This window comes from Danio rerio, chromosome 6 (genome assembly GCF_052040795.2).
Source record: "Danio rerio strain M-AB ecotype USA chromosome 6, GRCz13ab, whole genome shotgun sequence".
Taxonomy (NCBI): Eukaryota; Metazoa; Chordata; class Actinopteri; order Cypriniformes; family Danionidae; genus Danio; species Danio rerio.
In genome coordinates, this window is record NC_141026.1 from 17823565 (window position 1) to 17967743 (window position 144179).

At 40.0% G+C, this 144179-nt stretch overlaps 4 protein-coding genes and 4 long non-coding RNA genes across 35 annotated transcripts; 3 read left to right on the top strand and 5 right to left on the bottom strand.

Annotated features, from left to right (window-relative positions):
- Positions 1–400: 400 nt before the first annotated feature.
- LOC137495952 (serine/threonine-protein kinase pim-3-like) lies at positions 401–15012 on the bottom strand. 4 transcript variants are annotated; one of them, XR_015493463.1, is made up of 9 exons: positions 14702–15012; positions 14400–14570; positions 14195–14277; positions 14030–14080; positions 13581–13953; positions 13276–13455; positions 8272–8447; positions 1597–1666; positions 401–1425 (listed from the first exon to the last, which is right to left on the bottom strand). XR_015493463.1 is itself a non-coding variant. In XM_087257071.1 (8 exons), the coding sequence occupies exons 1-8, from the start codon at positions 14727–14729 to the stop codon at positions 12966–12968; spliced, it is 1011 nt and encodes a 336-aa protein (XP_087113197.1). In that variant the 5' UTR covers positions 14730–15012; the 3' UTR covers positions 12421–12965. The 4 variants fall into 4 exon arrangements, 3 of the variants coding, with proteins under 3 accessions (XP_087113198.1, XP_087113197.1, XP_087113196.1); XM_087257071.1 differs by lacking the exons at positions 401–1425; positions 1597–1666; positions 8272–8447 and adding exons at positions 12421–12994; positions 13090–13185; XM_087257070.1 differs by lacking the exons at positions 401–1425; positions 1597–1666; positions 8272–8447 and adding exons at positions 12717–12983; positions 13090–13185.
- A 1206-nt stretch (positions 15013–16218) lies between these two features.
- LOC147843426 (serine/threonine-protein kinase pim-3-like) lies at positions 16219–32036 on the top strand. Of its 16 annotated transcripts, none has more exons than XR_015493426.1 (10): positions 16219–16535; positions 16666–16836; positions 16954–17036; positions 17151–17201; positions 17278–17650; positions 17776–17955; positions 26816–27020; positions 27882–28093; positions 30693–31320; positions 31418–32035. XR_015493426.1 is itself a non-coding variant. In XM_087257016.1 (8 exons), exons 1-7 carry the CDS (start codon positions 16508–16510, stop codon positions 27017–27019), a joined length of 1110 nt encoding a protein of 369 aa, XP_087113142.1. In that variant the 5' UTR covers positions 16219–16507; the 3' UTR covers position 27020; positions 27882–29078. The 16 variants fall into 16 exon arrangements, 4 of the variants coding, with proteins under 4 accessions (XP_087113142.1, XP_087113140.1, XP_087113141.1 ...); XR_015493428.1 differs by having other exon boundaries at positions 30693–31200; positions 31250–32035; XR_015493420.1 differs by lacking the exons at positions 30693–31320; positions 31418–32035 and adding exons at positions 18046–18141; positions 18237–18325 and having other exon boundaries at positions 27882–28231.
- Positions 32037–55674: 23638 nt separating this feature from the next.
- On the bottom strand, positions 55675–59212 carry LOC147843427 (uncharacterized). The gene is made up of 4 exons (XR_015493570.1): positions 58557–59212; positions 58075–58188; positions 57913–57982; positions 55675–57755 (listed from the first exon to the last, which is right to left on the bottom strand). It is a non-coding gene; the product is annotated as an uncharacterized LOC147843427 (long non-coding RNA).
- Positions 59213–63089: 3877 nt separating this feature from the next.
- On the bottom strand, positions 63090–66641 carry LOC147843428 (uncharacterized). The gene is made up of 7 exons (XR_015493524.1): positions 65083–66641; positions 64924–64990; positions 64794–64847; positions 64569–64719; positions 64147–64204; positions 63313–64033; positions 63090–63224 (listed from the first exon to the last, which is right to left on the bottom strand). It is a non-coding gene; the product is annotated as an uncharacterized LOC147843428 (long non-coding RNA).
- An 8498-nt stretch (positions 66642–75139) lies between these two features.
- LOC137488046 (serine/threonine-protein kinase pim-3-like) lies at positions 75140–98557 on the bottom strand. Of its 6 annotated transcripts, none has more exons than XR_015493448.1 (9): positions 98342–98557; positions 97668–97712; positions 97367–97537; positions 97162–97244; positions 96997–97047; positions 96548–96920; positions 96243–96422; positions 91017–91192; positions 75140–79125 (listed from the first exon to the last, which is right to left on the bottom strand). XR_015493448.1 is itself a non-coding variant. In XM_087257040.1 (9 exons), the coding sequence occupies exons 1-9, from the start codon at positions 98400–98402 to the stop codon at positions 95933–95935; spliced, it is 1089 nt and encodes a 362-aa protein (XP_087113166.1). In that variant the 5' UTR covers positions 98403–98543; the 3' UTR covers positions 95701–95932. The 6 variants fall into 6 exon arrangements, 4 of the variants coding, with proteins under 4 accessions (XP_087113169.1, XP_087113167.1, XP_087113166.1 ...); XM_087257040.1 differs by lacking the exons at positions 75140–79125; positions 91017–91192 and adding exons at positions 95701–95961; positions 96057–96152 and having other exon boundaries at positions 98342–98543; XR_015493449.1 differs by lacking the exon at positions 98342–98557 and having other exon boundaries at positions 97668–97976.
- Positions 81756–85829, top strand: LOC147843429 (uncharacterized). 2 transcript variants are annotated; one of them, XR_015493507.1, is made up of 5 exons: positions 81756–81810; positions 83048–83151; positions 83276–83463; positions 84550–84734; positions 84896–85829. It is a non-coding gene; the product is annotated as an uncharacterized LOC147843429 (long non-coding RNA). The 2 variants fall into 2 exon arrangements; XR_015493506.2 differs by having other exon boundaries at positions 83276–83346; positions 84896–85067.
- Positions 98558–98928: 371 nt separating the features above from the next.
- Positions 98929–114719, top strand: LOC147843430 (serine/threonine-protein kinase pim-3-like). 3 transcript variants are annotated; one of them, XR_015493471.1, is made up of 8 exons: positions 98929–99238; positions 99368–99538; positions 99661–99743; positions 99858–99908; positions 99985–100357; positions 100483–100662; positions 106041–106240; positions 113869–114719. XR_015493471.1 is itself a non-coding variant. In XM_087257081.1 (8 exons), the coding sequence occupies exons 1-8, from the start codon at positions 99211–99213 to the stop codon at positions 100970–100972; spliced, it is 1011 nt and encodes a 336-aa protein (XP_087113207.1). In that variant the 5' UTR covers positions 98929–99210; the 3' UTR covers positions 100973–101192. The 3 variants fall into 3 exon arrangements, 2 of the variants coding, with proteins under 2 accessions (XP_087113207.1, XP_087113208.1); XM_087257081.1 differs by lacking the exons at positions 106041–106240; positions 113869–114719 and adding exons at positions 100753–100848; positions 100944–101192; XM_087257082.1 differs by lacking the exon at positions 113869–114719 and having other exon boundaries at positions 106041–108627.
- An 8562-nt stretch (positions 114720–123281) lies between these two features.
- On the bottom strand, positions 123282–133392 carry LOC147843431 (uncharacterized). 2 transcript variants are annotated; one of them, XR_015493565.1, is made up of 8 exons: positions 133206–133392; positions 132715–132792; positions 132595–132635; positions 132053–132432; positions 131868–131975; positions 130495–130588; positions 124289–124358; positions 123282–124117 (listed from the first exon to the last, which is right to left on the bottom strand). It is a non-coding gene; the product is annotated as an uncharacterized LOC147843431 (long non-coding RNA). The 2 variants fall into 2 exon arrangements; XR_015493566.1 differs by lacking the exons at positions 131868–131975; positions 132053–132432; positions 132595–132635; positions 132715–132792; positions 133206–133392 and having other exon boundaries at positions 123555–124212; positions 130495–130538.
- Between the last annotated feature and the right edge of the window lie 10787 nt (positions 133393–144179).

The following is a 144179-nucleotide window of genomic DNA, read 5'->3' on the forward strand; positions in this document are numbered from 1 at the left end:
TCCAAAACCCAAAATGATTCAACATATTACAGTTTTTCTCAATGGCTTTGGTGCATTTCTCACAACACTATTTACATTTGCACAACAGTTAATGCATTTCTCAAAACTATTAGTCATTTGTGCACATCATAGTAGCAGTTTCTCATTCCTTCCAACAAATTGCGAATACTTTTGGACATGTATCAATTGCTTTCATACAACTCTCTGCTGTTTATAAAATTATTATTCGCTTATGTCATGTCAGTCAAAATAAACTAAACTTGTGAATGCTGAAAAGTCATTCCATTTAAAAACTAATAGTCCTCATCTCATTACTTGAGTCATTACATACAAAAATGTTGAACAAGTTGTCGAAATCTGACAAGCAAATTTTATAAAATTTTTTTACATCTTTATTTTCCAGAAAATGTCTTCTAAATTGAACAATTTCATGAATGATTTACAGACCTGTGTATGTTGTAGGTTCAGTTGCAATTTGTACTTAATGTTTGAAAGTTGTGCACAGCACATATTGTTTACAGTTGTGCACAGCTCTGCCCAAAGGGAGTTTATGTTTGTTGTAAATAAGAGTGTATTTATTCTTTTGCACAATGCTGTGAATAAATTAGAATTGCAAAGAGCATCTGCAGTAAAAATGTGAAACATACATATTCAGTGTCTTGTAATCAGATTCCTCACTAAATGCAGTGATGTCTAACTTTACTGTAGTTTTCAAATGGGTGAGCAAATAGTATATAGTGCTATCTTGAGCACTTTCAGAAAGTGTCACCAAAATCAGACTTTATTGCATTGAAAAAAAAATAGAGCAAACTGTCATAATGAAAACATGACAAAGCCATTTGACTATCTTTTTATAAACACTTGCCAGGACTTTTCCTCTTGATGACACTGACACTCTCATTGACATCAATACTTGCTTTTGAGGAATGAGCTATCCATTTTGAGTAAGTGACTCACTTTTTCATGTTATCATCTAGGTTTAGCAGTTTGTGCTAATTGTTTTGAGAAATGCATTAACTTGTGCAAATGTAAAAAGTGTTGTGAGAAATGCACCAAAGCCACTGAGAAAAACTAAACTGTGTTTTTATACATTTATTTATTTATTTTTCTGTGATGAGGATAGAATGAGTTCAATAGCCTATAAAAATAATTATATCTTGTGTTCTGTGGCGCAGTTTTCATATTTTGTACTTTGCACACATTTAAGATTTGAGGTGGGCTAAAAAATTAGCCAAAGATTCTCCTCATGTGTTCACAGCAACCAGATTTCATTATCGGTTAGGTTTTTAAAACTCCTATAATCTGAGCCCAGCTCAAGCCCACCACCACCCCCTTCCTCTTGAACATCTTTCGGTGATAGGTGATTCCTGACCAGCAGTTTCTAACCATTGCAGAGATGTGACTCCCTAGATTCTCCACTCCACTCTGTAAAAGACAAAGAAAACATCAACAGAGCTCTACCTGCTTGTTCAATACTATCTATTCGTCCGTCCGTCCAAAGAAAATACCCGACTATCACTCTGTGAAAATGTAAATAAATAAATTAAAATGTTTGATGAAGTAAATTTGATTCAACTTAAAAATGTAAGGCTGTACCTAATTTATCACGATAGACTTGTGATTATTGAGGTGTGTTTCCCTGTTCTTCCACATGCTCCGTACAAATCTGCAAAGAGAAAGATATCAGGTCTATAATTAATCTTACTACATTTCTTTGGAAACTAACTCCATTTTTCAGTCTGTTCAAGCAGTTCTACCTCTTTGCCAATTTTAAATTTTCTTAAAAAACTTTTGCATGAATTTTAAATTATGAGAATTCTGAGAAACACAAAACAAAAATGTATAGAATTATCTGTTGTCTGAGACCTGACTCTGATGGCGGAGAAATAATGTTATTAAGTCTAACTTTCTTGACTCATTAATCATCTCTCCTTTGTGCTTCATACAAAAAAAGCCTCGTATAGTCAAAATATGATCATCCTCATATTACTTAAACAGTAGTTTTGCAGACTTGCAAAACTTACTGAGCGCAGACACCACTGCATTAAAGGCTGTTATTCTGGTTTTATGAGTGGCATGTATTTTTTTCAGTGTGCATGTTAAACAACCGGGATTCACAGCAGAAGTAGAAGCAGCGGTGTGTGAGGCACACCAGAATGGTTTTCTGCACACATGCGTCAGTTTGTTCTCGATTAAACTGTTGCTTTATTTACTGCATTGCCCCCTTTACTGGAGCACGTGCCTCCGTATATGGGGTCTAGCGACACCCCTGGTCAGTCTCCTTTTCTGTCTGTTGTGTGTTCATTAACTACAATTTAAATAGTTGCCACAAAGAAGACATCTTTCCAACTATCAATGCCCACCTCCACCCCCTTCCTCTTGGAAGGACATCTACTGTATTTACCATCTGACCAGCCATTCATTCATTAATCTATCATCCATCCATTAATCCAAAAAAATCTAACCAGGGGTGCGTTTCCCAAAACCATTGTTAGCCAACTAAGGTCATGCGCATCAAAGAAAGTCATGTGATTTTGTTTTAACAGATTATGTAAAAAACTAGGAGTGATGGTACAGCATAAGGCAAACAAGTGGACCGACCACAATGTAGAGCATCTGACATGTTGTTTTGGTCATTCTAAAATCATTCAGCCAAAGTTCATCCTTAGACTGGTTCAGTATTATTATCTCCAGGCGCAAGTCATTTATTATATAAGAGAAAGGACCACAGTGTCTTCTCCTACCACAGCAAATTCCCTTTTTCTTTTTTATATTTGGTGCCGGTTTATCAGGAAGTGACCAGTTTTGTTCTCTTAGATGGAAACAGTGCTTTATTCATAAATGTCTTATGCAATATTCCAGTTCCCCTTCGGTTGGGGAACTTCAGTGCCATGAATGGGAGGATTCGGATCAGAAGCCGCTTATCTGGAGAGTATTGAACGGGCCAATGAATGAAATTAATTGGCAGCGTAAGCTTGCGCAGGTGTGCGACATCTGCAATTATCTCAGCATATAAGCACACCTGAAGCCAGCAGACGCCATCCTTTTCGCTTCAGATCCTTTCTGAGTGAGTCGATGAGGGTTCCTCTTGCTGATCAGCACTTCAGAGCGAACGAGTGTGTCTCCCGGTCCAGAGTGGGTCTTCGCGGTGGCAGACGGTCGAGCTGGGTTACTCCCTTGCCTGCGGTTCTTTGGGTCCGGTCCTCCAGAGCGGTGCGTATAGTTGCAACTTTCCTAAAAGAGCAACACAGTCGTGCAGCACGTCCTTTTCAGGATGGCGCTCCGACTGTGCGTTTCTGGATGCGGGGGTTTCCTGTCTCCGGATGATGGACACGATCACTGCATTGCATGTTTGGGGGTCCAGCATGTTAATGCGGTGCTCGCGGGCGGTTCATGTCGTCATTGCGATGCCATGACCGTTGCACAGCTAAGATCGCGGCTAACTTTCGCAAGAGAGCGAGCCACCCCAGTTGCCTCCTGCTCTAAAAAAGCAGCGGGCGCTCGGGCAGATCTGAGGGTTTCAGCGGGAGCTAATCCGCCGCCCACGGGCTCGCGGACCTCTCGCTCCTCACGGCGCTCCATCCAAGCTTCGGGTGGTGAGAGTGATCCGTCTAACCAGATGGTAGCTCTCACACTCGCTGACACCGGAGATCAGATGTCCTCCGCGGCATCGGAGGGTGGGCTTTCACTGTCCGACGAAGATCCGGACCCGCTCGCCCCCTCCGGGCAGGTGAGCGCTGTCAAATCGGATCCTGAAGCGGACATGTTAGCCGTGCTTTCCCGGGCTGCTTCGGCCGTGGGGTTGGAGATGGTTTATCCCCCAGCTCCGCGGCCGGACCGACTAGATGGGTGCTACGTAGAGGACCAGAAGGCGAAGCCTTCGAAGCCTCTCGTCCCCTTCTTCCCGGAAGTGCACAGTAGGCTCACGCAGTCCTGGAGGGCACCTTTCTCTGCCCGTGCTGCGAGTGCCTCCGCCCTCACCGCCCTTGACGGCGGAGCTGCCAGGGGGTATGAGGCGATCCCGTCAGTGGAGCGCGCTATCGCGGTCAATCTTTGTCCGCGCGGCGCCTCTACGTGGCGGGGTTTGCCCCGCCTCCCGTCCAAAGCCTGTAGGTTGTCTGCCTCCCTCGGAGCCAGAGCTTATAAGGCTGCGGGCCAGGCTGCTTCTGCTTTGCACGCGATGGCCACCTACCAGCGCTACCAAGCGCAGGCGCTGGCCGAGCTGCACGAGGGCGGGTCCAACCCAAGCTTATTACATGAGCTGCGCACCGCGACCGACTATGCTCTTCGGACTACTAAGTCCGCCGCGTGTGCGCTGGGGAGGACGATGTCCACACTTGTGGTTCAGGAACGCCACCTCTGGCTAAACCTGGCCGATATGCGCGACGTTGACAAAGTTCGCTTTCTTGACTCGCCCATATCCCAGGCTGGCCTGTTCGGCGACACCGTCGGTGAATTCACCCAGGAATTCAAGGCGGTGAAAGAGCAGTCGGATGCGATGGGCAATGTCATCTATCGGCGTGGCCGTAAGCCCGCTCCGCCCGCCGAGCCATCCACTTCCGCTGTTCCTCGCCGAGGGCGCCCGCCAACGAGTGCTGCCCCGCCCCCGCCTGCGCCTCCGGCCAAGCGGGCGCGGCGTTCACCTCGAAAGCAGGCAGCCCCTCCTGCCCAGGGCGCCGTTAAGTCCGGTAAACGGACCGCGAAGCGTCCCTGAGACAGGCCATCCGGAGAAGAGGAAACTTGCTCTTTCCCCGCTGGAGGGCGGGGCCCCGATAACAACGGTACTTTTCAGTGCCACCAAAACATCAGTAAAAGAGCACTTTTTCCCTTCCCCGGATGTGACTGCACGAGTTCTGCCAGTCCGGGACGCGCTGCCTTCCGGCTCGCAGACTCTACGTGCTTCGCCAGTGGCTCACGAGCGCTGGGGGGACGGTCTCCCTTTCCTCAGGGATCTTTTCTCGGGATGGAGCTGGACTCGATCACCATGGTAGCGCACCTCTCCGAGGAACGCGCTCGCCTGTTGCTGAACTGTCTGAGGGAGCTCGACAGCAAACTAGTGGTCCCACTGAAGTTCTTTCAGAGGCTCCTGGGGCATATGGCATCCGCAGCCGCCGTCACGCCGCTCGGGTTGCTCCATATGAGACCACTTCAGCACTGGCTTCACGATCGGGTCCCCAGACGCGCATGGCACGCGGGCACACACCGGGTCTCGGTTACTGCGCTGTGTCGCCGCGCCCTCAGCCCTTGGAACGACCCCTCGTTCCTACAGGCCGGTGTGCCTCTAGGACAGGCGTCCAGCCATGTTGTTGTTTCAACAGACGCTTCCAACACGGGTTGGGGGGCCGTGTGTCGCGGGCATGCGGCTGCGGGCCTCTGGAAGGGTGCCCAGCTGCATTGGCATATCAATCGCCTAGAGCTGTTGGCAGTGTTCCTCGCTCTCCACCGCTTTTTACCGGTGCTGGAGCGGCAACACGTGCTGGTCAGGACGGACAGTATGGCGGCGGCGGCGTATATCAACCGCATGGGGGGTATGCGCTCTCGCCGCATGTCTCAGCTCGCCCGCCGTCTGCTCCTCTGGAGTCACCCGCGGCTGAAATCGCTGCGCGCCATTCACGTCCCAGGCACGCTCAATCGTGCAGCCGATGCGCTCTCACGACAGCTGTTACGCCCTGGAGAATGGAGACTCCACCCCGAGTCTGTTCAGCTGATATGGGCGCGATTCGGGGAGGCCCAGATCGATCTGTTTGCTTCCCCCGAGAACGCTCACTGCCAGTTGTTTTTTTCCCTGACCGAGGGCTCTCTCGGCACGGATGCACTGGCCCACAGCTGGCCTCGGGGCATGCGCAAGTATGCGTTTCCCCCAGTGAGCCTGCTCGCGCAGTTTCTGTGCAAGGTCAGGGAGGACGAGGAACAGGTTCTGCTAGTTGCGCCCCTTTGGCCCAACCGGACCTGGATATCAGAGCTCTCACTCCTCGCGACGGCCCTCCCCTGGCGGATCCCTTTGAGAGAGGACCTACTCTCTCAGGGACAGGGCACCATCTGGCACCCTCGCCCCGATCTTTGGAACCTCCACGTGTGGTCCCTAGACGCGAGGAAGACTTAGGTAACCTACCGACTGCGGTGGTTAATACCATCACTCAGGCTAGAGCCCCCTCCACGAGGCGCGCCTACGCCCTGAAGTGGAGTCTATTCACTGAATGGTGCGTCTCTCGCAGAGAAGACCCCCGAAATTGCCAGATTAGTGTTGTGCTCTCTTTCCTTCAAGAGAAGTTGGACAGCAGGCTGTCGCCCTCCACTCTCAAGGTTTACGTGGCCGCCATCTCTGCTTATCATAGCGCGGTAGCTGGCGGCACCGTGGGAAAGCATAACCTGGTCATCCAGTTCCTTAGGGGTGCTAGGCGAATTAATCCATCTCGCCCCCCTCTCATGCCCTCTTGGGATCTCGCCCTCGTTCTCACGAGTCTGCGATCCGATCCCTTTGAGCCACTCGAATCAGTATCTCTAAGATTTCTGTCCCTGAAGACAGCTCTGCTGGTTGCGTTGGCCTCCATCAAGAGGGTCGGGGACCTGGAGGCATTTTCGGTCAGTGACTCGTGCCTGGAATTCGGGCCGGATTACTCTCACGTCATCCTGAGACCCCGCCCCGGTTATGTGCCCAAGGTTCCTACCACCCCCTTTAGAGATCAGGTAGTGAACCTGCAAGCGCTGCCCCCGGAGGAGGCAGACCCAGCCCTTTCTTTAATTTGTCCAGTTCGCGCTCTGCGCATTTATGTGGACCGTACTCAGAATTTTAGATCATCTGAGCAGCTCTTTGTCTGTTATGGCGGTTGGCAGCAGGGAAGTGCCGTATCAAAACAAAGATTATCCCACTGGATTGTGGATGCCATTTCACTCGCTTATTCGAGTCGAGGTCAGCCGTGTCCCCCGGGAGTTCGTGCACACTCCACTCGGAGCGTTGCATCCTCTTGGGCGCGTGCACGCGGCGCCTCTCTAACAGACATCTGTAGAGCTGCGGGCTGGGCGACACCCAACACATTTGCAAGGTTTTACAATCTGCGAGTGGAGCCGGTTTCCTCAAGGGTATTAGGTAACCCTTTGGTGATTGAGGAGACAACTCGGTAGGGTGTTGAAACACGCTTGCGGCGCCATTCTCCCTAACACGGAGGTACGTGCGCCTTTTTTATCTGTCAGTAAAGTTCCCCGTCAGGTGAGCCCTGCAGATTCCTCCGTGGCCCCCAGCACTGACTCAGCGGAGGAGTCACTTGCTGGCCCACTACGTTGTAGGTCTGCCCGCTGGTCAGCCCGCGTTTTGGGTATAGGTGCCTGCTATGCGTGATCCCCACTAGGCGATCCCATATGCTTATTCCGCCACGGTTAAGTCCCCCCCCTGGGTGGACCCGTGTCTTCCCTCTCCGCTAACCACTCTTTTGCTATGCGTACTCCCCCTTTTTAGGGCTAGTCCATAGGTAAATTCTGCCATCTATCCCCCCCCTTGGGTAACGGATGGCCTCCGCAGCGTCCTCCCTATCGGGATTGCACGCTTCCCAACGTACTGTCGTATTTCCTAGAATTATCTAGATGCTCACGACTTCCCAAAAAATATATCTAAATCCGTAAAACTTCTGTTGAAGTAGGATAAATTAGGGCCAGGGACACGTTGGAGGACCGCGCCCCCCATGATGTGGGTGCGTCACGCTTGCTTGACTATCTCCTCATCGGGGGTGTTGGTAAGGTGCAGTCATTATGGCGCTTTCCATATTCTCCCATTCATGGCACTGAAGTTCCCCAACCGAAGGGGATTGTTCGAGGTTACAGAAGTAACCCTTCGTTCCCCGAGGAGGGGAACGGAAGTGCCATATTCCGTCGCCATAATGACTGTCCCTTAGCTGTTTGAAAGTCTCTTCAGCTTAAAAGGATGGCGTCTGCTGGCTTCAGGTGTGCTTATATGCTGAGATAATTGCAGATGTCGCACACCTGCGCAAGCTTACGCTGCCAATTAATTTCATTCATTGGCCCGTTCAATACTCTCCAGATAAGCGGCTTCTGATCCGAATCCTCCCATTCATGGCACTTCCGTTCCCCTCCTCGGGGAACGAAGGGTTACTTCTGTAACCTCGAACGTTTTGTGGATAAATCTCTTTGGATGGAAACACAGCTAATGATAACTAGGTGTAAGTCTTCTTGCCACACACACTTGTCATCGTGGCTTTAATGTCCTTAGGAGACATCCAAATTCCAACTGCGCCAAGTAAATTAAATAAATAAACTGACCCAAGTGTTTCTAATCCCGCTGAGAGTGGACTGATGGATGTTGAGACAATCCCTCAGATCCTGCTCTTTCTGACCAGCGACAGGTAAACCAGGAACAGGAACCATTGGTCAATCAGTGGAAGGCATTGGCTCTGGTGCGGAGCAGGAGTCTTCATGACAAAAATGATGATCATTACCTGGTAAAGTTAACAGACATTAACATCTCTGGTGTATTTTGTAAATAACACATGACTTCAGATGAACAACAAATTCCACTGTATCTCACATTTCACAGTTTTATGGACAAACTTTAATTATATTATTATAAACATTTCTCAAGTAACATCTTATGACAAATATAAAATATATCCCAAGTAAATAACTCAAAAATGAAATTATAAACATGTAAACACTTTAAGGAAATAAACAGTTTTTTCCCCTTTAAAATACAAATATTACATTTCTTGTATAAAAATTTGTATAAATAAAACTTTGTGATCCTTTTTGTTGAAAATATAAAGTAGTGATGAACAATATATTGTTTGAGCATCGATATCGCAATGTGCGTATTTGCAATAGTCACAATGCAGGATTAATTTTAATAATGATTAAAAGATAAAAATATTATCAAAATTTGACATTATTTATCTAATGATGACCATGTTATTTTACATTTGATTGTTTCGTTTCTGTACTTGAATACTGTTCCACTCCCCAGAAAAGCATAAAGCACTGTTTATTTATTTATTATTGCTTGTAATTTGTTATAATTTATGCAGATGAACTGCATAGAAAAAGTCTTGATCATCCAAGTCGAGCTAAATTAATAAAATCTTTCCAAATATAGCTATTCAAATCATCTGGTGAAATTATATTCCTATCGCAATGTATATTAGAGCAAAACTAAAAAATTGCAATGTCAGATTTTTCCAATATCGAGCAGCCCTAATATAAAGGAATTGACAACACTGCCAGAGAGTCTTTCTCAGCCTCACGCATGCTAGACGTGAGCTAACTACACCTACATTGAGGTATAAACAGAATAGAAAACTCTTTTTCAGTACATGATAATGATATATACATCATACCATCCAGCCCTACTGCATTTATTTATTGCTATATTTAGTTGAAAAATCTTATTATTAAACTTTTAACAGAGCAACTTAAACATATACAAGAACAAGGTACATAAAAAAAGAAAACAAATACAAGGTGAAATAATATTAATTAAAAAGAAAAAGGTAAAAGGTACGAAAAAATACATAAATAAAAATAAATAAGTAAATAAATAAATGAATAAATAAATAAATAAAGTTAGGGGAAAGGGGGGGGGGTTTGGGGGGATTACATTTTAGTATTTGGGTTAAATCTGTTCTCAAAATATGACAGGAAGGGTCTCCAAAGTTTGAAGAATCTATTATTTGAGTCCTGGATGTTATATTTGAGTTTTTCAAGCTTTAGATACATCATGACATTTTCTACCCATTTAGTATGTGTTGGTGGTTTAGTTGACTTCCACTGCAAAAGAATAAGTCTTCGGGCCAGCAAAGTAGAGAACGCTAGTGCATTTAATTGACCTGCTGGTAGTGAAAGATTTTCAGGTGTCGCACCAAATATTGCCATTACTGGATCTAATAGTATCTCCTTTTCACATATATAAGAAAAAGGCTCAAACACCACAGTCCAAAATGGTCTTAGGGATGGACATGTCCAGAACATATGACCTAAGGTGGCCTCGTCTCTGTGGCACCTAGAGCATGTTGGGTCAATTTCTGGAAATATTCTGGACAATTTGCTTTTAGAAAAGTGCAGCCTTTGAATTATCTTAAATTGTAATAAACCGTGTTTGACACAAATAGATGTTGAGTGAATTTGCTTAATTGTTGATTGCCAGACTGACTCTGGAACTATATTTCCTAAGTCATCTTCCCACTGTTTCTTTAGAAAATCTAGAGATGGTGCAGCTGCTCTGTGAATCAGACTGTTTACTTTTGATATCAGACTACCCTCAGATGCATTTAGATCAAAGATCTCCTCAATCCAGCTACTTATGGGAGGAGCTGAAAGTGTATTAAAATACCTTTTTACTAGACTTCTTACCTGAAGATATCTGAAGAAATGTGATTTAGGAATATCCAATTCTTTAGTCATATGTTCAAATGACATAAAATGACTTCCTTGAAAAAAGTCCCTTGCATATCTGAGTCCCTTTCTAAACCAGATCTGAAAAGCATGATCAATTAAGGATGGTGGAAATAATGCATTGGAAGTAATGGGTAATAAAGAAAGTGCTTGCTTTTGCTTAAAATGCGTCCTAAACTGAGCCCATATCTTTAATAAACCATTGACTATAGGATTGTTTGGCAGATATTTTCTATTAAGTGGTAGTGAGGCACAAAGCATTGAAAACAGAGAAACTGTCCCACAGGATGCCTGCTCCATCTCTACCCACTCAGGTTCATTCTCCTGATTTTCAGGATCTGTCAGATAAACAATTTTTTCAATGTTACATGACCAATAGTAATACATAAAGTTGGGCAACGCCAGTCCCCCAACTTCTTTCTGCCTTTCTAAAAATGCTTTCCTAATTCATGGAATGCTTTTATTCCATATAAAAGAAGACACCTGTTTATCCAGCTCCTTAAAGAAGGATTTACGAATGAATACTGGGACATTTTGAAACAAAAACAAGAACCTTGGCAAAGTAGACATCTTAACCGCATTAATTCTGCCTGCAAGAGAGATAGGCAATAAAGACCATCGGTTTAAATCTTGTTTCGTTTTTTCCATCACTGCATCAAAATTACATCTAAATAGCTGTTTATATGTACTGGTCACAGAAACTCCCAGGTACTTAAAAGATATATTACTAATTTTAAATGAAAATTTACTGAGGTCTGACTGTTTTGCTATCTTATTAATTGGAAATAATATACTTTTACTGAAATTAATTTCTTATCCTGAAACTGCCCCGAAGCTATTTATAAGATCTATTGTTTTGGGTATGGAACTATCAGGATTGGATATGTATATAATGAGATCATCTGCGTACAGTGAAACCTTTTGAGTCTTCCCACTCCTATTAATGCCTAGCAAGTCTGACTCTTTCCTTAAAGCTATAGCTAGTGGCTCTATTGCTATATTAAATAGGAGGGGAGAAAGGGGACAGCCCTGTCTGGTGCCTCTATATAAAGGAAAAAAGTTTGATATTACCTTGTTAGTTCTTATACAAGCAGTTGGATGCGAATTTAGTATACTAATCCAAGTGCAAAAACCAGGACCAAAGCCAAAATTTTTCAGAGCTGTGAATAGATATTCATACTCAATACGGTCAAAGGCTTTATGAGCATCTAATGACAATAGCACCTCTGGCAAATGTGAACTTTGTGAGTAAAGTATATTAAATAGTCTCCGTAAGTTGCTTGAAAGCTGCCGCCCTGCTATGAATCCTGTTTGATCTTGATGAATAAGTGTTTGTATGACTGGATTAAGCCTTGCTGCCAAAATCTTTGCTAATATCTTGTAATCATTCGAAAGTAAACTTATAGGTCGATATGAGTCACACTTCAAGGGATCCTTACCTTTTTTGTGTATAACAGTGATAATAGCTTGTGACATAGTTGGTGGTAAAGATTTCTGCTCAGTTATTTCTATAAACACCTTTTTGAATATTGGGGATAATTTGTGTGAAAATGTTTTATAAAATTCAATTATAAATCCATCAGGGCCAGGTGCCTTTCCGCTTTTTATTTGTTTGATAGCTTGTTCAATTTCTTTTATAGATATGGGTAGTTCAAGATTATCCTTGTCTTGATCACTGATATTGGGCATTTCTATTGTATCAAAAAAATGGGATATATTCGCTTTATTATTTGTCTCGGATGTATATAACTTTTCATAGAATTTTTTAAACTGCTTGTTAATGTCCAACTGATCTGTTATTGCCATATTTATAGCAGAAATAATTCTTATAATCCTTACCCTTATAATCTTAATTGAAATACAAAAATGCACTTCCTGTTTGTTTTTCTGTTAAATTGCCAGATTACGTATATCTTAGGAATTGGGCATGACTAACATATTTAACCACGCGGCTCCAACTGTCAGTTTTGACACTAAGCAGAAATGGTGAGCAGGAGGTGTCTGTTAGGTTTTAATAACTTTGCCCAAACACTTTTCCCAATCTTTCGGAATGAAATGCCTACTTTACTACATCCAATCAGCTCGCAGTACAAAAAACAAGCCACGCCCACCGTTGTGTCATTTAATATTCAGTTTCTCTAGGAACTGTGTCACAATATAAAAAAAAAAAGTCGCAACTTCCGGTTCATGCAGACTTTAAACATTTTGTTTACTGGAGGTGAAAAAAGTTCAAGATTTACATTTATTTGAAAACAGTAAAGACTCAGTTCTTGGTTATTGGGTATAAAATCAATTTTATTGTTAATTTTCTTTAAAAAAAAGGACAGAATATAAACAACCATTTTTCATTATGAAAAACATTTAGATTACTCTAGGCTTGTTTTACTAATTTATATTATATATTTTTTTCATTGCATAGTCTCATTTTAAAAACACTTTATACCAGTTTGCACTCCGAGCTGGTGTGTGTGCAGGTGTGCGTGTGTGTGTGTGTGTGTGTCTTCAGCTCGTACAGCTTCACACAGAGGCTCACAGATGCAGCAGAGGAAGCTCAGGATCAGGATCTGTTCTCCTCAGTTCCTCTGCCCCTCCTGCTCTCCTTCTACAAATCATTGACAGCGTTTATCTACACTGAACCTGACAATGCAACCCAAGCCATGACTGCTGGATTTAGATAAGTGTAATGTCACTGGCCACCTGTGCAGTGCAACCAGGGATGGCTCTCAATGTCATCTAAACTGGGCCGATCAGCCGGTGCTGCACTGAGACACCAGCGAATCAGCTGACGGCACTCTGTTACACACAACACCGTCTTCAGAAACACACAACAACACACTTCTGCTCGCTCGCCAGGCTATCTCTGAATGTGTCTGAATCTCTTACCTGTTGACAAGCTCCTAGGGAAGGTCAGTCTGCTTCTGGACGTGATCCTCTGTGCGCCTCTGAATGGGAAACGGTCACACAGGATGTTGTAGAGCGTCACTCCTACTGACCAGACTGTAGCTGGAGTCGCATGGTAGCGATGTCTACGAAACCACTCGGGAGGAGCGTATGCAGGAGTGCCTGAGAGACATAAGAAGACCACAAACATCTGCTCAACATGCTCCAGTACAGACAAATTCCCTTTAGTGGATCAGCAGAAGTTCACAAACATCAACAGAACGTTTCCTTCTGTAACTCAAACTCACCTGCAAAGTATTTGTAGGCCGATCGCTTCAGCAGATCTCCACAGCCGAAGTCCAGCAGCTTGATGTCCTGGGACTCTGTGGAGATCAGCAGGTTTTCTGGTTTGACGTCCCGGTGCAGGACGCCGCGGCTCTCGCAGTGTTTTAGGGCCGCGATCAGCTGCACCAGCACTTTCTTGGCCAGACGCTCATCCAGACAGCCGTTCTCCTCACAGAAGCTCTGGAGATCTTGGCAAGGATCCGGTCGCTCCAGGATCAGGATGTAGCGCCTGGGACGGTCAAACCAGTCCAGCAGCTGCAGGACACTGGGGCAGGCAGGAGCTGACGTGACACGGGTCATCAATGCCACCTCCAGCGGCAGCCGACCCTGACCATCCTGCAGGACAAACCCTCCATTATATCCAGAACTCAATCAAACACAGCAAACACAACAGATTCACATCAAAACATACAACTTTCAGTCGCTCGGGGGTCCGGTCCTTCGACACGTACTTGATGGCCACCTGCAGACAGAAAAAGCAGAGTAAATCACACCTGCCTGATTGTGACACATGACATTTACTGACAGCAACATTTCTAAAGCATGTCTGAACAAAGGAGGGAAGAAAATCTCTTACTGGTAGTCCATCAGACCTGCGCATCCCAGCAAACACAGAGCCGAATCCACCTCGTCCCAGCAACGGGCCCTTCTGGTACAAGTCTGCAACACAGAAAAGCACAAGAAATGAAGAAAAGAGAGAAAGAGAAAACATGCTGCGGTCTCATCAATGACAAATCATTTCCAAACTGAGCCATAAGATCTAGAAGATGAGCTGTGCTGACCTCTGCGAGAGCGTTTGGCTGGTCTGCTGGACGAGGTGGACAGTGTTTGCTGGCTGCTGCTCTGCCTTTTCCTCTTGCTGTTCCTCTGGTCTGTGGATGCAGAATCAGCCAAATGTGAAGGCACAGGAGCCAAAAAACCAGGAAGCTCAGTGGTGCTGTCCCGTGTATCTTCTGTGCATCAAAACATTTTTAATGAATTTTTTTTTGTTAACTTCTGTAATCCTTTTCATATTAGTCAAACACCATACAGCATCATACAGTGATATACAATGACAAACAAATGAAAGATTAAAAACACTCACCTCCTCTTTCTTCACCCATGTGGGACATGGACAATCTCCTCCAACCTGCAATAAAACAGACAAATACAGACAAATATAAAAAAATAAATGTAAAACAAAGTAAAGAAAAAGAAAAAGAAGAAAAAAAACGAAATAAAAAAAGAGCAACAAAGTTGTTTAAAAAATAATCAGAAAAATAACGAAAAAAAGATGATTAGAGAAATTGTGCTCTTTAAAATAAGTCTTTTTCTCTCAGAAATCCTCCAACAGCTTCAGAAATCTCAGGAATCGCACAGAAATGCTCTGCAAAGTCGCCTCGTCTCTCAACCAACAGATTGCGATGGGTTTGATTGTTTTTATATGCAGTCAGAATTCATATCATAACACGCGTTGCTATAGCAACTAACATTGTAAAATACAAATAGCCAAAAAGGGGTATAAATCCGATTAGTTCTAATTAAAAGCTCTTGTTATTAAATTAAAAATGTATAAAAATTTAATTTCCGGCATAATTTTCAATAGGCCAATCAGCTTTCATCAACACTGCGTCATCAACATACACTGATTGAGCTATCGAAATTAAATGAAATGAAATACTAAAAGCCTTATTTAATTTAATATCATTGTTGTTTATTATACAATTTATTTTATTTAAAAATATAAATCATTAATATACCTAAATTGTGCGTTCGCCATACATTTATTACGCAAGGAGTGACGTCAGGGACGTCAGTCACATGACCTTTCGTAATGCCCTGCTTCAGCGTGATTCGGCAATAATATGAAATTTAGCGTAAATAAACTCCTAGAAATGTGTTTCTCTGAAAATAATACAATATTTTTTCTGAAAACAGTTTATGATTCCTGTAGCTCTCCCGAATGGAGAACAATTTCATCCTTGTCCACTTCTTCATTATGGTAAGTTACATTTATAGAAGAGCTCGTTTGTTTAGTACTGTTTATTAAAATCTTTATTCTTGAATTTCTGTGTGATTTTCGTTAAATGTAAAGGTTTTTTTTTTTTTTTTTTTTTTCAAACAAACTTTTATTTAGAAAAGAAGAAATTTACAATATAACTCAGGAAGTAATTTGTACAAGACTGGAATACAAGAATATACAATTACAAAATTATAAGAATAATAACTAAAAAGAAAGGAGTAATAGAAAGAGAATAAAAAAAGAGAACGAAATGAGGAAGGGGCAGGTACAAAATTAAATAAAATATAGATAAATAAAAATTAAATGTAAAGGTTTCTCTTCTGCTAATGTCGGTGGTGACGCAATCAAGTTTTACGGAAAGCTGATTGGCCTATTAAAATGATAGTTATTTAATTTTATAACAAGAGCTTAAGATTAATTATTACTATTAATAATTAAGATTTAGAAAATCGAATAACTGCATGAATTATATTTATGAAAATAAAATAAAAATATCTCAGGCACGCAAGGTCACGCCAATATGTTAGTTGCTATAGCAACGTGTGTTATGGTATGATTTCTGACCGCATATAAAAACAATCAAACCCATCGCAATCTTTTGGTTGAGAGACGAGGCGACTTTGCAGAGCATTTCTGTGCGATTCCTGAGATTTCTGAAGCTGTTGGAGGATTTCTGAGAGAAAAAGACTTATTTTAAAGAGCACAATTTCTCTAATCATCTTTTTTTCGTTATTTTTCTGATTATTTTTTTAAACACAACTTTGTTGCTCTTTTTTCATTTCGTTTTTTTCTTCTTTTTCTTTTTCTTTTTTCTTTACTTTGTTTTACATTTATTTTTTATATTTGTCTGTATTTGTCTGTTTTATTGCATGTTGGAGGAGATTGTCCATGTCCCACATGGGTGAAGAAAGAGGAGGTGAGTGTTTTTAATCTTTCATTTGTTTGTCATTGTATATCACTGTATGATGCTGTATGGTGTTTGACTAATATGAAAAGGATTACAGAAGTTAACAAAAAAGATTCATTAAAAATGTTTTGATGCACAGAAGATACACGGGACGGCACCACTGAGCTTCCTGGTTTTTTGGCTCCTCTGCCTTCACATTTGGCTGATTCTGCATCCACAGACCAGAGGAACAGCAAGAGGAAAAGGCAGAGCAGCAGCCAGCAAACACTGTCCACCTCGTCCAGCAGACCAGCCAAACGCTCTCGCAGAGGTCAGCACAGCTCATCTTCTAGATCTTATGGCTCAGTTAGGAAATGATTTGTCATTGATGAGACCGCAGCATGTTTTCTCTTTCTCTCTTCATTTCTTGTGCTCTTCTGTGTTGCAGACTTGTACCAGAAGGGCCCGTTGCTGGGACGAGGTGGATTCGGCTCTGTGTTTGCTGGGATGCGCAGGTCTGATGGACTACCAGTAAGAGATTTTCTTCCCTCCTTTGTTCAGACATGCTTTAGAAATGTTGCCGTCAGTAAATGTCATGTGTCACAATCAGGCAGGTGTGATTTACTCTGCTTTTCCTGTCTGCAGGTGGCCATCAAGTACGTGTCGAAGGACCGGACCCCCGAGCGACTGAAAGTTGTATGTTTTGATGTGAATCTGTTGTGTTTGCTGTGTTTGATTGAGTTCTGGATATAATGGAGAGTTTGTCCTGCAGGATGGTCAGGGTCGGCTGCCTCTGGAGGTGGCATTGATGACCCGTGTCACGTCAGCTCCTGCCTGCCCCAGTGTCCTGCAGCTGCTGGACTGGTTTGACCGTCCCAGACGCTACATCCTGATCTTGGAGCGACCGGATCCTTGCCAAGATCTCCAGAGCTTCTGTGAGGAGAACGGCTGTCTGGATGAGCGTCTGGCCAAGAAAGTGCTGGTGCAGCTGATCGCGGCCCTAAAACACTGCGAGAACCGCGGCGTCCTGCATCGGGACGTCAAACCAGAAAACCTGCTGATCTCCACAGAGTCCCAGGACATCAAGCTGCTGGACTTCGGCTGTGGAGATCTGCTGAAGCGATCGGCCTACAAATACTTTGCAGGTGAGTTTGAGTTACAGAAGGAAACGTTCTGTTGATGTTTGTGAACTTCTGCTGATCCACTAAAGGGAATTTGTCTGTACTGGAGCATGTTGAGCAGATGTTTGTGGTCTTCTTATGTCTCTCAGGCACTCCTGCATACGCTCCTCCCGAGTGGTTTCGTAGACATCGCTACCATGCGACTCCAGCTACAGTCTGGTCAGTAGGAGTGACGCTCTACAACATCCTGTGTGACTGTTTCCCATTCAGAGGCGCACAGAGGGTCACGTCCAGAAGCCGACTGACCTTCCCTAGGAGCTTGTCAACAGGTAAGAGATTCAGACACATTCAGAGATAGCCTGGCGAGCGAGCAGAAGTGTGTTGTTGTGTGTTTCTGAAGACGGTGTTGTGTGTAACAGAGTGCCGTCAGCTGATTCGCTGGTGTCTCAGTGCAGCACCGGCTGATCGACCCAGTTTAGATGACATTGAGAGCCATCCCTGGTTGCACTGCACAGGTGGCCAGTGACATTACACTTATCTAAATCCAGCAGTCATGGCTTGGGTTGCATTGTCAGGTTCAGTGTAGATAAACGCTGTCAATGATTTGTAGAAGGAGAGCAGGAGGGGCAGAGGAACTGAGGAGAACAGATCCTGATCCTGAGCTTCCTCTGCTGCATCTGTGAGCCTCTGTGTGAAGCTGTACGAGCTGAAGACACACACACACACACACACACACACACACACACAAGCTAGTCTACAGTAGACAAATGTACAGTTTCTTGACCACTTAGAGAAAAATGGGGACAGATGTTAAATAAATCATGAACAATAAAGTTATTTTATTCGCAATTACAGCAGTTGTTTTTTTCTTTACTGGTTTCACTAAAATGTAAATGTTCAAACCTAGGGCAGCACAGTGACTCAGTGGTTTGCACTGTAACCTCACAGCAAGGTTCACTGTGTTAAACATATGCTGGATATTTTGGCGGTTCATTCCCCTGTGGCGACCCCTGATGAATAAAGGGACTAAGCTGAAGGAAAATGAATGAATGAACACAGACACTGGAGGAATTAGGAGACTCTGTTCAGTCAGATATGATCATGCTGTCTGTAGTGTGCTGAACTAACTAGACCAAACCTTTATTTGCAAAATTTGATGTCTGAATTTAAAACATAAAAATCTAAACTAGCCGAATTGTTTTACTTAAACACAGATCTGTCGATAATAAACTCAGTAAATGTCCATACACGCATGCTGATATTTAACAAATGTTTTTTATTTTGAATGATCTTCAATTTTAGGTAAAAAAGAAAAGTTTGTATGAGAATTTGAAATGAACAATATTGTGTTTTTGTGGACATGGAACTACAAAATTTCAACATTGAAGCGTGCTGAATAGTTTTTTGATATAATCTTCAATTCAAAGTTAGAAAAAATACAAATACTAAACTTCTTAAGAGAATTTAAAGTAAACACTACTGTGTTTTTCTTCTTTGTGCACATCAAATTGCAAATTATCCCAATATAGTGCAATAAATCTCTTTTTAGGACGATCTTCAGTTTCAGGTTAGAATACAATTATAATTTAAAAAATAATTTAAAATGTACATATTGTTTTTTCATGTGTAGGTCAAAGTTTCAACAACTCAATCATTTTAAAAAGCATGTGCTCAAACTAAAAGAAGTAAAAAAGTGCTTTTGTGGTGCAGGGTCACGTCTCTCCTCAGTAAGTGATCATGGACAACACAAGGGGGCAATGTTCAGCACAGAGAATCACAGTTTAACTAAAACGTATAAGACTGCGTGTTTTTCATCATCTCAACAGTTTGTCTAATGAAACACACAATAATTTAACATTTATTTTAACAAATACAGCTCATAGTGTTAATAACATTGTTTACTCTACACTTTTTACTGTGATCATGATGATTGTTTGTTATGAGCAGGGCCGGATTCAGTGATTTTGGGGCCCTAAGCAATTCGAGTCATGAGACCCAGAAGTCCTACAGTAATAAGCACTTTTCATATTTGCTTATTTATTTAGCTGTCTTTATCTTATAGCACTCTGTCTTGCTTTCTATATTTTTATCTGAACTCAATCTCTACATTTTAAAAGATTTAATTTTCATCTGATTTGACTGCTGGACTGATCCATGATTGGGGTGGGGGGACACAATTGCACACATACTGATTAAGGTAAAATGTATTTGTTAGAGCCTTATCCTGCAAAATATGACAGGAAATGACATTATTAGTGTTTATTGTCTGCCTCCAGACTTCCTTGGGGCCCTAAGCGACTGCTTAGTTAGCTTATTGATTTAATCCGCCCTGATTATGCACTGTAAACCCTGCTGTAGTCATTATTAAAGATATTAAGTTAATATAACTTGATATTATTTAAAATACCAAGTTTTGGCATCAAAGGTGTGTTTAACTTACCCATTAGGCAGCAACAAACTTTTAATTCTTATTGTAAGTTCTCTGAACTTAACATTTAAATTTCTTTAAATGATTCACCATGTCATTTAAAATGATTGGTTGTGCTTGAGATTCTGCCTTGACAACCGCACTGATTGATCAATATATGTTATTTGACTCAACGTGGTCATTTTGCTTGTGATGCTGAATTCTCCTGAAGCGCAGCAGGACAGAGGCACTACCTGAACCCATCTGACGAAAAGAGAAAAGTTAAATTAGTCAGTAGATATTTAAATGCTGATATATTTTTTTCTTAATTGATATACACGCTGGGGCAACACAGTGACTCCGTGGTTAGCATTGTCGCCTCACAGTAAGAAGGTCGCTGGTTCGAGTCCTGGCTGGGCCAGTTGGCATTTCTGTGTGGAGTTTGCATGTTCTCCCCTCGTTCACGTTAGTTTCCTCCAGGTGCTCCAGTTTCCCCCATAAGTCCAAGGACATGCGCTATAGGTGAATTGGGTAAGCTAAATTGTCCGTATGTGTGTATGTCCTGGTCCTCCAGGTTGAGGGTTGATCGTTGGGCTAACAACCCACCTCGTAAACATATTCAAGTATAAATCACTGGCACAGAAAACAAACAAAACCTACGTGAGACCAAGAGACTTTATTAAAAGAAAAATCAAGAAATTAAGTCATACAATGCGTCATTCAGCAGCAATCATCACTTAAAGATTGTAGTCAGTTCTTGTTTTCTAAGACCTTAAATAAATGATTATCTTTGCACAACGGAGGATCTATTTTGTATATGGTGACATAACCTGTTATATGATGTTATACTGGATAAAGACTGCCAAGGGTGTCAAGACATTCAGAATAACAATATTTTAGACTCAGAAGAATATAGACATGATTATACAATTATAAGTCACTGGAGCAAAATTAACTGTCTTTAGAAATAGAAATGACAGAAGCAAATACATATTCATTTTTTACCTTCATAAGTATCCTTGCAATGACGTGAAAATGAGATCGCAATGAAAAAAAGAGATTTTATGTCATATTATTAATCACATAAAATCTTACAGCAGTCAACACTGAAATCCATACATAATACATTACGTTTGAATGAATCCCATTTCTGTGATATTAATAATAAACATTCTGAACAGAGTACTGTAACATTGAGCAAATACAGCAGAGATACAATAGAACTCACAATGTAGTCACTATCTATTAAAACCAAGTTTGGAAAAAAAAGAACTTGAGTATATTTATTATTTATTATTATTCAAATTTAACAGCAAATGACTTGTTAAAAAGTCACAACATTACATTCAAATCAGCTTCTGTTACTTGCTGCTTTACTTTAATCACAGTTGCGTTGCCCAAAAGGGTCAGTTCTTAAATAATTAAATTAATCTTTCTTAAGTATGTCTGGACGAATGTGACACCGTCACACTTTCAGATCCAAGTCACTGCAGCACATCACAGTAATAAACAAAGATGTAAACAAAGTACATTGCTTTATGAACTATTACAATTACTTGAAGCACAGTCAACATCAATGAAGTCGAGCCAAGTAAAAATGTCAAAGATTAAACAATCAGGCCCTTCTGAAGGCTGAAATAAATCATTAAACACTGACTATCATCTGGTTTGTAATCAACAACCATTTTCAGACCAAAGAATATCATGCGCTGAATGAAACAAACTGTGTTACAAAGAATAAATCAAGAATAAATGTCAACTCCTGGTAGGTGGAGATTTTAATTTTGTTTTAGACAATATACTAGAAAGATCTTCAACGACACCAGTGCCCCTTTCTAAAGCAGCTAAATCTACTACAACATTTATGAAAGATCTGAATTTAGTGGATGTATGGAGGAAAGAACACCCACAAGAAAGAGACTACTCTTTTTATTCGCATCCCCATAATACACACACTCGTATAGATTATTTCTTGTTGCCCTCTCAACTTCTATACAGAGTGCTAGATGTTGAATATCTCCCTCGATTACTGAGTGATCATTCTCCCCTTGTAATGTCACTGTCCATTCCAGAAAAAACAAAAGGAACTTACAGGTGGAGACTAAACCCTACTCTTTTTAAACAACCTGAATTTCATAAATTCATAAGGGAACAAATTGATATTTTTACTGCAACAAATAAACCCTCATGCTCCAATAGTTTTATATTATGGGACACTTTAAAAGCTTATCTTAGAGGTCAAATAGTTTCCTACATTAAGGGGCTGTTAAAAAACAAAAAATCCAAATTAAGTACTTTAGAAGTTGAAAAACTAGTACTTGAAAAATTGTACCACAAGTCGCAAACAAAGGATATTTATAAAGAATTACTAAACAAAAAGATTGAATACAATAAATTGAACACCTACCAAGCAGAGAAAGCTATTATTTACTCTAATCAACGTTATTACGAACTCGGTGAGAAAGCTTAGAATGTCTTGGCCTGGCAATTAAAATGAGAGGAACAGAAACGAACAATAAATGTTATTAAAACTGGTAACAAGGAAACATGAAACCCGGTAGAAATTAATGATGTATTTAAGCAATATTTCACAGAATTATATACCTCTCAATCATGTATAGATCAGTTACAAATGAAAGCTTTTCTCTCCTCAGTCCATTTACCATATCTCTCAGAGGAAGACAGATCTAGTCTGGATCAGCCTTTTTCTACTTCTGAACTGATTGAAGCTATTAATCTATTGTCTAATAATAAATCAAGAGGTGAAGATGGTTTTCCATTAGAATTCTATAAAGAGTTTAAAGATTTGCTTGTGCCATATTTAATGGAAGTTCTTAATCAGGCTAAGGTGGAAAAAAGTTTTCCAGACTCCTTTTCAAATGCTATAATTTCAGTAATACTCAAAAAAGACAAGGATCCAAATAACTGTGCCTCCTACAGACCAATCTCACTCCTCAATGTAGATTATAAAATAGTCACTAAAATGGTAGCTAAAAGATTAGAAACTCGACTTCCTCAATTGATTAATCCAGATCAAACTGGTTTTGTAGTTGGGAGATTAGGCGCAAATAATCTGAGGAGAGTTTTTAACATTATTCACACTGCTAAAGAAAAACATATACCAGGGATAGTCGCCTCTCTCGATGCCGAAAAGGCTTTTGAGTGGTCATACTTATTTGAAGTACTAAAAAAATTTGGATTTGGAACTGTATACATAGAGCTAATTCAATCACTTTATAAATCCCCAAAAGCTAAAATTATTACAAATGGTATTATTTCTTCTTCAATACCTTTGTATAGAGGATGTAGACAAGGTTGCCCCATCAGCCCAGCTCTCTTTGCCCTTGCGATTGAACCTCTAGCTGAGGCTATTAGATGTGTCCCCAACATAAAAGGCTTTAAAACTGGCCCTGAAATACAAAAAATATCTTTGTTCGCCGATGATATTCTTTTGTTTCTTACTGACCCTGTAGACTCCCTATCTAATTTACAGAATGTATTACAGTCATATAGTACTTTTTCTGGATATAAAGTTAACATTGATAAAAGTGAAATTTTGCCATTATCAGGTTTTGATTATACTTCATTAAATACCTTTTCTTTTAAATGCTCACCTGCTGGCATTAAGTATTTGGGTATACATGTAGACGGCAACCTAAAAAATCTCTATAAATTTAATTTGGCTAATCTTTTAGAAAAAACTGGCAGAGACTTAACAAATTGGATGGATTTACCACTCACATTGTCTGGTAGAATTAATGCAGTTAAAATGAATGTTTTGCCCAGGTTCTTATATGTATTTCATTCTTCCAATATCAATACCTAAATCCTTTTTGACTTCTCATAATTCACTAGTGAGATCATTTATTTGCTATCGGAAAACCCCAAGGGTTGGTCTTGACAAACTGGCTTTAGACTACAGCAAAGGAGGACTTAGACTCCCCAATTTTAAGATGTATTATTGGGCAGCCCAATCCAGGTATCTGGCACAGATGTCCGCTGAAACCCCCTACCCGTCATGGCTTAATATGGAGACATTTGAGATGAAAGAGGACTGTCCCACTAATATACTATTAAGGGTCAAATTAAAAAAATATCCCAAGATACCCAATTTAACTGCTATGGAGGAACTTGTTTTCTCTGATAAACCATTACATAAAACAGTTTCTAGAATATATGATGCTTTGATGCTTAGACAACCTTTGACTGACCCAGATAAGTCTAAAACTAGATGGGAACAGGATTTGGGGATAACACTAGAAAATGACTTGTGGGGTCAGCTATGTAGAGATGGGGTAACCTCAACTTTGAATTCCAGATTTAGACTAATCCAGTTTAATTTCTTACACCAGCTTTATTATACTCCATCCGGATTACACAAATTTAAAAACAGTATTTCTCCTTTCTGCTTCAGATGTGGTATAGAAGAAGCTACATTTTTGCATTCTACATGGCTGTGCCCTAAAGTGAAAGTATTGTGGGTACAAGTATGTAATATTATATCACAGATTCATGCAATTGATTTTCCATTGGATCCAGAGATAAGTTTATTGGGTAATTACACAAATTCTAACCTCCAGCATAATTATGCTATTAAACTTACCGAAATGTTGCTGACGATAGCTAAAAAATGCATTGCTTTAAAATAGAAAACAGACATTTATGTACCAACTGGACTGTGGATCTCAGAAGTTTGCAACTGTATACCATTGGAGAAGATCACATATTCTTTGAGAGGAAAGGATGAAGTATTTAAAAAGATTTGGAATCCATTTTTGAACTACATTAAAACAGTACCACTTGATTTGATTTGACAAAATGTTTTGTTTCTACTAGCTTATGCTGTATCTCCTCCCTTTTTATTGATTTATTTAATTTAATTTTACTCATTTATTTAATATACGGTGTATGCTTTAATTTAGTTTGTTTGCTGTTTTGTTTTGATGTTCTGTATTGTTAATTGTTGAAAAAGCGAAATAAAAATATATAATCGAAAAAAGAATAAATGTCACCTTCAAATGTAAAGAATCATTTTGTTTCCTATAAAAAGCGATTAGTTACTTTAATGAAGAGATCAAAACCGCTGCCTTAAAAGTGACCAATTGACTTCACTTAAAAATATGAGGACCTATTAAGTTGACTTAACTTACCTTTTTATAGTCAACTAATTGCTTTTTACAGCGTAATTAAAATGAGATTTTATTTTCTCAAAATCACAACATTTATGACTGCCCGTTTCGCCACTTTTATTTTCATACAATTTATTGCTCACATTACATGTATGATAACTTAAATACATTTGAATATACTGTATAATATGAATAAAACAATTAGTTTGAAATAAATAAGAGTAATAACCGCTAGACATTCAGCATGCTAAGTTTCTGTGCTATAATTCTAAACTAGATTTAATTAAGAATTATTCTTTCCTGCAACTGCATTTTCAAAAAAATAAAAATGTTATCTTGGCAATACTGACCACCACCAAATTCAACCACACTGCTAAGAAAAAAAAATAAAAACTGCTGCTGCCACTACTGCTATGCTAACTACTAACACTACTACTACTACTACTACTACTACAGATAATAATAATTTTCCTGAAAACAATCAGTATAGAATTAATTTTGAAGACAAGATAGAAACATTGGTTTAGTGAGGATCATTAAAAAGTGAGCTTTAGCTTTAAAAATAAATCTGTAATAATAAAAGATTGTTGTAATTTTACTTTATTTATTCATCAATTAAATTCAGCCTTGGTATCTATAACACTTTTCTTTAAACTTTTGCATTCCTTTACGTTTGATTACAGTATTAAAAAAAAAAAAAAAAAATATATATATATATATATATATATATATATATATTAAATACATTTTATTCACATCTGTGTTTAGCATTTATTCTGTTACTTGCTTTGAATCTCACCTGGCGTTTATAAGATACTGTGCCAGGCTGATGTTGGCAGGTGTTCCAGTAATGGTGATCTGGTGGTCTGATGACCCCTCCATGGCATTAGCAATTTTGATCTGAGCCCCAGACATCTGACGGATTTCATTAATTTTGGTGCCCTGACGTCCAATTATACAGCCTATTAGCTGAAAATATAAAGTATAAAGGCGTGTTCTTTACATTCTTCTTTGATTAGGGGTATAACGATACATCATAATGTGAAACTGTGAAATATAAATGTGCTGATGTGCATCGCTTATGTAAACGATAGGACTTGCAATACTGAACTTGTTTTTTTTTTGCAGTACTCGACTTATTGTATAAGGTTAATTTTCACCCAAAAAGGTCAATTCTGTTTTCCTGTATTACGCTGATAATGCTGTTTCATGGCCGTGAAATCACACGTTTGTTTACCACAGAGATATTACAGATGATACATTTGTAAATAATGTTCACTTTGTTGCACAGAGAGAGATTCCTTTGCTTCATAAGACCTCAGTGCATCGTCAGGACTTGAGTGTATCGTTACACCCCTATCTTTGATACAGTTTCCCCAAAAACTGTCTCTCAAAGTTCATGAGTACTGGCCTGTGAACTGGCATCCACACCTATTAACAGAACAAATGCAGGAGAACTGAGAAATACAGAGAACATTGAACACAACATTAAGCTTGGTTAAACTGTGCAACTGTCCAAATCTGTTATAAAACTCTAATTCACATTTAACTTTTTATTCACTTTTATTTACTGATTGTTCTTAATTGTTCTTATTATAAACAGGTTCATGTTAAATTCTGTTATTAATTTTAGGTTTTTGTTGCATGTCTCAGGGATGTCAGTGGCAAGCACCAAGGAATATCATGCAGCTCACACTCCCAGGAAAGTGCCAACTTCACCCTAAAGTACTCCAGCTGATATGGGGGTGTTTTGGAGAAACTCAGGTTTACCTGTTTGCTTCACCCAAGACCGGCCACTGCTCCGCTCAGCACAGATGCACTGGCTCACTGCTGGACGTGAGGGTTGACACAATGTGAGGTTTGTTTACTGTTTTTCTACTTGCAGATTATTTGTAAAAAAGGGCAGGAGCTTGACCAACATTCATTTCTTACAGTCTAAGTTCTAATTAATACAACAACTGTGGTTAAATCAAAACTCTCAAACAATTTAGTTTTATCATTTTGATGTCTCGAAGGCACTTTATAGTGAGAATGACCCTTATACAATTATATATATCCGGGTGAGTAATATGTAAGGTGGAGTAAAATGTCATGTGTAGTTAAAGGTATGTAAGTGTGTGTATTTACCACCACCTACTGGAAGTTTTAGATTCTTATTTTGAAGATTATTATTTTCTTATTTTAAAACATCTTTTTTTCATAAATGCAGTAAAGTACAATAAGCTGAATTGTTTTCACACATATAAAATAAACTTGTCATCATTTACACATTTTGTGCCATTTAAATCAATTTCTTTTTTATTGTAGATTATTTTGTGTGTTTACTTGCTTCTTTTCACATTTAACACAATGATGAATTGAAAATCTTTCACTTTTTCGAGTCAATTTTATAACATTAAACATGGAATTTTCTCAATAATTTGCTTTAATTTAATTCAGGATAACCAATAACTTTATAGTGGTCACTTCTTTTTATTTTTCCTCAGGATCGTAAGTTTTACATGTTTGATGAAATAATCCTTTCATTTCAATGTGTTTTAGTGAAAGTAGACTCGGCCATTTCAAGACACTGAAAATGTTTTTTTATTTTATTATTATTAAAATATTCTTTAAATGAAGGTTATTAATAAATATTTGACTTATAAATATTTCATTCTTAATGTCTGCTAGATTTATTTCGTGTTATTCTATGTGTGTGTGTGTGTTATATTTATTCCAGAGAAGAGTTTACAGTAGCTTGGTCCATCTGTAACTCCGGTCATTTTGAAGTTTCTTCCAGTCATTCAGGCAACATCTTCTTTCTGGGCGTCAGGCCAATCTTCTGCTGTCCAGAATCAGGTGGTTTGTCTTGGTTGGGCATCTCAGCTGAGATCTCTCCACAATGGGTGACCCCACAGTAGCTGTGAAGTACCAGTGGCGTGAACCATTTGGGTGAACTCATTTTTTAAATGTGATCTTAAGATTTTTTTTGAAGTTTTTTGTTTACAGTTTTGACTTTGATATTGACTGATCTAATGTTTATGCACAAATATATTAAAATAAAGCATTCATTTATTCAAATATTCATTTAAAAAAAGAGATCTTTGAGGAGTGTGTTTATGCATATATTTGCTTCAGTGTGAGAAAAGCTAGTCTGCTTGCATGACCATTGCCAGGTCTGGGCTGTTTTATTATTAATGTAATATTAAATTAAATTGTTAATATTAGTTAATGTCCTGTGAGTTCACGTGAATTAACAATGAAACTTTATTTACATTAACTAATGTTAACAAATAATAAATACTGTAATAAATGTATTAGATCTTACCAGGTTTGACTTTTTTTTTACAGTAGAATACTGGCAACAGTGTTAGTCACTGTAACAGAGCAGTAGCGGAAACTAACTGGAAACTGCTTACAGTTAATTACTGTACTGTACTTCTGTACTCACAGCATAATCGCTACTGCACACACATTAATGGTAAATCATATATACAGTAGTTATTGTAGTTTAACTCAAATTAATCAGTTTTCTGAACTGTTATGAAAAATAAAAAGCAAATCAATTCTTCAGACAAATGTATTTTATTGTTTTGGCAGCAAACAAACAAACAACAGAAAATGTCTGACAAAATTAAACAAATCAGCAGGTATGAAGACATTTTCTATTCACAATGAAACAAAAAGGTTCAATAATGAACAACACATGCAGTGTATATACAGTAGGACTTGTGTGTTGAAGTAGGGGGGGAACTCCAGGAACTGAGTTTGACATCGATGGTTACAGTGTTGGGGGTAACGCATTACAAGTAACACAAGTTATGAAATAATATGACTTTTCTAAGTAACAAGTAACACATTACTTTAACAAATTAAGGAGTATTTGAGTTACTTCTTAGTTTAATTAATTCTCTTTTAAAACATTTATTGTTGAATTAAAAAATAAATAAATAAATAATAGTAATATTAATAATAGTTTTCTCCCAGCAGAAACACTATAACTGTTACTATGATTATTTATGTGAAGCTGCTTTGACACAATCTACATTGTAAAAGCGCTGTATAAATAAAGCTGAAAGGTAACATACAATATTTTCCATAAAGTATAAGTAATACAGCTTTACATTATAATGTTACTTTTTTGGGGGAGTAACTCAATATTGTATTGCATTACTTTTAAAAGTATCTTTCCCCAACACTGATGGTATAAAGCACATTGTCAAAGCAACTGGCAACATTTATCTCAATCACACATATAATAATAATAATTAAAAAACTTAATTTGTTCAGTTCTCCAGTCAAATTCATTTAGCCTCTGCAAAAATGAATGCAAGTGCTGTTTAACGGAAAGATTTAAAAAACAAACACATTTTTACTAGTTAATTTGCAAGATATTCAAATATACTAATATTCAGCTTAAAATACAATTTAAAGGCTTAACTAGGTTAAACTAGGCAAGTCAGGTTAATTATAAGAAAAGTAAACAAAGTTATAAGAAATACTGTGACAATTTCCTTGCGCTGTTTAACATCACTTATATTTTAGAAAATAATTGAAATTTCAAAAGAGGCTGAATAATTTTGCCTTCAAATGTATCTTGTCCATAGATAATACTTGCCTTTGAATAAGCTCTAGTGTGGCATTGATTGACTTGATTAATCTTAATATAATGGTAAAAACAAAAGTCGGCAACACCAAGGATCCAAATATCTTTTATTATTATTTACTTAAAAAAAGCTCAAGACAACAAACTTTTCTATTGTCGCTAATATGAACCGACAGGTGGAAACATCTCTGAAAAACTCTCAGCATCAAATTCACAACTTGGGACCTGACAGTGGAGGTCTGTGTGTGGATGGCTGTACAGTATAGATCATCTGTTATGATTCCCTGTGAGGATTTCTGTGCACGTTATCTAACTGAGGAGATTCAAATTGAAGGATTTTAATGGGTATAAAATCTGCTTAGTTCCAGAAAGGCACATTACACTGTTTGCATCTGTACATTATGGCAAAACCATTAAAGATGAGTTGTCCAATTAATACATATACTTCAATGAAAGTCATGTAAGAAGTGTGAGGAGATGCTAACTAGCTAACGATGTAGCTTTCAAGTGCACAGTTCAGGATAACAACAATTGGATTTAACACAAAGACTTTATTTAAGAAACCCTCAAAATATTTGAACACATTTACTCCTTTACACTCATTGTAGATTCTTATTTAGAGCTTAAAACACATCAGACTCTGCATCTGAACTGACAGACAGAGAATAGAGCACACTCAGAAGTAAACAAATCAAACACCTGTGGCTCCCTTAAAGGACAACACATTTGTGTTTAGAATAAGACGGACAGCCAGTGTATGTGTGTGTTAATGCCTAAACCATTGTTTTCTGTCTTAAAATAAATGCAACTCTATAAATATCCACATAAAGCATCAGAGTAGATGAGACAGTAATTTACCATTTATTACCACAGTTACTACCTGTAATGGCTACATAAAGTAATGACCTAATTTCAAACTCCTAAATGTTTTTTGGGGAGGGGCAGTGTACAGCAAGACCAGATAACACCGGGGCTTGCTGATCATTCCACCACCGCACATCCAGCTCACAAAATGGCCGCATCCAGTCCTCCAGCTCACAAGATGGCCGCTTCCAGTATGCCAGCTCACAAGATGGCTTCCTGTCCTGAATCTGTTCATGTCCCTGAAAGGCTACCTCCAGTGCTGCCAGACCCTCCAGTGCTGCCAGAGCTGCCAGTCCCTCCAGAGCTGCCAGACCTTCCAGAGCTGCCAGAACCTCCAGTGCTGCCAGAACCTCCAGTGCTGCCAGACCGTCCAGTGCTGCCAGATCCTCTAGAGCTGCCAGAGTCACTGCCACCGCCGGAGCTGCCAGCGCCGCTGCCAGAGTCGACGCCGCAGCCAGAGTCGACGCCGCAGCCAGAGTCGACGCCGCAGTCAGCGCCACAGCTGGAGACGCAGCCAGCTCCACGCTCCAGGTCTTCAATTGTCAAACGATTCAGGACCACGACAGCTCCACTCTCCGGGTCTTCCGCAGCTCCACGCTCCAGGCCCTCCGCAACTCCACTCTCCGGGTCTTCCACAGCTCCACGCTCCTGGTCCTCCATTGTCAAACGATCCAGGACCACGACAGCTCTACTCTCCAGGTCTTCCGCAGCTTCACGCTCCAGGCCCTCCGCAACTCCACTCTCCGGGTCTTCCGCAGTTCCACGCTCCAGGTCCTCCGCAGCTCCCTTCTCCGGGTCTTCCGCAGCTCCACGCTCCAGGCCTTCAGCAACTCCACGCTCCAGGCCTGCCTCAGCTTCACGCCCCAGGTACGCTCCAGCTGCATGGTCCTGGCCCTCCATCCCTCCCCCTGTTCCGCCTCTGCTCCACCTCCCGCCTGAACTGTATTTGGAGCGTCTGGAAGCCGCTCTTTAGAGGGGGGGCTATGTTACGATAACCAGCGATCATTCTCTGGAGATCGCTGGTTTCCTCTATCATCATGAACTCAACTTCCGCATTCTCCAGGACTACATTTTCATACATGCACTTCTTCCAAACACGCACGCCTGGTCATTCATCTTTCTGATTACATCACCAGCTGAAACTTGTCACAGACTGATATTTCACACAGTATTTAAGCAGCACACACACTCATTCAGGTTGCAGAGTCTTGTTTACTGTTTGGTGACAATTCTACGCGTTTCTTCCTGTCTTGTTTTTCCGTGTCTTAATCTAGCTTAGTATCCTCGTTATCCTGTTTAGCCGCCAGCCTTTCGACCTTTTGCCTGTACCTCGATTACGACTCTGGATTTGCCCTCACATACCTGTTCATACCTGTTTTGACCATTGCTTGCCTGACCTTCGAATAAACCTGCATTTAGATCTTACCTTCAGTTGTTTGTGTCACTTCCAATCACAACACATACAAATCCTGCTGGTTTTACAGTAAAATACTGTTTCCATTCATTACAGCAGAACACTGGCTATTTTAGAGTTATTTACCGCATAATCTACATCAAGGGTTAACAGTGTACAATTTAAATAACTGCCACAGAGAAGACATCTAACAATCTATGCCCACCTCCACCCCCTTCCTTTTGGAAGGACATCTATTTTTCAATTCATCCATCCATTAAGGAAACACTTAACCTCTAGCCATCAGTGTCCAGTCATTGCTGAGGTGTGTGATTCCTATTTTACTCCACATGCTGCACTCCAGTCTGTAAAGACAAAGACACGACTAACAAAGCTCTACATGTTGCTGAACTCCAGCAATGCACAAGATAATCTCCAGTGTTCTTCAGATAAATCTCCACTGATGCTCTTGTGAGTTTCCTTCTTCTGCCTGATGTGTGTCAATTACTTGAACACCTGCCAAAGACGAGACATCTAGCTAACTATCTAAGCCCACCACCACCCCCTTCCTCTTGGAAGGACATCTATTTTTCATTCATTTATCCACCTATCTATTCAGTAAAATGACTAACCAGACCATCAGTTTCTAGTCATTGCTGAGGTGTGAGTCCCGTTTCTCCTCATGCCCCAGTGTAATCTGACATACAAGACAAAAACAAGACTAACAAAACTCTACATGCTGCTGATCTTCAGCAATAAACAAAGTTTTCTCCAGTGCTCTTCAGATATATCTCAACTGTTGCCTTGTGACTCTCCTCCTTCTGCTTCACTCCAATCTGCAAAAGACTAAGACAGCACCAACAGAGCCCTAACTGATGGCTGAGCTCCTGCAATGCACATGCGGTTCTCCGGCAATTAAAAAAAAAATCTCCACTGATGCTCTTGTGAGTCTCTGTCTTCTCCCTGCTGTATGTCCATTACCTACAATAAATAACAGCCACAGAGAAGACATCTAGCTAACAATCCATGTCTACCACTACCCTCTTCCTCTTGGAAGGACATTCATGCCATGCACCTATCCACCTGTTTTTAAAGGACACTCCTGACCATCAGTGTCCAGTCATTGCTGAGGTGTGTGATTCCTATATTTCTCCACAAGCTGCACTCCAGACTGTAAAAGACAAAGACACGACTAACAGAGCTCTACATGCTTGCTGAACTCCTGCAGTGCACTAAATGTTTTCCAGCGTTCCTTAGACAAATCTCCACTGATGCTCTTGTGAGTTTCCTTCTTCTGTCTGTTGTGTGTCCATTACCTGAAAATGAAACGCCTGCCGCAGAGAATACATCTATCTATCTAAAGCTGAGCTCAGACTACAGAAGTTGTAATCCAATTTATTTTGACCTCCTGAGAATCGGAGATGAAATCTTGTCGAGGACTTTGATCGGTTCTCAGCGCAGATTATCTGGTAATGTGAGCCGTTTAAAGATAGAATCTTGCACCTCGCCATCTTGAACACAAATTGCAGCCTCCCTGATCATAACAGACATGATTGAAATCCAGGATTTGAAATCGGGCTAATCACAGCAGTTCAAACCTATTCAGTATTAACAAAGCCATGAGCTGGAGAGAATCATGTTGCTTTTAATAAATAAATAAATATATCATTTTTTTGAATAATAAGCTTGAATTATCCTTTATTATTAGCCAGATTTAACGTTATTCTTATAGCGGTGTGCAGATATTGATGACACATGTGTAGCCGGGCACTAGAACATTGCCAGTTATCTCCAAAACCCAAAATGATTCAACATATTACAGTTTTTCTTAGTGGCTTTGGTGCATTTCTCACAACACTATTTACATTTGCACAACAGTTAATGCATTTCTCAAAACTATTAGTAATTTGTGCACATCATAGTAGCAGTTTCTCATTCCTTCCAACAAATTGTGAATGCTTTTGGACATGTATCAATTGCTTTCATACAACTCTCTGCTGTTTATAACATTATTATTCGCTTATGTCATGTCAGTCAAAATAAACTAAACTTGTGAATACTGAAAAGTCATTTCATTTAAAAACTAATAGTCCTCATCTCATTACTTGAGTCATTACATACAAAAATGTTGAACTAGTTGTCGAAATCTGACAAGAAAATTTTATTAAAACTTTTACATCTTTATTTTCCAGAAAATGTCTTCTAAATTGAACAATTTCATGAATGATTTACAGACCTGTGTATGTTGTAGGTTCAGTTGCAATTTGTACTTAATGTTTGAAAGTTGTGCACAGCACATATTGTTTACAGTTGTGCACAGCTCTGCCCAAAGGGAGTTTATGTTTGTTGTAAATAAGAGTGTATTTATTCTTTTGCCCAATGCTGTGAATAAATTAGAATTGCAAAGAGCATCTGCAGTAAAAATGTGAAACATACATATTCAGTGTCTTGTAATCAGATTCCTCACTAAATGCAGTGATGTCTAACTTTACTGTAGTTTTCAAATGGCTGAGCAAATAGTATATAGTGCTGTCTTGAGCATTTTCAGAAAGTGTCACCAAAATCAGACTTTATTGCATTGAAAAAAAAATAGAGCAAACTGTCATAATGAAAACATGACAAAGCCATTTGACTATCTTGTGAATAAACAATGGTGTCAGGACTTTTCCTCTCGATGACACTGACACTCTCATTGACATCAATACTTGCTTTTGAGGAATGAGCTATCCATTTTGAGTAAGTGACTCACTTTTTCAGGTTATCATCTAGGTTTTGCAGTTTGTGCTAATTGTTTTGAGAAATGCATTAACTGTTGTGCAAATGGAAAAAGTGTTGTGAGAAATGCACCAAAGCCACTGAGAAAAACTAAACTGTGTTTTTATACATTTATTTATTTATTTTTCTGTGATGAGGATATAATGAGTTCAATAGCCTATAAAATCATTAGGTCAACGTCTATATAGCCTAGTCCAGTAAACAATATTTTAATCTATGAGAATAATTTGACAGTAAGTGATAACTGAAGATCAGGGGTGTTGGATTGAGTGAATTATTTTATTTTTCTACACTACTGGGCTTATTAAATGCGTGACAGGTACAATTTCACTTTTAAAGAGGCTCTAGCAATCTAAAAGCTGAGCTATTGCCAGTCAAACACAGCACAGCCATCGCAGCAAGACGGAGAGATTTCAATTATTGTCATAAATAGTAATATCACTGTGACAGGGTGGCTCAGTGGTTAGCACTGTCGCCTTACAGCAAGAAGGTTGCTGGATTGAGTCCCAGCTGGGTCAGTTGGCATTTCTATGTAGAGTTTGCATGATCTCCCCATGTTCGTGTGGTTTTCCCCACAGTCCAAAGACATGCGATATAGGTGAACTGAATAAACTAAATTGGCCATAGTGTATTGGTGTGAATGTGAGAGTGTATGGGTGTGTGAATAATTGATATAATTATAATTGAACATTCGTTTAGACATATCAAATCAACATTTCTTCATTCTGCTGTCCACTACCTGCATGTCAGACCCTTATAAACATCCCAATTGCCAATGATTATTAGTTATATATAATACGCATTTATGAAATGAATGTTTGTGTGTGAGAGCAAATTTAAAAGACACTTGCAGCTCAACTTGCGTGTGTTAATTTAATTTTACAGGCTAACTGCATGAACAGCTACGCAAACTGAGACGTAGTGTAGCCTATTTCGAGTGCAGGATATTAGTGTTTTCCTGTAGTGGCAGTTGGTAAAATATTACTAAATTAATAATAAGTAATTAAAAAAGTGAGTTATTCCGTTTGTGGATAGGACAACAACCTCCTTATAATAAGCTTAAATGATCAGTTTTCATTAGCCACTAACGTTATTCTGTGTGTGAATATTTATGAGCCAGATGTAGCTGGGTAGCTATGCCTACTAAATTGCTAGTTATCTCCAAAAAACAAAAAGCTTCAACATTAAAATGTGCTTTTAGAAATTACAGATATATCTTTCCTGTGAGGCCTGTGTCTAGTGCCGTAAACCAACATAGAGTAGCTCTATATGCTATAACAGATTATTTTTCTACACAATATAGGCAGTGCAACAGGTAACAATTTAGCTTTTGAGCAAGAATGCACAGCACATCGTGGCATGATGGAGAGATTATAAGCCTATTATTATTATTATTAGACATTTGTCTGGGCATTAGGGACGGGGAGTCGACTCCTCGACTCTCAATGAACCTAGTACTGGAATCGACTTGAGAACAGAAATATGGGAGTTGAGTCTGTTTCTAAATTGGAAGCGGATCAACTTACATAAGAACTGCAGAAAAAATTACTATTCCTGATTATTTTGTTCACTCATGCTCTGTGTTTATGTATCAAACATTTAGATTTTTATTTAAGCGTTGTTTGGGCTCAATTGGGGTGTTTTTTAATTTGTTATTGAACTGCTGCTACACATCTTTTCATTAAATATTTTGATAATAAATTGATGTTTTAACTTTCTGTCTCAAAGATTGCAATTTACTTTTCTAAATTAAAAAAAGTATAGGCGGATTATTATTTTATTTCGACTGCAGATGATTTAAAATGCTGATTTTGTCTGACCACAGGAGAACTGCTTGTATAAAGAACGATATGATACAGCATGTTTAATCCTTGCGCTATTTTAAGTGAATGTAAAAGGTGTCGATTCTTGAGCCGATTCCACCGACTCCAAAATTAGGAGAAGAGAATAGCAGTCGACCCCGAAGAACCCAGAGCCGAACACCCTTACTGGACATAATTCATATTGGTCACCATTTATTTAACTTTATCACCGCCACTAACAGCTACTCAAACAGGATCCAAATGTATTTTGAGCGCATGAGAGTGTTTTGCCAGTAGTGGCAGTTGGTCTAATATTAGTATAGTAATAAATGGTAATTATTGATAAAGAGAGTGATGTGCTCCATCGGTCACGATAACCTTAATATCTTGTGTTCTGTGGCGCAGTTTTCATATTTTGTACTTAGCACACATTTAAGATTTGAGGTGGGCTAAAAAATTAGCCAAAGATTCTCCTCATGTGTTCACAGCAACCAGATTTCATTATTGGTTAGGTTTTTAAAACTCCTATAGTCTGAGCCCAGCTCAAGCCCACCACCACCCCCTTCCTCTTGAACATCTTTCGGTGATAGGTGATACCTGACCAGCAGTTTCTCATCATTGCAGAGATGTGATTCCCTAAATTCTCCACTCCACTCTGTAAAAGACAAAGAAAACATCAACAGAGCTCTACCTGCTTGTTTGATACTATCTATTCGTCCGTCCGTCCATCCATCCTATCTAAAGAAAATACCCGACTATCACTCTGTGAAAATGTAAATAAATAAATTAAAATGTTTGATGAAGTTAATTTGACTCAACTTAAAAATGTAAGGCTGTACCTAATTTATTACGATGCACTTGTGATTACTGAGGTGTGTTTCCCTGTTCTTCCACATGCTCCGTACAAATCTGCCAAAGAGAAAGATATCAGGTCTATAATTAATCTTACTACATTTCTTTGGAAACTAACTCCATTTTTCAGTCTGTTCAAGCAGTTCTACCTCTTTGCCGAGCTCCAGGTCTTCCAGTATATCTCCACTGTTCCCCTTGTGAGTCTCAGGGGTAAAGCTCTACTGGGCCATGAGCCCCCCTCAACCTCACCCCACCCAAAAAAACATTTATTTACCCATATATAAATAGCTATACTGAATATTTTACATTAAAATTTGAATTATATTATAAATAAAAGTATTATTATTATTATTATTATTTAATGTTTGTATTATAATAATACTTTTTTCCCTAAATAATTAACCTAATTGAATCACTCTCATAATCTATCACTCAGTTGTGTCTTTACATTCAACTGATTTTAAATTTTCTTAAAAAACTTTTGCATGAATTTTAAATTATGAGAATTCTGAGAAACACAAAACAAAAATGTATAGAATTATCTGTTGTCTGAGACCTGACTCTGATGGCCGAGAAATAATGTTATTAAGTCTAACTTTCCTGACTCATTCATCATCTCTCCTTTGTGCTTCATACAAAAAAAGCCTTGTATAGTCAAAATATGATCATCCTCATATTACTTAAACAGTAGTTTTGCAGACTTGCAAAACTTACTGAGCGCAGACACCACTGCATTAAAGGCTGTTCTGCTGGTTTTATGAGTGGCATGTATTTTTTTCAGTGTGCATGTTAAACAACCGGGATTCACAGCAGAAGCAGAAGCAGCCGTGCGTGAGGCACACAAGAGTGGTTTTCTGCACACATGCGTCAGTTTGTTCTCGATTAAACTGTTGCTTTATTTACTGCATTGCCCCCTTTAATGGAGCACGTGTCTCCGTATATGGGGTCTAGCGACACCCCTGGTCAATCTCCTATTCTGTCTGTTGTGTGTACATCAACTACAATATAAATAGCTGCCACACATCTTTCCAACTATCTATGCCCACCTCCACCCCCTTCCTCTTGGAAGGACATCTACTGTATTTACCATCTGACCAGCCATTCATTCATTAATCTATCATCCATCCATTCATCCAAAAAATACCTAACCAGGGGTGCGTTTCCCAAAACCATTGTTAGCCAACTAAGGTCACAAGTTCCATTGTTATAAACATAGTTTGTTAATTTGCCGTTTCCCAAATCCATCGCTCCAAAGAACATTCACAAACTGCGTCACAAACTTGAGCACTTGAAACTACAGCTCTGGAGCTGTAATTAGAAACAGTTCCTGACTGTGTTCTATTCTCAGTTATCCCCCTATGCCCTATTCATTTAGAACATTTTAACATTCAAAGTTACAATTATTAAAAAAAAAAAAAACATTAAAGTCATCTCTCTTAGGTGTAATTTGCGTTCAAACTATTTTTACAGTTCAGTTTTCGTGATCTTACAGATCTTACAGTTTACAACTGTGCTCCCTTCGCAGTGCACTTTGAAAACATTGATGTCATTTTGAACAAGCCTCATGACGAAAGCTATAGGTGACCTATTATTTAAAAGCAAAATTTATGTTACGTCTTCAAAGTTTGTGAAAACAAAAAGCATACATTAATTATTTCAATTTATAGTGGGTTATTTATTAAGTATCTGTATTGTATATGACATAGGCCTGCTGGTTAGAACTTTCTGCAGTGGTTTATATGTGTTAAAGTATATATCCTACCTAATAATAATAATAATCATCATCATCACCATCATCATCATTAATATTATTATTAACGTATGATTTTTTCATTTCTAATAAATAATTAATATTACATTTCATTTTATAATAAATAGCCTTTATTATTTATTTATTTTTATGATTTATATGATATTAGAATACGTGTTAGCTTTTGTAAGTGATATGTTTTAGAATAGAATGTGTAATGTTTAACTTCTCAATAATATTAGTAAACAAACATTAGCCCTGTTTGTGTCATTTACATATATTTCAGTTAATATGGAAAGCGAGTGCATATTTTTACTAAATCTAATATTAAATTCTATTTTAAATGCGTGTGCGCGTGTCACAATCACCAGCGACCTCTAACCATTATTACCTCTAAACCTCTAAACATTATCTCTCATTCTAACTACAAATCTGCCAGTTTATGGACTACAACTGCATACATGCACTTCACCCAGACACACATGCTTCCTCATCTAGACTGATTACACTCGCACCACCTGAGGATTGTCAGAGACTGATTGCACACACTATTTAAGCAGCACACACACTCATTCACTTTGCCGAGTCTTTTTTCTGCCACAGTGACATAACAACGCATTTTCCTAGCCTTGTTTTCACGTGTAGTTGCCTAGCCTTGTTATTTAGTTGTCCCTGTCTGCCGCATGCCTTTCGACTTCTAGCTTGTTATATTGACTGCGATTCTGGATTTGCTTTTATACATCTGTTTGCACCTGTGTTGACCATTGCTAGCCTGACCACTGAATAAACCTGCATGTGGATCCAACCTCAGTTGTTTGTGTCCCCCCCTTGGTTACAGTGTGTATAATTTGCACAAAGGAATTATGTTTGTCTTCTCTAAAAAAGTAGTTTAGAGCATCATTACGGGCATTTTATCATAATTATAACTAACCTGGTTTAAGCGATGGATCTGCGACAGAGAAACTACAAGTTTTGGGAAACACTCGTCACTACATCATTCTTTTTTCAAACGATGCATCAGACTTTTATAGCTTAGCCGCGAGTTACTTCGTTGTTTGGGAAACGCAGCCCAGACCATCAGTTTCCAGTCATGCTGAGGTGCGAGTCCCATTTCTCCACAGGCCCCAGTCTAATCTGCAAAAGACAAATACAAGACTAACAAAGCTCTACTTGCTGGATGATCTGCATCAATAAACCAAACGTTCTCCAGTGTTCCTCAGATAAATATACACCATTTTGCTCGTGAGTCTGACTCTTCTGCCTGTTGTAGTTGTAAATAATAGCCACAGACAAGACATATATCTAACAATCTATGCCCACCACCACCCCCTTCCACTTGGAAGAACATCCATCCATGCACCCATTCATCTGCCTTTAAAGGATATTCCTGACCATCAGTGTCCATTGCTGAGGTGTGTGATTCCTATTTGTCTACACATGCTGCACTCCAGCCTGGAAAAGATAAAGACACAACTAACAGAGCTCTACATGCTTGCTGAACTCCAGAAATGCATAAACTGTTAACCAGCGGTTTTCAGACAAATCTCCACCGATGCTCTTGAGTCTCCTTCTTCTGTCTGTTGTGTGTCCATTACAGGAAAAAGAAACACCTGCCGCAAACAAGACATTTATCTGGCTTAAAGAGATTCCAGACCATCATCTAGTATGTACAAATGAAAGTATATGATTTTAAATGTTTTATAAAGTTAATTTGATTCAACCTAAAAAAGTGTAAGTCTGTATCTAATTTATTACGATGCACTTGTCATTACTAAGGTGCGTTTCCCTGTTCCTCCACATGCTCCATGCCAACCTGTCAAAGAGAAAGATATCAGGTCTTTATTTAATCTCAATGGATTTCTTTGAAAGCAAACTAGTAGCACAATAGGGCATCCCGAGTTCGAATCCCAGCATGAAGACATTTCCCAACTCTACCCCCTTCTCTGTCTCCCACTTCGTTTCCTGTCCCATTACTGTCCTATCTAATAAAGGCAAAAAAGCTGAAAAAAAAGAATATTTCAGTGTGAACACACTACTTACACCATTTACACTACAAAATGGCATAGAATAGTGTACAAGTATGTGATTTGGAACGCACCCATAGACAGTACTGACAGAGCCCTACCTGCTGTTCTCCAGCATTTTCTAGATAAATGTCCACCGATGCTCTTTTGAGTCTCCCTCTTCTGCCTGCTCTCCATTAGCTGAAAAAGGAAAAACCTGACACAGACAAGGCCTAACTATCTATCTATACCAGTGGTTCTCAAAGTGTGGTACGCAGGCTTTCTTCTAGTGGTGCACGGAGGAATCACAGAATAATAATTAAAAATATATGAACGCCCTTTTACCCTTTGATGCGTATGATAACACCGATGTGATCAGCATTTGCTGTTCCCTGTACTGTATGATCACACTGTTATGATTAGTATGTTTAGTGCATCATGTCATCAGATGCTATGATTGAAAAAAACTGTGGAGCTCTCGAGCAGATACGCACTAGTGAAGTGCTTTTCAGTTACTGCAAACTTAGAAGTTTCTACAAGCTGCATCATTGGTGAAATAATTATCACAAACGTGTTAAAGTGTTCATAGTTGTGTAAAATAATGTGTGTTTTCGATGTATAGCCGATACATATTTCGATATATATTTGTTTTGTAAATAGCCTAGTGGTGTGGCTTTTGATTTAGTTTGTTAAATGGTGCAGGTCGAAGAACAGACTAAAGCCAATTTTACCATGTTTGAACCTTGAAAAAACACAAAATGGAAGTTTGTGCACAGACGGAGCACCTGCAAACCTTACCCAAGTCGACCTGAAAAACGGTGGTCGGATGCACAGTTTACACAAACTCCACAGTTTACTTATGATATGATCTCAATTCCACCAAATCATGGAAATGCTGCATGTATGAATTGATAAATCACTTATGAATTGGTCAGTGTATTTATAATCACTCACTTTTCTGAAACACATACTGTAAATGACGCGCTGTAAGCAGATCTAATATCTAATTTAAATTGTAATTGTGAACATTATATTTCAAATACAAGTTAATGTTTAGGGCCCTATCATACACCCGGCGCAATGCGGCGCAAGGCGCGGCGCAATAGTCTGTTGCTAGTTTCAGCTTGGCGCAATAGGCATTATATCTTATATAGGCAAATAGGCAAATATCTTTACATATGAAAAAAATAAACAATAAGGATATAGGATATAATAAGAATAGATATAGGATATAAATATAAAGGATTAAAATATTACAAATCATATTATTTTCTAGCCTACATAAATATGAAAAATCACTGCTTTTATGTCTTCTTCATCTCGGGGGGCTTTTTCAGTTCATTCATAACAATTTATATAATGTATAATGTTATTATTATTAGCAGTATTATTTATTTTATCCATATTTATATTTGTTTTATTAAAAACAAGCTTAGATTTGCCCACCTGTCAGGTTTTAGACCATATGGGGCACAGCATGTGTTTTAGGATATAACTCAGGTTTTTGAACACACTTCGTTATTATTGTTCATTTATTTGTTTGCTGGAAATTAGAACTGAATTTAGAAATAGTTTTGAAACGAATATTTGCGCTTAACAAACGCAATTAATCGCGATTATCTCTCCTTCTCATGCAGTAGATGCTCTGTTTAACAGTTTTCTGTTAAAAAAATGTTAACTGTTAACTGTTTGCTAGTAAAATGCTCAGTTTTTCCACTTAGACTTACTTTTGCGTCCTGTAAATAGCGAATGCGCTTATGGCGCGACGCAGCTGGCTCTTAAAGGGAATGGGAGATGAGACTCTGATTGGTTTATTCTCAAAACACACAAATAACTCATTAAGAAAATAAACTCAACCCTTTTAGACCATGCAGCACGGCGCAAAGCAGATTTTCCCGTCTTTAAATTAGCAAAAATCCGTTCTGACACACCCTGAAAGCGTTTGCGCCCTGCGTTTTGCGCTCTGCGCATGGACCGTCAAAATAGAGCTCTTAGATTTGAAGAGAGAGACCGGGGATAGTTGTAACACTTAAAATCTCTACAACAAGGAACTAGTTACAAATCAGCTGATTCACTTCACACATGCTCATTTTAGTCCTCATACCACATATGAAAAAGTCCTGTGACAGACACAGCAGATATTAGACAGAAAAACTACACTTCAGCTAAGATTAGCTAATTAATTATTTTTAAGATATCATTGCCTGATTTGTAGTTAAACCCATGTAATCTGTGTGTCTGATTGTGGATATACTTAATCCACATTGTTGGTGATAATGTTTTAGCTGTTAGCTGTAGGAGAACAGATTCATGGCCACATAATGCTGGGTCAGTTGAAACAACAAAAGCTAGTAACTTGCTAGTCACATCAGTGAAATGTTACCACCAACCTCAAGCAGATTTAAAACTGTATTTATATGATTTAATTTCAGTATTGCTATAGCTTATAAAAGAGAAAGTCAAAAGTAGTTTGAGTTCAGTGTTTGACCTCTGTGGGCTCATGAAGCCTGCAAACACAAATAGTGTTCAATTGTTGAAGCTGATGCACATTTGCACATTTCATTCAGCTTTGTAACACAGAGACACACAAACTATACTGAAAGCTCAATGCTGAATAAAAAGCTTTCAAATCCATTTTTATGTCATAATTCTCATTTTATAACGTTACAATTAACCCCGACTGTGGGCTGAATTGTAACATTTCACTCCTCCTGTTTGAGGGCTAACTCACAGAATTTGTGCTGCTGGATGAGAGTTTGACTGTAGTGCTAAATTTAGATTGATCAATTCACTTGTAGTACATGTTTTTGGAATGTGGGAGGAAACCGGAGAACCTGGGGAAAACCCACGCGAGCACGGAAAAAACATGCAAACTATGCACAGAAATGACAGCTGGCCTGTTAAGGGACTAGAACCGGTGACGCTCTGGCTGTGAGGCTACAGTGCTAAATATTGGGCCACCGTGCCACCCTTTGAAGGGAAAGCTGGAGAGGTAAGGGTGGAAGGGGGGATTCTTCAAATTGAAGATGACTGTAGTGGGAAACCCTGGCTCTTTACAGTGGGTTAGGAATGCCGTGATTGGTGGATCATACATGCTAATGCAGAACCAGCCGTGTTCAATCAAAATCACGTGATCCTCTGGAAATTAGTTTATAAATAAACTTCACGTAAATCATTTGGGATGCGGTGACACGCAGTTAATTATTTTGCCGAACAGATCCGCCACTTTTGACGCTCATAAACAATCATAAAGTCATCGCGCTGCAGGACTTAAGAGGTTTGCTACAGGTGCAGCTGTCATGCAGTGAGGGGTTTGTGTCTTTAATAATCTACCACAGGTTGCGTTCATTGAACTGTATGAATGATTAATAAATAATACATAATAAATAATTACAGTTTAAAGTAAAAATCAGTTCATATTGTATTACATTAATACATTTTCTTTGATCATTTGTTGGTTAGTGTCACCGACTCGGTCCCAGTCATTCCCCTCGCTGGCCAGCGGCCACCATCTCCGGACTTCTAACATTACGTCATCCCTCCACTCTGATTCCAGCACACCTGATATCCATTCCGCTAATGACCCACGTACCCTTTATAAGCAGCTCACACTCTCTCTTCTGTGCGAAGTCTTGTTTAGCCCCGGCCAGCATTTCTGAGCGTTCTATCCTGCCTGATCTCCCGTTTACTACTTCAGCCCGTTTCCTGACTCTGCTCTGTCTTCTGCCTGCCCACGACCAAAGCCTGTTACACGGACTCTGATACTCGCTGCCTGCCCTTGACCAAAGCCTGTTACACGGACTCTGAATCACGCTGCCTGCCTCTGACCCATGCCTGGTAATCACTCTGTGTCTGTCATCTCCAGCCCATTCTCATTGATGTGTATGTTGTTTGTTCGCACAGTCGTGCGTGTTGTATGTTGATTAAGTGTGACTTAATAAATACTGCAAATGGATCCCTCCGTGTCAGTCTCCCCGTTACAGAAGACTTCGCCCAACATGGATCCCGCAGCCATACAGGTTTTGTCTCACGAAGTCACAGCTCAAGCTCAGGTATTGACCACTCATCAACAGCAACTAACGCACTTATCTCAGTTGACAGACGAACTTGTGAAAATCACTGCAAAACCTGCAAGCTGCTCCCACAGCGCAACTCACCGCCAACTACTCTCGGAGCCCACCTGTTGTGACACAACCCCCGATGGTCTCCGGAGCTCGATTGGCATTTCCTGACAAATTCTCAGGTAACCAAGCAAAATGTAAAGGCTTTCTGTTGCAATGTAAACTGTTTATCGCCCAACAGCCCCATCTGTTGAAGGATGAGAATGGAAAATTGCTTTTGTGTCCTCATTGCTCACAGGGAAAGCATTAGACTGGGCTACTGCAGTTTGGCCAGACAGCACCCCGATATTTCCCTCGTTTAAAGACTTTCTCAAACGTTTTTGCACTGTGTTCGATCACCCTGAGGGTGGTCGTAATGCTGGCGAGGAGCTATTGTTTATCCAACAGGGAGATCGCTCTGCAGCTGAATTCGCACTGCATTTCCGCACTCTGGCAGCGCAAACAGGCTGGGCTGATGATCCACTTACTACGCTCTACAGAAAGGCTCTGAAACCAGAACTACAAAAAGAGATGGCATGTCGTGACGAGGGAAAAACACTGGACCAGCTGATTGAACTATCCATAAGGTTAGACACTCTCCTCCGCACTCGTAACCCACTGTGCTCAATTGCTTCCAGTCCTGTATCCCCTGACACCTCCGCTGAACCCATGCAACTGGGCAGAACCAGCCTGAATCCTGAGGAACGAGAACGAAGGAGGAGAAATCACCTGTGCATCTATTGCGGACTTCCAGGTCATACTAAGGTTTTATGTCCCAACAAGCCTCCCCCTAAAACCCTTCCGGTGAGTGCTACCACAATGTTCACGACCACTAATGACATTATGAGTATACCTGTCAGTTTGAAACACAAAGGAGATGAGATTGTGACCATGGCCATGATCGATTCAGGAGCCGCTGGCAACTTTATCGATTACACGTTTGCTATCACTCACTCCATTCCTCTAACCTTCTGTGATTCCTCCCTAGCCATCACTGCTGTAGACGGGCGCCCACTAGGAGAGGGACACATAAAATTCCAGACTCTACCAATCTCTCTTCAAACAGGCTCTCTCCACGAAGAGGAGATTTCCCTTCTTGCCATCGACTCCCCTCGAAACTCTGTAATCTTCGGGTTACCATGGTTACAACTACATGACCCTCAAGTTTCCTGGAGAACTGGTGAGATCATTAAATGGAGCGATCAGTGCTTTACCCAGTGTCTGCATTCTGTTTCCCCAGTCCAGATCAACACGATTACCAGCACCGAAGACCCTGAACTCTGTCAAATTCCCGAGGCTTATCACGACTTAACCGAGGCTTTTAATAAGCAGAAAGCTACCAAGCTCCCTCCTCATCGTGAAAATGACTGTGCCATCGACCATGTGGTCGAATTTTCCCTCTCTCTCAACCTGAGACTGAAGCTATGAATACTTACATCTCAGAGGAGCTAGAAAAGGGCTTTATCAGACCATCTACATCACCTGCTTCAGCTGGCTTCTTCTTCGTGAAAAAGAAGGATGGCAGTTTACGCCCCTGCATCGACTACCGAGGATTGAACGAAATCACTGTCAAATATCGCTATCCCTTACCATTGGTTTCAGCAGCCCTCGAACAACTCCGCTCAGCCCAGTATTTCACCAAATTGGACCTCCGCAGTGCATATAACCTCATCCGCATCCGACAGGGAGACGAGTGGAAAACCGGGTTCTCTACAATCAACGGCCACTACGAGTACCTCGTTATGCCCTTCGGCCTAGCAAACAGTCCTTCCGTGTTCCAGGCTTTTGTAAATGAGATATTTCGAGACATGCTCAACCAATGGGTCATAGTGTACATTGACGACATCTTGGTCTACTCCAATTCCTTATCAGAGCATATTCAGCACGTCAGGGCGGTGCTCAAACGCCTCATCCAGAACCAGTTATACGCTAAAATTTCCAAGTGCGAGTTCCATCAAACATGTATATCGTTCCTGGGTTACATCATCAGCCCCGAGGGCGTGGCCATGGATCAACAGAAGGTCGATTCAGTAATGCAATGGCCACAACCAGAAACTATCCGACAACTGCAACGATTCCTGGGCTTTGCCAATTTCTATCGACGCTTTATAAGAAACTTTAGCTCAGTTGCTGCTCCACTTACCGCCATGGTTAAGGCAAATAATGCTCGCCTCAAGTGGAACCCAGACGCTACTCGAGCATTCACCCAGCTCAAAACCCGGTTCTCCAGTGCACCCATTCTGCGTCATCCTGATCCCTAGCAACCTTTCGTGGTTGAAATCGACGCATCAAACACTGGCATTGGAGCCATTCTGTCCCAGAGATCCCTATCTATGAAGAAGCTCCATCCCTGTGCTTTCTACTCTCGCAAACTCAACTCCGCGGAGAGGAACTATGACGTGGGAAACCGTGAACTCCTCGCTATGAAGGCTGCTTTAGAGGAGTGGAGACATTGGCTTAAGGGCGCCAAACATCCTTTCACCGTCATCACAGAACATAAAAACCTGGAATACATTCGATCCTGTAAACGTCTGAACCCTAGACAGGCAAGATGGGCTTTGTTCTTCACACGCTTCGACTTTCAAGTCACATACATCCCTGGCTCGAAGAACATTAAGGCAGATGCTCTCTCCCGCCTCTCAGACGAGGAAACATCAGATAACGGTGATGAGCCCATTCTCAAAGATCCCCTGATAATCGCTCCCATTCAGTGGGACATCGAGCATGAAATTCTTCAAGCCTCTGAACACAGTTCCATGCCACAGTCCTGTCCTGAAAACAAGATCTTTGTTCCCCCGTCACTCCGTGAGAGACTCATCGCCGAGGTACATGACCACCCCAGCTCCGGTCATCCAGGCAGCACTGCCACAGAACAATTAATCCAATCCCGATACTGGTGGTCATCTATAAACAAGGACGTCATCAATTTCATTAATAAATGCTCACCCTGTCAGATGTCCAAACACTCCCGTCACCGTCCAGCTGGACTGCTCCAACCCCTGGAGGTGCCACGTCGTCCCTGGTCACACATTGCCATAGATTTCGTCACCGATTTACCTGTATCACAAGGAAATACCACCATCCTCACTGTTGTGGACCGATTTTCTAAATCCTGTCGCCTCATTTCCATAGCCAAACTGCCTACAGCCATGGAAACGGCCGAACTGCTCTGCGAATTTGTGTTCCGATATTATGGTCTCTCTGAAGACATCGTATCGGATTGAGGGTCCCAGTTTACCTCCCGACTCTGGTCCGCCTTCTTTAAGAACCTCCAAGTAAACGTTAGCCTAACATCCGGCTACTATCCCCAATCCAACGGTCAAACAGAGCGCCTGAACCAGGAGATCGGCAGATTCCTCCGCACATACTGTCATTCCAATCAGGCTGAATGGGCTAAATTCCTTATGTGGGCAGAATACGCTCAAAACTCTCTGAGAAAGGCATCAACAGGTTTGACTCCATTTCAGTGCGTCCTGGGCTTCCAACCTCCTCTCTTCCCCTGGTCCGGCGAGACCACTGAACTCCCCGCTGTAGATACTTGGTTCAAAAGTTGCGAGAAAGTATGGAACGCAGCTCACACCCATCACTATCACGCCGTACAGCATTTCAAAGAACAAGCCGATCGACACCGACGCCCTGGTCCCACGTATTCCCCAGGACAATGGGTATGGCTCTCCACCCGTGACTTACGCCTCAGACTACCCTGCAAGAAGCTCAGCCCCAGGTACGTGGGTCCTTTCCAAATAGATAAACAAATATCTCCTGTTTCATTCCGACTGACACTCCCTAATCAGTACCGTATTTCTCCCACTTTCCATGTCTCCCTGCTCAAGCCTGCTGTTGGTCCAGCCGAGGCGGATAGGGAGGTGGCAGCCGGTGAACAGGGTCCCCCGCCTCTCATGATCGATGGAGAGGAGGCCTACCAGATCCACGAAATCCTGAGATCCAGACGCCGGGGTGGACAACTCCAATATCTCATCGATTGGGCGGTGTACGGCCCGGAGGAAAGATCATGGATCAACCGCAAGGACATTCTTGACTCAACACTACTGGAAGAGTTCCACTTACAACATCCGGATATGCCGGCCCCTCGCCCCCGTGGAAGACCCCGGCGTCGAGACTCGCCTCACTTCAGGAGCCGTTCGTTGGGGGGGGCTCTGTCACCGACTCGGTCCCAGTCATTTCCCTCGCTGGCCAGCAGAGGCCACCATCTCCGGACTTCTAACATTATGCCATCCCTCCACTCTGATTCCAGCACACCTGATATCAAATCCGCTAATGACCCACTCTCTCTTCTGTGCGAAGTCTTGTTTAGCCCCGGCCAGCATTTCTGAGCGTTCTATCCTGCCTGATCTCCCGTTTACTACTTCAGCCCGTTTCCTGACTCTGCTCTGTCTTCTGCCTGCCCACGACCAAAGCCTGTTACACGGACTCTGAATCACGCTGCCTGCCTCTGACCCATGCCTGGTAATCACTCTGTGTCTGTCATCTCCAGCCCATTCTCATTGATGTGTATGTTGTATGTTCGCACAGTCGTGCGTGTTGTATGTTGATTAAGTGTGACTTAATAAATACTGCAAATGGATCCCTCCGTGTCAGTCTCCCCGTTACAGTTAGCATGAATTTAAGATTTGCATTATGAGGACTTCCGGTTGCGCCACCGTCAGGATGACTGCTTAATCTTCGAGCTCGCCGACGGTTAACAAAATAACCCCCTAAAACCTGATTTTGTGAAACTTTGGGAGTATTAAAGTAATGATGGAGAAAGGGGTCACCACAAGGAGCAAAATAACATCGAATGTATCAGAAAACAACCCTGAAACAAGTCAAGTAACGTTAAACAGAAGCCGTTCCCGGACACCATCACCTCATGACGAAGAGGGCCCCGAGGTCAGTCTGCGGTGTATTCTCATCGAACTTCGAGAATTCAGAAAGGATAACATGGAGCAGTTTGACGAATTCAAACAGGAATTAAAAAGAACAAACGATAGACTGGAAGAGGCTGAGGAAAGAATTGAAGAGACCGAGACCACGCTACAATTAGCATCGACGCTAATCAAACGCCTCATACAGCGCCAAGCTAATCTGGAAGCCAGAGTGCTCGATCAGGAAGGACGGGCACGCAGAGATAATCTAAGGATTTACGGTATACCTGAAGACAAGGAAGGCACAGACATGATCGAGTTTCTAAATAATTTGCTGAAAAACGCATTGAACTTACCCCGGGACCGTGAACTTGGAATTGAACGAGCACATCGAGCGTTACAACCGAAACCCAGTAACCCGGAGGCAAAGCCACGCTCAATAGTAGTGAAATTTTCGAGCTACCGGACGAAAGAAGAAGTGCTTCGAAAGGCCTGGCAGAGAAAAAAGGTGTATTTTAATGACACTCGTTTCTTCGTAGACCACGACTTCCCTTTAGAGGTGCTTAAAAAGCGAGGAGAGTATGTCGAAGTCAAGAAAGTATTGAAGGAGAAGCAAATAAAATTCCAGACCCCATACCCGGCAAGGATGCGTGTTTTCTATGAGGATGGCACCCAACTGTACCAGAGTGCGACGGAGGCAACGAAAGACTTGGTCAAGCGTGGATTTACGGTCGCGGTGGTGAAACCTTCCGTGGCAATAGAACAGGAGGAAATTACAGCTAAACAACTAACCACCTGGCAACCGGTACTGAAACGACGGGACCGGGGAGAAGATCAGAGATACGGAGAGGTGGCCGGTGACGCACAACCCAAAAAAGCTTCCCGTAGTCAGTATAAGGAGAAGCTTAAGCAATTTAGAAAATGAACAAAAACGGAATTCTAGACATCTAATCCAGGAAAACAGCTAAGATCTCATATGTCTTTCACACCAATATTTTATCCTATCTGACTGTTTTTGAAACAATCATCTGAATGAATAACGTTATATTCCTAATTGCGTTCGAATAATGTTTGAAAATGTCGGTACTTGATTATTGACTGTCATCCGAGGATAATTTTCTTTTGGAGTTAGACTTTTTTTTTTGCGTTGTCTGGACTAATTTACGACCAATTAATAGGGCCCCACTTCTTGAATAAAGTGGACATTTCCCTTACGGAGGCTTAAAACGCAGTAAGCCCCATAAGGCTCTTTAGAATCGAGCCTCTACACCTGAAGCAACTGTTCTTGTTAGTTACGGTGGTGTAATTTTCTTTAAAATTGTTCTAATTTGGTATCAGTTTAGTATCTATAATTTAAGAGAGGCAATGTCAAAATATACACTACGGTCAACAAGAGAGACGCAGAGGGGAATTAAATTGGTTAGTAAACTACAAAAATATGAATAAAGGTAATCTTAAAGTTATTACATTTAATGTAAATGGAGTGTTGAATCCAGCTAAGAGGAGTCAAATACTGTTAAAAATGAAAAAAGAAAATGCAGGGATAGTGTTGTTACAAGAGACACACCTTACACCAATAGAACATGAAAAATTAAAGAGAATGGGATTTTCCAAAGTGTATTATTCTTCTTACAAATCAGGACATAGAAGGGGAGTAGCAATATTAATTTCGCAAAAAATACCATTTGAACACCTCTCAGAAATTTCAGACAAGGAAGGGAGATATATTTCAGTAAAAAAGTCGAAAGATATTAATATAACTGTATGTAATGTATATGCTCCCCAAGGAAGCAAGTTATCTTTCTATAGGAAAATAATTGACTTGATGATAGAAGGCAAAGGAATTGTTATATGTGGTGGAGATTGGAATATCCGTCTTAATCCAAATCTAGATTCATCAAAAAACTCTAAACTCACACCCCTACATAAAAAAATAAAATTTTTAATGAATGAGCTAGGTATAGTAGATCTCTGGAGAGATCTTTATCCAACAGGCCGTGACTACACTTTTTACTCAAACCCCCATGATGTATACTCACGAATAGATTATTTTTTTGTACTCAATCGAGATCGACATAGAGTACAAACCTGTGATATTGGAACGATTGACCTATCTGATCACGCCCCTCTCTCTTGTACTATACATATTAGAGATAATCCAGGAAGAACATTGTGGAGATTAAATACAAATATGCTGAATAATCAACAATTTCAAACTCAAATTAAGGAAGATATAAAGTTATTTTTTACAGAGAATGATAATGGAGAAGTTAACCCAGCCATATTATGGGATACATTAAAAGCAGTCATTAGAGGTAGAATCATATCACTATGTGCTCAAGAAAAGAAACAAAAACAATTAAAATTAACAAACCTTAATGAAGAACTAAAAGATCTGGAATTACAACATAAGAAGGAAAAAAAATCTGATTTAATGACTAAAATAAAGAAAATAATAAATTTAATATATGCACAAGAGATAAATTTAGATAAATTTAATATATGCACAAGAAATTGAAAGAAAGATTAAATTTACAAAACAAAAATACTATGAATCTGGTCCAAAGGGCACTAAATTGTTAGCAAGAAGGATGCAAAAACAACAAATTGAGAGATCAATATACAAAATAAGGGATTTGAATTCTAAAAATACACTACACAAACAACATGAAATACAAAAGACTTTTAAAAACTATTACAAGCTCTTGTATACTCAGCCACATTTAAAGAACGCCCAACAAATAGAACAATTTCTCAATTCTATCAACCTACCAGTTGTAACAGAAGAACAAAATAAAATATTAACTGCTGAAATAACTGAAACTGAATTAGTCAACGCTATTTCTAATCTTAAATCAAATGAGTCACCTGGCCCCGACGGGTTTTCATCAGAATGGTATAAAACTTTTCGATCAAACTTAACTCCAAGCCTACTCCAAGCGAGCAATATCACTATAAAAGAGGGTAAGATGCTCCCATCATGGAATGAAGCAGTAATCTCTGTTTTACCAAAGGAGGGGAAAGATAAATTAGAATGCGGTTCATATAGGCCAATCTCAATCTTAAATGTTGATTATAAATTATACACAGGCATTCTCGCCAAAAGACTGGAAAAGATTCTTCCGCAGCTAATACATAAAGATCAGACAGGTTTTATCTCGCAAAGACAAACTTATGATAATATTAGAAGATCCTTACATATACTAAATCATATATATCAGAACAAAATGGAGGCTCTTTTAATCAGTCTTGACGCGGAGAAGGCTTTTGACTCTGTAAATTGGTCTTTTTTATATAAAGCTCTTGAAAGATTTGGCATACATGAAAACTTTATAAAAGGCATTCGTACAATTTACAATAAACCAGTAGCCCGGATAAAAATAAATGGATACCTCACAGACACCATAACATTACAACGTGGGACAAGACAAGGATGCCCAATCTCACCATTGTTATTTGCTCTATATATAGAACCTTTGGCACAATGGATAAGACAAACTAAAAATATTAAAGGTATAAACATAAATGGAGATATTCACAAGCTGGCATTGTATGCAGATGATATTTTGATTTATTTAAGCACACCCACAACCTCACTTCCTGAACTAATGACTTTACTGGAGAAATTTGGTTCCTATGCAGGTTATAAATTAAATATACAAAAAACACAGACCCTATCTTTTAAATATACACCCCCAGTAACTATAAAAGACAAATTTAATATGAAATGGGATCAGAAATCACTGAAATACTTAGGAATTCATTTAACAAAAGAGATTTCAACATTGGCAAAAGTAAATTATGATACTCTACTAATAAATATAAAAAATGATATACACAGATGGAATGCCGTTTCTTTCTTGAGCTTTAGCCAGAGAATTGACGCAATAAGAGTGAATGTCCTTCCTCGATACCTCTATTTATTCCAAGCTCTCCCAACAGAAATACCCCAAACACATTGGTCAGAATTTAACAAGACCATTTCTAGATTCATTTGGCAGGGGAAAAAAACAAGGATTAAATTAAAAACAGTAGAACTTCCAAAGGAACAAGGAGGAATGGCTTTACCCTACTTTAAGGATTACTTTTATGCAGCCCAGACTAAATATCTGGTTAACCTATGTAACCCAACATATCAAGCAAAATGGAAAGACATTGAAATTACACTAATGAATGATCCCCCATTACAAGCGATATTGGCACATAAAAACCTTGGGGGATACATAGAAAAAACGCAAAATTTATGGATTAAAGCCCAATTAAAAATTTGGAACATTATAAAAGAAGAATACAAACTGAATGATAAACTACAAATAATTCAATGGTGTGCTTATGACACTGAATTCAAACCAAATCAAATGGACTATAGATTTAAATCCTGGATTTCTAAAGGAATATTAACATTCTACTCACTCACAGAGAAAGGCCTTTTGAAAGATTTTGAAAGTCTGAAGAAAGAATATAACCTGGATAAATCTGATTTTTATAGATACCTTCAATTACGTAACCACTTTGGAAATAATATTAAAATTAAAACAGATCTGGATGACTCGATACTGAAAATATTTATAGATGCCTACAAAGGCAGTGGGAGTAAAGGTATAATTTCAAAACTTTATAAAGGATTTAGATCGATTAAACCCCATTCAACAGAATATGTTAAAGAAAAATGGGAAAAGGAAAGTAATTCCATTATTACGGTGGAAGAATGGTTAGACATATGTAGATTTACATCAAAATGTACTAATTCACATATGTGGAGAGAATTTGGATGGAAATGTCTAATGAGATTTTTCATCACGCCAAAACAAAGAGCATACACCACAGGAAAGAACACTAAGTGCTGGAGACTATGCGGGTCTCAGGAACCTAATCACTGGCACATTTTTTGGGAATGTCCAGTAATAAAACAATTTTGGGTAGAAGTACATGGAGTAATAGAAAACATACTTAATATTACACTACCCTTTCAATTTATAGTTATTTATTTTGGAAGCTCTGATATCCAAATATGTAAATCTGATAAATACTTACTTGATATTTTAATAATCGCAGCCAAAAAAGCAATTACAAGACACTGGTTACTTCCTGAATCCCCAACAACCCAAGAATGGCTAGAGATAGTATATAATATCTATGTGATGGAAAAAATTACATTCTCCCTTCGACTCCAAATTAATACATTTAGAAACATCTGGTCCAAGTGGACTGATTACGTTAGATTGCTCCATCCAATCTTCATAGAAATATAAAACTATTACTATCTAATTCCCATCCACATAACAAACATTTTTTCAATTTACGACCCATTGCACTCCCCCTCTTAATCCTCTTTTTAAATTAGTAATTCACAGTTGATAATAACCTAAAGTTGAATGAATAAATAAAAATTTGACCCTCTCTGACCTATGGAAATTTAGTATTGATATTATTTAAGTTACCTTTTTACTGTTATTTTCATATATTGTATTTGATGAAACCTTTATTTATTTATTTTTTTTTATATATATATTTTTTTTTTTTTGTGTTCTGTTACTTTAGAGTTTGTGAAAAAGAAAAATGTTAAGCAGTGGGAAATGTTTTCTCTTAAGTGGAATCATTGTACTGTGTTTATTGCTACTACAAATAAAAAATTAAAAAAAAAAAAAGATTTGCATTATGAAATTACATTAGCTTACTATTAACCTGTGGGGGGCGGGCAGGGGCCATGCACTTTTCAAGTGATTTGTTTTCATGCATCACTCTGCAGTCTTCATAAACAAGATAATTAAATAACTTAAACTCAAAATAATCTTCCTTGTTCATTTATTTGACAAGTAACGTTATACTGGTGTGGGAGAACATATTTCTAACATTCAAGTACATCAAGGCACATTGCTGCACCTGTAAACTTTAACAGGCCTAAAGTTGAAGTCAATTTATTTTGCCCTCCCATTCATTCACAATAATGTTTCTGAAAATTTTTGCACTGTTTCCTAAAAAATAATTATTCTGGAGTCATAATAAGTCCTATTTTTTATTGTTTATTTTGTGCATTGATAATGACCAAGACACATTGAATGACAGTAAAAAGTAGCAATTTTACCCAATAAATGCTTTAGTAATATCAACTGATTTATATATAGTCATTCAAATGATCTTAAAACAATTAAAAACTGCAACAAACATTTATTTAGGCCCGAACTACAAAACCAAATGTAAAACTATTTTAGTATCAGTTTTGCTTAAGTTGCACGCTAGTGTTGCAGGAGAGGGGAGTGGTCACTTAAAGATTTGCTATTTACGGGAGTTGTAGTCCATAGCAAAGTGTATTGTGGGTAGTGTAGTTCGACACGCATGCTGGATGATGTGAGCTCACTTTGTGCTGTGCTGTGCAGCTGAAGCTGAGGAAGAAAGTTTTACTAGGCTTTGTTTCATGTTCACTCAAGTTATTCCACCCGAGAGCTGTTCATAACTAGATAGAATAGACATAGAGATAGAAATAGAGATATATTGATCTCTGCAGCAGCTGCCGGAAAGCTGCGCGCTGCAGACGCAGCTGGTGTGAAAGGCAAACGGCTGCGTGCTGCTTCTGCTCTCCATACACGCTGCTCACGCACTGCTTTCGCTTGCGGTGTGAAACAGGCGTCAAAGGCAAACGCCTGCGTGCTGCTTCTGCTCGACATACGTGCTGCGCACGCTCTGCTCACGCACTGCTTTCGCTTGCGGTGTGAAACAGGCATAACATCCTTGCCGCAGCACCGAACTTAGGCACCGAAATTCAAACGCTGATTTAATACCGGTACGTACCGGTTACCTAGGTACCGGTGCTATAATGGCACCGGATTTCGGTACCCAACCCTACTTAAAAGTCACGTCTCGTCTTCAGTTTCGAGCCCAAGTAAACCGCGCTCTGGCACACCTCTTCCAACCAGGCCAGGGCCGCCAAAGTGTACCGCACCTGAGCCAGATTCGGAGCACTCACACTTCTCAAACGTTATGGGCCTGGGCACGGTACTGATAGCATAGTGTGAGTACGCCCTGAAACTAAAAAGTGTTCATATTTACTGTTTGCGCTGCAAAAATAACTAAATTGCCATTTAATAGCAGACACTTGTAACTCAAGATCTCAAAGATATATAGAGAAATATAATAGAAGTACAACTATCCCCGGTCTCCCCCATACAAATATATCATATGTACATGCAACTTATATTTCAAAATGTATCAAAAATAATTTATAATACTTATGCTTTCGTGAGTATCTCTCTTCCGCCTGTTGAGGATTCATTATCTACAATGTAAATAACAGCCACAGACAAAACATCTATTTAACAATCTATGCCCACCACCACCCCCTTCCACTTGGAAGGACATCTATCCATGCACCCATACTTCTGCATTAAAAGGATATTCTTGACCATCAGTGTCCAGTCACCACTGAGGTGTGTGACTCCTATTTGTCTCCACATGCTCCACTCCAGTCTGTAAAAGACAAAGACACGACTAACAGAGCTCTACATGCTTGCTGAACTCCAGCAATGCACAAGCTGCTCTCTAGCGTTCTTCAGATAAATCTCCACTGATGCTCTTGTGAGTCTCCTTCTGTCTGTTGTGTCCATTACCTGAAAAAGAAACACCTGCTGCAAACAAGACATCTATCTAACTATTTACTGTATCTGAAGGAAATACCCAATCATCACTTAGTCTTTACAAATTAAAGTATATAATTTAAAAATGTTTTATTAAGTTAATTTGATTCAACTAAAAATGTAAGTCTACCTAATTTATTACGATGTACTTGTCAATACTGATGTGTGGTTCACTGTTTCTCCACATGCTCCATGCCAACCTGTCAAAGAGAAAGATATCAGGTCTTTAATCTCAATACATTTTTTTGGAAACAAACTCCATTGTTCAGTCTGTTCAAGCAGTTCTACTTGCTTCCTGAGCTCCCGGTCTTGCAGTATATCTCCACCATTCCGCTTGTGAGTCTCCATCTGCTCCACTCCAATCAGCAAACAAACAAAGACAGCCCCAAGTGCACAGTCCACACTTCTTTTTAAACGGTTAAATAAGAGCATCATCCGTGAATTTAAAGTGAACTTAATCTTTTTAAAATAAAAGAATATTGTCAGCGCAATAGCCTTGTGGTCAATGCGCTGACATATGGTGCAGTAGCACAATAGGGCTTCCCGAGTTCAAATCCCAGCTCGAAGACATTTCCCAACCCTACCCCCTTCTCTCTCTCCCACTTCGTTTCCTGTCCCATTACTGTCCTATCTAATAAAGGCAAAAAAGTAGAAAAAAAGGAGAATATTTTAGTGCACACACTACTTACACCATTTACACTACAAAATGGCATAGAATAGTGTACAAGTATGTGATTTGGAACGCACCCATAGACAGTACTGACAGAGCCCTACCTGCTGTTCTCCAGCATTTTCTAGATAAATGTCCACCGATGCTCTTTTGAGTCTCCCTCTTCTGCCTGCTCTCCATTAGCTGAAAAAGGAAAAACCTGACACAGACAAGGCCTAACTATCTATCTATACCAGTGGTTCTCAAAGTGTGGTACGCAGGCTTTCTTCTAGTGGTGCACGGAGGAATCACAGAATAATAATTAAAAATATATGAACGCCCTTTTACCCTTTGATGCGTATGATAACACCGATGTGATCAGCATTTGCTGTTCCCTGTACTGTATGATCACACTGTTATGATTAGTATGTTTAGTGCATCATGTCATCAGATGCTAAGATTGAAAAAAACTGTGGAGCTCTCGAGCAGATACGCACTAGTGAGGTGCTTTTCAGTTACTGCAAACTCAGGAGTTTCTACAAGCTGCATCATTGGTGAAATAATTATCACAAACGTGTTAAAGTGTTCATAGTTGTGTAAAATCATGTGTGTTTTCGATGTATAGCCGATACATATTTCGATATATATTTGTTTTGTAAATAGCCTAGCGGTGTGGCTTTTGATTTAGTTTGTTAAATGGTGCAGGTCGAAGAACAGACTAAAGCCAATTTTACCATGTTTGAACCTTGAAAAAACACAAAATGGAAGTTTGTGCACAGACGGAGCACCTGCAAACCTTACCCAAGTCGACCTGAAAACGGTGGTCGGATGCACAGTTTACACAAACTCCGCGGTTTACTTATGATATGATCTCAATTCCACCAAATCATGGAAATGCTGCATTTATGAATTGATAAATCACTTATGAATTTTCTTCAGGGTATTTATAATCACTCACTTTTCTGAAACACATACTGTAAATGACGCGCTGTAAGCAGATCTAATCTCTAATTTAAATTGTAATAGTGAACGTTATATTTCAAATACAAGTTAATGTTTAGGGCCCTATCATACACCCGGCGCAATGTGGTGCAAGGCGCGGTGCAATAGTCTTTTGCTAGTTTCAGCTTGGCGCAAGAGTGGTTTTGAGGCATTGCGCTACGCTGTTTAAATAGCAAATGCATTTGCGCTCATATGTGCGTCCATAGGCGTTCTGGTCTAAAAAGGAAGGCGTTCTCAGGCGCACTGCTATTTTGCGAAACAAAAATAGATTTTTAATTAGACCAAAACAAACCCGGTCTAAACTCCAGCGCAGAGTTGCACCTCGCTTACACACTGCTTAATACGCACAAGAGAGCAATAGGCAAATCTTTACATATGAAAAAAATTAAATATTAGGGATATAGAATATAATAAGAATAGATATAGGATATAAATATAAAGGATTAAAATATTACAAAACATATTATTTTCTAGCCTACATAAATATGAAAAATCACTGCTTTTATGTCTTCTTCATCTCAGAGGGCTTTTTCAGTTAATTTATAACAATTTGCTTTTGTATAATGTTATTATTATTAGCAGTATTATTTATTATCTCCATATTTATATTTGTTTTATGAAATACAAGCTTAGATTTGCCCACCTGTCAGGTTTTAGACCATATGGGGCACAGCATGTGTATTAGGATATAACTCAGGTTTTCTAACACACTTCGTTATTATTGTTCATTTATTCGTTTGCTGGAAATTAGAACGGAATTTAGAAATAGTTTTGAAACGAATATTTGCGCTTAACAAACGTAATTAATTATTTATAGACTAATTGATGTCTGTGCGTAAAGATTTCCCTATCCAAGAGCGAAAGTGAAAGTAGATCGATTATCTCTCATTCTCATGCAGTAGATGCTCTGTTTAACAGTTTTCTGTTAACTGTTTGCTAGTGAAATGCTCAGTTTTTCCACTTAGACTTACTATACGTCCTGTAAATAGCGAATGCGCTTATGGCGCGACGCGGCTGGCTGTTAAAGGGAATGGGAGATGAGACTCTAATTGGTTTATTCTCAAAACACACCAATAACTCATTAAGAAAATAAACTCAACCCTTTTAGACCATGCGCCATGGCGCAAAGCGGATTTTCTCGTCTTTAAATTAGCAAAAATGCGTTCTGACACGCCCTGAAAGCGTTTCCGCCCTGCAATTTGCGCTCTGCACATGGACCGTCAAAAAGAAGCCCTTAGATTTGGAGAGAGCGGGGATAGTTGTAACACTTACAATCTCTACAACAAGGAACTAGTTACAAATCAGCTGATTCACTTCACACATGCTCATTTTAGTCCTCATACCACATATGAAAAAGTCCTGTGACAGACACAGCAGATATTAGACAGAAAAACTACACTTCAGCTAAGATTAGCTAATTAATTATTTTTAAGATATCATTCCCTGATTTGTAGTTAAACCCATGTAATCTGTGTGTCTGATTGTGGATATACTTAATCCACATTGTTGGTGATAATGTTTTAGCTGTTAGCTGTAGGAGAACAGATTCATGGCCACATAATGCTGGGTCAGTTGAAACAACAAAAGCTAGTAACTTGCTAGTCACATCAGTGAAATGTTACCACCAACCCCAAGCAGATTTAAAACTGTATTTATATGATTTAATTTCAGTATTGCTATAGCTTATAAAAGAGAAAGTCAAAAGTAGTTTGAGTTCAGTGTTTGACCTCTGTGGGCTCATGAAGCCTGCAAACACAAATAGTGTTCAATTGTTGAAGCTGATGCACATTTGCACATTTCATTCAGCTTTGTAACACAGAGACACACAAACTATACTGAAAGCTCAATGCTGAATAAAAAGCTTTCAAATCCATTTTATGTCATAATTCTCATTTTATGATGTTACAACTAACCCAGACTGTGGGCTGAATTGTAACATTTCACTCCTCCTGCTTGAGGGCTTACTCACACTATTTACAGTTGCCTTGAACCGGGCCGAAGCACATTTGTCCCCCCTCCCGTCTCACCTGACGGCCCGCACTCACATCGCATTTGGGACTGAGCATGCTTACGTCATCAATGATGCACAGTTCAGTAAGAAGCGCTCTCACTCAGCACAGTGGAAATTTCTTTAGTTATATCGTTTTCAAGAGTTCACACTTAGCTGATGACTGATTATAAGCAAGTTTAGCATGCTGTCCCGGGAGAGAGACCTGAGCTCAAAAGGTCCTTGAGCCCTGGGCTCCCTCCCGTTTGCCTCAGGTAGATCTCGACAACTCCCCCCATGATATGAGCTGATGACTAAAATAAATGCTATGAAGAGATATGCTGCTGAATGAGAGTTTGAATGTAGTGCTAAATTTAGATTGATCAATTCACTTGTAGTACATGTTTTTGGAATGTGGGAGGAAACCGGAGAACCCAGGGAAAACCCATGCGAGCACGGGAAGAACATGCAAACTATGCACAGAAATGACAGTCAGCCTGTTAAAGGACTAGAACCGGTGACGCTCTTGCTGTGAGGCTGCATTGCTACCCACTGGGCCACCGTGCCACCCTATGAAGGGAAAGCTGGAGAGGTAGGGGTGGAAGGGGTGACACGCAGTTAATTATTTCGCTGAACAGATCAGCCACTTTTGACGCTCATAAACAATTATAAAGTCATCGCGCTGCAGGAATTAAGAGGTTTGCTACAGGTGCAGCTGTCATGCAGTGAGGTGTTTGCGTCTTTAATAATCTACGACAGTTTGCATTCATTGAACAGTATGAATGATTAATAAATCCATATAAAACAGTTCCTTAAATGTCACGTCTCGTCTTCAGTTTCCAGCCCAAGTGAATCGCGCGCTGGCACACCTCTTTCAACCAGGCAAGGGCCGGCCAAGTGAACCGCACCTGAGCCAGATTCGGAGCACTCACACTTCTCAAACGATATGGGCCTGGGCACGGTACTGATAGCATAGTGTGAGTACGCCCTGAAACTAAAAAGTTTCACATTTACTGTTTACGCTGCAAAAATTACTTATTTGGCCATTTAATAGCAGACACTTGTAACTCAAGATCTCAAAGATATATAGAGAAATATAATAGAAGTACAACTATCCCCGGTCTCCCCCATACAAATATATCATAGGTACATACAACTTATATTTCAAAATGTATCAAAAATTATTTATAATACTTATGCTCTTGTGAGTATCTCTCTTCCGCCTGTTGAGAATTCATTATCTACAATGTAAATAACAGCCACAGACAAAACATCTATTTAACAATCTATGCCCACCACCACCCCCTTCCACTTGGAAGGACATCTATCCATGCACCCATACTACTGCATTAAAAGGATATTCTTGACCATCAGTGTCCAGTCACCACTGAGGTGTGTGATTCCTATTGGTCTCCACATGCTCCACTCCAGTCTGTAAAAGACAAAGACACGACTAACAGAGCTCTACATGCTTGCTGAACTCCAGCAATGCACAAGCTGCTCTCCAGCGTTCTTCAGATAAATCTCCACTGATGCTCTTGTGAGTCTCCTTCTTCTGTTTGTTGTGTGTCCATTACCTGAAAAAGAAACACCTGCGCCAGACAAGACATCTATCTAACTATTTACTGTATCTGAAGGAAATACCCAATCATCACTTAGTCTTTACAAATTAAAGTATATAATTTAAAAATGTTTTATTAAGTTAATTTGATTCAACTAAAAATGTAAGTCTACCTAATTTATTACGATGTACTTGTCAATACTGATGTGTGGTTCGCTGTTTCTCCACATGCTCCATGCCAACCTGTCAAAGAGAAAGATATCAGGTCTTTAATCTCAATATATTTCTTTGGAAACAAACTCCATTGTTTAGTCTGTTCAAGCAGTTCTACCTGTTTCCTGAGCTCCAGATTTTCAAGTATATTTCCACTGTTCCTGTGACTCTACTACTTCTGCTCCACTCCAACCTACAAATGACAAAAGCTGCGTCCCAAAAGGCACGCTATACACTATGAACTTATACACTATGTACTTATGCACTTACACACTCAACAGCATAGTATATGAATGTAGTGTCCCAAATAGAACACAATCGGTTATTTACTAACCGCAAATTCAGCTGTCGTGCATTGAGAAGTTTGCGTATTTAATAAACTACGGCAGTTTGCGTTCAATGAACAGTAAGAATGATTAATAAATCCATATGAAACAGTCCCTTAAAAGTCACGTGTCGCTTTCAGTTTCGGGCCCAAGTGAACCGCACTCAGACCCACCTCTTCCAACCGGGCCAGGGCCGGCCAAGTGAACCGTGCTTGAGCCTGATTCAGCGCACTCACACTTCTCAAACGATCCGGGAAACGGGCCTGGGCACGGTACGGATGGCATAGTGTGAGTAGGCCCTTAGTGAAACAAATGACCAAACTGTCAAATAATACTTGCCATGAGTATAATCACTTTCACCATCAGGAAGCAGCATAATCACTCTTGTTGGAGAATTTTTCTTTCATAATCCAAAATAAAGTAATCAAACTTAAGCTCCTGATAGCTCCACTTATGCTCTTGTGAGTCTCCCTCTTCTGCCTGCTCTCTCTCCATTACCTGAAAAAGAAAAACCTGCCAAAGACAAGGCCTAATTACTATCTACAACAACCAGCACTCCTTCATCTTGGAAGGACGTCCATCGATTCACACGTCCACCTAATTTAAAAAAAAATTAAATTCCTGACCATCCAGTCATTGCTGAGGTGTGTGATTCCTTCTTTTCTCCATGTGGTGCCATCTGATCTGTAAAATACAATAGAAAGATGTCAAGTCATTCATTAATCTAATACCATTCTTTGGAAGTTTGAAAACTGTAAATAAAACAAAAAACAATCAAAAGCTACAAATGTTGAACAGGCCGACAGCATAAATTACTAATAAATAATACAACAGCCAGACAATCTATCTGACAACAGACGTGCAGTAATATTCAATGTGGTAACTCTGACAGCATACAAATACATTAGAACAGATCAATTTATCCGATCATATAACAAATAACAATCTGCAAATGTTAAGTTAGATAGCGATATACAAATGAAGCATACAAACAAAAATATTGTATCTATTTCTGTCTATCTGAAGGAAATATCTGACAACCACTTACTGCCCCATTAAGACCAGGTTTTCCACTCACTGAAGCACCACAAGCACATCTCCTGTGAGTTCCAGTGTCTCTCCTAGTGAGGTGTCTCCTGGTTCCTCGTTAAGTCTTCATCCTGTTTGCTGTCTGTGGTATCCGTCTCCAGTCTCCAAGCCTGCATAATCAAATATCCAATTCAGGTTAATGGACTTATTATCTGCATCAATAAACTCACCTGCTTATACTCACCTGACGTCCTGTTATATTACTGAACTGAATGTCGTCCCTTCTGTGACACTTACTCTGTAAAAATGTAATTGTATAAGTTTAAAATGTTTTATAAAGTTCAGTTGACTCAACTTAAAGTTTAAGGCTGTACCTAATTTATTACGATGCACTTGTCATTACAGTGTGTTTCCCTGTTCCTTCACATGCTCCATGCCAACCTGTCAAAGAGAAAGATATCAGGTCTTTAACTAATTTTAATACATTTCTTTTGAAACTAACTCCATTGTTTAGTCTGTTCAAGCAGCACTACCTGCTTCATGAGCTCCAGGTCTTCAAGTATATCTCCACCGTTCTCCTTCTTCTGCTCCACTGCTCTTGTGAGTCTCCCTCTTTTGCCTGCTCTCCAATACCTGAAAAAAGGAAAAACCTGACACAGACAAGGCCTAACCACCCATCTATACCAGTGGTTCTCAAAGTGTTGTACGCGGGTTTCCTTCTAGTGGTATGCAGAGAAATCACTGAATAATAATTAAAAATATATGAACGCCCTTTTACCCTTTGATGCAAACGATAACAGATGTGATCAGCATTGGCTGTTCCCTGTTCTGTACGATCACACTGTTATGATTAGTATGTTTAGTGCATCATGTCATCAGATGCTAAGAATCTAAAAAAAACTGTGGAGGGCTTAAGCAGATACATGTTAGAGAGGTGCTTTTACAGACAAGTCCTGTTGGCATTTCAGTTATTTCAGTGCAAACTCAGGAGAATTATTGGTAAAATAATTATCACTAATGTGTTAACATGTGTTAGTAGTTGTGTAAAAAAATCCATTTATGATTTATAGCCTGAAGTCATTTGTTATGTAAATAGTTTAGCGGTGTGGCTTTCGATTTAGTTTGTTGCCTCAGATTTAAATTAATCTGGATGTGATTCAAATGGTGCGGAACCTTACCCGAGTCGGCCTGAAAACGGTGGTCAGTTGCACAGTTTACACAAACTCTATGGGCTCTATTTTGACAGTCCATGCGCAGAGCGCAAAACCCAGGGTGCAAACGCTTTCAGGGTGTGTCAGAATGCATCTTTGCTAATTTAAGGACAGAAAAATCTGCTTTGCGCCGTGGCGCATGGTCTAAAAGGTTTGAGTTTATTTTCTTATTGAGTTATAGATGTGTTTTAAGAATAAACCAATCAGAGTCTCATCTCCCATTCCCTTTAAGAGCCAGCTGCGTCGCGCCATAAGCGCATTCGCTATTTACAGGATGTAAAGTAAGTCTAAGTGGAAAAACTCAGCATTTTACAAGCAAACAGTTAAAAGTTTTTTTTTAACAGAAAACTGTTAAACAGAGCATTTACTGCGTGAGAATGAGAGATAATCGATCTACTTTCACTTTCGCTCTTAGATAGGGAAACCTTTATGCACACACATTAATTAGCCTATAAATAATTAATTTTGTTTGTTAAGCGCAAATATTCGTTTCAAAACTATTTCTAAATTCAGTTCTAATTTCTAGCAAACGAATAAATGAACAATAACAACAAAGTGTGCTTAAAAACCTGAGTTGTATCCTAATACACATGCTGTGCCCCATATGGTCTAAAACCTGCAGGTGGGCAAATCTAAGCTTGTTTTTAATAAAACAAATATAAATATGGAGATAATAAATAATACTGCTAATAATAATAACATTATACAAAAGCAAATTGTTATGAATGAACTGAAAAAGCCTCCCGAGATGAAGAAGAAATAAAAGCAGTGATTTTTCATATTTATTTATGCTAGAAAATAACATGATTTGTAATATTTTAATCCTTTATACTTATTTCCTATATTTATATTCTTATTATATCCTATATATATCCTTAATATTTAAATTTTTTCATATGTAAAGATATTTGCGTATTGCTCTACATCTTGTGTGTAGGCTATTAAGCAGTCTGTAAGCGAGGCGCAACTCTGAGCTGGAGTTTAGACCGGGTTTGTTTTGGTCTAATGAAAAATCTATTATAGTTTCTCAAAATAGCAACGTGCCAGCAGTGCGCCTCAGAACACTTTCCTATTCAGACCAGAACGCCTATGGGCGCACATATAAGTGCAAATGCATTTGCTATTTAAACAACGTGGTGCAAAACAGCAAAACAACACTTGCGTCAAGGTGAAACTAGCAAATAACATTTGCGCCGCGCCTTGCGCTGCATTGCGCCGGGTGTATGATAGGGCCCTATGTTTTACTTAAGATATGATCTCACTTCCACCAAATTATGGAAATGCTGAATCTATGAATTGATACATCACGCATGAATTGGTCAAACAGTGTATTTATAATCACTAGGGATGCACCGATTCCAATACCAGTATCGGGGCGACACTTAAAATACTCATACTCATATCGTACATAAAAAGGCAGATACCACGCACAGATCCCACTCAACAGTAATTTACTACATGGATGTGATTTGTTATCCTACCTGACCATTGTCTTAATAATTAGCCTAATGTATTATATATTTATAGCTTAGTCCTTATAAACAATCCTTTTAAAAATACATTATTAATGAATCTATCGGCTACTGAAGAATAAACCGAACATGAAATATGATCCTTGCATAATGATCACAGCAAAACAAGCTAGAACTCATGTTAATATAAACTATAAATAAAAAAACGAAATAAATTTTAAGTAATGGAACATTATGTAAAAAATCTAAAGACTACAGGGTAAATAAAAGCACCTCATCAGAGCTGAACATTACTGCGGTCACTGCGCCCGTCTCAGTTTACAGCTTCTGTAAAGATCAGACAGCCTATACAGATCACACAATCTCAATAAATACCATGTAAGTGTATAAATATTTTGATAAGTATTGTTAATAGAATATTTATAACGATATGATTTTGCTTGTGATTATATCGATACTTGCACTGAGCTCTCACGGGCACGCTCTCTCTCACCAGTGGCAGTTGACATGCGCTGCATAAGGGCGCTATACACACCACGCAGCATACACTGGCGAGATGACAAGTGCTGAACTCCAAGGGACCAGTTTTACTTGTTGCCGATTTGTGTGTTGTTCCTTTTTTTAAAAGGCCTTTTATTTTTAAAATCTCTCAAGTTAATAATGGCTATCGGGTCACATAATCTCCCTCAGAGATATTTGAGCTCAATAACGTGGTGCGCAGTATGACTATTGACCAACACCGCCCTGTAAGTGTAGGCCTACAGCTCTGGTGTGTAATGAATTGCATGTTTTAAATGACAGCGAGACATGCTACATATAGTTTTTCATGTAAAATATACATTCTAACTAGGGATGCTCATTTCGGTTAATTTTGCTAACCGACAATTGCCGCTCAATAATCGGTTATTAACGGTTAACTGGTCAGATTACTATTAATTTTATATTAAACAAATTGACATGTCTATTTTGTGTCTGACACTTTAAATATTGCATAAAATACTGATTTATTTTTATATGCTAGCATATTAATAATAGAACAATACAACAGAGCATTTTCACGTACCTGCAGTGTTTAGCACAGAAGAACAGAATAATCTAAATAAAATGAATAAAATAAATAGGACTGCCCTAAATTATTTTGCACTTAAGTGAAGTTTAGTTTTAAACTAATTTCGAGAGGAGCATGTGCTCATGATTTACCCAGCTGGTCCACATTAACTAATTATGATTCTCCAATCAAAGGATCCCAAACCACTATATATATCCTCATTTCCTTTCTACAACTATCTTCGCCTGGAAGAAAGCTTCCTGCTTCTAAAAGACTTTAGCTCTAAAAGCTTTTACAGCATTGCACTTTTTAGCCCATCAATATGGAAATAACCAACAATATCTACAACTGCAACCAGAGCCCTGCTCTCCCTGAGACTTCAGCCCCTGCAATGAAGCCAAACTCTCACCGCTCTTCGCGGTCCACCTGTGGTAACGTAGTATGCTTTAAGGGGAAACTTCTCTCTTTAAGGAGAAACTACTCTCCAAAAGACTAAATATTTCTTATGTCTTTAGAAAAGCAAGACTATCATAAATAAAAAAATAATTTAAACCATTTTAAAGACACAAACACTATGGACTTAACGTCCTCCTATAATCTGTAAACAAGCAGAGATTATAACAAACCAAATAAACCCACCTTTCAAGCTTGCTGTCTGTTCACAGGTCCATAACATTTTAACAGCCTGGCTGATTTGACTGTAAGGATCAAAGCAATCCAATCCATAAAACTTTAGTCCACAACATGTTGACATGTTTATAAACCTACATGGATACACTGCTGTCATCAAAACTTGTTGCTGGAGTGCTTTCAGTAAAGTAGTATCTTTCAGACAAAAACACTTGTATTATGGTCTAACAAAATGGCTGCCGACCTTTTGATTGACACTTCATTGAGCCAATAGCTAAAGAGAAGTGTCACCATCCAAGCTGTCAGAACATGAGATGGTCCCGCCCTCTCTTACGATAGTTATGAACAGACTTGGTTGCAAAGACTTTGTGAATGAATTGGGCCAATTATGCTTCTGATTTCATTCATGTTAAGATTCCAAATGTAATGTTATTTAATCAATCAGATTAAAGTAAAGCCCATAGTAAACATTTAATTGACACAGTTTAATAAGTATTGTTCAAGTGCAAATTAAATGACATAATTTTAGAAGTTAAATAAATAAATTAAACAAATAACTAACATAAATAAATAAATAAACATGCATATAAATAAACAAACCCGCCACTTCCAATAGCTATTTAACTTCTAAAATAAAATTACCCACCTAATGACAATAAGCATCACATCGATCATAGAAGTCCGATCGTAATATGTCACAGGAATTTAAACTTATCACTTCACCTACTCCACTTTAAAGAGGTATTTTTAAGATCACCAGCCAAGCCATGCTCAATATCCTTGGCCCTCCACTATCCTGGGGGGGAATGAACGTCTACCAAAACATTTAAAACACTATCTGTCTGTCGATTCCTCACCTCGCTAGAGAACTGCGTTCTCACCACTAATTTTTCTGATTTTCTCATTTCAGGTCTAACCTATGGATTCCACCCGGGCACCTCAGCTCTCCCTTCCTATCCTAATATTCAGTCAGGTTTTGCTGATTGAACCAGAAATTGTGGATCATCTTATTTAAAAAGAGATCGACAACCACTTTATGTTTGACCATTCTCTGCCCCACCACTCAAGGTTTCACGCATTTGTCCCATAAGCAGTGCAACTCGCAAATTCTCCATCACTGGCTTCTTTCTAACAATCGCAGAATCCCCCACCTTATCCAACTTTAGATGATATTCTAATCACCCCCCCCCCCCCCCCATTGCCTCCAGCCAAACACCTAGAGATCACCAAAAGGTTTTCGCCAATCTAGGTATTCTGCTCGCAGAAGGCTGGACCCAATACATTTATCGAATTTCTAGGCATCAACTTCGATTTGCTCAAATTCCAAGCTTCTCTTCCTAAAGAGAAAATTGGCTGAATAATTTCTCTTTCTCTTGTATTATAAGAAAGAGACTTGAATTAAACACATACTGTTATCTATCCTCGGCCACCTAAAAATTCACAGTGCAAATTTACCTCAAACTTCCCTAGTCCAGCTCCCTACCACAAGTCACGATTTAAAAGGCACAATTTCTCTCTCAAAACCCACCCACAATGAACTCCGCTTATGGATTGCTTCCTTAAGCTAAGGAACGGCTGTTCCTTCTTCTGCAGAGATTGTTCGCACCCCCATTAGATATTTGTCTATTTACTGGTGCTACCCCATCAGTTGGGTTCCAAGGGTACTCAGAGGCCACTGGTTGCCACCACATGGCCCCCTCAATCTATTTCCACTCTAGAAACCATTGTTCATCAGCTTTCTTCAAACTGTACCCAATAGTCGCTGCCGCCATACTATGGGGAGACGAATGGTCCACCTCTAGGATTCTCATTTATTGTGTTGAGAAAGAAACAATATAATGCATAGACAAAGGCGTTCCTACTCTCTAAGCTTTAATGCTACTTTTAAGATGTCTTATTTGACATTAGTCAGCTTATCATGTCTGCATAATACGTGCCAGGTTGCAAAACCAAATCACTGACTCTCTCTCATTTTTCTTCCAGAAACTTTGGTCACTGGCTACAGAAGTGGACCCCAACTCAACGCCTGTCCATCCCTTTCCACAAATGACATTACCTTAAGCCACCCCCATTATAACCTCCACCAAACTCCATATCACTTACCATTAAAGTAGTAGCCTTCAGACCCTTCAGTCACACATCACAGCATGAAACATTTAAACTCAACCCTCACTCCAACCCACCATAGCAGATCTAATTTTGTGTGATGAGGAAAGAAAGGGTTTCCTCGTCCTGCAAAGTAAGATAGATCTATTGACAAAGAACATTTCATTTACATCTTCAACATTCCTGCCCTCACCCACCCAGTCCAAACTCTGTAGTATACCTACACTCGAGGATTATAAGAAACAAACCCCCTTGCCCCCCTTTTTACTGATGACGCTAATCGTCCAGTATCACATCTCTGGTTCCGGAAACACTTCAAAGTTGTCCACCTCTCAGGATTTCCTCCTGAACCAATCCCCAGCCATTCATTTAGAATTGGCATTATTAAAAGGCTTTCCCAGCACCAGATCCAGACCCTTGGTCATTGGTTCTCTGAAGCCTTTCAAATCCTACATTCGCCTCAGTCTTTTCATCTCAAAGAACCCAAGTTGTTTCTTTGAAACCTCTCAGCCCAATCTTGGCCACCCCTTTATTCTCAAGCCAAAGCCATCTATCTGTCCATTCCTAGCAAACCCCCTCACGGCTCAGACTCCCGCTGGAGTAAATATGAGCTTCAGCTCTCGCAGAGCTTAACATGACCCTCTTTCTGTTCCCCCTGCCAGCATTGAGTTCCTCTGCCGTTTCCTCCTAATTCTTTACTCCCTGCCTTTGACTCTCATGTAATCTCCTTGCTACATCAGCATCACCCTAAGCTCAGATTTCGCAGGGGTCAACATGAGCTTTGGCTCTGACAAGAGCCTACCCTGTCACCCTCTCCTTTCTGTTCCCCCTGCCAGCGTTGAGTAATTCCGCTGTTCCCTCCTAGCTCTTTACCCCTTGCCTTTGGCTCTCTGGTAACCTCCTTGCTCCATCTGCATCACCCAAGCTCAGACCCTCGCAAGGGTCAACACGAGCTTCGGCTCTCGCAAGAGCCTCACCTTTCACCCTCTCCTTTCTGTTCCTCCTACCAGTGTTGAGTGCTTCCACTGTTTCCTCCTAGCTCTTTACCCCTCGCCTTTGGCTCTCTTGTTACCACCTTGCTCAATCTGCTTCAAGCTCAGACTCCTATAGGGGTCAACACAAGTTTCGGCTCTCCCAAGAGCCTCCCCTTTCACCCTCTCTTTTCTGTTATCCCTGCCAGCGTTGAGTACTTCCGCTGTTTCCTCCTAGCTCTTCACTCCTTGCCTTTGGCCCTCTCATAACCTTCTTGCTCTATCTGCATCACCCTAAGCTCAGACTCCCGCAGGGGTCAACGCAAGCTGTGGCTCTCTTAAGAACCTCACCTATCAACCTCTCCTTTCTGTATGCCCTGCCAGCGATAAGCGCTTCTGCTGTTCCCTCCAATCTCTTAACTCCTTGCCTTGACTCTCAACTAACCTCTTTGCTCCATCTTAGCATCACCCTAAGCTCAGACCCCCACAGGGGTCAACACGAGCTTCGGCTCTCGCAAGAGCCTCCCCTATCACCCTCACCTTCCTGTTTCCACTGCCAGAAATGAGTGCTTATGCTGCATCATTTTATTTATTCTGTATTGTCATTCATCAGTATCTACATTTTGTTTAATCTGTATAGTAGTTCATTAGCATTACATGTTATCATATTCTGTATTTTGCATAGTAATCTCGTTACCTCCAACAGCTCTCCCCTTTTTCTTTCCCCCCTGTCAGCGTTGTATGTTCCCTCTGCCTTTGTATCTTATTGCATAATTTGTATATTCTGTATAGTACTTGTGTTGGATATTTGTGTTTCTTACAGCTGCTCTCCTCCCTTTTTCCTGCCCTGCAGCATCAAGCACCTTTGCAGCTCCAATTAATTTATTCTGCATAATGGTTTATTGTTATATCTTGTATTGTATCATTTGCATAAAAATTGTTGAGTATATCTGTTACTTCCAGCCACCTTGCCCATTTCTTTTCCCATTCCAGTGTGGAGTGCTTCCGCTGCACCAGTTTATTTGTTTTCCATATAGTTATTGATAAATGTCTACATTGTGTTCATTCTGCATAGTAGTCCATTTGTATTTCATGTATTATATTGTGTATTTCTGGACAATAATCATATTACTCCCAGCAGCTCTCCCCTTTCCACTTGCCAGAATTGAGTGCCTTACTGTTTTCTACCAGCTCTTTACTCATTGTTTTTGACTCCCATCCAACCTCCCTCCACATTAACATCACCCTAAGCTCTGACTCCCGCCGGAGTCAATAGGAGTTTCGGCTCTCGCAAGAGCCTTACCTATCGCCTTCACCTTCCAGTTTCCCCTGCCAGTGTCGAGTGCTTCCGCTGCATCAATTTATTTATTCTTTATAGTTATTCACCAGTATCGGCATTAACATGTTTATTCTGCATAGTAATTCATTAGCATTTCATGTTCTGTATTTTGCATAGTAACCTTATTACTTCAACAGCACCCCCCTTTTTCTCTCCCCTTACCAGCGTTGTGGGCTCCCGCTGCATTAGTATCTTTCTTATTGATTATTTTGCATATTATGCATAGTAATTGTATAGCATATTTTTGTTAATTACAGCTGTTTTTCTTCTGCCAGCGCTAAGTGCTTCCGCTGCTTACTGCATTTTATTATGCATAGTATTTCCCTAATGTTTCATGTTTTTATTTTATTGTTAATATATTAAATCTGTGTTAATACCAGCTTCCTTCCCCTCTCTTTCTCCCTGCCAGTTTGTAGCAACGTGCCAACATTGAGTGCTTCTGCTGCATAGCAGTTGTATATTCCATACAGTAATTTATATAGCATTGTTTCCTCCAGCTTCTCTCCTTTGTTTACCCCCAACAGCTTTTTATGCTTCCGCTACCAAATCTCTTCCCTCCTCTTAAACAGCCAGCTCCACACCCTTCATTATTACATCTCACAAACCTTCTCTTAAGCACTGACTCCCGTAGAGGGCCCATTTAAGCCCCAATTTACACACGAGTCTCCACCCACCCTCTAAGCCACTCAGACTTCCTCAGACTTCCTAACTTTATTTCTTAGCCACCAAACCCACCCTGCCCTTCACACACTCCCTAGAAAGCTTTTCCCCCACTTTTATCAGTTCTTCACATATATATCCAGCAGCCGGATATAGCACTTTTTCTTTGCACTTTGGGGAGTTACTGTGTAAACACGCGGCTGCTGTCCCGAGCGCTTATCATTGGCTTTTTGGGGAGTTTGAGATAGACCTGAGCTCAATCTCCACTCGCCCTGCAAAAGGGGGGGAGCCCTGGGCTCGAGGATCCCTTGAGCTCAGGGCTCTCTCCCGGGACAGCATGCCAAACAAGCTATGTATAAATCATGAGCTAAGTGTGAACTCTTGAAGTGAAGTTTAGTTTTAAACTAATTTCGAGAGGAGCATGTGCTCATGATTTACCCAGCTGGTCCACATTAACTAATTATGATCCTCCAATCAAAGGATCCCAAACCACTATATATATCCTCATTTCCTTTCTACAACTATCTTCGCCTGGAAGAAACCCCCCTCCTCCCCTTCTTCCTCCTTTATCCAGAATGGGCGGCACGGTGGCCCAGTGACTAGCACTGTTGCCTCACAGCAAGAATACCAATGGTGTTGGGTCCTCGCTGAGCCATCTGGTATTTCTGTGTGGAGTTTGCATGTTCTCCCCGTGTCCGCGTGGGTTTCCCCCGGGTTCCCCGGTTTCCTCCCACCATCCAAATATGCTCTATATTATAGATAAAACAAGCCTAAACCTTTTTTATAATGTCTTACTCTCAGGAAGTTCGCCTTGGCCTCAGCAGCGGGGAAGTTTGAGATAGACCTGAGCTCAATCTCCACTCGCCCTGCAAAAGGGGGGGAGCCCTGGGCTCGAGGATCCCTTGAGCTCAGGGCTCTCTCCCGGGACAGCATGCCAAACAAGCTATGTATAAATCATGAGCTAAGTGTGAACTCTTGAAATAAGTAATTTATATTACAAATCGAAAACACTGACTGATTTTTTTCCAATCATATTTTTGTCTTCCGTCAAATAAAATAGCTGACTTCCTCAAATCGCTCGCTCCACGGAAAATATGCATTTAGTTAATGCCCCGCTGTTATTATTATAATCACAAAACCTTTTTACATTTTTAATAGAAATCATTATTTTAAAGATTATGTCTTGCTATGGTTTCCTTTCTCTCCATCGCGGCTCAAGTGCGCGCGCTGCGTGATGAAAAGACAACAACAACGCGCGCATATGTTGACTTTTTGTAAACAGTTTTTTGTTTAAATATGATATTGCATTAATGTGCATACATGCTTTATATGCTGTAAAATAAAAGGTAAAGCCTATTTGTTGCGTTTATGATGCAGATCCAGGTCAACATCAGCGCTTTTTTTGGCATCAACACGTCTGTTTGAAGCAATATTCTTCTTCCATTTTGCTTCTTTGGCAAATGTGTCTGTAGGCACGGGTTATACATTATCGTCTCGCAAGTTAAGTATGTCTTGCAGTTGAACAAGTGGCCGAGCACAGCTAACGTGCTTTTTTCATTCCAAAAACGCGAGGCGCACCTCACTGCCTTTATGTTGACAAGGAAAAAAGAAGAGAAGAAGCGCGGTCCTCTTATGAAACGACTGAATCAGCTGGGTATCAATTGTGCAAAAGTGTTGCTGTCTATGTTGATAAAATTGTAATATTTAATAATATTATGATATTCAAGATTTGTACATTCATACAGCTCTGGATAACTTAAAACAGCGATTAGACCTTCAGAGCGGTGTTAATGCGTCCTGAAGTAAAGCGAAACGGCCATAAACGCCAGCAAGATAGAGTGATTATATGTAGAGTCATACTTTATCTATAAATAAAGTATAACTATAGAAACTGTTCATCTTAACTGAAAGCTTCTGCGTGTTTGCTGGCCTCACGCATCGCGCACCTGTCAGTCATTCAGTCAGTCAGCACGTAACCCCAAAGGATTAAACAATAGCGCACAGCACTATATGGTTACAAAAAAGTTTGCGCTGTTATAATTCACTTACCTTTTAATACGTTTTGTTGCGATTATAATCCGCTATTAAAAACAACAACAACAATAACTGAATGTTTTAAATGGGTAATGTAGCCGTGGCGGGATGCATTTTGGTCCCCGCCATGGAAGAATGAATGTAGCGGAAACCAAGCTCTTTAAAAGTTCTCTGTAGTTGTCTTGACAACACAAACTGCTGCTCTGGGATGAGCCACGTGCAAAAGATGCCCCTCTAAACGCAAAGGCGCATTCAATCGGCCGCTTATGCAGCCAAACTAAAAATATATAAAATAATAATTTTAATCGTTTAACTGATAGCATTAATCGGTCACAAACGCACCCTTTCGGTTAACGGTTAATCGATTATTTTGAGCATCCCTAATTCTAACCCAGTACACAATAAAATAATATTTTTTGAATGGCTTGCCTATTGGCAGTATATATAACCGTTAAGCTTAAATAGGCTAAACACATTTAATTAATATTACAACACATTAATACAAACTAGCCACCCTTTGTATATTTTTTAGCAAACGAAAAATGCAATGAATTATTTATTTTGATTTTCTTTTTTATTAAAATTAATATAATTATTAGGCTACACAATTTCTACATAACATTGGCTCTGATTGCGTTTTTACAGATATCCTACTGATAGACTTTTTGGGTCAAAGACATTTATGCCTGTTCATTTCAGTGCTGTATTTGACAGATTTCGCAAAGGCTTCAGCTATTCTACCTGTCAGCTGGTACCAGCCTCAGTTTTGCGACATGACTTGTGTGGTGTCTACGTATCAATGTCTGGATGACAGCGAGAGAGAGATGAGAACAGACCTCAGATTAGATGTGTGGCCGCACGTCACAGTTACTTTACTGCAATTTTTGAATATTGGCTCATCTAAATTAACTTTTCATTAGATAAAGCTGAAATATTGCCAGAGAGACAAAGCAACTTTTAGTTTTGAAAAAGGGCAGCTTCAGTGATAAAACGCACAAACGCAGGATACACTCTATTCATTATTGATTTTTTTAACATTGAACGCATAATAATCAAATGCAAAAAAGAACAGCTGAAATTCAGAAAAAGGTTGCCGCGATAGTTGCTTTGTTTGATCTGCAGTTGGCTTGTCAGTGGCGCGGCATTGCTAAATCACTCGTTTTAATAAAAATAAGAGTATTATTAAACATTGTGAGATGATGGTCGCATGATTTTTAAAATGAGAGTATGCTTTGAGTAATTATGGCTATTGATCTTATCTAGCCGTGACCCACCTATAGTTAAACTTAAAGTATAGCATCAAGTATAGCCTACTTTATACCTGACCTGCGGATTAACGGCAGGACTCGTAAATATGAAAAAATCGCCCATAACAGGGTTTTATGCTTCCCGAATATGCAGTGTAAGAGAGTGACTTCAAAAGTTAACGTAAACTGCACAAACTTTATGTATGTAATGTGTGAAGTCGTGGAGGGATGTCAGCGCAAGGATAACTCATCATTTAAATGTCCACAGTTAATCTTTAATAGATAAGGTCTGGATTTGCAGGTTTATCAACAATGTGTGTATATTTTTGGCTTGGAAAAGCCTTCTCTTAAAGATGTTTGTGGTTATCCTTGCAACAAGCAAAAACTAAATGAATAAATAAATAAATAAACTTCATCGAAACCAAATCTATGAAGTATTGGTATCAGTTCTCGGTATCGGCTAGAACATAAATTAAAATACTCATATCGTTTTATAAAAAAATGGTATCGGTGCATCCCTAATAATCACTCAGTTTTCAAAAACACATACTGTAAATGACGCACTGTAAGCAGATCTAATCTCTAATTGAAATATGTAATTTTAAATCATATATTAAAAATACAGGTTAATGTTTAGATTTCACGGGGGAGAAACCAGGAAATAGTCACAAATCAATCTCGCACTTCCTAACCCCTCTGGCCGTGGATGACTGACCAGGTCCTGTGGCAGACATAGCAGATATTAGAGAGGAAACACTACGTTTCAGCAAAGTAATATTTTTTACTTGAATTATTTTTAAGATATCAATGCCTGATTTGTAGTTAAACCCATGTAATCTGTGTGTGGATATATTTAATCCACATTGTTGGTGATAATGTTTTAGCTGTTTGCTGTGGGAGAACAGATTCATGGCCACATAACACTGGGTCAGTTGTAAGAATAAAAGCTAAAAACTTGCTCGTAACGTCGGTGAAATGTTTCCACCAACCCCAAGCAGATTCAAAAATGTCTTTATATGATTTAATTTCAGTATTCCTATAGCTCTTTAAAGAGAAAGTCAAAAGTAGTTTGAGCTCAGTGTTTGAACTCTGTGGGCTCATGAAGGCTGCAAACACAAATAGTGTTCAATTGTTGAATCTGATGCACATTTTATTCAGCTTTGAAACACAGAGACACAAATTATATTGAAAGCTCAATGCTGAATAAAAAGCTTTCAAATCCATTTTTTAGGTCTTAATTCTTATTTTATAATGTTAAATTACCCAAATAACCCAAACTGTGGGCTGAATTGTACATTTCACTCCTCCTGTTTGAAACTAAAAAGGGTTCACGACTTCTGTATGCGCTGAAAATTAACTTATATGCAATTTAATAGCAGACACTTGTAAAGTAAGATCTTAAAGATCTGTAGAGAAATATAATAGAAGCACAACTATCCCTGGTCTCCCCCATTCAAATATATCATATGTACATGCAATTTGGTTTGTATATGATATGAATATGATGACATAAATTTATGAGGCCCGAGCTACATTTCCAGGTTTTGATGAATATAGGCTCCTATATGCTAATACTTTACCTTTAAGTACAGCATTTATTTTATTTTTTTACTTTTTACGAATGGTAATGATTTTAATTAACTTAATTTAAACACATTTTATATAAGCATAGGTCGTACTTCGAGAGACAAATTCTTTCTAAAGTGAAAAGGTTTGAGAACCACTTATCTATACTTAACAACACCCCTTTCATCCTGGAAGGACTTCCATCGATGCAGCCGTCCATCTGTTTTTCCATTTCCAGTCGTTGCTGTGGTGTGTAATTTTCCTTTTTTTTCTCCATGTGGTCCCTTCTGATCTGCAAAATACAATTAAAAAAGATGTCAAGTCCTTAATTAAACTTAACACCATTCTTTGAAGGTTTCATCTACCATTGTCTCCAGTCTGATTCTGTTCTAACTAATATTTCGCAGCTATAAGTAAATACTCTACTAGATGACAATCTATGAACTTATAATAAATAAATGTGTTACAATAATTAGTAAAGCTGAAAATAAAAGAAATAACAATCAAAAGCTACAAATGTTGAACAGGCCGCCGACATAAATTACAATTAAATAAAACAGTAAATAAATACAGCAGTAATATGGAATATGTGTTAAAGCTGACAGCATACAAATACATTATAACAGATCAATTAATCTGATGATATAACAAATAACAATCTGCAAATTTTAAATAGCAATATACAAATGAAGCATACAAACAAACAAAAATGTTTTATCTATCGGTTTACCAACTTGACAACATAACAAAAATTATTCTACGAAAGAAGACAACAGAATACACAAACTAGAAAAATAGATATATTCAAATGCCTAAAATTGACAAGTCGCCAAAATAAGTTAAGAAGGCAATCTCACATTCCAACCAACATTCAGTACAATCCACAGTCTAACTAGACAGAGAAATAGTCAAATCTTTGTCCGTCACCAAAAGCACGTAGAAACAACCAAATATAACAACTTAAAATGATACTTTTAGAAAGATCTTTACATACCGCTAATGTCAGCGATGGTCAGACACTTAATGCAGCTCACACTTTCTCAACGTCATCGACGGCTTTTCGAACACATTCTTTTTTAGAACGTCACTGATTATAGTAACCACAGCAACGCCACCGCGCCACCAAATGCAATTACCCTGATTAAACGTGCAGTGCATGATTTCCGTGAAGCACTGTAGAATATAATAATAAAAATAATAATTCTGTTAGGATTTGGGTCCCTGTAACGCCATCTTTTAAGTATATAAGCAATGGCAATTTAATCATATCTTAATGTTAAAACGACTTCCATTATAAAATCAATATGTGGACCTTTTTGGATTCCTGGGAGCTAATTAAAAATGTAATCCAGGAAAGAATGAGAACCATTGTTGTTGTTTACGTCCCTCAATCGGTATCTAAGCTGTGTCTCTAATTTATATTTATTTATGTGTGTGTGTGTGTAAATACAGTTTAAGTCACCAGAGAACAATATAGTCACAACTTATAGACCATTTGTGTTGATATAACAGTAAATAAGCGTTTAACCTTTGAATAAATTGCAAACAGCATACATGTTCTACATTGCAAATAATCAAACAAAGGACACAATAAATAACAAAAAACATTTATTGATTAAACAAGTATTAAACAAATAATAATAAAATTGAATACGTTGTACTACTCAAGAATTAAAAATTTCAATAAAGCAATAACAATGAAGCTGCAGAATAATGACACATTATAAACAAATTTAAGTAAACAGGAAGATTTTTTAAAAATTCTGAAATTGCACATGCACAAAAGTTTCCAAATAGACTGTAAAAAAAAAGCTTAGAAACTGCACAAAATTAAAAAAAAGGAAACAACTTAAAATACCCATGTAAAAATCTATAAAATTGCACAAGACATCTTAAAACAGCTATTTTTTTAATAAACAACCTGAACAGAAACCAGTTTAAGAAATAGCAAATATAGTATAATATATATATATATATATATATATATATATATATATATATATATATATATATATATATATATATATATATATATATATGTTTGTATATATAAAGAAATAGCATGAATATATATAGCTAATATATATGAATATAGCATGAATATACTTTCTCTATATATAGAGAGAAAGTGAAAGAAACAAATTGCCCAAGTATCAGGGAACATCTTAATACACTTAAAATGTTGTTATAAAATAAAATAATTTAAAAAAATAAAGTGATTTAGACATTTGACACATTAGCTGCTCTCTTTCCTTCCTTCCATAAACCCTATCAGGAGCAAGTTGTAGCCACCTTGTGATGTATTTCTCCACCTCTTTATCAGTGGCGCTGTTGGTATGGACATTTCCCAGATAGCAGGCAGTAATCGGCCCGAGCTCGGCTGCCCCCCGGCGCCTCCGGCTCCGACTCGGCGTCGGCGAGTGTTATCCGGGCCGAGTGCGGCCCGCAGCTCGCTCGCGCACATGCGGTTGTGATGCGGCTGTAAAGCACTGGCCCGATTCCGGTCAACCATATCCTGGCCGCTTCTGGCAAGGACTCGGCTGATGGCAACCGATTAAGTTCTTATTTTATCTAGTAATCTGTTAGCTCCACGTTTAATGATAATTTGAGAACATATTCATGGTACGATAGCAAAAAAAAAAAAAAAAAAAAAAGAATATTTAGTGTGGATGGTCGCAATGTTTAGACGCAAACAAAACAATGTTATTTATAAATAGATTATGCATGTCATCTAGAGAAAAACTATGTAAAATTCGCTTATTTTTGAGATAGCACGCTCCTGTGCTGACTGTCTTTTTTAAAAAGCAGAAGTTGGTTTCATAATAAACACATGCGTGACTAAACTCATGATCCAAACTCCAATCCAGACGGTGGCGGTAATGCTCCAAAAAGCTGGTTGTCAACCACCATGGCACGAAGATCACAAGAAGAAAAAGTTTGGTTTTTCAAAGGTTTCACGTGGGTTCAGGTCAGAAAGGTAAGCTTTTTACTGCTTGTGTTCTGTATAATTAGCGAATTTAGAGCTTAAAACATTTCCACGGTGTTTGGTTGTAAAAGCGTTTAGTAATTTAAAACAGTTTGATACGAAATGTAACTTGCTCTAAGAAATACGACTGGAGCTAATGTATGCTAACGCTAACAGTTACAAACACGTCTGAAAGTTCCTGTCCCTAACTCAATGTTAGATTGTAACTTCTGTAGTAACTGAAAACTATTTTAATTATTTTAAAGAAACATGAAACGAATTTGTGTGTATGCTAACTTTGCGTTAAAGAAAGTTTCTGTAGACGAATCCATTAACTAACAAGGCAAAACGTGTTTTTTCCTGATTTAACATTATAAAGTACCGTGGGTGTTGAAAAAAATCATTGTACAGGCGTATACTTATCCAACAGTATTAATTCTGTGATTATGTGTAAATAAAAACTAATCGTTTTGGATTAATAAAATATTATTGTTTATCTTGTTTATGCAGTTAGTCACGAAAATGATCGAAACTCGACTGTTTACTATTCTCTTTAAATTATCCAAGAGAAATAGGCTATATTACTATGCACTTAAATTCATATGTGTTAGCCTATGTGAATCAATTATATCTTTTGTTCAAGCTATAATGGTCAGTTAAAGTTAAAGCAGTTAAAGCAGATTTTGATGGTTTTTTTTATGTTATTGACAGTGATAAATTCTGATTTAAATGAATGGGTAACAATATTTGTTGGTTAAGTCTTGTTGTTCTTGTTTAACAAAGGTTAGTGAGATCATTTTGCAGCACATCACGACCAAATAAGTCAATGGCACACTCTTTTGAACGTGAATAGGCATGTTATAGTTGTGTGCTAAAAGTCCATTATACGCTGTAAACTGCTGATACATTTTCAACATAGATTGAGCTTTTCAGACATTACATTACTAATTGCTTCACAAACAGCTGAAATGGTTTATTGTTATTGGCTATCATCATCAAACCTTTTTCACAATGGTAGGTTAATCTTCATGGGTACAGAATAATGCATGTGCTTGACCATCTTACAAATCTATGTCTCAGATTCATAAGGCTGTCACTCTGCATAAATCTCTGAATAAATCTTGTGCAACCTTCTGTGTACTGATTATTTACACTATAGGTATTATATGCATTAATTAACTTTGATAGTATTTCAGGATTTGAACTTTTCTTTACGGGAGGTTAACAACAATGTGATGTTTTATTATAGATGCATATGAGGAAGCTCGACTCAAACATCCACACGCAACTGATTTCTGACTGGTAGACAGATGAGGATGATGATCGCCTGTCATACATCTAAAGACAGAACCGGTTTGTTTGCAATTATTTTAAACACATACTGTCAACATTATGTCATTGATCTATTACAACCTGTGAGTTTTGCCCTGGCACTATACTAAAGTGATGTTTTGTTTTGTAAATGTATCTGATTAAGGGACAGTATAGACACATCTATACCGTGATGAAGAAAAATTACTTGGAACAAAGAGGCTGGATAAAAGGCAGGTATGAAGATTTCAGAAATCAATGCAGCACCACAAGTACCATCACCATCAATGACTATGGCAGAAATCTTAAGACCACCATCAAGATGCACAGATACTGTACATTCCAGTACACCAGGTGTGTCCAAACTACGGCCCGTGAGGCTTTTTATAAATATCAATAGAATCTGGCCCGCTATACAAAAATTAACGTAATTCAATAAATAACCACCGGGTGTCACTATTACATGCATTCAATTAAGCAGCAGTTCTTGTTATGATCTGTCTGTCTGTCTGTCTGTCTGTCTATCTACACACAGTTGAAGTCTGAATTATTAGCCCCTCTTTGATATATTTCTTCTTTTTTAAATATTTCCCAAATGATGTTTAACAGAGCAAGAACATTTTCACAGTATGTCTGATAATATTTTTTCTTTTGGAGAAAGACTTATGTTTTATTTCGGCTAGAATAAAAAGCGGGTTAAATTTTTTATGAACCATTTTAAGGTCAAAATGATTAGCCCCTTAAGTCTTCAGAACAAACCATTGTTATAAAATAACTTGCCTAATTACCTTAACTTGACTAGTTAACTTGATTAACCTAGTTAAGCCTTTAAATGTCACTTTAAGCTGTATAGAAGTGTCTTAAAAATATCTAGTCAAATATTATTTACTGTCATCATGGCAAAGATAAAATAAATCAGTTATTAGAAATGAGTTACTAAAACTAATATGTTTAAAAATGTGTGGAAAAAATGTTTAACTCTCCGTTAAACAGAAATTGGGGAAAAAATAAACGGTGGCTAATAATTTAGGGGGGCTAACAATTCTGACTTCAACTGTATATATATATATATATATATATATATATATATATATATATATATATATATATATATACACACACACACACACACGTGTCTGTGTGATGTAAAATTTGGCCCGCGACAACGTTTGTTTTTTTTGCATCTGGCCCTCGGTACACCTATGAATATTTACAGTCTTTGTTCTAGTGCAGTTTGAGATCAAGACAGAACTTATTGCATCTCGTGATGTCTTTGTAAGAATTGAAGACATCACTAAATTTGTTAAGGTTTAATGCAGCTAGAAAGTAAAGATCAACTAGAGAATATCAGCAGTGTCTAACCCACTGTTGTATTTACAGAAGTTGTATGAGAATAAGCTACAGGTTGGTTTATACTAATCTGTTGTTTTTCTTTTTTAGCACGACTGACTGAAGTTTTAAAATCATGCAACGTCATAAAGCAGCAGCTGGGCCTGATTCTCACAAAACCAAAACAGACGTGATGAAATTCCAGATGTAAACACATTTGACCTTGCTTTGGCCAATTTGATTTGGAAAAGCTTGAAAATCAACTAAAGGAGCAGCCCGAACAAATGAAGAAACTGGTAAGTTCAAGCTCTTGCTAATTTCAAAGTGTTTTAAGTTTTTTTTTTTTTTTTTTTTTTTTTTTTGCTTCGTAGGTAGCCTACTTTTTTCCTAATTTTTTCTTTTTTTTTTACATTAGTACTTGTTCACTACTAATTATCTGTTTATCTTTTAATCACAGATGGAGTGAGGACAAATGTCCATACCACGCCACTGATAAAGAAGTGGAAAAATGCATTACAAGGTAGCTACAACTTGCCCCTGACAGGGATGGAGGAAGAAAGAAGAGAAAGCTAATGTGTCAAATGTCTATATCACTATTTTGTTTTATTTTTTAAACAACATTTTAAGTGTATTAGGATGTTCCCTGATACTTGAACAATTTGTTTCTTTCATTTGCATTTATATATATATTTGTATATGTATATATGTGTGTGTGTGTGTGTGTGTGTGTGTGTGTGTATGTATGTGCGCCAAATTCTGAAGAAACATCTTGATACATTTTTAATAAACGTAATACAAATAAAATTATAAATATAAAATTGCACAAGACGTGTATAAATATGATATGTATAATCACCTCACTCATGTCTTGCTGTTTGTGCAATTGATTTTGTTCAAGTTTATTTAAAAATAAGTTTGACTTTATACTTCTGCAATTATATATATATATATATATATATATATATATATATATATATATATATTTGTTTGTTTTTTATTATTTTAATGTTTTATTAAAAAATGTTTCAAGATGTTTCTTCAGAGTTCTGCAGTACTTTTTACAAGTTTGACTTGGATATTTTACGGATTGTCATTGGTATTTTTAAGATGTTTCTTGCTATATCTTAAATTGGTTTCTATATTTAGGTTTATATAAAATTTAGCTGTTTTTTTTTACAAATTTTTAATTCAAGTCTATTGGGAAAACAGGGTTGTTTTAAAAACATCTGTGTTTGTGTGTAATTTTTAGATTTTTTGTTTAAGTCTTTCTGTGTGTCTTTATTGTGTTGTTTTATTGTTGTTTTTATATTGATATTCTTGTGCACTACAAAATTATTTATAAAATTTTAGTACTATTTTTTTTCTTGCAATCAATAAACGTTTAACATTTATTTATTTTGTCATTTGTCTGATTATTTTCGTTACAGAATATGTATGCAGTTTGCACTTTATTCAAAGGTTAAACGCAGTGCTTACACTTTGTGTTTACATTATAGCCTGTGTTTGCTGTAATATAAATTCAAATGGTTGTAATACCATATATCAAGTACCAATGTAATACCAAAAGGTTTTATAAGGTGTATAAATACGGGGTCGCGCCAGCTCCGGGCCGCAGCGCACATTACCCTCGCGCCGATTTCGGCGCGGATGCGCAGCGTCGGCTCGCTTACGGCCGCCGCATCTGGCCCGCTTGATTCGGGCCGGAATCGGGCAGTGAGTCCACAGGCATCCGGCCCGAGTCCGGCAGCCGAAGTTGGGCCGAGGGGTAAGTCTCCGGCAGGCGACAATCTAGCCGGAACTGGCCCGAGTGTATTTTGCTATCTGGGTTGTCCTCACTGCATCTGTGATTAAAAGATAAACAGATGATTTGTTGTGAACAAGTACAAATGTTAATCGAAAAAAAAAAAACTGATTCATATTTGCTCTCACATAAGTACAACCTAAATGGGACTTAAAATCACATTATATAAAGATTCTTTTTTCCTCTGGTTAATGATTTAAATACACATTCTGCATAAAAGGTATTTTGGCACAGATGAATAACAGCCTCTAAATGTATTGAAATGTATATTTAAAATCAACTTACTGACTACGACAGTCCTTAGGGTGAGTGCACGAAAAGCCACTTTTTGGTTTGCCCCACTCCAGTTCATTTGTTTAGCCAAGGAGTTGACCAAAAGCTTTCCTAGGATACGCCACACTGCTTCTTTAGTGGAAAACCTACCAATAAGTAAAATAAACTAACAAACAAAAAATTAATTAAAATAAAAAAAAAAAATCTATGAAATACAAAAGAGCTTGAACTTACCACTTTCTTCCTTTGTTCGGGCTGCTCCTTTAGTTGATGTTCAAGCTTTTCTAAATCAAATAAATTGGACAAAGGAAGGTCAAATGTGCTTGCATCTGGAGTTTCATCCCGCTGCAGAGTACTGCTTTGTTTTTGCTGATTTTTGAGAATCAGGTCCAGTTGCTGCTTTATGACCTCTTGTGATTTTATAAGTTCAGTCAGTAATGCTAAAAAACACAAATAATGAATTAGTATAACATCTCATATATCTCAACAGTGGGATAGATACTGCTGTTGTTCTCTAGTTAATCTTTACTTTCTAGCTGCATTAAGCCTTTACAAATGTACTGATGTTTTGAATTCTAACAAAGACATGACGAGTTGCAATAAGTTCTGTCTTGATCTCCAACTGCACTGGAACAAGGACTGTAAATGTTCCTAGGGGTACTGGAACGTAAAGTAACTGTGCATCTTGATGGTGTTCTTAAGGATTCTGCCATAGTCATTGGTGGTGATGGTACTTGCGGTGCTGCATCAATTTCTGAAAGATCCTCCATTCTGCCTTTCTTTTCCAGTCTCTTTTTTCCAAATAAATTTTCATCATCACAGTCACTATAGTTGTATCTGTTATGTCCCCTGATCAGATACATTTACAACACACAACATTTTAGTACAGTGCCAAGTTTTTACGCAGCGGATGCCCTTCCAGCCGCAACCCATCTCTGGGAAACATCCACACACACATTCACACACACACTCATACACTACGGACAATTTAGCCTACCCAATTCACCTGTACCTCATGTCTTTGGACTGTAGGGGAAACTGGAGCACCCGGAGGAAACCCACACAAAGGCAGGGAGAACATGCAAACTCCACACAGAAACCCCAACTGAGCCGAGGTTCGAACCAGCGACCTTCTTGCAGTGAGGCGACAGCACTACCTACTGCGCCACTGCCTCGCCTGCCTAGCATGATGATTAGTCATTTTCTTAAAAAAATGTAAATACTTTTTTAGGATTTGCCATTTCCTGCAAAATGAAACAAGAAATAATTTGATGACACCTCAAACTTCAGATGCTCATCACATCTGCTGACCAATCAAATGCTCTTCTGGTATTTGATATGTCCCACCCCATTCAAGATGCTGAAATTGGCCATTGTCTTCCTGTTTCAGAATAAAACTGCACATTTTAAAGCATTGCACATTACCGACCCAGTGTTTAAAGTGTAGATAAGACTGCTCAATATGAGTAATGCTGTATGTGATGCCTGATATTATAAATTCCCTTAATTGATCACCATTTATTGACGACTCATCAACCTTAATAACCATGAAATGTGTCTATTGCAGTGGCACACTGTCAGGAGGTGAGTACATTATCTGTAACGTTTTATTCTGGAAGTGAACTAATCATTTAAAGGGCACCTATTATTCACTTATTTTATTTTTGGTGTCCCCAGAATGTGTCTGTGAAATTTCAGCTTTAAATACTCTACATATCTTTATTTATATACATTGTTTTTTGTTTTAAACTGTTGAAAATGTCAGTTGTTTTGTCAGATTAAAAAGTGTTGTTTCTGTGTATGTTCCTTAAATACAAATGAGTTGTTTCTCTGTGCCTCGTATTGGAAATAAAGTAGTGTTTAGACATGTCAACTACTGGTCCACAATGACAGGCAATCACCCAGACACTGATGAAGCAGAGACCCAGTCTGAAATAACAATGTTACGGGACCTACAGTATTATGCCCCTTTTTACAAGATCTAAAATACTGTAAGTCTCTGATGACCCTGGGGTGTGTATGTGACGTTTCAGCTCAAAATACCATACAAAATTATTTTATAACTCTTTGAAACTGCCCCTTAAAGGTCTCTATTTTATCAATCTAAGCATAAAGTCTAAAGTGCATGGAACAAAACCATTAAGACCATGTCCGAATAAACTTTTGCTATTTTAAGGACAGGAAAATATGTTCTGTGCTCTGGCGCATGGTCCGACAGGGTTGTGCTTATTCTTTTCATGAGTTATGGGTGTGTTTTCAGCAAAATGTGCATTAAACCAATCAGAGTCTCATCTTTAGCCGTATGTTCACACCGAAAGCGGCGACAGCGCCAAAGTCGCCGGAATTCATTCATTTTCAATGAGAGCCGGCGTCGAGGAATAGTGCAGAGCGCCTTCACCGGTGTGGGCGTCGAAGAGAGTTGAAATCAAGTTAACTTTTTGGTAATGAGCTATGATGTGGTTCGGCAGCAAGCAATCAGAATGTAGAAGTCTGCCGCACGAGAGCAGTCCAGAGAACACAGTCACAGTGAACTTTGGTTCTGACCACAGTTGTTTCCACGGGTTTGATTATTGCGGTCACTGGATTTCCAATTATTTGCAATGTTTTCTCACAGGAACATACATTAAAAAGTTACTGGTGAGTTACTCATGTGAATTAATGTTATATATATTATTCCTTAAAAAAGCGGGAATCTCAGCACAAAACAGTATTGCTGCTTCAGAATATTTCAGACATATGGACACATTAGATAATTAAGTGCAGCAAAGCCACACCACATGCAACTTGATCTTCCATTGTTAAATAAATTTGATAAAAAGTGTGCAACATTTTCACGCTTGAAAGCATGTTTTATGTGGGAATGTAACTGATATGCTGCAACGGCCCCTTTAAATACAAGATCAATGTAGCGAATTTTGACGCTCTCGCCGCCAGAGGTAAAGGCAAACAGCGATGTCACCAGGGCGCCCAAAGCGACCTTTGACGCTCTTGATGCTTTCGGTGTGAACGTGTAGTAAGAGTCAGCTGTGTTGCACCATGGCTCATTTTCTATATACATGGTGGACTTTGTAAGTGGAAAAACTAAACACTTCACTAGTGAGAAAACAGTTAGACAGATCATCTGTTCGAGGATAAAGACTGAGCCTCCTCCAGTCGGCCTCTTTAATTTCTCTTTGCTTTGATTTTACTCTTTAACTATAGCTAACGCTCTGCACAGGACTTTAAACCAGCATTCATCTGGTCAATAGCGTGGCCTATTTCAGTTCCTCAAAATAGCAATGCGCCAACAATACGCCTTAACACACCATTTTTACAACATTTTTAGACCAGAACACCCATGAGTCCACAAAGTGGCACAAATGGATTTGCTATTTAAACAACGTGGTGCAAAGCATGAAAATTACAGTTGTGCTGATCTGAAAATAGCAACTAATCACGCCATACACACCTTGCACCTTATTGCGCTGAGTGTGTGATAGGGCCCTTAGGCTTTGATCCTAATTGTGTCATTTTGGTGACTGTTGCTTTGAAGTTAATGTGAAATTAAAATATATTTTTTACATGTCAGCGAGTGACAGAATTTGTCTTTAGAAGATATAAAACTGATATAAGCATCCAAAGCTTGCAGTTTCTCACTTTCGTCTAATTGGATCAATGATTTTTTCCCCATCACCTCATACTTCAGTTTCTCATCAAATCTTGATCATTCAAATGCTCTCTAGTATCTGACATAACCCGCCATTTTCAAGACGCTTCCCATTTGCTTTTCATTTGATGCGCTTGAGCTCAACCACCCTCACTGGCAGAGCTGTGATATGTGATATTGATATAAATACAATATTGGCTGATTGTTTTTTTTTTTTTTTCAAAAGGGGAAGAGCTAATCTGTCCCACCCTCTCTCCATGTTTCAGTTGACATTAAGTCAAACATAGAATAAAAATGCTGAATTGAATCATCCAACTATGATGGAAAGACATTTACTGAAATAAATTCCAACATGCGCATCAAAGAAATTCATGTGATTTTGTTTTAACAGATTATGTGATAACTAGGAGTGATGGTACAGCATTAGGTAAACAAGTGGACCGACCACAATGTAGAGCATCTGACATGTTGTTTTGGTCATTCTAAAATCATTCAGCCAAAGTTCATCCTCAGACTGGTTCAGTATTATTATCTCCAGGCGCAAGTCCTTTATTATATAAGAGAAAGGACCACAGTGTTTTCTCCTACCACAGCAAATTCCATTTTTCTTTTTAATATTTGGTGCCGGTTTATCAGGAAGTGACCAGTTTTGTTCTCTTAGATGGAAACAGTGCTTTATTCATAAATGTCTTATGCAATATTCCAGTTTTGTGGATAAATCTCTTTGGATGGTAACACAGCTAATGATAACTAGGTGTAAGTCTTCTTGCCGAACACACACTTGTCATCGTGGCTTTAATGTCCTTAGGAGACATCCAAATTCCAACTGCGCCAAGTAAATTAAATAAGTAAACTGACCCAAGTGTTTCTAATCCCGCTGAGAGTGGACTGATGGATGTTGAGACAATCCCTCAGATCCTGCTCTTTCTGACCAGCGACAGGTAAACCAGGAACAGGAACCATTGGTCAATCAGTGGAAGGCATTGGCTCTGGTGCGGAGCAGGAGTCTTCATGACAAAAATGATGATCATTACCTGGTAAAGTTAACAGACATTAACATCTCTGGTGTATTTTGTAAATAAAACATGACTTCAGATGAACAACAAATTCCACTGTATCTCACATTTCACAGTTTTATGGTCAAGCCTTATTAATATCATTATAAACATTTCTCAAGTAACATCTAATCACAAATATAAAATATATCCCAAGTAAATAACTCAAAAATGAAATTACAAACATGTAAACACTTTAAGGAAATAAACAGTTGTTTTCCCCTTTAAAATACAAATATTACATTTCTTGTATAAATATTTGTATGAATAAACTTTGTGATCCTTTTTGTTGAAAATATAAAGTAGTGATGAACAATATATTGTTTGAGCATCGATATCCCAATGTGCGTATTTGCAATGGTCACATTGCAGGATTAATTTTAATAATGATTAAAAGATAAAGATATTATTAAATTTGACATTATTTATCCAATGATCACCATGTTATTTTACATTTGATTGTTTTGTTTCTGTACTTGAATACTGTTCCACTCCCCAGAAAAGCATAAAGCACTGTTTATTTATTTATTATTGCTTGTAATTTGTTATAATTTATGCAGATGAACTGCATAGAAAAAGTCTTGTTCATCCAAGTCGATTTAAATTAATTAAAGCTTTCCAAATATAGCTATTCAAATCATCTGGTGAAATTATATTCCTATCGCAATGTATATCGCAGCAATACAAAAAAAAAAATGCAATGTCAGATTTTTCCAATATCGAGCAGCCCTAATATAAAGCAATTGACAACACTGCCAGAGAGTCTTTCTCAGCCTTACGCATGCTAGACGTGAGCTAACTACACCTACATTTCGAAATATAAACAGAATAGAAAACTCTTTTTCAGTACACATTTGATTCCACGGTAATGATATATACATCATACCATCCAGCCCCACTGCATTTATTTATTGCCATATTTATAGCAGAAATAATACCTGGTCATTTATGTCATGGAAACACATATGTATATTTATTATCAGTGTGTTACTGAAATGCAACATGATTATTTATTAACTGTACTCTGTTAGCCCTTACTGTAGTTTATTATAAAGCAGATGTTTGTAAACATGCTTTGTAACCCTTGTCATGAACTGATCAAAGTAACAAATTGTAAACATTTGGAGTAAGATATTTTAACTGAATGTTTAGTGTTTACTTTAGAATGGTTTTCTATGGGAAAGTGCTAAGCATGTAGTTTAGCATCTTGTGCTTGTATTCTAGCAACACTTATTTGCTGTTTAAAGCATGTATTATATCAATAAATAATTTGATCTGTGTTTCCATTTCTCTTAAAGGATCATACTGATAGTGAGTGAGTCTCTGTTAATTTTAAAGTCCCCGTTAACTTATGACAAAATTAACCGTATGATTTTGTTAGCTCACATTGCTAGTGTTGTGGTGAACTATTTATCTGTGCATGTCATTAAAAAACAAAACTTGTTTGCCCTTATAATCTTAATTGAAATACAAAAATGCACTTCCTGTTTGTTTTTCTGTTAAATTGTCAGATTACGTATATCTTAGGAATTGGGCATGACTAACATATTTAACCACGCTGCCCCAACTGTCAGTTTTGACACTAAGCAGAAATGGTGAGCAGGAGGTGTCTGTTAGGTTGTAATATCTTTGGCCAAACACTTTTCCCAATCTTACTAAATGAAATGCCTACTTTACTACATCCAATCAGCTCGCTGTCATTTAATATTCAGTTTCTCTAGGAACTGTGTCACAATACAAAAAAAAGTCGCAACTTCAAGTTCATGCAGACTTTAAACATTTTGTTTACTGGAGAAGAAAAAAGTTTAAGATTTATATTTTATTGAAAACAGTAAAGACTTTTATTTTTTTTTACTTTTTATTCAATTTTATTGTTCATTTTCTTTGAAAAGGACAGAATTCTTGTACAGAATATAAACAACCATTTTTAATTATGAAAAACATTTAGATTACTCTTGGCTTGTTTTACTCATTTATATTATATATTTGTTTTATTGCATATTCTCATTTTAAAAACACATACTAGTTTACACTCTGAGCTGGTGTGTGTGCATGTGTGTGTGTGTGTGTGTCTTCAGCTCGTACAGCTTCACACAGAGCCTTACAGATGCAGCAGAGGAAGCTCAGGATCAGGATCTGTTCTCCTCAGTTCCTCTGCCCCTCCTGCTCTCCTTCTACAAATCATTGACAGCGTTTATCTACACTGAACCTGACAATGCAACCCAAGCCATGACTGCTGGATTCAGATAAGTGTAATGTCACTGGCCACCTGTGCAGTGCAACCAGGGATGGCTCTCAAGGTCATCTAAACTGGACCGATCAGCCAGTGCTGCACTGAGACACCAGTGAATCAGCTGACGGCACTCTGTTTTAAACAATGTTCAGTCACTGTGTTGCCCCAGCGTGTATATCAATTAAGAAAGATGTATACAAGCATTTAAATATCTACTGACTAATTTAACTTTTCTCTTTCGTCAGATGGGTTCAGGTAGTGCCTCTGTCCTGCTGCGCTTCAGGAGAATTCAGCATCACAAGCAAAATGACCACCTTGTGTCAAATAACATATATTGATCAATCAGCACGGTGGTCAAGGCAGAATCTCAAGCACAACCAATCATTTTAAATGACATGGTGAATCATTTAAAGAAATTTAAATGTTAAGTTCAGAGAACTTACAATATGAATTAAATGTTTGTTGCTGCCTAATGAGTAAGTTAAACACACCTTTGATGCCAAAACTTGGTATTTTTATTAATGAAAAGTTATATTATACGCTTAGGGCCCCAAGAAAGTCTGGAGGCCCACAATAAATACTAATAATGTAATTTCCTGTCATATTTTGTAGGATAAGGCTTTAACAAATACATTTTACCTTAAATAGCATGTGTGCAATTGTGTCCCCCCCACCCCCAATCATGGATCAGTCCAGCAGTCAAATCAGATGAAAATTTAGTTTCAGAAAACAAATAGTTTCTTCATGATTTTTAGTTGTGAACTCATTTTAAGCAAACAAATCTTTTAAAATGTAGAGATTGTGTTAAGATAAAAATATAGAAAGCAAGACAGAGTGCTATAAGATAAAGACAGCTAAATAAATAAGCAAATATGAAAAGTGCTTATTACTGTAAGACTTCCGGGTCTCATGACTCGAATTGCTTAGGGCCCCAAAATCACCTAATCCAGCCCTGCTCATAACAAACAATCATCATGATCACGGTACAAAGTGTAGAGTAAACAATGTTATTAACACTATGAGCTGTATTTGTTAAAATAAATGTTAAATTATTCTGTGTTTCATTAGACAAACTGTTGAGATGATGAAAAACACGCAGTCTTATACGTTTTAGTTAAATTGTGATTCTCTGTGCTGAACATTGCCCCCTTGTGTTGTCCATGATCACTTACTGAGGAGAGACGTGACCCTGCACCACAAAAGCACTTTTTTACTTCTTTTAGTTTGAGCACATGCTTTTTAAAATGATTGAGTTGTTGAAACTTTGACCTACACATGAAAATAAACAAAATGTACATTTTAAATGATTTTCAAAGTTATAATTGTATTCTAACCTGAAACTGAAGATCGTCCTAAAAAGAGATTTATTGCACTATATTGGGATAATTTGCAATTTGATGTGCACAAAAGAAGAAAAACACAGTAGTGTTTACTTTAAATTCTCTTAAAAAGTTAAGTATTTGTATTTTTTTCTAACTTTGAATTGAAGATTATATCAAAAAACTATTCAGCACTCTTCAATAATGAAATTTTGTAGTTCAATGTCCACAAAAACACAAGATTGTTCATTTCAAATTCTCATAGAAACTTTTCTTTTTTACTTAAATTGAAGATCACTCAAAATAAAAAAACATTTGTTAAATATCAGCATGCGTGTATGGACATTTATTGAGTTTATTATCGACAGATCTGTGTTTAAGTAAAACTATTCGGCTAGTTTAGATTTTTATGTTTTAAATTCAGACATCAAATATTGCAAATAAAGGTTTGGTCTAGTTAGTTCAGCACACTACAGACAGCATGATCATATCTGACTGAACAGAGTCTCCTAATTCCTCCAGTGTCTGTGTTCATTCATTCATTTTCCTTCAGCTTAGTCCCTTGATTCATCAGGGGTCGCCACAGGGGAATGAACCGCCAAAATATCCAGCATATGTTTTACACAGCAGATGCCCTTCCAGCTGCAACCCAGTACTGAGAAACATCCACACACTCTCACATGCACAAACACACTGGCCAATTTAGTTTATTCAATTCACATAAACCACATGTCATTGGACTGTGGGGGAAACCCATGCCAACACATGGAGAACATTCAAACTCCACACAGAAATGTCAACTGGCCCTGCTGGTACTCGAACCAGCGACCTTCTTGCTGTGAGGTTACAGTGCTAACCACTGAGTCACTGTGCTGCCCTTGCTTTGAACATTAACATTTCAGTGAAACCAGTAAAGACAAAAAAAACTGCTGTAATTGCGTATAAAATAACTTTATTGTTTATGATTTATTTAACACCTTCCCCTGTTTTTCTCTAAGTGGTCTAGAAACTGTACATTTGTCTACTGTAGACTAGCTTGTGTGTGTGTGTGTGTGTGTGTGTGTGTGTGTGTGTGTGTGTGTGTGTGTGTGTGTCTTCAGCTCGTACAGCTTCACACAGAGCCTCACAGATGCAGCAGAGGAAGCTCAGGATCAGGATCTGTTCTCCTCAGTTCCTCTGCCCCTCCTGCTCTCCTTCTACAAATCATTGACAGCGTTTATCTACACTGAACCTGACAATGCAACCCAAGCCATGACTGCTGGATTCAGATAAGTGTAATGTTACTGGCCACCTGTGCAGTGCAACCAGGGATGGCTCTCAATGTCAGCTAAACTGGGTCGATCAGCCGGTGCTGCACTGAGACACCAGCGAATCAGCTGACGGCACTCTGTTACACACAACACTGTCTTCAGAAACACGCAACAACACACTTCTGCTCGCTCGCCAGGCTATCTCTGAATGTGTCTGAATCTCTTACCTGTTGACAAGCTCCTAGGGAAGGTCAGTCTGCTTCTGGACGTGACCCTCTGTGCGCCTCTGAATGGGAAACGGTCACACAGGATGTTGTAGAGCGTCACTCCTACTGACCAGACTGTAGCTGGAGTCGCATGGTAGCGATGTCTACGAAACCACTCAGGAGGAGCGTATGCAGGAGTGCCTGAGAGACATAAGAAGACCACAAACATCTGCTCAACATGCTCCAGTACAGACAAATTCCCTTTAGTGGATCAGCAGAAGTTCACAAACATCAACAGAACGTTTCCTTCTGTAACTCAAACTCACCAGCAAAGTATTTGTAGGCCGATCGCTTCAGCACATCTCCACAGCCGAAGTCCAGCAGCTTGATGTCCTGGGACTCTGTGGAGATCAGGAGGTTTTCTGGTTTGACGTCCCGGTGCAGGACGCCGCGGCTCTCGCAGTGTCTAAGGGCCGCAATCAGCTGCACCAGCACTTTCTTTGCAAGACGCTCATCCAGACAGCCGTTCTCCTCACAGAAGCTCTGGAGATCTTGGCAAGGATCCGGTCGCTCCAGGATCAGGATGTAGCGCCTGGGACGGTCAAACCAGTCCAGCAGCTGCAGGACACTGGGGCAGGCAGGAGCTGATGTGACACGGGTCATCAATGCCACCTCCAGCGGCAGCCGACCCTGACCATCCTGCAGGACAAACCCTCCATTATATCCAGAACTCAATCAAACACAGCAAACACAACAGATTCACATCAAAACATACAACTTTCAGTCGCTCGGGGGTCCGGTCCTTCGACACGTACTTGATGGCCACCTGCAGACAGGAAAAGCAGAGTAAATCACACCTGCCTGATTGTGACACATGACATTTACTGACAGCAACATTTCTAAAGCATGTCTGAACAAAGGAGGGAAGAAAATCTCTTACTGGCAGTCCATCAGACCTGCGCATCCCAGCAAACACAGAGCCGAATCCACCCCGTCCCAGCAACGGGCCCTTCTGGTACAAGTCTGCAACACAGAGGAGCACAAGAAATGAAGAAAAGAGAGAAAGAGAAAACATGCTGCGGTCTCTTCAATGACAAATCATTTCCTAACTGAGCCATAAGATCTAGAAGATGAGCTGTGCTGACCTCTGCGAGAGCGTTTGGCTGGTCTGCTGGACGAGGTGGACGCCGTTTGCTGGCTGCTGCTCTGCCTTTTCCTCTTGCCGTTCCTCTGGTCTGTGGATGCAGAATCAGCCAAATGTGAAGGCAGAGGAGCCAAAAAACCAGGAAGCTCAGTGGTGCAGTCCCGTGTATCTTCTGTATATCAAGACATTTTTAATGAATCTTTTTTGTTAACTTCTGTAATCCTTTTCATATTAGTCAAACATCATACAGCATCATACAGTGATATACAATGACAAACAAATGAAAGATTAAAAACACTCACCTCCTCTTTCTTCACCCATGTGGGACATGGACAATCTCCTCCAACCTGCAATAAAACAGACAAAAACAGACAAATATAAAAAATAAATGCAAAACAAAGTAAAGAAGAAGAAGAAGAAGAAGAAGAAGAAGAAGAAGAAGAAGGAATGAAAAAAAGAGCAACAAAAATGTGTTTAAAAAAATATTCAGAAAAATAACTAAAATAAAGATGATTAGAGAATTTGTGCTCTTTAAAATAAGTCTTTTTCTCTCAGAAATCTCAGGAATCGCACAGAAATGCTCTGCAAAGTCGCCTCGTCTCTCAACCAACAGATTGCGATGGGTTTGATTGTTTTTATATGCGGTCAGAAATCATACAATAACACGCGTTGCTATAGCAACTAATAATGGCGTGACTTTGCGTGCCTGAGATATTTTTTTATTTTCATGAATACAATTCATGCAGTTATTCGATTTCCTAAATCTTAATTATTAATAATAATTAATTAAAAGCTCTTGTTATAAAATTAAATAACTATCATTTTAATAGGCCTATCAGCTTTGAGTAAAACTTGATAGCGTCACCACCGACATTAGCAGCAGAGAAATCTTTAACGAAAATCACACAGAAATTCAAGAATAAAGTTTTTAATAAACATTACCAAACAAACGAGCTCTTCTATAAATGTAACTTACTATAATGAAGAAGTGGACAAAGATGAAATTGTTCTCCATTCGGGAGATCTACAGGAATCATAAACTGTTTTCAGAAAAATTATTGTATTATTTTCTGAGGAACACATTTCTAGGAGTTTATTTACGCTAAATTTCATGTTATTGCCGAATCACGCTGAAGCAGGGCATTACGAAAGGTCATGTGACTGACGTCCCTGACGTCACTACTTGCGTAGTGAATGTATGGCCAACGCACAATTTAGGTATATTAATGAATTATATTTTTAAATAAAATAAATTGTATAATAAACAACAATAATATTAAATTAAATAAGGCTTTTAGCATTTCATTTCATTTAATTTCGATAGCTTAATCAGTGTATGTTGATGACGCAGTATTGATGAAAGCTGATTGGCCTATTGAAAATTATCCCGGAAATTAAATTTTTATACATTTTTAATTTAATAACAAGAGCTTTTAATTAGAACTAATCGGATTTATACCCCTTTTTGGCTATTTGTATTTTACAATTTTAGTTGCTATAGCAACGCGTGTTATGATATGAATTCTGACTGCATATAAAAAACAATCAAACCTATCGCAATCTGTTGGTTGAGAGACGAGGCGACTTTGCAGAGCATTTCTGTGCGATTCCTGAGATTTCTGAAGCTGTTGGAGGATTTCTGAGAGAAAAAGACTTATTTTAAAGAGCACAATTTCTCTAATCATCTTTTTTTCGTTATTTTTCTGATTATTTTTTTAATACAATTTTGTTGCTGTTTTTTCATTCCTTCTTCTTCTTCTTCTTCTTCTTCTTTACTTTGTTTTACATTTATTTTCATATTTGTCTGTTTTTGTCTGTTTTATTGCAGGTTGGAGGAGATTGTCCATGTCCCACATGGGTGAAGAAAGAGGAGGTGAGTGTTTTTAATCTTTCATTTGTTTGTCATTGTATATCACTGTATGATGCTGTATGGTGTTTGACTAAATGAAAAGGATTACAGAAGTTAACAAAAGAGATTTATTAAAAATGTTTTGATATACAGAAGATACACGGGACAGCACCACTGAGCTTCCTGGTTTTTTGGCTCCTCTGCCTTCACATTTGGCTGATTCTGCATCCACAGACCAGAGGAACAGCAAGAGGAAAAGGCAGAGCAGCAGCCAGCAAACACTGTCCACCTCGTCCAGCAGACCAGCCAAACGCTCTCGCAGAGGTCAGCACAGCTCATCTTCTAGATCTTATGGCTCAGAAATGAAATGATTTGTCATTGATGAGACCGCAGCATGTTTTCTTTTTCTCTCTTTTCTTCATTTCTTGTGCTCTTCTGTGTTGCAGACTTGTACCAGAAGGGCCCGTTGCTGGGACAAGGTGGATTCGGCTCTGTGTTTGCTGGGATGCGCAGGTCTGATGGACTGCCAGTAAGAGATTTTCTTCCCTCCTTTGTTCAGACATGCTTTAGAAATGTTGCTGTCAGTAAATGTCATGTGTCACAATCAGGCAAGTGTGATTTACTCTGCTTTTTCTGTCTGCAGGTGGCCATCAAGTATGTGTCAAAGGACCGGACCCCCGAGCGACTGAAAGTTGTATGTTTTGATGTGAATCTGTTGTGTTTGCTGTGTTTGATTGAGTTCTGGATATAATGGAGGGTTTGTCCTGCAGGATGGTCAGGGTCGGCTGCCGCTGGAGGTGGCATTGATGACCCGTGTCACGTCAGCTCCTGCCTGCCCCAGTGTCCTGCAGCTGCTGGACTGGTTTGACCGTCCCAGACGCTACATCCTGATCCTGGAGCGACCGGATCCTTGCCAAGATCTCCAGAGCTTCTGTGAGGAGAACGGCTGTCTGGATGAGCGTCTTGCAAAGAAAGTGCTGGTGCAGCTGATCGCGGCCCTAAAACACTGCGAGAGCCGCGGCGTCCTGCACCGGGACGTCAAACCAGAAAACCTGCTGATCTCCACAGAATCCCAGGACATCAAGCTGCTGGACTTCGGCTGTGGAGATCTGCTGAAGCACTCGGCCTACAAATACTTTGCAGGTGAGTGTGAGTTACAGAAGGAAACGTTCTGTTGATGTTTGTGAACTTCTGCTGATCCACTAAAGGGAATTTGTCTGTACTGGAGCATTTTGAGCAGATGTTTGTGGTCTTCTTATGTCTCTCAGGCACTCCTGCATACGCTCCTCCTGAGTGGTTTCGTAGACATCGCTACCATGCGACTCAAGCTACAGTCTGGTCAGTAGGAGTGACGCTCTACAACATCCTGTGTGACCGTTTCCCATTCAGAGGCGCACAGAGGGTCACGTCCAGAAGCAGACTGACCTTCCCCAGGAGCTTGTCAACAGGTAAGAGATTCAGACACATTTAGAGATAGCCTGGCGAGCGAGCAGAAGTGTGTTGTTGTGTGGTTCTGAAGACGGTGTTGTGTGTAATAGAGTGCCGTCAGCTGATTCGCTGGTGTCTCAGTGCAGCACCGGCTGATCGGCCCAGTTTAGATGACATTGAGAGCCATCCCTGGTTGCACTGCACAGGTGGCCAGTGACATTACACTTATCTGAATCCAGCAGTCATGGCTTGGGTTGCATTGTCAGGTTCAGTGTAGATAAACGCTGTCAATGATTTGTAGAAGGAGAGCAGGAGGGGCAGAGGAACTGAGGAGAACAGATCCTGATCCTGAGCTTCCTCTGCTGCATCTGTGAGCCTCTGTGTGAAGCTGTACGAGCTGAAGACATACACACACACACACACACACACACACACACACACACACACAAGCTAGTCTACAGTAGACAAATGTACAGTTTCTAGACCACTTAGAGAAAAACAGGGGAAGATGTTAAATAAATCATAAACAATAAAGTTATTTTATACGCAATTACAGCAGTTTTTTTTGTCTTTACTGGTTTCACTAAAATGTAAATGTTCAAACCAAGGGCAGCACAGTGACTCAGTGGTTAGCACTGTAACCTCACAGCAAGAAGGTCGCTGGTTCGAGTACCAGCAGGGCCAGTTGGCATTTCTGTGTGGAGTTTGATTGTTCTCCATGTGTTGGCATGGGTTTCCCCCACAGTTCAATGACATGTGGTTTATGTGAATTGAATAAACTAAATTGGCCATAGTGTGTTTGTGCATGTGAGAGTGTGTGGATGTTTCTCAGTACTGGGTTGCAGCTGGATGGGCATCTGCTGTGTAAAACATATGCTGGATATTTTGGCGGTTCATTCCCCTGTGGCGACCCCTGATGAATAAAGGGACTAAGCTGAAGGAAAATGAATGAATGAACACAGACACTGGAGGAATCAGGAGACTGTTAAGTTAGATATGATCATGCTGTCTGTAGTGTGCTGAACTAACTAGACCAAAACTTTATTTGCAATATCTGATATCTGAATTTTAAACATAAAAATCTAAACTAGCCGAATTGTTTTACTTAAACACAGATCTGTCGATAATAAACTCAGTAAATGTCCATACACGCATGTTGATATTTAACAAATGTTTTTTATTTTGAATGATCTTCAATTTTAGGTAAAAAAGAAAAGTTTCTATGAGAATTTGAAATGAACAATATTGTGTTTTTGTGGACATTGAACTACAAAATTTCAACATTGAAGAGTGCTGAATAGTTTTTTGATATAATCTTCAATTCAAAGTTAGAAAAAATACAAATACTAAACTTCTTACGAGAATTTAAAGTAAACACTACTGTGTTTTTCTTCTTTTGTGCACATCAAATTGCAAATTATCCCAATATAGCGCAATAAATCTCTTTTTAAGACGATCTTCAGTTTCAGGTTAGAATACAATTATAATTTTGAAAATAATTTAAAATGTACATATTGTTTTTTCATGTGTAGGTCAAAGTTTCAACAACTCAATCATTTTAAAAAGCATGTGCTCAAACCAAAAGAAGTAAAAAAGTGCTTTTGTGGTGCAGGGTCACGTCTCTCCTCAGTAAGTGATCATGGACAACACAAGGGGGCAATGTTCAGCACAGAGAATCACAATTTAACTAAAACGTATAAGACAGCGTGTTTTTCATCATCTCAACAGTTTGTCTAATGAAACGCACAATAATTTAACATTTATTTTAACAAATACAGCTCATAGTGTTAATAACATTGTTTACTCTACACTTTGTACCGTGATCATGATGATTGTTTGTTATGAGCAGGGCCGGATATTAGGTGTTTGGGGGCCCTAAGCAATTCGAGTCATGAGACCCAGAAGTCCTTCAGTAATAAGCACTTTTTATATTTGCTTATTTATTTAGCTGTCTTTATCTTATATCACTCTGTCTTCCTTTCGTTATTTTTATCTGAACACAATCTCTACATTTTAAAAGATTTGTTTGCTTAAAATGAGTTCACAACTAAAAATAATGAACAAACTATTTGTTTTCTAAAACTAAATTTTCATCTGATTTGACTGCTGGACTGATCCATGATTGGGGGTGGGGGGGACACAATTGCACACATGTACTGATTAAAGTAAATTTGTATTTGTTAGAGCCTTATCCTACAAAATACGACAATTGTTTTGATTATGTCTATTTCTGAGAGAACGAGACCATTGTACCAATCGCACTGAGACATTTCAAATGATATCAAACATGATAGTTAAAGTCAGTTTGGTTAATCTAGAACATTCAAACATTGAAATGACCATATGCGTGAGTTGGGGGGATGAAGCTGAGTTTCAGCATACTCAGATGCAAATGCAGCAGGAACTGGTTTTTCCCGCATTCCCCCCTGGTGGGTTGTGGAGTCCATTGGCCCTGTTTTCAGCTCATGTGAATTGTCAAAGACATCAAAAATATTTGTAATATTTCAATTCTTACAGACCTAAAATAAATGATTATCTTTGCAAAATGCATGATCTATTTTGTATATGGTGACATAACCTGTTATATGATGTTATACTGGAAAAAGACTGCCAAGGGTGTTAAGACATTCAGAATAACACTATTTCAGACTCAGAATATGGCCATGATTATACAATTATAAGTCACTGGAGCACAATTAACTGTCTTTAGAAATAGAAATGACAGAAGCAAATACATATTCATTTTTACCTTCATAAGTATCCTTGCAATGATGTGAAAATGAGATTGCAATGAAAAATGAGATTTTATGTCATATTATTAATCACATAAAATCATACAGCAGTCAACACTGAAATCCATACATAATACATTACGTTTGAATGAATCCCATTTCTGTGATATAAATAATAAACATTCTGAACAGAGAACTGTAACATTGAGCAAATACAGCAGAGATACAATAGAACTCACAATGTAGTCACTATCTATTAAAACCAAGATTGGAAAAAAAACTTGAATATATTTATTATTTATTATACAAATTTAACAGCAAATGACCTGTTAAAAAGTCACAACATTACATTCAAATCAGCTTCTGTTACTTGCTGCTTTACTTTAATCACAGTTGCGTTGCCCAAAAGGGTCAGTTCTTACATGATTAAATGAATCTTTCTTAAGTATGTCTGGACGAATGTGACACCGTCACACTTTCAGTTCTCCAAGTCAATCTCAATATAATCTCAAATAATCTCAATGCAGCAAATAACGGTAATAAACAAAGATGTAAACAAAGTACATTGCTTTATAAACTATTACAATTACTTGAAGCACAGTCAACATAAATGAAGTTGAGCCAAGTAAAAATGTCAAAGATTAAACAATCAGGCCATTCTGAAGGCTGAAATAAATCATTAAACACTGACTATCATCTGGTTTGTAATCAATAACTATTTTCAGACCAAAGAATATCATGTGCTGAATGAAACAAACTGTGTTACTAAGAATAAATTAAGAATAAATGTCACCTTCAAATGTAAAACATCATTTTGTTTCCTATAAAAAGCGATTAGTTACTTTAATGAAGGGATCAAAACCGCTGCCTTAAAAGTGACCAATTGACTTCCCTTAAAAATATGAGGACCTATTAAGTTGACTTAACTTACCTTTTTATAGTCAACTAATTGCTTTTTACAGCGTAATTAAAATGAGATTTCATTTTCTCAAAATCACAACATTCATGACTGCCCGTTTCGCCACTTACAAATTTAAAATGAAGCATATTTTCATACAATTTATTGCTCACATTACATGTATGATAACTTAAATACATTTGAATATACTGTATAATATGAATAAAACAATTAGTTTGAAATAAATTAGAGTAATAACCGCTAGACATTCAGCATGCTAAGTTTCTGTGCTATAACTCCAAACTAGATTTAATTAAGAAATATTCTTTCCTGCAACTGCATTTTCAAAAAAAATAAAAATGTTATCCTGGCAATACTGACCACCACCAAATTCAACCACACTGCTAAGAAAAAAAAAACTGCTGCTGCCACTACTGCTATGCTAACTACTAACACTACTACTACTACTACTACTTCTACTACTAATGATAATAATAATATATTTCCTAAATAAAAATCAGTATAGAATTATTTTTGAAGACAAGATAGAAACATTGGTTTAGTGAGGATCATTAAAAAGTGAGCTTTAGCTTTAAAAATAAATCTGTAATAATAAAAGATTGTTGTAATTTTACTTTATTTATTCATCAATTAAATTCAGCCTTGGTATCTATAACACTTTTCTTTAAACTTTTGCATTCCTTTACGTTTGATTACAGTATTTTTTAAAATAAATATATTAAGTACATTTAATTCAGAACTTACACACATCTGTGTTTAGCATTTATTCTGTTACTTGCTTTGAATCTCACCTGGCGTTTATAAGATACTGTGCCAGGCTGATGTTGGCAGGTGTTCCAGTAATGGTGATCTGGCGGTCTGATGACCCCTCCATGGCATTAGCAATTTTGATCTGAGCCCCAGACATCTGACGGATTTCATTAATTTTGGTGCCCTGACGTCCAATTATACAGCCTATTAGCTGAAAATATAAAGTAGACAGATTAAAATGAGTTCAATGCGTGTTCTTTACATTCTTCTTTGATTAGGGGTATAACGATACATCATAATGTGAAACTGTGAAATATAAATGTGCTGATGTGCATCGCTTGTGTAAACGATAGGACTTGCAATACTGAACTTGTTTTTTTTGCAGTACTCAACTTATTGTATAAGGTTAATTTTCACCCAAAAAGGTCAATTCTGTTTTCCTGTATTACGCTGATAATGCTGTTTCATGGCCGTGAAATCACACGTTTGTTTACCACAGAGATATTACAGATGATACATTTGTAAATAATGTTCACTTTGTTGCACAGAGAGAGATTCCTTTGCTTCATAAGACCTCAGTGCATCGTCAGGACTTGAGTGTATCGTTACACCCCTATCTATGATACAGTTTCCCCAAAAACTGCCTCTCAAAGTTCATGAGTACTGGCCTGTGAACTGGCATCCACACCTATTAACAGAACAAATGCAGGAGAACTGAGAAATACAGAGAACATTGAACACAACATTAAGCATGGTTAAACTGTGCAACTGTCCAAATCTGTTATAAAACACTAATAAATCTAATGGAGAATTTCCTGATTTACAGTAAAATACTGTTCATTTTTACAAAGTGACTGACATTCCAGGAGTTTCTAATGGCACTTCACATTTAACTTTTTATTCACTTTTATTTACTGATTGTTCTTAATTGTTCTTATTATAAACAGGTTCATGTTAAATTCTGTTATTAATTTTAGGTTTTTGTTGCATGTCTCAGGGATGTCAATGGCAAGCACCAAGGAATGTCATGCAGCTCACAATCCCAGGAAAGTGCCAACTTCACCCTAAAGTACTCCAGCTGATATGGGGGTGTTTTGGAGAAACTCAGGTTTACCTGTTTGCTTTAGCCAAAACCGGCCACTGCTCCGCTCAGCACAGATGCACTGGCTCACTGCTGGATTCGGACATGTGTATCAGGCAAGTTTGCGTTTCCCTAGTGAGTCTTCTTGTACAGACCCTGTGCAAGGTCAGGGAGGACGAGGAGCAGATCTTGCTGGTTGCACCACACTGGCCCACCCAGACCTGGTTTCCAGAACTCACACTCCTCGGGACAGACCCTCCCTGACAGATTCTCCTGAGAAAGGACCTTCTTTCTCAAGGAGGTTTTCTATCTGGCACTTACGTCCAGATCAGAAAAAGGAGAAGGTAGTTGGAATTTTTATATATTTAAAGAAGGCATTTGATACAATAAATGATAATATATTGGTAAACAAATGATAAAGGTTTGGTATTAGAGAAGTAGCCTTGGACTGAATAAGCAGTTATTTAAAAAATAGGCAACAGTTTGTGGAAATTGGCAACCATAAATCTTCATATCTAAATATAAAGTGTGGCATAGCACAAGGATCAGTTTTAGGTCCAATATTGTTTATAATTCACATGAATGATCTGTGTAAGATATCAGAGTTGTTTAAGTTTATATTATTTGCAGATGATAAAAGTATCTTTTGTTCTGGGGATAATTTACTAAAACTTATGGAGTTGATTAAAACAGAAATTAATTAATTAAAATTATGGTTTGACTTAAACAAATTGTCATTAAATATAAGTAAAACAAAGGTTATGTTATTTGGAAATGCAAACAGCCGAAGAGTGAAAAGTAGCCTACACACAGATTTGCAAACCCCACCTAAAGTTACAACGTAATGGCGCCGATGACAGCGATCATGACATGTGGTGAATGTTGATCCGTGTTTTCGGAGAAGGTGCCTGAAGCTCGATGCGTTGCATTCACTGCGTGTTCAGCGCAAATGTCCGCTAAATGTGAAATCTAACACTGTACACATCATCGACAAAGAAGCTCGCCTTTGCTAAGTTTAAACTGAATCTGCGGCTCATAACAAAGAGCAGTATTGTGCCGGTGGTCATCACGAGAATCCTGCTCTGCCTGCTTATAAATTAGTGCGCTGACTCGCCTGCTTTCCACAAACAGAAGAAAGAAAATCAGCTCATAACAAGACTGAGCATTTAAAATGACACAAACCCAGATCAAAACCTTTAAAGAGTGATAGAAGTGAGACTTTTATTAATTTCTATTGTCCATTCTTTCTTGAGTTACTAACTAAAAACAGTTTTGCAGCTTTCAGCCTTGAATTAAATGATTTATTATAATCTTTTGTTTGTTTTGTAGCAGAAATGTTATTTATTAGATATAAACAATAGTGCAAAATAAATATTTCTTACTGCAATTCTTCATTTTAGTTTGATGCAAACCATGAATTTATTTATAAACTTACATTCAAGCACATTCAGGGCAGCACGATCATGAGAGATGTAATTCATTGTTAGTATTATTGTCATCATTATTATTTAATAATGATTAGACATACATTTTGGAATTATTGCACACAAATATCCATAAGTCATCTCAGCATTAGTTAGATAGTTGTTTCTGGTTTTTGTTAGTCCTAATTGATGTTGTTTTCAAATACAATCAATCATTTAAAATACAAAAAAGTCATTGGACTGATGGAAAATGTGGGCTATTTGGAGCAAACAAATCCTTTATTTTTAAAATGAAAGATACTCAAGTTCAATGATTTGGTTCAATTTAAAACAGCACAATTTATGTTTAAAGCTAGGAATGAATTACTTCCAAAATGCATGCAAAAGTTATTTGAAGAAAGACAAGAGGGATATAATCTGAGAGAAGAACTAAGGTTTAGGAGGTTGATAACAAGGACAACTTTAACAAGTTTGTGTATGTCTGTCTGTGATGTGAAATTATGGAACAGTCTAGATCAGACTCCCAAACAATGTCAGGATAATAATCAATTGAAAAAGTTGTATAAATGTATATTATTAAAGGAATATAATGATGAAGGTGATTGAAAAAGGATAAATAGAGAAAGGTATGATGAAGTTTTAATTAATGACTATTTGCAGTGATTTTTTTTCCTTTGGGTCTGTTACAAAATGTAAAGGTACAAATGGAATCAAACATATAATTTGTCAAAGATGCCAAAAGGATAAAATATATTTTATGAAAAAGAAGAGATCAGTAAAAGAAGAAATCAGTTTAAGTAATAGACGAATGATGTGTGTGGTAATGGGGTGAGAAAATAATAATTCCCCATCTAGGGAACTTCAACACTGCGTCTAACCAGAACGCTAGGGGAACACCTCTTTTATACGCGTCTTGAAGCACATGTGAAATCAATCTAATGTAATTAAGCAGGTGTCGTCAGACCAGAGAGTATAAAAGCCTGTACTGAGCATTCAGTATCAACTTCTTTGCTTTCAAGAAGCACGCACGTGAAAATACACCCTCTTTCTGTGAACTTTCATTACTGATTTGCATACACAAAATACAAAAAAACTGACAACTACTTTTTTATTTTGGTATGGCAGAGAAAAACTTTAAACGTTGTGTGCCTCCATGCCCTCGCTCTATTACGGCTGGTGACTCACATGATTTGTGTTTAGAGTGTTTGGGAGAAGAGCATGCCCTGGCAGCATTTGAGAATGCTGACTGTGGACACTGTGACGTTCTCTCCCGTAAAGAGCTGCGTAGTCGGAGGGAGCTCTTTAATAAAGCTCCCGTGGTGCATGCTCCTCGCGGTTCGGGTCCCGCTCGTGCTGAGGCTGAGCGTCGACTTCGGTCGTGGGGTTCGCAGCTAGATCTGGCGGATGAGATGGAGACGGACTCTGTCCTTTCTCTCTCTGGATCCGTGAGATCTAATCCTCCTTCGGGAGCGTCAGAAGCACGCTCTGCGGTTTCTTCTGCGCCTCATGGGAGGGCGGCGTCCTCTGTTTCCGAGGAAACCGAGGCGCCGCAGCAACAAATACAAAGAGGGTCGGGGAATCTGCCGCCCCAGTCAGTGGAATATGAGGAGTTAGTGGAGGTGATTTCACGTGCTGCTGACAGGTTCGAAGTAATAGATTGGCAGCCTGCACGTGAGCAGCAGCAGCTGCGTCTGACAGGAATGCTGGATGAGAGAGAATTACCCAGCAGAGTAGATCCTCCACTAAGGGACCTCCCCTTTTGTCCCGAGCTACATGACGTAACGTATTCAGCACGGTTAATGACACCAAAAACAGCTATTTATTCAGCAGTTCGTGGGCTAGGGGAAAAGGCATGTACAGTAATGCCAATGATAGAAGAGGACTTAGCACGTCATCGTCGTTCAGATCTAAAATCTGCAAGGGTCCCTTCTTTGTTGTCGAGACCATTAAGAGTAACATCGGGTCTAGTCAGCAAAGCATATATGACGGCTGGTCAGTCTGTTGGATTCCTGCACACCATGTCAGTGCTGCAGGCATATCAGGCTGACCTAATTAAATAGTGCCTAGATGGTGGGGGAGCAACACCCGAACAGCTTCGAGAAGCTCTTCGGGCGTCAGATCTAGCTTTAAGAGCTACTAAAGAGGCAGCCTCTAGTTTGGGGCAATCTATGGCTACCCTGGTGGCTACTGAGCGGCACCTCTGGCTGACACAAGCAGAAGTGTCAGAAACCGATAGAGCTATTTTTATGGACGCTCCAATATCGAGCTCAGGGCTCTTCGGTGACGCCGTCGATCGCGTTAAAAAACAGCCCCAGCCGTCAACCAGCTCCTCATATCATGAAGTACAAAGGATAAAACAAAGTCCTGACGTGTTGGGAGTCAGGCTTTCCAGGGCCCCCCCTGGACACCGAGAGCACCATTCAGCGCTCTCACTGAACCAGGGTCCGTGGAGAAAGGGAGAGGCCACCTCACCACTTATGTTGGTGGGGGGCTCTGTGTCTCCCGGGGTGGGCGTTCCTCAGTGTCTGAGGGCATTGGGGGCCCCACCCCCTCTGCAGGGGGGTCAAAGAACAACCAGATGCCAGTCTCGAGAGGCTGGTACCCCTAGCACATTTTTTGGCAGCGTGGAAACACCTGCCGATGGTGTCCCAGTGGGTCCTGTTCACAGTAGAACATGGCTACAAAATACAGTTTTGTGCACGCCCACCTCGCTTCAACGGTATTGCACCCACCATAGTGAAGCCAGAACAGGCTCTGGTTATGGAACAGGAAGTACTGGCCTTATTAATAAAAGGCGCAATAGAGCGTGTTCTCCCACTCGACAGAGAGTCAGGGTTTTACAGCCGGTATTTTATAGTTCCCAAAAAGGATGGGGGATTGCGTCCCATATTAGATCTGAGAAATCTAAATCGGTCTGTCAGGGCCCTCAGGTTCAGGATGTTAACCATCAAAAACGTGGTGTCACAAATTCAGTCCGAGGACTGGTTTGTGACGATAGACCAGAAAGACGCATACTTCCATATTTCCATCCTTCCCCAACACAGGAAATACCTGAGGTCCGCTGGGGGGGGACGAAGCGTTCCAGTATCGGGTTCTTCCATTCGGCCTAGCTCTGTCACCTCGAACCTTTACCAAAATAGTCAAAGCGGCACTAGCTCCACTTCGTATGCAGGGTATACGTATCCTAAACTACATAGACGATTGGCTAACTCTAGCTCAGACTCACGATATGGCAGTTCGGCATCGAGATGTCGTTCTCACCCATATCAGAAGGTTGGGGTTTCGGTTAAACACCGCAAAAAGTGTGCTTGTTCCAGCCAGGACGACCATTTTTTTAGATGTGCTATGGGACTCCATGACGATGCGAGCACGTCTGTCCCCGCCATGAATCGCTTCGATTCAGTCAACCGTACACAGTCAAACTAGGCCAGTTCATCACTGTGAAACACTTTCAGAGGTTGTTGGATCTCATGAGCCTTCGAGCCTTAAGTATGTGGAAAATGCCCTGGTTCCTGTCCCAGGGCCTAGTGTTGGAGGCTGTCTGTCATCGCGTCATGCTTATGACAGATGCTTCTCTAACGGGCTGGGGAGCAGCCCTGAGGGGGCTTCCCGCAGCGGGACGATGGGGAGAACATCATCGTTACTGGCACATAAACTGCCTGGAGATGATGGCCGTGTTTCTGGCCTTAAAACACTTTCTCCCAGATCTAAGGGGCTATCATGTTTTAGTCTGCACGAACAACACATTGGTTGTCGCTTACATCAACCAGCAGGGGGGTCTGAAGTCTCGAATGCTATGCAAACTAGCACATCGGATCCTCCTGTGGGCCCAGAACAAAATCCTGTCCATCAGGGCAATGTATGTCCCGGGCCATCTGAACATGGGAGCAGATCTCCTGTCGAGGCAGGGGGTGAGATTCAGGGAATGGAAACTTCTTCACCCCGAGGTGGTGGAGTCCATTTGAGAAAGATTAGGGAAAGCGCAGGTAGACCTGTTTGCTTCCCAAGAGACCACACATTGCGTACTATGGTTTTCTCTCTCGCATCCAGCCCCTCTGGGACTGGTTGCCATGGTTCAGACATAGCCGAGGCTGCGTCTGTATGCTTTTCCCCCGATCGCTCTGCTCCCAGGAGTCCTGGAGAGGGTCCGTCAAGACTGAGTACAGTTACTGCTGGTAGCCCCGGTTTGGCCTACCAGGATTTGGTTTTCGGACCTCATAGCCCTGCTGGCGGGTCTCTCGTGGGAGATCCCCATCAGCAGGGACCTTCTGTCCCAGGCGGGAGGATTGATACTTCATCCCCTACCCGACCTGTGGAAACTGTGGGTGTGGCCTCTGAGGGGGCCCACCTCATAGAGTATGGACTGTCAACCGAGGTTGCTCAGACCATTCTAAGCTCCAGGGCTCCCTCCACAAGGAAGCTTTATGCCCTAAAATGGGCTCTCTTTTCAGCTTGGTGCAGAGAACACCAGCTGAACCCAGTCAGCTGCCAGGTAGCCTCAGTGCTGGAATTTCTCCAAGATCGCCTGTCTGCTGGGTTAGCTGCATCCACTCTGAGAGTGTACGTGTCAGCTATAGCGGCCTACCGTTCTCCCCTAGATGATGAGTCACTAGGACAGGATCCGCTAATTCGTCGCTTCCTTCGTGGAGCCATAAGGCTAAGGCCTGTCAGCACACACAGGGTACCGACATGGGATTTAACATTGGTGCTCGGGGGCATCTCTGTTCCCCCATTTGAGCCACTGCAGGAGGCGTCAGATAAGTTTCTGACACTAAAAACAGCTTTCTTATTAGCTATTTCTTCCTTAAAAAGGGTTGGTGACCTCCAGGCTTTGTCGGTTGCACCTTCATTTCTGGAGTTTGCTCCAGGCATGTCCAAAGCCTTTCTTTATCCCGTGCCTAAGGTGCCCACTCATGTGGCGAGACCTGCTGTGCTACAGGCCGCCCACATTTCAGTCGTCGGACCAAGAGAAGTTAAACTTACTCTGCCCAGTTAGAGCTCTGAATACATATGTTAACCGGGTTATCAACTGGAGAAAGAGTGAACAGTTACTGGTCTGCTTCGGACCCTCAAAAAGGGGGAGTCCAGCGAATAAGCAGACAATAAGTAATTGGATAGTTGAGACTATCTCATTTACCTATCAGGCTGCTGGACGCCCTGCGTCTAAATTTGTTAAGGCCCACTCCACAAGGGCTGTCGGGGCCTCCAAAGCGTCTATTTCGGGCTCAGCCCTTTCTGACATTTGTTTGGCGGCAGGATGGTCGACTCCACATACATTTGTGCGTCACTATCAACTCGATGTAGACCCCTCACCAGGGTCCTCTATTCTCACTGCGTAGTGTGCGTTCACAGTCAGCAGTGAGTCTGGCCTAGTGGGTATTGCGTTCCCCTAGCGTTCTGGTTAGACGCAGTGTTGAAGTTCCCTAGATGGGGAACGTCTCGGGTTACGTATGTAACCATAGTTCCCCGAGAGGGAACGAGACACTGCGTATTCCGCCATACTCTCTTCTGCCTGTTACTTCTTTCAAGCAAATTCAAAGTTGATACTGAATGCTCAGTACAGGCTTTTATACTCTCTGGTCTGACGACACCTGCTTAATTACATTAGATTGATTTCACATGTGCTTCAAGACGCGTATAAAAGAGGTGTTCCCCTAGCGTTCTGGTTAGACGCGGTGTCTCGTTCCCTCTCGGGGAACTATGGTTACATACGTAACCCGAGACGGCTTGTGCTTCATCCCACTCCATTTTTGACCATGTTGAAATGTATTTTTTGTTAATGATTTTTTATGTGTGATATTTCTGTTTGAAAATAAATAAATCAAATCAAATCTCTGGAACCTTCATGTGTGATTCATAGACATGACATAGAAACCTTAAGTGACCTGCCAGCATCGGTAGCTGACCTCTCATGACCTTTTGGGATCACTCTGTGGTCCTCTGCGCACTGCAAAGAGAGCCACTTGATTCAGTATCTTTAAGTTTTCTTTTCTTGAAGACAGCTCTGCTCATCACACTGGCTTCTATTAACAGAGTCCGGGACCTGGAGGCATTTTCTGTCAGCAAATCATGCTTGGAATTTGGGCCAGCTAACTCTCACATTGTCCTGAGACTCTGGCCTGGCTATGTGCCCAAGGTTCCTACCACTCCAGATCATATAGTGAGACTTTAAGCATTGACCCTGGAGGAGGCTTACTTAACCCCTCCATTGCTGTGATCAGGTCGCACACTGGGTGTTTACGTGGCCCAAACAGAGCATTCTCTAGTCTGTTTTTTTTTTCTTCTTTTTGTTTTATTTTGCTTTGTGTCTGTTTTGGCAGTCGGCAGAAGGAAAGTGCCATATCAAGCAGAGGCTGGCACACTGGGTTGTGGATGCCATCACCCTTGTGTATCATACCCAAATCAAGGTGTGTCCTCAGGGATAAGTGCACACTCAACTGGAAGTCCCGCATCCTCCTGGGCATGAGCAGCAGAGCCTCTCTAACAGACAACTGTAGAGCTGCGGCTGGGCAACACTTAAAACATTTGTGAGATTCTACCATCTCTGAGTACATGTACATGTGATTTCTCAAATGTAATAAATTTGCAACAATTTGAAAAAAAAAATCACATTGTCATTATGGAGTATTGTGTGTAGAATTTAGAGGTAAAAAATAAATTTGACTCATTTGGAATTAAGGTTGTAACATAAAAATGTGGTTAAAGTGAAGCGCTATGAAAACTTTCTAGATGCTCTGACTGTACTGATACTTTACATTTGTCCATGACAGGGTTGACACAATGTGAGGTTTGTTTACTGTTTTTCTACTTGCAGATTATTTGTAAAAAGTGCAGGAGCTTGACCAACATTCATTTCTTACAGTCTAAGGTCTAATTAATACAACAACTGTGGTTAAATCAAAACTCTCAAACAATTTAGTCTCGAAGGCACTTTATAGTGAGAATGACCCTTATACAATTATATATATCCGGGTGAGTAATATGTAAGGTGGAGTAAAATGTCATGTGTAGTTAAAGGTATGTAAGTGTGTGTATTTACCACCACCTACTGGAAGTTTTAGATTCTTATTTTGAAGATTATTTTCATTTTAAAACATCTTTTTGTCATAAATGCAGTAAAGTACAATAAGCTGAATTGTTTTCACACATATAAAATAAACTTGTCATCATTTACACATTTTGTGCCATTTAAATCAATTTCTTTCTATTGTAGATTATTTTGTGTGTTTACTTGCTTCTTTTCACATTTAACACAATGATGAATTGAAAATTTTCGCTTTTTCGAGTCAAATTTATAACATTAAACATGGAATTTTCTCAATAATTTGCATTAATTTAATTCAGGATAACCAATAACTTTATAGTGGTCACTTCTTTTTATTTTTCCTCAGGATCGTAAGTTTTACATGTTTGATGAAATAATCCTTTCATTTCAATGTGTTTTAGTGAAAGTACTCGGCCATTTCAAGACACTGAAAACTTTTTTTTAATTTTATTATTATTAAAATATTCTTTAAATGAAGGTTATTAATAAATATTTGACCTATAAATATTTAATTCTTAATGTCTGCAAGACTTATTTCGTGTTATTCTATGCGTGTGTGTGTGTGTGTGTGTGTGTGTGTGTGTTATATTTATTCCAGAGAAGAGCTTACAGTAGCTTGGTCCATCTGTAACTCCGGTCATTTTGAAGTTTCTTCCGGTCATTCAGGCAACATCTTCTTTCTGGGCGTCAGGCCAATCTTCTGCTGTCCAGAATCAGGTGGTTTGTCTTGGTTGGGCATCTCAGCTGAGACCTCTCCACAATGGGTGACCCCACAGTAGCTGTGAAGTACCAGTGGCGTGAACCATTTGGGTGAACTAATTTTTTAAATGTGACCTTAAGATTTTTTTTGAAGTTTTTTGTTTACAGTTTTGACTTTGATACTGACTGATCTAATGTTTATGCACAAATATATTTAAATAAAGCATTCTGCAGAAAACATTCATTTAAGAGAGATCTTTGAGGAGTGTGTTTATGCATATATATGCTTCAGTGTGAGAAAAGCTAGTCTGCTTGCATGACCATTGCCAGGTCTGGGCTGTTTTATTATTAATGTAATATTAAATTAAATTGTTAATATTAGTTAATGTCCAGTGAGTTCACGTGAATTAACAATGAAACTTTATTTACATTAACTAATGTTAACAAATAATAAATACTGTAATAAATGTATTAGATCTTACCAGGTTTGACTTTTTTTTACAGTGGAATACTGGCAACAGTGTTAGTCACTGTAACAGAGCAGTAGCGGAAACTAACTGGAAACTGCTTACAGTTAATTACTGTACTGTAGTTCTGTACTCACAGCTTAATCGCTACTGCACACACATTAATGGTAAATCATATATACAGTAGTTATTGTAGTTTAACTCAAATTAATCAGTTTTCTGAACTGTTATGAAAAATAAAAAGCAAATCAATTCTTCAGACAAATGTATTTTATTGTTTTGGCAGCAAACAAAAATACAGCAGAAAATGTCTAACAAAATTAAACAAATCAGCAGGTATGAAGACATTTTCTATTTACAATGAAACAAAAAGGTTCAATAATGAACAACACATGCAGTGTATATACAGTAGGACTTGTGTGTTGAAGTAGGGGGGGAACTCCAGGAACTGAGTTTGACATCGATGGTTACAGTGTTGGGGGTAACGCATTACAAGTAACACAAGTTATGAAATAATATGACTTTTCCAAGTAACAAGTAACACATTAACAAATTCACAACCTGACAGTGGAGGTCTGTGTGTGGATGGCTGTACAGTATGAATCCTTTGTTATGATTCCCTGTGAGGATTTCTGTGCACGTTATCTAACTGAGGAGATTAAAATTGAAGGATTTTAATGTGTAAAAAATCTGCTTAGTTCCAGAAAGGCACATTACACTGTTTGCATCTGTACATTATGGCAAAACCAATAAAGATGAGTTGTCCAATTAATACATATACTTCAATGAAAGTCATGTAAGAAGTGTAAGGAGATGTTAACTAGCTAACGATGTAGCTTTCAAGTGCACAGTTCAGGATAACAACAATTGGATTTAACACACAGACATTATTTTAGAAACCCTCAAAATATTTGAACACATTTACTCCTTTACACTCATTGTAGATTCTTATTTAGAGCTTAAAACACATCAGACTCTGCATCTGAACTGACAGACAGAGAATAGAGCACACTCAGAAGTAAACAAATCAAACACCTGTGGCTCCCTTAAAGGGCAACACATTTGTGTTCATAATAAGACGGACAGCCAGTGTATGTGTGTGTTAATGCCTAAACCATTGTTTTCTGTCTTAAAATAAATGCAACTCTCTATAAATAGCCACATAAAGCATCAGAGTAGATGAACAGTAATTTACCATTTATTACCACAGTTACTACCTGTAATGGCTACATAAAGTAAATTACAGTCATTTATTTTTTGCATGACACAATTTCATACAAATCCTGCTGGTTTTACAGTAAAATACTGTTTCCATTCATTACAGCAGAACACTGGCTATTTTAGAGTTATTTACCGCATAATTTACAGCAAGGGTTAACAGTGAACAATTTAAATAACTGCCACAGAGAAGACATCTAACAATCTATGCCCACCTTCACCCCCTTCCTTTTGGAAGGACATCTATTTTTAAATCATCCATCCACCCAGGAAACACCTAACCTCTAGCCATCAGTGTCCAGTCATTGCTAAGGGTGTGTGATTTCTATTTTACTCCACATGCTGCACTCCAGTCTGTAAAGACAAAGACACGACTAACAGAGCTCTACATGTTTTCTGAACTCCAGCAATGCACAAGATAATCTCCAGTGTTCTTCAGATAAATCTCCACTGATACTCTTGTGAGTTTCCTTCTTCTGCCTGTTGTGTGTCCATTACTTGAACACCTGCCAAAGACGAGACATCTAGCTAACTATCTAAGCCCACCACCACCCCCTTCCTCTTGGAAGGACATCTATTTTTCATTCATTTATCCACTTATCTATTCAGTAAAATGACTAACCAGACCATCAGTTTCTAGTCATTGCTGAGGTGTGAGTACCATTTCTCGTCATGCCCCAGTGTAATCTGACATACAAGACAAAAACAAGACTAACAAAACTCTACATGCTGCTGATCTCCAGCAATAAACAAAGTTTTCTCCAGTGCTCTTCAGACATATCTCCTCTGTTCCCTTGTGACTCTCTTCTTTCTGCTTCACTCCAGTCTGCAAAAGACTAAGACAGCACCAACAGAGCCCTAACTGATGGCTGAGCTCCTGCAATGCACATGCTGTTCTCCGGCAATTTAAAAAAAAATCTCCACTGATGCTCTTGTGAGTCTCTCTCTTCTCCCTGCTGTATGTCCATTACCTACAATAAATAATAGCCACAGAGAAGACATCTAGCTAACAATCCATGTCTACCACTACCCTCTTCCTCTTGGAAGGACATTCATGCCATGCACCTATCCACCTGTTTTTAAAGGACACTCCTGACCATCAGTGTCCAGTCATTGCTGAGGTGTGTGATTCCTATATTTCTCCACAAGCTGCACTCCAGACTGTAAAAGACAAAGACACGACTGACAGAGCTCTACATGCTTGCTGAACTCCTGCAGTGCACTAAATGTTCTCCAGCGTTCCTTAGAAAAATCTCCACTGATGCTCTTGTGAGTTTCCTTCTTCTGTCTGTTGTGTGTCCACTACCTGAAAAAGAAACGCCTGCCGCAGAGAATACATCTATCTATTTAAAGCTGAGCTTAGACTACAGAAGTTTTAGTCCAATTTATTTTGACCTCCTGAGAATCGGAGATGAAATCTTGTCGAGGATTTTGATCGGTTCTCAGCGCAGATTATCTGGTAATGTGAGCCGTTTAAAGATAGAATCTTGCACCTCGCCATCTTGAACACAAATTGCAGCCTCCCTGATCATAAACAGACATGATTGAAATCCAGAATTTCAAATCGGGCTGATCACAGCAGTTCAAACCTATTCAGTATTAACAAAGCCATGAGCTGGGGAGAATCATGTTGCTTTTAATAAATAAATAAATATATCATTTTTTTAATAAGCTTGAATTATCCTTTATTATTAGCCAGATTTGACGTTATTCTTATAGCGGTGTGCAGATATTGATGACACGTGCAGCCAGTCACTAGAACGTTGCCAGTTATCTCCAAAACCCAAAATGATTCAACATATTACAGTTTTTCTCAGTGGCTTTGGTGGATTTCTCACAACACTATTTACATTTGCACAACAGTTAATGCATTTCTCAAAACTATTAGTCATTTGTGCACATCATAGTAGCAGTTTCTCATTCCTCTATTAACAAACTTCAATTAGTACAAAATGCAGCAGCCAGAGTTCTGACCAGGTCCAGAAAATATGATCATATAACCCCAATTTTATCCTCCTTACACTGGCTGCCTGTTAAATTTCGTATTGAATTTAAAATATTACTTCTCACCTATAAAGCTCTAAATAATCTAGCTCCTGTTTATCTAACCAACCTTCTGTCTCGCTACGAACCAACTCGCTCCTTAAGATCTCAAAATTCAGGGCTTCTGGTAGTACCTAGAATAGCAAAATCAAGTAAAGGAGGTCGAGCCTTCTCTTTCATGGCTCCTACACTCTGGAATAGCCTTCCTGGTAATGTCCGAGGCTCAGACACACTCTCCCAGTTCAAAACTAGATTAAAGACCTATCTGTTTAGTAAAGCATACACTCAGTGCATCACCTAGCGGGTTCCACACTGGCTTCTACATCTTGCTTATATACACTATGAACAGCAGCTACGCTAATTATTCTCTTTATTCTCTATTTTCACCTGGGGATACTCATCCCGAGGTCCTCAGATTAGGCGGAGTCACTGATTGGATCCAAGACCAGCGACGTGATGATCCCAAGGATTCCATATCCGGGACCAGGCCATATCCTGAGCTGCTGCTGCGCTGATGGTCATGGGGAGTGGAGAACATGAGTCTGATTCCAGCGACGCTCCAGGGACAGACGAGTCTTCATTGAGGCCATCTTCCAGCATAAACCACGGCGAATGAATTTCTGCACAAGACTTTTGGCCAGCGGAGAAATTAAAATGGTCGTGCCCAACTGAGTCTGGTTCTCTCAAGGTTTTTTTTCTTCACTCCCATCAGGTGAAGTTTTTTTTCCCTCTCCGCTGTCGCCACTACCTCGCATGGTTCAGGATTGGTAGAGCTACGCATCGATGAATTTGCTCTTCAGTGTTTGAACTCTAAGTAATGATTAAATCACACTGAACAGAGCTAAACTGAACTGAACTGAACTGAACTTAAACACTAAAACCTGAACCACACTGTTCCAGTTACTATGACCATTTATGTGAAGCTGCTTTGACACAATCTACATTGTAAAAGCGCTATACAAATAAAGCTGAATTGAATTGAATTCCTTCCAACAAATTGTGAATGCTTTTGGACATGTATCAATTGCTTTCATACAACTCTCTGCTGTTTATAAAATTATTATTTGCTTATGTCATGTCAGTCAAAATAAACTAAACTTGTGAATACTGAAAAGTCATTCCATTTAAAAACTAATAGTCCTCATTTCATTACTTGAGTCATTACATATAAAAATGTTGAACTAGTTGTCGAAATCTGACAAGCAAATTTTATTAAAACTTTTACATCTTTATTTTCCAGAAAATGTCTTCTAAATTGAACAATTTCATGAATGATTTACAGACGTGTGTATGTTGTAGGTTCAGTTGCAATTTGTACTTAATGTTTGAAAGTTGTGCACAGCACATATTGTTTACAGTTGTGCACAGCTCTGCCCAAAGGGAGTTTATGTTTGTTGTAAATAAGAGTGTATTTATTCTTTTACACAATGCTGTGAATAAATTAGAATTGCAAAGAGCATCTGCAGTAAAAATGTGAAACATACATATTCAGTGTCTTGTAATCAGATTCCTCACTAAATGCAGTGATGTCTAACTTTACTGTAGTTTTCAAATGGCTGAGCAAATAGTATATAGTGCTGTCTTGAGCATTTTCAGAAAGTGTCACCAAAATCAGACTTTATTGCATTGAAAAAAAAATAGAGCAAACTGTCATAATGAAAACATGACAAAGCCATTTGACTATCTTTTTATAAACACTTGCCAGGACTTTTCCTCTTGATGACACTGACACTCTCATTGACATCAATACTTGCTTTTGAGGAATGAGCTATCCATTTTGAGTAAGTGATTCACTTTTTCAGGTTATCAACTAGGTTTTGCAGTTTGTGCTAATTGTTTTGAGAAATGCATTAACTGTTGTGCAAATGTAAATGGTGTTGTGAGAAATGCACCAAAGCCACTGAGAAAAACTAAACTGTGTTTTTATACATTTATTTATTTATTTTTCTGTGATGAGGATTGAATGAGTTCAATAGCCTATAAAATCATTAGGTCAACGTCTATATAGCCTAGTCCAGTAAACAATATTTTAATCTATGAGAATAATTTGACAGTAAGTGATAACTGAAGATCAGGGGTGTTGCACTGAGTGAATTATTTTATTTTTCTACACTACTGGGCTTATTAAATGCGTGACAGGTACAATTTCATTTTTAAAGAGGCTCTAGCAATCAAAAGCCGAGCTATTGCCAGTCAAACACAGCACAGCCATCGCAGCAAGAGATGGAGAGATTTCAATTATTGTCATAAATAGTAATATCATTGTGACAGGGTGGCTCAGTGGTTAGCACTGTCGCCTTACAGCAAGAAGGTTGCTGGATTGAGTCCCAGCAGGGTCAGTTGGCATTTCTATGTAGAGTTTGCATGATCTCCCCATGTTCGCGTGGTTTCCCCCACAGTCCAAAGACATGCGATATAGGTGAACTGAATAAACTAAATTGGCCATAGTGTATGTGTGTGAATAATTGATATAATTATAATTGGACATTCGTTTAGACATATCAAATCAACATTTCTTCATTCTGCTGTCCACTGCCTGCATGTCAGACCCTTATAAACATCCCAATTGCCAATTATTATTAGCTATATATAATACGCATTTATGAAATGAATGTTTGTGTGTGAGAGCAAATTGAAAAGACACTTGCGGCTCAACTTGCGTGTGTTAATTTAATTTTACAGGCTAACTGCATGAACAGCTACGCAAACTGAGACGTAGTGTAGCCTATTTCGACTGCAGGATATTAGTGTTTTCCTGTAGTGGCAGTTGGTAAAATATTACTAAATTAATAATAAGTTATTAAAAAAGTGAGTTATTCAGTTTGTGGATAGGACAACGAACTCCAAGCATCACTAAAGAGCTGAAGAGAATCACGTCACTTTTACAAAATAAATAAATATAATTCATTTATAATAAGCTTAAATGATAATATTTTCATTAGCCACTAACGTTATTCTGTGTGTGAATATTTATGAGCCAGATGTAGCTGGGTAGCTATGCCTACTAAATTGCCAGTTATCTCCAAAAAACAAAAAGCTTCAACATTAAAATGTGCTTTTAGAAATCACAGATATATCTTTTCTGTGAGGCCTGTGTCTAGTGCCGTAAACCGACATAGAGTAGCTCTATTTGCTATAACAGATTATTTTTCCACACAATATAGGCAGTGCAACAGGTAACAATTTAGCTTTTGAGCAAGAAAGCACAGCACATCGTGGCATGATGGAGAGATTATAAGTCTATTATTATTATTAGACATTTGTCTGGGCATTAGGGAGGGGGAGTCAACTCCTCGACTCTCAATGAACCTTGTACTGGAATCGACTTCAGGACAGGAATATGAGAGTTGAGTCTGTTTTTTTCAAATCCTCCTGAATGAAGCTGTTTTAAGCTGCAGTTATAATGCTCATTCTCGAGCACGATGAACTCTGAAGGCAATTATAAATTTAGTGCTGCAGACAAAGTTTGCTTTCACTTTTAAATACCTATGAAACACAACTTTGTGCAATTTGGTTTTAAAGATGATCTGCCTGCGATGTCAAGTTTGCTGTGTTATCAATACAATTTAGCTCTAATATTTGGGCTATTCTTCTTGTTTATTTTGTAAATAACTACAAATTAAATACATTAAAATTAAAATACAATTAATAACAAACGAAATTCATTTCAAAAAGAGGATTTTTAAATACAAATAGAGACAAGGCTAAGTTCAAAAACAGCTCTAACTCACTCCTTTTCTTCCGGCTTATGCTGTCCCATAAACAAACCCTTATTTAACTACAATGAACAAATTGCACAAAACAAACAGTGATATTTAAAAGTAAAGTAATAGGCTGTTTAAAAGAACACATAAAAAAATAAAAATTTACAAGAGAGAGCAATATGATATGTTTTGAGGCACAGCTGATTTTATTTATTATTTTAGGTTTGTTATGAATTTTGTGTAGGGGGTTAAGATTTAATCTGTCATTAAATCAAATTGAAATCTAGCTATATTGTTTATTGATCAGTTAGAGCAGGCATGTCCAAGCTCGGTCCTGGAGGGGCAGTGTCCTCCAAAGTTTAGTTCCAACCCCAATCAGACACACCTGGGCTAGCTAATCAAGCTCTTACCAGGCTTTCTAGAAACATCTTTGCAGGTGTGTTGAGGCAAGTTGGAGCTAAAATCTGCAGGACACCGGCCCTCCAGGACCGAGTTTGGACACCCCTGAGTTAGAGCATCTGTTGCCTTTAAAACAAATATAGTACTAAACAACTTCAGACTGTTCACTACTCCAGATTATTTTGTTCACTCATACTCTGTATTCATGTATCAAACATTTATATTAAGAAGATATTAAGGGTATTTCATGATTTTTATTTAAGCGTTGTTTGGGCTCAATTGGGGTGTTTTTTAATTTGTTATTGAACTGCTGCTACACATCTTTTCATTAAATATTTTGATAATAAATTGAGGTTTTAACTTTCTGTCTCGAAGGTCGCAATGTAATTTTCTAAATTAAAAAAAGTATAGGCTGATTATTATTTTATTTTGACTGCAGATGATTTAAAATGCTGATTTTGTCTGACCACAGGAGAACTGCTTGTATAAAGAACGATATGATACAGCATGTTTAATCCTTGCGCTATTTTAAGTGAATGTAAAAGGTGTCGATTCTTGAGTCGATTCTACTGACTCCAAAATTAGGAGTCGAGAATAGCAGTCGACCCCGAAAAACCCAGAACCGAACCACCGCATAATTTAATAATCTAATATTAGTAAAATAATAAATAGTAATTTTTGACAAAGAGAATGATGTGCTCCATCGGTCAGGATAACCTTAATATCTTGTGTGCTGTGGCGCAGTTTTCATATTTTGTCCTTTGCACACATTTAAGATTTGAGGTGGGCTAATAAACTCGCCAAAGATTCTCCTCATGTGTTCACAGCAACCAGATTTCATTATTGGTTAGGTTTTTAAAACTCCTAAAGTCTGAGCCCAGCTCAAGCCCACCACCACCCCCTTCCTCTTCGACATCTTTCGGTGATAGGTGATACCTGACCAGCAGTTTCTTATCATTGCTGAGATGTGATTCCCTAAATTCTCTACTCCACTCTGTAAAAGACAAAGAAAACATCAACAGAGCTCTACCTGCTTGTTCAATACTATCTATCCGTCCGTCCGTCCAAAGAAAATACCCGACTATCACTCTGTAAAAATATAAATATGTAAATTAAAATGTTTGATGAAGTTAATTTGATTCAACTTAAAAATGTAAGGCTGTACCTAATTTATTATGATGCACTTGTGATTACTGAGGTGTGTTTCCCTGTTCTTCCACATGCTTCGTACAAATCTGCCAAAGAGAAAGATATCAGGTCTATAATTAATCTCAATAAATTTCTTTGGAAACTAACGTTCGAGGTTACTAAAGTAACCCTTCGTTCCCCGAGGAGGGGAACGGAAGCACTATAAGTGGATTTGATTGTAAAATCCACGCATTGGAAGGTTCGGTTCAGAAGCTACTCGTCTGAAAGAGTATTGAACGGGCCAATTAAGAATGAATTGGCAGTGCAAGCCTGCGCAGGTGAGCGGCATAAGCAATCAACTGAGTATATAAGCTCACCTGGCGCCAGCAGACGCTATCCTTTTTAAGCTGAAGAGACTTTCAACAGCTAAGGGACAGTCATTATGGCGACGGAGTATAGTGCTTCCGTTCCCCTCCTCGGGGAACGAAGGGTTACTTTAGTAACCTTGAACGTTCCCCTTCGGGGGGAACTTCAGCACTATAAGTGGATTTGATTGTAAAATCCACGCATTGGGAGCCCATTGAAAGCGCCATAATGACTGCACCTTACCAACACCCCCGATGAGGAGATAGTCAAGCAAGCGTGACGCACCCACATCATGGGGGGCGCGGTCCTCCAACGTGTCCCTGGCCCTAATTTATCCTACTTCAACAGAAGTTTTACGGATTTATATATATTTTTTGGGAAGTCGTGAGCATCTAGATAATTCTAGGAAAATACGACAGTACGTTGGGAAGCGTGCAATCCCGATAGGGAGGACGCTGCGGAGGCCATCCGTTACCCAAGGGGGGATAGATGGCAGAATTTACATATGGACTAGCCCTAAAAAGGGGGAGTACGCATAGCAAAAGAGTGGTTAGCGGGGAGGGAAGACACGGGTCCGCCCAGGGGGGGGGGACTTAACCGTGGCTGAATAAGCATATGGGATCGCCTAGTGGGGACCACGCATAGCAGGCACCTTTACCCAAAACGCGGGCTGACCAGCGGGCAGACCTACAACGTAGTGGGCCAGCAAGTGACTCCTCCGCTGAGTCAGTGCTGGGGGCCACGGAGGAATCTGCAGGGCTCACCTGACGGGAAACTTTACTGACAGATAAAAAGGCGCACGTATCTCCGTGTTAGGGAAAATGGCGCAGCAAGCGTGTTTCAACACCCTACCGAATTGTTTCCTCAATCACCAAGGGTTACCTAATACCCTTGAGGAAACCGGCTCCACTCGCAGATTGTAAAACCTTGCAAATGTGTTGGGTGTCACCCAGCCCGCAGCTCTACAGATGTCTGTTAGAGGGGCGCCGCGTGCGCGCGCTCGAGAGGATGCGAAGCTCCGAGTGGAGTGCGCACGCACTCTCGGGGGACGCGGCTCATCTCGGCTCTGATAGTGAAAGAAAGGCATCCACAATCTAGTGGGAACTTATTTCGGTACGGCACTTCCCTGCTGCCGACCGCTATAACAGACGACGAGCTGCTCAGATGATCTAATCTCTGAGTGCGGTCCGGATATTACGCAAAACGCGAACTGGACAATAAAGAAGGGCTGGGTCTGCCTCCTCCGAGGGCAGCGCTTGCAGGCTCACTACCTCGTATTAAAACGGAGTGGTAGGAACCTTGGGCACATATCGCGGGCGGGGTCTCAGGACGTGAGAGAAGCCAGCCCAATTACAGGCACGAGTCACTGACCGAAAAATGCCTCCGGGTCCCCGACCCTCTAATCGATATCAACGCGACCAGCAGAGCTGTCTTCAGGGACAGAAATATACTGAGTCGAGGATCGAAGGGATCTGACGCGGCTTGTGTAGCGAGGGCGAGATCCTAAGAGGGCATGAGAGGGGGCGGGGTGGATTAATTCGCTTAACGCCCCTGAGGAACCGGATGATGAGGTTATGCGTTCCCACGGTGCCGCCAGCCACCGCGTTATGAGAGCGGAGATGGCAGCCACCTAACCTTGAGTGTGGAGGGCGACAGCCTGCTCTCCAACTTCTCTCGGCGTAAAGAAAGCACAACGCTGATCTGGCAAATTACGGGGGTCTTCTCAGCGAGAGACACACCATTCAGTGAATAGACTTCACGTCAGGGCATAGGCGCGCTCGGGGAGGGGGCTCTAGCCCGAGTGACGGTATTAGCCTCCGCAATCGGAGGTTACCTAAGTCTTCCTCGCGTCTAAAAATCTCCAAAGATCGGCGAGGGTGCCAGGTGGTGCCCTGTCCCTGAGAGAGTAGGTGCTCTCTCGAAGGGACTGCCAGGGGAGGGCTATCGCGAGGGAGAGCTCTGACATCCAGGTCCGGTTGAGCCAGAGGGGCGCAACCAGCAACCTGTTCCTCGTCCTCCCTGACCTTGCACAGTAACTGCGCGAGCAGGCTCACTGGGGGAAACGCGTATTGCGCGTGCCCCGAGGCCAGCTGTAAGCCAGTGCATCCGTGCCGAGAGCACTCGGTCAGGGAAAGAACAACTGGCAATGAGCGATCTCGGGGGAAGCAACAGATCGATCTGGGCTTCCCCGAATCGCGCCCATATCAGCTGAACAGACTCGGGGTGGAGTCTCCATTCTCCAGGACGCAAGGCTGCCGTGAGAGCGCATCGGCTGCACGGTTGAGCTTGCCTGAATATGAATGGCGTGCAGCGATTTCAGCCGCAGATGACTCCAGAGGAGCAGACGGCGGGCGAGCTGAGACATGCGGCGAGAGCGCATACCCCCTATACGGCTGATATACGCCACCGCCGCCGTACTGTCCGTCCTGACCAGCACGTGTTGCCGCTCCAGCACCGGAAAAAAACGGTGGAGAGCGAGGAACACTGCCAACAGCTCCAGGCGATATGCCAATGCAACTGGGTACCTTTCCACAGGTCCGCAGCCGCATACCCGCAACGCACAGCCCCCCAGCCCGTGTTGGAAGCGTCTGCTGAAACGACAACAAGACTGGACGCCTGTTCTAGAGACACCCAGGCCTGTAGGAACGAGGGGTCGCTCTAAGGGCTGAGGGCGCGGCGACACAGCGCAGTAACAGAGACTCGGTGTGCGCGCGCGTGCCATGCGCGTCTGGGGACTCGATCGTGAAGCCAGTGCTGAAGTGGTCTCATATAGAATAATCCGAGCGGCATGAAGCGGCTGCGGATGCCATATGCCCCAGGAGCCTCTGAAATAGTTTCAGTGGGACCACTATTTCACTGTCGAGCTTTCCCAGACAGTACAGCCTCAGCTGAGCGCGCTCTCCGGAGGGGCGCGCTGCCATGGTGACCGAGTCCAGCTCCAGCCCGAGAGAAGAGATCCTCTGCACGGGGGCGAGTTTGCTCTTTTCTCGGTTGACCGGAAACCCCCAAAGGTGGAAGTGCCAGAGCACTTTGTCTCTGTGCATAATCAACTCTGTGCATAATCAAAAGAGAGGGCAAAATTCAGCCAGTCGTAAAGAAATTGAGTATGCAGATGCCCGCGAGCCGAAGGGGCGCTGAGGCACCCTCCGCGGGCTTGGTGAGGACCCGCGGAGACAGAGAGAGCCCGAAGGGGAGGGCTTTGTATTGCCAAGCTCGACCTTCAAACGCAAACCGCAGAAACTGTCGGTGGCGAGGAAGAGTGGAGACATGGAAATACGCGTCCATCAGGTCTAATGCTGCAGACCAACCCAGAGGACGAACGCACCGGAGGATGCGCTTCTGCGTGAGCATTCTGAACGGCAGCTTGTGCAGGCAGCGGTTCAAAACGCGCAGATCTAGGATTGGCCGTGACCCACCGCTCTTTTTGGGCACGATGAAGCGTGGGCTGTAAAACCCGCTCTCCATCTCGGCTGGAGGGAGCGGCTCGATTGCATCCTTCGCCAGGAGGACAGCAATCTCCTCTCGCAAGACAGGGGCGGACAGGGGGCTGACCCTGGTGAATACACACCCGTGACTTGGGGGGCCGTTTCGCGAACTGAATCGCATAGCCGAGTCTGATTGTGCGTATGAGCCACCGCGAAGAGCTGGCCCGCGCTAACCAGGCAGGCAGAGCTCTCGCTAATGGACTCATCGCTACAATCGCTGACGTACCAGCAGTGGGGCAGCGCGGAGTGGGTGTGCTGATCCGGGAAGCTCGCGGGTCCCACGGAAAAGCTGGAGGTGAGATATTTGCTCTCACTCCAAACCCGAGCTCCGGAGGGGAGGCTCGAGGGGTGGGAGAAAGGAGACCGTCCTCCCAGCGCTCGTGAGCCACTGGCGAAACGCACCGAATCTGCAAGCTAGAAAGCATAGCGTCCCAGACTGGCAGATTTCGGGCTGTCACATCTGGGGAAGTGAAAAGTGCTCTTTCAAAATGTTTTCATGGCAGTAAAAAGTGCCGTTGGAAATGGGGCCCCGCCCTCCAGCGGGGAAAGAGCAAGTTCCCTCTTCTCCAGGTGGCCTGTCCCAGGGGCGCTTCGCGGTCCGTTGCCGGACTTAGCGGCGTTCTGGGCAGGGGGGCTGCCTGCTTCCGAGGTGCCTGACGCGCTCGCTTCGCCGGAGGCGTGTGCGGGGGCGGAGCAGCTCTCGTAGGCGGGCGCCTTCGGCGAGGAGCAGGTATGAATGGCACGGCGGGCGGAGCGGGCTACGGACCGCCGATAAGACATCACCCACCAACTGCTCTCTCACCGCCTTGAATTCCTGGGTGAATTCACAGACAGTGTCGCCGAACCTGGCTGGGGATATGGGGAAGTCAAGAAAGCGGACTTTGTCGACTTTGCGCATATCAGCCAGGGGTGGCGCTCCTGGACCACTAATGTGGACATCGTCCTCCCCAACGCACACGCAGCGGACTCAGTAGTCCGAAGAGCTAAGTCGGCGGCGGTGTGAAGCTCGTAAGCCTGGGTTGGACCCACCCTCGTGCAGCTCGGCCAGCGCCTGCGCTTGGTAGCGCTAGTAGGTGGCTATCGCATGCAAGGCGGAAGCAGCCTGGCCCGCAGTTATGTAAGCTCTAGCTCCGAGGGAGGTAGATAACTTACAGGCTTTGGATGGGAGACGAGGCGGACCCCGCCAAGAAGAGGCGCCGCGCGGATTTACCGCCATCGCGCACTCAACCTGAGGAATCGCCACATACCCCCTGGCTGTTTCACCGTCAAGAGTGGTTAGGGTGGAGGAACACGCAGCACGAGCAGAAAAAAGTGCTTTACAAGACCGCGTGAGCCTACTGTGCACCTCCGGGAAGAAGGGAACGCCCCTCTAGTCGGTCCGGCCGTGGAGCTGGGGGATAAACCATCTCCAACCCACGGCCGAAGCAGCCCGGGAAAGCACGGCTAACATGTCCGTTTCAGGATCCGTAGTGACAGCGCTCACCAGCCCGAAGGGGGCGAGTGGGTCTGGATCATCATCGGACAATGAAAGCCCACCCTCCGATGCCGCGGTGGACATCTGGTCTCCGGTGTCATCGGGCGTAAGGGCTACCATCTGTTAGACGGATCGCTTCCCCCGCCCGAAGCTTGGATGCAGCGCTTAGAGGAGCGGGAGGTCCGCGGGCGACGGATTATCTCTCGCTGAAACCCTCAGATCTGCCCGAGTGCCCGCTGCAGAGCAGGGGACAACTGGGGTGGTTCACCCTTTTGCAAAGGCTAACCGCGATCTTGCGCAACAGTCATGGCATCGCAATGACGACATGAACTGCCCGCGAGCAGCGCATTAACATGCTGGACCCCCAGACATGTAACGCAGTGCCCGCGCCCATCATCCGAGGACAGGAAACCACCGCATCCAGAAACGCACAGTCGGAGCGCCGTCCTGATAAGGACATGCTGCACGACTGTGTTGCTCTTTCTGTGAAGTTTGCAACTTTATACGCACCGCTCTGGAGGACCGGACCCAAAGAACGCCAGGCAAGGGAGAAACCCAGCTCGACCGTCTGCCACTGCGTGTACACACTCTGGACCGGGAGAATGCTCTCGTTCGCTCAGAATCGCTGGTCACAGCAGGAGGAACCCTCATCGACTCGATCAGAAAGTCTCTGAAGCGAAAAGGATAGCGTCTGCTGGCGCCAGGTGAGCTTATATACTCAGTTGATTGCTTATGCCGCTCACCTGCGCAGGCTTGCGCTGCCAATTCATTCTTAATTGGCCCGTTCAATACTCTTTCAGACGAGTAGCTTCTGAACCGAACCTCCCAATGCGTGGATTTTACAATCAAATCCACTTATAGTGCTGAAGTTCCCCCCGAAGGGGAACTCCATTTTTCAGTCTGTTCAAGCAGTTCTACCTCTTTGCCGAGCTCCAGGTCTTCCAGTTTATCTCCACTGTTCCCCTTGTTAGTCTCAGGGGTAAAGCTCTACTGGGCCACGAGCCCCCCTCAACTGCACCCCACCCAAAAAAAAACATTTATTTACCCATATATAAATAGCTATACTGAATATTTTAAATTAAAATTTGAATTATATTATAAATAAAACTATTATTATTATTTAATATTTGTATTATAATAATACTTTTTTCTCTAAATAATTAACATAATTAAATCATTCCAGTTGTGTCTTTACATTTGATTGATTTAAGATACTTTTGCTGCCACAAAGAAGACATCTTTCCAACTATCTGGAGCTGTAGTTAGAAACATTGTTCCTGACTATGTTCTATTCTCAGATATCCCCCTATGCCCTATTCATTTAGAACATTTTAACATTCAAAGTTGCAATTATTAAAAAATAAAAAAAACATTAAAGTCATCTCTCTTAGGTGTAATTTGCATTCAAACTATTTTTACAGTTTAGTTTTCGTGATCTTACAGATCTTACAGTTTACAACTGTGCTCCCTTCGCAGTGCACTTTGAAAACATTGATGTCATTTTGAACACAGCCTCATGGTGAAAGCTATAGGTGACCTATTATTTAAAAGCGGAATTTATGTTACGTCTCCAAAGCTTGTGAAAACAAAAAGCATACGGTAATTCTTTTCATTTATATTGGGTCATTTATTAAGTATCTGTACTGTATATGACATGGGCCTGCCAGTTAGAACTTTCTAAAGTGGTTTACATGTGTTAAATTGTAAAAGTAGATTTAAAAAAATAATAAATAAATAAATATCCTTCTTAATAATAATAAGAATCATCATCATCACCATCATTAATATTATTATTAAAGTATCATTTTTTCATTTCTAATAAATAATTAATATTACATTTCATTTTATAATAAATAGCCATTATTATTTATTTATTTTTATGATTTATATGATATTAGAATACGTGTTAGCTTTTGTAAGTGATATGTTTTAGAATAGAATGTGTAATGTTTAACTTCTCAATAATATTAGTAAAGCAAACATTAGCCCTGTTTGTGTCATTTACATATATTTCAGTTAATATGGAAAGCGAGTGCATATTTTTACTAAATCTAATAATGAATTCTATTTTAAATGCGTGTGCGTGTATAATTTGCACAAAGAAATTAAGTTTCTTTTCTCTAAAGACGTAGTTTAGAGCATCATTACGGGCATTTTATCATAATTATAACTAACCTGGTTTAAGCGATGGAGCTGCGACAGAGAAACTACAGGTTTTGGGAAACACTCGTCACTACATCATTCTTTTCTCAAACGATGCATCAGACTTTTATAGTTTAGCCGTGAGTTACTTCGTTGTTTGGGAAACGCAGCCCAGACCATCAGTTTCCAGTCATGCTGAGGTGCGAGTCCCGTTTCTCCACAGGCCCCAGTCTAATCTGCAAAAGACAAAAACAAGACTAACAAAGCTCTACTTGCTGGATGATCTGCATCAATAAACCAAACGTTCTTCAGTGTTCCTAAGATAAATATTAACCATTTTGCTTGTGAGTCTGACTCTTCTGCCTTTTGTAGTTGTAAATAATAGCCACAGACAATACATATATCTAACAATCTATGCCCACCACCACCCCCTTCCACTTGGAAGGACATCCATCCATGCAACTATTCATCTGCCTTTAAAGGATATTCCTGACCATCAGTGTCCATTGCTGAGGTGTGTGATTCCTATTTGTCTCCACATGCTGCACTCCAGCCTGGAAAAGATAAAGACACAACTAACAGAGCTCTACATGCTTGCTGAACTCCAGAAATGCATAAACTGTTAACCAGCGGTTTTCAGACAAATCTCCACCGATGCTCTTGTGAGTTTCCTTCTTCTGTCTGTTGTGTGTCCATTACAGGAAAAAGAAACACCTGCCGCAGACAAGACATTTATCTGACTTAAAGAGATACCAGACCATCACCTAGTATGTACAAATGAAAGTATATGATTTTAAATGTTTTATAAAGTTAATTTGATTCAACCTAAAAAAGTGTAAGTCTGTATCTAATTTATTACGATGCACTTGTCATTACTAAGGTGCGTTTCCCTGTTCCTCCACATGCTCCATGCCAACCTGTCAAAGAGAAAGATATCAGGTCTTTATTTAATATTGAAAACAAACTCCATTGTTCAGTCTGTTCAAGCAGTTCTACCTGCTTCCTGAGCTCCAGGTCTTGCAGTATATCTCCCCCATTCCGCTTGTGAGTCTCCTTCTTCTGCTCCACTCCAATCTGCAAACAAACAAAGACAGCCCCAAGTGCACAGTCCACACTTCTTTTAAACGGTTAAATAAGTGCATCATTCAGGAATTTAAAGTGAACTTAATCTTTTTTGAAATAAAAGAATATTGTCAGCGCAATAGCGTTGTGGTCAATGCGCTGACATATGGTGCAGTAGCACAATAGGTCGTCCGGAGTTCGAATCCCAGCTCGAAGACATTTCCCAACCCTACACCCTTCTCTCTCTCCCACTTCGTTTCCTGTCCCATTACTGTCCTATCTAATAAAGGCAAAAAAGCCAAAAAAAAAAAGAATATTTCAGTGTGAACACACTACTTACACCATTTACACTACAAAATGGCATAGAATAGTGTACAAGTATGTGATTTGGAACGCACCCATAGACAGTACTGACAGAGCCCTACCTGCTGTTCTCCAGCATTTTCTAGATAAATGTCCACCGATGCTCTTGTGAGTCTCCCTCTTCTGCCTGCCCTCCATTAGCTGAAAAAGGAAAAACCTGACACAGACAAGGCCTAACTATCTATCTATACCAGTGGTTCTTAAAGTGTGGTATGCAGACTTTCTTCTAGTGGTGCACGGAGGAATCACAGAATAATAATTAAAAATATATTATATATATATAAAAAAAAAAAAATATATATATATATATATATATATATATATATATATATATATATATATATTAAAAATATATATAACGCCCTTTTACCCTTTGATGCGTATGATAACACAGATATGATCAGCATTGGATGTTCCCTGTACTGCTGTAAGCAGATCTAATCTCTAATTTAAATTGTAATTGTGAACGTTATATTTCAAATACAAGTTAATGTTTAGGGCCCTATCATACACCTGGCGCAATGTGGTGCAAGGCGCGGCGCAATAGTCTGTTGCTAGTTTCAGCTTGGCGCAAGAGTGGTTTTGAGGCGTTGCGCTTCGCTGTTTAAATAACAAATGCATTTGCGCTCATATGTGCGTCCATAGGCGTTCAGGTCTAAAAAGGAAGGCGTTCTCAGGCGCATTGTTGGCGCGTTGCTATTTTGCGAAACTAAAATAGATTTTTAATTAGACCAAAACAAACCCGGTCTAAACTCCGGCGCCTCGCTTACACACTGCTTAATACGCACAAGAGAGCAATAGGCAAATATCTTTACATATGAAAAAAAATAAACAATAAGGATATAGGATATAATAAGAATAGATATAGGATATAAATATAAAGGATTAAAATATTACAAAACATATTATTTTCTAGCCTACATAAATATGAAAAATCACTGCTTTTATGTCTTCTTCATCTCGGGGGGCTTTTTCAGTTTATTCATAACAATTTGCTTTTGTATAATGTTATTATTATTAGCAGTATTATTTATTTTATCCATATTTATATTTGTTTTATTAAAAACAAGCTTAGATTTGCCCACCTGTCAGGTTTTAGACCATATGGGGCACAGCATGTGTATTAGGATATAACTCAGGTTTTCTAACACACTTCGTTATTATTGTTCATTTATTCGTTTGCTGGAAATTAGAACTGAATTTAGAAATAGTTTTGAAACGAATTTTTGCGCTTAACAAACGCAATTAATCGCGATTATCTCTCCTTCTCATGCAGTAGATGCTCTGTTGAACAGTTTTCTGTTAAAAAACTGTTAACTGTTTGCTAGTAAAATGCTCAGTTTTTCCACTTAGACTTACTTTTGCGTCCTGTAAATAGCGAATGCGCTTATGGCGCGACGCAGCTGGCTGTTAAAGGGAATGGGAGATGGAACTCTAATTGGTTTATTCTCAAAACACACCAATAACTCATTAAGAAAATAAACTCAACCCTTTTAGACCATGCAGCACGGCGCAAAGCAGATTTTCTCGTCTTTAAATTAGCAAAAATGTGTTCTGACACGCCCTGAAAGCGTTTGCGCCCTGCGTTTTGCGCTCTGCGCATGGGCCGTCAAAATAGAGCTCTTAGATTTAAAGAGAGAGACCGGGGATAGTTGTAACACTTACAATCTCTACAACAAGGAACTAGTTACAAATCAGCTGATTCACTTCACACATGCTCATTTTAGTCCTCATACCACATATGAAAAAGTCCTGTGACAGACACAGCAGATATTAGACAGAAAAACTACACTTCAGCTAAGATTAGCTAATTAATTATTTTTAAGATATCATTGCCTGATTTGTAGTTAAACCCATGTAATCTGTGTGTCTGATTGTGGCTATACTTAATCCACATTGTTGGTGATAATGTTTTAGCTGTTAGCTGTAGGAGAACAGATTCATGGCCACATAATGCTGGGTCAGTTGAAACAACAAAAGCTAGTAACTTGCTAGTCACATCAGTGAAATGTTACCACCAACCCCAAGCAGATTTAAAACTGTATTTATATGATTTAATTTCAGTATTGCTATAGCTTATAAAAGAGAAAGTCAAAAGTAGTTTGAGTTCAGTGTTTGACCTCTGTGGGCTCATGAAGCCTGCAAACACAAATAGTGTTCAATTGTTAAAGCTGATGCACATTTGCACATTTCATTCAGCTTTGTAACACAGAGACACACAAACTATACTGAAAGCTCAATGCTAAATAAAAAGCTTTCAAATCCATTTTTATGTCATAATTCTCATTTTATAATGTTACAATTAACCCCGACTGTGGGCTGAATTGTAACATTTCACTCCTCCTGTTTGAGGGCTAACTCACAGAATTTGTGCTGCTGGATGAGAGTTTGACTGTAGTGCTAAATTTAGATTGATCAATTCACTTGTAGTACATGTTTTTGGAATGTGGGAGGAAACCGGAGAACCTGGGGAAAACCCACGCGAGCACGGAAAAAACATGCAAACTATGCACAGAAATGACAGCTGGCCTGTTAAAGGACTAGAACCGGTGACGCTCTGGCTGTGAGGCTACAGTGCTAACTATTGGGCCACCGTGCCACCCTTTGAAGGGAAAGCTGGAGAGGTAAGGGTGGAAGGGGGGATTCTTCAAAGTGAAGATGACTGTAGTGGGAAACCCTGGCTCTTTACAGTGGGTTAGGAATGCCGTGATTGGTGGATCATACATGCTAATGCAGAACCAGCCGTGTTCAATCAAAATCACGTGATCCTCTGGAAATTAGTTTATAAATAAACTTCACGTAAATCATTTGGGATGCGGTGACACGCAGTTAATTATTTTGCCGAACAGATCCGCCACTTTTGACGCTCATAAACAATCATAAAGTCATCGCGCTGCAGGACTTAAGAGGTTTGCTACAGGTGCAGCTGTCATGCAGTGAGGGGTTTGTGTCTTTAATAATCTACCACAGGTTGCGTTCATTGAACTGTATGAATGATTAATAAATAATACATAACAAATAATTACAGTTTAAAGTAAAAATCAGTTCATATTGTATTACATTAATACATTTCCTTTGATCATTTGTTGGTTAGTGTCACCGACTCGGTCCCAGTCATTCCCCTCGCTGGCCAGCAGAGGCCACCATCTCCGGACTTCTAACATTACGTCATCCCTCCACTCTGATTCCAGCACACCTGATATCCATTCCGCTAATGACCCACGTACCCTTTATAAGCAGCTCACACTCTCTCTTCTGTGCGAAGTCTTGTTTAGCCCCGGCCAGCATTTCTGAGCGTTCTATCCTGCCTGATCTCCCGTTTACTACTTCAGCCCGTTTCCTGACTCTGCTCTGTCTTCTGCCTGCCCACGACCAAAGCCTGTTACACGGACTCTGATACTCGCTGCCTGCCCTTGACCAAAGCCTGTTACACGGACTCTGAATCACGCTGCCTGCCTCTGACCCATGCCTGGTAATCACTTTGTGTCTGTCATCTCCAGCCCATTCTCATTGATGTGTATGTTGTATGTTCGCACAGTCGTGCGTGTTGTATGTTGATTAAGTGTGACTTAATAAATACTGCAAATGGATCCCTCCGTGTCAGTCTCCCCGTTACAGAAGACTTCGCCCAACATGGATCCCGCAGCCATACAGGTTTTGTCTCACGAAGTCACAGCTCAAGCTCAGGTATTGACCACTCATCAACAGCAACTAACGCACTTATCTCAGTTGACAGACGAACTTGTGAAAATCACTGCAAAACCTGCAAGCTGCTCCCACAGCGCAACTCACCGCCAACTACTCTCGGAGCCCACCTGTTGTGACACAACCCCCGATGGTCTCCGGAGCTCGATTGGCATATCCTGACAAATTCTCAGGTAACCAAGCAAAATGTAAAGGCTTTCTGTTGCAATGTAAACTGTTTATCGCCCAACAGCCCCATCTGTTGAAGGATGAGAATGGGAAAATTGCTTTTGTGTCCTCATTGCTCACAGGGAAAGCATTAGACTGGGCTACTGCAGTTTGGCCAGACAGCACCCCGATATTTCCCTCGTTTAAAGACTTTCTCAAACGTTTTTGCACTGTGTTCGATCACCCTGAGGGTGGTCGTAATGCTGGCGAGGAGCTATTGTTTATCCAACAGGGAGATCGCTCTGCAGCTGAATTCGCACTGCATTTCCGCACTCTGGCAGCGCAAACAGGCTGGGCTGATGATCCACTTACTACGCTCTACAGAAAGGCTCTGAAACCAGAACTACAAAAAGAGATGGCATGTCGTGACGAGGGAAAAACACTGGACCAGCTGATTGAACTATCCATAAGGTTAGACACTCTCCTCCGCAATCGTAACCCACTGTGCTCAATTGCTTTCAGTCCTGTATCCCCTGAAACCTCCGCTGAACCCATGCAACTGGGCAGAACCCGCCTGAATCCTGAGGAACGAGAACGAAGGAGGAGAAATCACCTGTGCATCTATTGCGGACTTCCAGGTCATACTAAGGTTTTATGTCCCAACAAGCCTCCCCCTAAAACCCTTCCGGTGAGTGCTACCACAATGTTCACGACCACTAATGACATTATGAGTATACCTGTCAGTTTGAAACACAAAGGAGATGAGATTGTGACCATGGCCATGATCGATTCAGGAGCCGCTGGCAACTTTATTGATTACACGTTTGCTATCACTCACTCCATTCCTCTAACCTCCTGTGATTCCTCCCTAGCCATCACTGCTGTAGACGGGCGCCCACTAGGAGAGGGACACATAAAATTCCAGACTCTACCAATCTCTCTTCAAACAGGCTCTCTCCACGAAGAGATTTCCCTTCTTGCCATCGACTCCCCTCGAAACTCTGTAATCTTCGGGTTACCATGGTTACAACTACATGACCCTCAAGTTTCCTGGAGAACTGGTGAGATCATTAAATGGAGCGATCAGTGCTTTACCCAGTGTCTGCATTCTGTTTCCCCAGTCCAGATCAACACGATTACCAGCACCGAAGACCCTGAACTCTGTCAAATTCCCGAGGTTTATCACGACTTAACCGAGGCTTTTAATAAGCAGAAAGCTACCAAGCTCCCTCCTCATCGTGAAAATGACTGTGCCATCGACCATGTGGTCGAATTTTCCCTCTCTCTCAACCTGAGACTGAAGCTATGAATACTTACATCTCAGAGGAGCTAGAAAAGGGCTTTATCAGACCATCTACATCACCTGCTTCAGCTGGCTTCTTCTTCGTGAAAAAGAAGGATGGCAGTTTACGCCCCTGCATCGACTACCGAGGATTGAACGAAATCACTGTCAAATATCGCTATCCCTTACCATTGGTTTCAGCAGCCCTCGAACAACTCCGCTCAGCCCAGTATTTCACCAAATTGGACCTCCGCAGTGCATATAACCTCATCCGCATCCGACAGGGAGACGAGTGGAAAACCGGGTTCTCTACAATCAACGGCCACTACGAGTACCTCGTTATGCCCTTCGGCCTAGCAAACAGTCCTTCCGTGTTCCAGGCTTTTGTAAATGAGATATTTCGAGACATGCTCAACCAATGGGTCATAGTGTACATTGATGACATCTTGGTCTACTCCAATTCCTTATCAGAGCATATTCAGCACGTCAGGGCGGTGCTCAAACGCCTCATCCAGAACCAGTTATACGCTAAAATTTCCAAGTGCGAGTTCCATCAAACATGTATATCGTTCCTGGGTTACATCATCAGCCCCGAGGGCGTGGCCATGGATCAACAGAAGGTCGATTCAGTAATGCAATGGCCACAACCAGAAACTATCCGAAAACTGCAACGATTCCTGGGCTTTGCCAATTTCTATCGACGCTTTATAAGAAACTTTAGCTCAGTTGCTGCTCCACTTACCGCCATGGTTAAGGCAAATAATGCTCGCCTCAAGTGGAACCCAGACGCTACTCGAGCATTCACCCAGCTCAAAACCCGGTTCTCCAGTGCACCCATTCTGCGTCATCCTGATCCCTAGCAACCTTTCGTGGTTGAAATCGACGCATCAAACACTGGCATTGGAGCCATTCTGTCCCAGAGATTCCTATCTACGAAGAAGCTCCATCCCTGTGCTTTCTACTCTCGCAAACTCAACTCCGCGGAGAGGAACTATGACGTGGGAAACCGTGAACTCCTCGCTATGAAGGCTGCTTTAGAGGAGGGGAGACATTGGCTTAAGGGCGCCAAACATCCTTTCACCGTCATCACAGACCATAAAAACCTGGAATACATTCGATCCTGTAAACGTCTGAACCCTAGACAGGCAAGATGGGCTTTGTTCTTCACACGCTTCGACTTTCAAGTCACATACATCCCTGGCTCGAAGAACATTAAGGCAGATGCTCTCTCCCGCCTCTCAGACGAGGAAACATCAGATAACGGTGATGAGCCCATTCTCAAAGATCCCCTGATAATCGCTCCCATTCAGTGGGACATCGAGCAGGAAATTCTTCAAGCCTCTGAACACAGTTCCACGCCACAGTCCTGTCCTGAAAACAAGATCTTTGTTCCCCCGTCACTCCGTGAGAGACTCATCGCCGAGGTACATGACCACCCCAGCTCCGGTCATCCAGGCAGCACTGCCACAGCACAATTAATCCAATCCCGATACTGGTGGTCATCTATAAACAAGGACGTCATCAATTTCATTAATAAATGCTCACCCTGTCAGATGTCCAAACACTCCCGTCACCGTCCAGCTGGACTGCTCCAACCCCTGGAGGTGCCACGTCGTCCCTGGTCACACATTGCCATAGATTTCGTCACCGATTTACCTGTATCACAAGGAAATACCACCATCCTCACTGTTGTGGACCGATTTTCTAAATCCTGTCGCCTCATTCCCATAGCCTACAGCCATGGAAACGGCCGAACTGCTCTGCGAATTTGTGTTCCGATATTATGGTCTGCCTGAAGACATTGTATCGGATTGAGGGTCCCAGTTTACCTCCCGACTCTGGTCCGCCTTCTTTAAGAACCTCCAAGTAAACGTTAGCCTAACATCCGGCTACTATCCCCAATCCAACGGTCAAACAGAGCGCCTGAACCAGGAGATCGGCAGATTCCTCCGCACATACTGTCATTCCAATCAGGCTGAATGGGCTAAATTCCTTATGTGGGCAGAATACGCTCAAAACTGTCTGAGAAAGGCATCAACAGATTTGACTCCATTTCAGTGCGTCCTGGGCTTCCAACCTCCTCTCTTCCCCTGGTCCGGCGAGACCACTGAACTCCCCGCTGTAGATACTTGGTTCAAAAGTTGCGAGAAAGTATGGAACGCAGCTCACACCCATCACTCTCACGCCGTACAGCATTTCAAAGAACAAGCCGATCGACACCGACGCCCTGGTCCCACGTATTCCCCAGGACAATGGGTATGGCTCTCCACCCGTGACTTACGCCTCAGACTACCCTGCAAGAAGCTCAGCCCCAGGTACGTGGGTCCTTTCCAAATAGATAAACAAATATCTCCTGTTTCGTTCCGACTGACACTCCCTAATCAGTACCGTATTTCTCCCACTTTCCATGTCTCCCTGCTCAAGCCAGCCGAGGCGGATAGGGAGGTGGCAGCCGGTGAACAGGGTCCCCCGCCTCTCATGATCGATGGAGAGGAGGCCTACCAGATCCACGAAATCCTGAGATCCAGACGCCGGGGTGGACAACTCCAATATCTCATCGATTGGGAGGGGTACGGCCCGGAGGAAAGATCATGGATCAACCGCAAGGACATTCTTGACTCAACACTACTGGAAGAGTTCCACTTACAACATCCGGATATGCCGGCCCCTCGCCCCCGTGGAAGACCCCGGCGTCGAGACTCGCCTCACTTCAGGAGCCGTTCGTTGGGGGGGGCTCTGTCACCGACTCGGTCCCAGTCATTCCCCTCGCTGGCCAGCAGAGGCCACCATCTCCGGACTTCTAACATTACGCCATCCCTCCACTCTGATTCCAGCACACCTGATATCCATACCACTAATGACCCACTCTCTCTTCTGTGCTAAGTCTTGTTTAGCCCCGGCCAGCATTTCTGAGCGTTCTATCCTGCCTGATCTCCTGTTTACTACTTCAGCCCGTTTCCTGACTCTGCTCTGTCTTCTGCCTGCCCACGACCAAAGCCTGTTACACGGACTCTGAATCACGCTGCCTGCCTCTGACCGATGCCTGGTAATCACTCTGTGTCTGTCATCTCCAGCCCATTCTCATTGATGTGTATGTTGTATGTTCGCACAGTCGTGCGTGTTGTATGTTGATTAAGTGTGACTTAATAAATACTGCAAATGGATCCCTCCGTGTCAGTCTCCCCGTTACAGTTAGCATGAATTTAAGATTTGCATTATGAGGACTTCCGGTTGCGCCACCGTCAGGATGACTGCTTAATCTTCGAGCTCGCAGACGGTTAACAAAATAACCCCCTAAAACCTGATTTTGTGAAACTTTGGGAGTATAAAAGTAATGATGGAGAAAGGGGTCACCACAAGGAGCAAAATAACATCGAATGTATCAGAAAACAACCCTGAAACAAGTCAAGTAACGTTAAACAGAAGCCGTTCCCGGACACCATCACCTCATGACGAAGAGGGCCCCGAGGTCAGTCTGCGGTGTATTCTCATCGAACTTCGAGAATTCAGAAAGGATAACATGGAGCAGTTTGACGAATTCAAACAGGAATTAAAAAGAACGAACGATAGACTGGAAGAGGCTGAGGAAAGAATTGAAGAGACCGAGACCACGCTACAATTAGCATCGACGCTAATCAAACGCCTCATACAGCGCCAAGCTAATCTGGAAGCCAGAGTGCTCGATCAGGAAGGACGGGCACGCAGAGATAATCTAAGGATTTACGGTATACCTGAAGACAAGGAAGGCACAGACATGATCGAGTTTCTAAATAATTTGCTGAAAAACGCATTGGACTTACCCCGGGACCGTGAACTTGGAATTGAACGAGCACATCGAGCGTTACAACCGAAACCCAGTAACCCGGAGGCAAAGCCACGCTCAATAGTAGTGAAATTTTCGAGCTACCGGACGAAAGAAGAAGTGCTTCGAAAGGCCTAGCAGAGAAAAAAGGTGTATTTTAATGACACTCGTTTCTTCGTAGACCACGACTTCCCTTTAGAGGTACTAAAAAAGCGAGGAGAGTATGTCGAAGTCAAGAAAGTATTGAAGGAGAAGCAAATAAAATTCCAGACCCCATACCCGGCAAGGATGCGTGTTTTCTATGAGGATGGCACCCAACTGTACCAGAGTGCGACGGAGGCAACGAAAGACTTGGTCAAGCGTGGATTTACGGTCGCGGTGGTGAAACCTACCGTGGCAATAGAACAGGAGGAAATTACAGCTAAACAACTAACCACCTGGCAACCGGTACTGAAACGACGGGACCGGGGAGAAGATCAGAGATACGGAGAGGTGGCCGGTGACGCACAACCCAAAAAAGCTTCCCGTAGTCAGTATAAGGAGAAGCTTAAGCAATTTAGAAAATGAACAAAAACGGAATTCTAGACATCTAATCCAGGAAAACAGCTAAGATCTCATATGTCTTTCACACCAATATTTTATCCTATCTGACTGTTTTTGAAACAATCATCTGAATGAATAACGTTATATTCCTAATTGCGTTCGAATAATGTTTGAAAATGTCGGTACTTGATTATTGACTGTCATCCGAGGATAATTTTCTTTTGGAGTTAGACTTTTTTTTTTTTGCGTTGTCTGGACTAATTTACGACCAATTAATAGGGCCCCACTTCTTGAATAAAGTGGACATTTCCCTTACGGAGGCTTAAAACGCAGTAAGCCCCATAAGGCTCTTTAGAATCGAGCCTCTACACCGGAAGCAACTGTTCTTGTTAGTTACGGTGGTGTAATTTTCTTTAAAATTGTTCTAATTTGGTATCAGTTTAGTATCTATAATTTAAGAGAGGCAATGTCAAAATATACACTACGGTCAATAAGAGAGACGCAGAGGGGAATTAAATTGGTTAGTAAACTACAAAAATATGAATAAAGGTAATCTTAAAGTTATTACATTTAATGTAAATGGAGTGTTGAATCCAGCTAAGAGGAGTCAAATACTGTTAAAAATGAAAAAAGAAAATGCAGGGATAGTGTTGTAACAAGAGACATACCTTACACCAATAGAACATGAAAAATTAAAGAGAATGGGATTTTCCAAAGTGTATTATTCTTCTTACAAATCAGGACATAGAAGGGGAGTAGCAATATTAATTTCGCAAAAAATACCATTTGAACACCTCTCAGAAATTTCAGACAAGGAAGGGAGATATATTTCAGTAACAGTGAAAGTCGAAGATATTAATATAACTGTATGTAATGTATATGCTCCCCAAGGAAGCAAGTTATCTTTCTATAGGAAAATAATTGACTTAATGATAGAAGGCAAAGGAATTGTTATATGTGGTGGAGATTGGAATATCCGTCTTAATCCAAATCTAGATTCATCAAAAAACTCTAAACTCACACCCCTACATAAAAAAATAAAATTTTTAATGAATGAGCTAGGTATAGTAGATCTCTGGAGAGATCTTTATCCAACAGGCCGTGACTACACTTTTTACTCAAACCCCCATGATGTATACTCACGAATAGATTATTTTTTTGTACTCAATCGAGATCGACATAGAGTACAAACCTGTGATATTGGAACGATTGACCTATCTGATCACGCCCCTCTCTCTTGTACTATACATATTAGAGATAATCCAGGAAGAACATTGTGGAGATTAAATACAAATATGCTGAATAATCAACAATTTCAAACTCAAATTAAGGAAGATATAAAGTTATTTTTTTACAGAGAATGATAATAGAGAAGTTAACCCAGCCATATTATGGGATACATTAAAAGCAGTCATTAGAGGTAGAATCATATCACTATGTGCTCAAGAAAAGAAACAAAAACGATTAAAATTAACAAACCTTAATGAAGAACTAAAAGATCTGGAATTACAACATAAGAAGGAAAAAAAAATCTGATTTAATGACTAAAATAAAGAA

Coding starts and splice junctions, on each gene's coding strand:
- LOC137495952 (XM_087257070.1), bottom strand. CDS start 14,729: ATGTCCCACATGGGTGAAGAAAGAGGAG. Junction 14,081..14,194: donor GCAGGTCTGATGGACTACCA/GTAAGAGATTTT, acceptor TTCTGTCTGCAG/GTGGCCATCAAGTACGTGTC. Junction 13,954..14,029: donor CCCCCGAGCGACTGAAAGTT/GTATGTTTTGAT, acceptor TTTGTCCTGCAG/GATGGTCAGGGTCGGCTGCC.
- LOC147843426 (XM_087257014.1), top strand. CDS start 16,508: ATGTCCCACATGGGTGAAGAAAGAGGAG. Junction 16,536..16,665: donor CATGGGTGAAGAAAGAGGAG/GTGAGTGTTTTT, acceptor TTTGATGCACAG/AAGATACACGGGACGGCACC. Junction 17,037..17,150: donor GCAGGTCTGATGGACTACCA/GTAAGAGATTTT, acceptor TCCTGTCTGCAG/GTGGCCATCAAGTACGTGTC.
- LOC137488046 (XM_087257040.1), bottom strand. CDS start 98,402: ATGATTCCTGTAGATCTCCCGAATGGAGAACAATTTCATCTTTGTCCA. Junction 97,048..97,161: donor GCAGGTCTGATGGACTGCCA/GTAAGAGATTTT, acceptor TCCTGTCTGCAG/GTGGCCATCAAGTACGTGTC. Junction 96,153..96,242: donor CCCTAGGAGCTTGTCAACAG/GTAAGAGATTCA, acceptor TGTGTGTAACAG/AGTGCCGTCAGCTGATTCGC.
- LOC147843430 (XM_087257081.1), top strand. CDS start 99,211: ATGTCCCACATGGGTGAAGAAAGAGGAG. Junction 100,358..100,482: donor GGCCTACAAATACTTTGCAG/GTGAGTGTGAGT, acceptor TATGTCTCTCAG/GCACTCCTGCATACGCTCCT. Junction 100,849..100,943: donor TCCCTGGTTGCACTGCACAG/GTGGCCAGTGAC, acceptor AATGATTTGTAG/AAGGAGAGCAGGAGGGGCAG.